Below are 108,951 nucleotides of genomic sequence, written 5' to 3'. Positions count from 1 at the left end.
GTTATCATCCGGAAACCATTTTACTATTTCGGGTCACTGTGACCTTGACCTAGTGACCTCAATCAACAAAGGGTCATCTGCGAGTCATGATCAATGTACCTATGAAGTTTCATGATCCTAGGCCCAAGCAATCTTGAGTTATCCAGAAACCACCTGGTGGACGGACCGACATGAGCAAAGCAATATACCCCCTCTTCTTCGAAGGGGGGCATAATAAGTAGATTTAATCAATAGAATGTCATACTATAACCCTTGGTGAAAGTGTGCGTGAATACAGGTCATCAGATCATGGTCTTGTTTTCGTTAATGCCTGGAAACAAATATGTTGTGTGGACATGGATGCAAACAGGAATGTTAAATGGATTTTTTGTACCTGGACATTAGATTGATGAATACTTATCAAAACGGTTGTGTACATTACCAGGATTCTGCACTATTCTTGAATCTACTGTATCCTTAGCTACCAAAGAGAAAACAAAGAGTTGTATATGTTTTTGTTTTATTTATGGTCCTGAACAATAAATGTAATATAGTAAATGCATATTGATGCAAGTTTGTTACATATTTGTTGCAGTAGTAATCACACAAAACGACAAGATATTATGATTAAATACAAAACATTTCATGATCAAAATAGTAATGCTTTTCCTTGATCTTAAAAATAAATGTTTTTATCTGGTTATTTATAGAATTCACTTTGTATAACATGTCAAAAAATTAACGGCAATATATAACCAAGCCACAAATTGGCCTTGCTTTAAAACTGGGAACGTGATTCAGCTTTAAACATTCATCCGAGGACAATCTCTCGAGGAAATGTATTAAATGTTGATTGGGAACTTGCACATGGAATTTTACTTTTGATGATAGATGCTTATGGATTTAAATTTCTACTTTCATATTCATCAGCCATTGACAGGAAACAAGTCATTAATTTGTTAAAACATATTTAATATTCAGAAAACTGTTGTCAGGCGTAATTGTTCTTTGATAATGCGATGGTTTTTAGTAATATGATTATCCAAATAGGGCTACAGAACATCTACTAAAATCTATTGTAGCTTCAGATGGAAATATAAATGTTCTGACTATGCCTCTGTTAAATAGCTGCTCGTACAACTGAGTACACTGCAGTGATCTCTAATAAATAAACTGTGGAACATTAAAACTCAAACAATAAAAATTGTATAGTTTATAAATCATAGTGGATACATTTTTATTTTGATACCATAATCGTATTATTGCATCATTTTCCCACTTCAACATCCAATTATAATAAATCTTACTTTCAGTCTCGTTCCGATACACATAAACACACAAGCTAGATGCCCTGACGCAACATGTTGAGCAAAGTGTGAATAATAGTTGTAATTATTTGAGCCTTGTTCTGAGAAAACTGGGCTTAATGCATGTGCAGTCTGCACAGGCTAATCATGGATGACACTTTCTCCCTAAACTTGATTTTAGGTAAGGAGGGACTTCCTTGAATATAACAAGATGTGTTTGTGAAACACAATGTCCCCCTATATGATGTTTGACCTTGTAGGATGACCTTGACCCTTCACCACTCAAAATGTGCAGCTCCATGAGATACACATGAATTTCAAATATAAAATTGCTAGCTTTAATATTGCAGAAGTGACATTACATGAGCAATTTTGACCCATATATTTGACCTTGAAGGATGACCTTGACCTTTCACCACTAAAAATGTGCAGCTCCATGAGATACACATGCATGCCAAATATCAAGTTGCTATCTTCAATATTGCAAAAGTATTAATAAAATTAGCGATTTGGGCCACATATATTTGACCTCTGACCTTGAAGGATGACGACCTTTCACCACTCAAAATATGCAGCTCCATGAGATACACATGCATGCCAAATATCAAGTTGCTATCTTCAATATTGCAAAAGTACTCATAAAATGAGCGATTTTGGCCACATATATTTGACATCTGACCTTGAAGGATGACCTTGACCTTTCACCAATCAACATGTGCAGCTCCATGAGATACCCATGCATGCCAAATATCAAGTTGCTATCTTGAATATTGAAATACTGCAAGTGTACATTAAATGAGCGATTTTGACCTGTATATTTGACCTTGAAGGATGACCTTGACCTTTCACCACTCAAAATGTGCAGCTCCATGAGATACATATGCATGCCAAATATCAAGTTCCTATCTTCAATATTGCAAATGTTAAAGTTGGCGCAAACCAACCAACAGACAGGGCAAAAACAATGTCCCTCACTACTATAGTGGGGGACATAAAAATACCATACCAGTGGAAAGTGTCGTCCCTGATTAGCCTGTGCGGACTGCACAGGCTTAACTGGAACCACACTTTACTAAAATGCATTAAGCCCAGTTTTCAAAGAACGAGTCATTTATCAAGCTGCACCATGTTCATCTGTGGACTTAATTATGACCTATGCACAAGAGGTTACCAGCTGTTTGATTGGCCATTTGACTTTTTACCTCTTAAGTGTGACCTTTGAGGTAGGTAGAAAGGTGTTCCATGCAACATATAACTTCCCCATGGTTGTCATTTATGGAAAGTTATTAAAAAAATTCTTAATGAATTACCAAATAGTCTGGCAAAGCAGTGTTGTTTTCTTAATGCTAAATTTAACCTCTATATACCGTGACCTCTGAGGTAGATAGACTGGTGTTTTTTTAACATGGCACTTGACTATTGTGACTGCTATAATATAGGGCTTTCTGAAAGTGGGCTCAACAAACGTGACATTTTCTTCACACAAAAAACTTAATTTTTAAACAATATAATCTAATGATAATTTTCTAAAATTTTATAATTGTTTTTTTTTTCTAAAAAGGTTGTTCAAACATTATTATAAGAACAAGAAAACATCCACACAACAAAATCATAACAATTTTTTCCATGTAACAAACCTGTGCATATTTATGGCATTGCTTGTGCTGAAAACAATTAAGACAACTTGTATTTGAATAGCAATTAAATAGCTTTATTACATCTGACCAGGCCACTGCTGCAATGAGCTTTAGTATTAATTGAACTCAAATTTTTAACTGCAAGTTTTAACGGCTCACAGATTACATCATTGGTGTGGGGGTTTGGGTTTCGTAACAACTGGGCTTAGAAAACTAAAAATATCATCTATGTGTCACCTTTCAAAATTAAGATCAACAAATCTGTGATGTATTATAAATACACCATGATATAATGCCGACTAAGTTCAACAATAATGAGACCTATTCCAAATCAGTGGCATTTTGTTGTAACTTGTCTAAAACAGTTGTTGAAAAGTTAATGTCTAAACTGGGGTGCACTAATAGATACATGACCAAAGTTTTTTTTACCAGTACAACATAATAAATGATGATTTTTTTGCAGTCACTGGATGTCAATTAACAGCAAACTAAAGTTCTTAACTTTGATCCAGTAATAAATATGCAATTTCCAAAGGCCAATGGTTTTGAATAAAAGTGATCTTTTGTTTTTAGTCAGTAGTCTTAGATATTTATACAGCGGATATTTATAAAGCAATTAAGTCTACACTGTGATGCAGAAAGTTCAACTAAACAACATTGAGGATAAACATAGTCTTGCGGTGTCAATTGGATAGGAATGTAACAGCAAATTTCAGGTGTCAAAATGTCATTCAGTAATAGACTCGTTAACAAACAATAGGCACAGTCAACAATTTCTAACTAAATACATAACATGTGTGCACAACAAAATACGCAAATGTTACCTACATTGTTTAAAATGATTGTTCCATAACGTGACACTGTTACAAATTTCTACAAATAATCAACATGATCAATGTATTGATGTTCATAATTGATTGAATTTGAAACATTTTTTATAGAAAAAGTTGTTTTTAATTCATGGCAACTCTTTTTCATGTTAATACTACAACATAATTTAGATTATAAGATTGAATCTGCTAAAAGAAGGAAGATCAAAACTAATAGAAAACAAATAGTGTTGAAATCCATTTACATCTTTACCCATAATTAGTAAGTGAAAACAATTGAAACATGTAACGGCTAACAATTTATGTTAGTCATCTGTATCCCTTTTTTAATTAAATGAAAACAACAAAACATTAACATTGAATTGATTTTGCACGCTTCAATAAGTACATAACACTTTGAAGATGATGCTAAATTTAATTTGCTACTTGAATTCAATTCCTTTTAGTGCTTATTTTGTTGCCTGGCAGTATCTGCTGGATGTCAACTTTAATTTATTAGTGATCAGAGAAATTGTCACTTTAGCTAGTCTTACATGACATATCATGACATCATTTCCCATTAAAACTGAAAATCATATATAATTTCCACTATTTCAAGTGAACTTTCCACCGCGTTTTCCATATGAACCAAAGGGGGCATATCTGTGATAATGAAACAATATTCAAGTACAAGTTTGCTGCATGTACACACTTACATACATGTATATGTATGAACTACTTACATTGCATATTTTGGAAGTAACAATATTTACAAAACACAAATGTTTAAAGGAATGTTGGATAAGTGATTAATCAAGGCTTTAGTGCCAAACTGTAGCAACTGCCTAACCAATGTATATGAGATAAAACAGTTTCATACTAGTACACATACATAATTTCAATAACAAACTGTGTCTGAAGTAAACGACACCAACCACACATGACCAAAATGTATTGTAAACCAAACGTCTTAATGAATAATTTCAAATCTATAGTTTAATGCTTCTATCAGTTGGATCTTACTTAAAATTTGAACCAAACTTTGGAATTATAGGCAAAACATATTTGAAAATATATTTAAAAGAAAACACATTAAAGTACTGTAATATGTTTGCAAACTTTGTCACTTATTATAGTTTGATTTTTTTCTCAAAAAGTATGAAACAGAATGCAACATACATTTTAAAATATGCAGTGGATTATTCAAAACAAGCAACGTTATACATAAGTTAATAATTTGATCACTAATATCATATATTTCAGTGCATGAAGAAACATTTTCAGTCCAGAAATCATGTATGGATCCATTTGTAAATGGGCTTCATATTTGGGAAAGAAAGCATTATCCGTAGTTATTAAAACAAACAAGAACAAAAAAAACAATACAAACAAATTAACTGTCTAAGTAGTTAATTATTGATTGCTTATATGTCACAAAACTTGCATACAAAAGTGCACAGACAAAGTTTTTGTACTGTATCTTTTAACGTTTTATGCAAAGCCATACCAAAGTTTCAACCACTGTACTAATTCACCTGTTAATTGCATAAAAAAATTGCATATCTCATTGTGCAAAAATATAATGCGGTGATTATAAAAAGTGTTTGTATATATATATTGTAACAAAAATGGTGTTTCTTTTTAAGTACAAAAAACAGACCATCTATTGTAACAAAAATGGTGTCTCTTTATAAGTACAAAAAACAGACCATCTATTGTAACAAAAATGATATCTTTTCAAGTAAAAAAATACACAAGTATTCAAGATTTATTTTGTAAACCAAAAGTAATCGTTCTTTAAACAGTTTGTTGATTTAAACAGGATTAACATATTTAAGAATTTTTTTAAATATTTTTTTATCAAAAAACATTTTGAAGTTATTTTCTGTCCAATAGAAGGGAACTTTGGTGTCTGAAGAACATTTCAACTAGTGGTAAATATATGACATATTGTATTCTTAACAATTGAGTATGAGATTGTGTTACATATTTTATAAATGTCAGATATGGTTTCATAAATATGATTATGGACAATGGAATAATTAAACACATAGTTATCATGTGTAATGTAATCAAAAACATATTATGCTCAGATATAACTTACATATGTGATTAATAATTATGATTGTCATAACAAACAGATTCATAAAGGAACATAAGTAACAAATGGATTTTGCAAGAACACTAATTTGTTAATAAATAGAGTAAAAATAAATGAGTAAAATATACAATAAAACATCTTTGGATTTCAATTTGGATTTGATTTTTGGGTATCAAAAAGTACCAGTAAGTAACAGAGTACAATGCATTTGTAAATATAAAGTTCATTTAATTATATTGTCATAAGAAATGATGTTCATAATTAATATAACACAATTTGGATGTTGACAATAAAACATTAAATTAAATTTTAACTCAACCAAAATAATAACACACCAAAAGGAAATTGTTCCACTTTCTTTCTTTATAGAATCCAGCTTAAATTGCCTGCGGATTATTTTCCATGACCTAAATGTAACTTAAATTCCTATAAACACAACAAATATGTAACAAAATCCTTGTGATGCCTTGTAGCTTGGTTAGAGTATATGTTCAATTTATTTGGCAATATTATAATTATGGCATAAATGGCAATAGGTTCAGTACTATATTTATAAAATGTATGAAGAAACAAGAGGGCCTTAATGCCCAAAGTCGCTCACCTGAGATAACAAGATATTATTGGGACAAACCAAGTTTCATGAAGATCGGAAAATAAATGTGGCCTCTGGAGTGTTAACAAGGTTTTACAATACCCATATAAGGAAAAATACCCCGCCCCTTGGAAGCCATTTTTTTCAAGCAAACATAATTATTTTCGAACTCATCCAAGATATCATTAAGACCAATCTTCTGACCAAAGTTCATCAAGATTGGACAATAAATGTGGCCTCTGGAGTGTTAACAAGGTTTTACTATAGCCATATAAGGAAAAATGCTCCGCCTCCTGGAGGCCATTTTTTTCAACCAACCGGCATTATTTTCGAACTCATCCAAGATATTATTGGGATAAATCTTCTGACAAAGTTTCATGAAGATTGGACAATAAATGTGGCCTCTAGAGTGTTAACAAGATTTTACTATAGCCATATAAGTAAAAATGCCCGCCCCATGGCAGCAATGTTCTTCAAGCAAAGGTTACCATTTTTTAGCTCATCCAAGATATCATTGGGACAAATCTTCTGAGCAAGTTTCATGAAGATTGGAAAATAAATGTGGCCTCTAAAATGTTAAAAAGGTTTTACTATAGCCATATAAGGAAAAATGCCCCGCCATGTTTTTCAACCAACCGGAATCATTTTCGAACTCGTCCCAAGATATTATTGGGATGAATCTTCTGACCAAGTTTCATGAAGATTGGACAATAAATGTGGCCTCTAGAGGGTTAACAAGATTTTACTATAGTCATATATAGCCATATAAGGAAAAATGCCCCGCCCCTTGGCAGCCATGTTTTTCAAGCAAAGATTACCATTTTTGAACTCATCCAAGTAATCATTGGGACAAATCTTCTGAGCAAGTTTCATGACGATCTGAAAATAAATGTAGCCTCTAGAGTGTTTACAAGGTTTTACTATAGCAATATAAGGAAAAATGCCCCGCCCCCTGGCGGCCATGTTTTTCAACCAACCGGCATCATTTTCGAACTTGTCCAAGATATTATTGGGATGAATCTTCTGACCAAGTCTCATGAAGATCAGACAATAAATGTGGCCTCTAGAGTGTTAACAAGATTTTACTATAGCCATATAGGGAAAAATGCCACGCCCCTTGGCAGCCATGTTTTTCAAGCAAACATTACCATTTTCGAACCCATACAAGATATCATTGAGACCAATCTTCTGACCAAATTTCATGAAGATTGGACAATAAATGTGGCCTCTAGAGAGTTAACAAGGCAAATGTTGAAGCCGCACAACGCACGACGGACAAAAATGAATCAGAATAGCTCACCATGAGCACGTTGTGCTCAGGTGAGCTAAAAATGTCAGTACCAGTAACACAAAGAGTAGGTTCACACAAGATCTGGATTATGAGAGAGAAATGCATAATGATACAAACATGTGCATGTACCTCTAAAGCCTTGTTTTTTTTTGGAATTCATTGCATAAAACAATAACAATTTAATTTTAATTTTAACTGCAAAGCTGACATATTCAGTTAGACACACATTAAAGTAAGACAATCACTTTGTAAGTTACGCATGTTACGTTGCTTGATCAGAACTCAATTAAACAGTGATTACATAAATGCAAAATTAAACTCAAAATATTCAATAGTAACAGGATTTCAATTCACAACTCTTATATACAAAATAAAGCAAAATAAAATATTATATGCTTTGTAAGATTACATTAGGTGAAGAGCAAAGGTACTTCAGTGTGTAAATATGGAAAGAATGCCAGGGGTGGCAAAATCTCACTCTAACTCACAAACAAACAACTTAACATACAATATACACTATAACTTGTAAGTTTGGCAAATCACCTGGTCATACAATACTTCATAACGAACTGAATTTTCTCAACTAAAATATTTGGAAAATAGTTTGAAAAGGCAAATCATTCTTTATAGATAAGATGTGGTTCACTACTTATACATTGTATATCATATTGTCTATTTTGATCAATATTGAAAGGAAGCTTATGTAAATATTTACAAATATTACAATAATTATCACGAATTTACTTTCAAAGACAACATTATGCTTTTTCTTAATGTTGTGGAATATTTTATCATAATTTACAAAATCTTACAACACAACGCAGACTTGGGAGCTAACCTTATTAAAATCGAAATTAAAATTAACAATACTATTTTAAACTTTTAAGCTGTTACCAACAACAGAAATTCGGCACTATTTCATTACAAAAGTTCAGTCATTTTCAGCCATTTCTCTAATGTTTTTTTTTTTTAAGTTATGTTATAATTGTATTGCAATTTATTTATCAAATCAAATTCAATTTTTTTCTACATAAAGCATTCTTATTACCCGGCTTGGAGTGAAGAGAAGAGAGAGAACACAGCATTTGTCAATTAGCCAATGATTCTGAACCTCTGCAAGAGTTAGTAATGATGTTTGTGAGATAAGTCTTTGAAATAATAGTCGATTTTAGGACAGTTTCAAGCTGTAAATGCGTAACCGTATAATCTTGTAACTATTGAATAATGTTTATAGATACTACTGTACCCAAATAATTCAAGCACCATAGAAACAGCACTTATGAATTAACAAACTAGGAGATTCAAGCGATTGAACAAGGATAATTGAATACATTTGTAAAATCATTTCAACACTGTGTTTAGTGACAATGGAATTGATCTTTCAATTTATAATTTCCCCAAGAATATTGTTTGATTATTCACATACAAGTTGATTGGTAAAAATTAGTTGCCAGTACACCTAAATGTACGGCTTTGACTAATCGGACATACGATTTAGCCACCCCTATATGCACTGGGTTAATAAAGCTGAAAGTTACTATATACTGATAAAAAAATAAAACATATAGATTGTGAGTATACAAGAATGTGTCTGTTTGTACAAATATAACAATTTTCAACTGTACAAAATTAACCGAGATGAAATAGCATCTTGGTCATTGTAAACTGTAAGTTAACAAGCGTAAGTGAACACTGGATTTCACAAAGGATCTCAAAAACAGTATCAGTAAAAACATGGATACAACAAAATGAAGATTGAATGAACAAGAATGCAAATATGCAAAGGATTTCTTTGGAAAGGACAAAAATGTATGAATAAATGCGCCTCATTCTGGGAAAACCGAGCTTAACACATGTGCAGTCTGCACAGGCCAATCATTGACAACATTTTCAGTTTTCATGGAATTTTTTTGTTTAAAGGAAATGTCTTCAAAACGAAGATCTAGTTTAGGCAGAAAGTGTCGTCCCTGACCTACACGGACCACACATGCCAATCTGGGATGACAATTGATGCACATGTTTTAAGCCCAGTTTTCCCCTAAGGAGGCTTTAATCTCTTTAAAATTCTACACGTCCTGAGAAGAATTCACAGTCAAAGATAAGTCCGTCGAATCCTCCTGCGATGACAAGCCCAAAGAGCTGCTTTCTTGAGATGGAAAGGGACTTTGTTCGCGTGAATCGTTCCCGTTTGCTATGCCAGGCATGGAAGGGGAAAGGGAAGTGAACTTCCGACCCCCGTCTATTTCGGAATCTGGCGGTATTTCATCCAATTTAAGTTTCTTAGTCATGAACTGATCGTAGCAGTCACTTTTGCGCTTCAATACGTCTGATTTTTGCTCATACTCTGTCACTTTTCTTTTTAAAACTGAAAATAAAATAGTGCAATATTAAAAAGCTATCAGTAATTGTCTCCTAAAGGCCATCACTCAGTATTTGCTGTGCAAAATGTTAATATCTTTTATCATTACTCTAATTTGGGGAACCTTTTAACACTGAGGTATGTATTTTGCATAGGCAGGTCACTGATCTTAGTGACCTCAGTGTAATACACAACTGTCACAACTTTAAACAAGCAAAAAAAAACTTGGATCAATTTATTTCCAAAATTAGGTATGTTTAGTATATTTATTTCTATATTTAGAATATTTCTTACAGAAATTCCTTTAAGCAAACAGCGCAGACCCTGATGAGACACTGCATCATGTGGCGTCTCATCTGGGTCTACGCTGTTTGCCTTGTTCTTTTTTCTAGACGCTAGGCATAAATGGGTTAATACAAGATGTTTGTATGCCAACCAAATTCTAAAATCAACAGGCATCTTACATTTTTTTATAGGTCAATGCTTTCTCAAGCTATTATACAAAATCGAAGTAGTGCACAGACTAACCAATTATCTGACCGAAGATTTGACTGAATAGCTACAGATATTAAAATCTAATCCAGATCAAATCGCTGATACACTGAAGTTGTTCGCTGTTGTCGTCCTTGATTAGCTTTTGCGCATTGAACAGGCTAATCAGTGTGCACAGGCTAATCTTATTTGACGTGCATAAAGCCCCGTTTTCTCTGAAAGCAGCCAATATGTACAGATTTCAATGATAAACACTAGACTGGCCAATGTCGTCTTACAAGCTGGTATATACACTCACTGCTAGAGGGTATAAACACTCACCTGCTAGAGCAGAATCATTTGTCGTCTGCTGCAGACAGGCAGCGGTAATCGTCCCTAGCAGAGTGAAATGCGGTTCTTGCCTTACTTAAGGCTTCTAAGCACATACGGATTTGCAAAATATGCTCGGTAAATTGAGCAGGCTGCTAACGCGACAAACTAAAAACTGATTTAACAACAAGAGGGCCATCAGGCCCTAAGGCGCTCACCTGAAAGCCAAAGGAACTAGACTATTCTGAAAAAAAAGCAAGCTAATTCATGAAGATTATTTTGGACCAAAAGTGACTTTTAACATGTTTTTTTTTATATCTGACCTTGTGACCTAGTTTTTGAGCTCATATGACCCAGCTTCAATCTCTGGCAAAATTTCATTGGGACAAATGTTCTGAACAAGTTTCATGAAGATTGGCCAATAAATGTTTCTTATATAGTGTCAACAAGTTTTCACTAAAGCCATATTAGGACAACTGCCCCCCCCCCCCCTGGCGGCCATGTTTTTCAACGAACCATAACCATTTTCAAACTTACTCGAGTTATTGTTAGAACAAATGTTCTGATCAAGTTTCATAAAGATTGGATAATAAATGTGACTTCTAGAGTGTTAAGAAGGTTTTGTAGTAAATAGCCATTTAAGGAAAAATGCCACGCCCCCTTGCGGCCATGTTTTTTAACTGATCTCAACCATTTTTGAACTTAGCCCAGATATTATAAGTTCAAATATTCTGACCAAGTTTCATGAGCATTGGACCACAAATGTGACTTCTAGAGTGTTAACAAGGTTTTACCATACAGTAAAGCCATATTAGGAAAACTGCCCCGCCCCATGGCGGCCATGTTTTTCATTCAACTGGAACCATTTTCGAACTCGTCCAAGATATTATTGGGACACATGTTTTGACCAAGTTTCATGAAGATTGGACTAAAAATGTGACTTCTAGAGTGTAAACAAGGTTTTACTAAAGCCATATAAGAAAAACTGCCACGCCCCCTGGCGGCCATGTTTTTCAACCAACCAGAACCATTTTCGAACTCGTCCAAGATATTATTGGCACACATGTTCTGACAAAGTTTCATGAAGATTGGACTAAAAATGTGACTTCTAGAGTGTTAACAAGGTTTTACTCTAGCCATATAAGGAAAACTGCCACTACCTGGCGGCCATGTTTTTCAACCAACCGGAACCATTTTCGAACTTGTCCAAGATATGATTGGGACACATGTTCTGACAAAGTTTCATGAAGATCGGGCTAAAAATGTGACTTCTAGAGTGTTAACAAGGTTTTACTCTAGCCATATAAGGAAAACTGCCACGCCCCATGGCAGCCATGTTTTTCAACCAACCGGAACCATTTTCGAACTCGTCCAAGATATTATTGAGACACATGTTCTAACCAAGTTTCATGAAGATTGGACAATAAATGTGACCTTTAGAGTGTTAACAAGGTAAATGTTGACGACGCACAACGGACAAAAGGCACTCACAATAGCTCACCATGAGCATGTTGTGCTCAGGTGAGCTAAAAAGTATACATACGCTCCATCTCGCGTTCCAGTTTATCTCGCTGCCTGTCGAACTCGTACTTGTGTGCACACAGCTTAACATCAAGCTTCTCTCGCATACCCAGCTCTGTGACGATGCGGGACGCCTTCTTAGCATCTGTGAGCATATTTGTAAACAAGTGAGCACAGTTGTGAACAAGTGAAGACAGTTGTTAACAAGTGAGCACAGTTGTGAACAACAGAAGACAGCTGAGAACAAGTGAGGACAGTTGTGAACAAGTGAAGACAGTTGAGAACAAGTGAGGACAGTTGAGACCATGTGAGCACAATTGAGAACAAGTGAGGACAGTTGAGAACAAGTGAGGACAGTTGAGAACAAGTGCGCAAAGTTGAGAACAAGTGAGGACAGCTGAGAACAAGTGAGGACAGTTGAGAACAAGTGAGGACAGCTGAGAACAAGTGAGGACAGTTGAGAACAATAAGAGGACAGTTGAGAACAAGTGAGCACAATTGAGAACAAGTGAGGACAGCTGAGAACAAGTGAGCAGAGTTGTTAACAAGTGAATAAAGTTTAGAACAATAAAGCATGAATGAGAACAAGAGCTGTCAGAGGACAGCGCGCTTGACTATTAGAGTGCTTGACAGTATAACGTAAGCAATCATGGAGAGGGGGTATAATGTGGGTGTGTGGTCATTTAATAGATGATATTTAAAAAAAAAAAGAAAAAAAAAAGGATTATTTTTTGGGGGGTGGGGTCGGGGGGGCGTGGGGGATGGTTATGGGTGGAGTCCATTGTGGTATGTTAGGTAAGTGTTGTTTTGTCAAAGTATGATTCAAATGTGATCATAAATAAAGAAGTTTTGGCAATTTTAGCAAAATTTATTGATTTGACCTTGAGTCAAGGTCATTCAACTGTCAAGGTCAAATTCAACTTGCCAGGTACAGTAACATCATGATAGACAGAAAGTATTTGAAGTTTGTAAGCAATAGCATTGATTCTTTACAAGTAAAGTGGATCTAAACACAAAATTGAACAAAATATTCAAAGGTACAAAGACAAAAAAGGGCCATAATTCCGTTAAAAAGCCAACCAGAGTTATGCAACTTGTCCTGTACAGTCCCCTTACAATAGTTAGCAATTTTTTCCAAGTCTTGAAAGCATTAGCTATGATACTTTAGGAGTAAAATGGACCAAAACACAAAACTTAACCAAATGTTCAATTATTATTAAGTATAAAAGGGGCCATAATTCTGTCAAAATGCTTGACACAGTTGTCTGCTCTTGTTTATAGGTTGGGGTCATGTTGGTAAAGAAGGATGCAAAATATGAAAGCAATATGTCAAGGGACATAGGAAATATTTGGGGAGGTACGCAAACTTAAACATTTGCACGCTAACGGGAACGCCGAAGCCGGGGTGTGTAGGATAGCTCCACTATATATATATTTCATATATAATAGTCGAGCTAAAAAGTGACCCTAGATGAGATCAAGTGAGCACAGTTGAGAACATGTGAGCACAAATGTGAACAAGTGAGCAAAGTTGTGAACAAGTGAGTACAGTTTTGAGCAAGTGAGCACAGTTGAGAACAAGTGAGGACAGTTGTGAACAAGTGAGAACAGTTGTGAACAAGTGAGCAAAGTTGTGAACAAGTGAGCACAGTTTTGAGCAAGTGAGCACAGTTGAGAACATGTCAGCACAGTTGTGAACAAGTTAGGACAGTTGTGAACAAGTGAGCACAGTTGTGAATAAGTGAGGACAGTTTTGAGCACAGTTGTTAACAAGTGAGGAAAGTTGTGAACATGTGAGGACAGCTGAGAACATGTGAGGACAGATGTAAATAAGTGACAACAGTTGTTAACTTGTTTGATATTTCTATAAACTCATAACGCATTGATACATCACTCATTATTCTTATTAAAACATATAATCAAATTCTTGGCTTTGGTTTTTCTAGTAGCTATGGTAAGTTCAATGTTAGTTTCTTTAACCTCCTTAAAACCTAAAATGGACCTTTTCACAGATTTTGGCATGTAATATCATACATGCCATATTTTTTTTAGGTCCAAAGCGGGACATTCCATAAAATATTGTCGGGACATTTGACCCAAAAGCGGGACACCTAAAACGATTTATCATTCCACCTTTACTGTAGTCAGTATAGTACTAACAAATACTCTTGATACTTTTATTCAAGACATAAAACATCTGATATGAAGCATGGAATCTAAAACATAACAATAACAGTTTTATAAAATAAGACAATAGCAAACAACGAGCATAATATTCATCTTTTTAGAGTACAAAATCTAGAACATTACGACAACAATACTCATTATATTAATTTCAATGGCAAACATTAACGCAGGGGAGGCTATCCAGTACACTGAAAGTACGGGTTACAGTAAACTATCTACCAAACAGTTACATCAGTTACACACGGAATGCGCGGCCGTACACATTTCAGAGTTAGGTTTTTGGTGGAAGCAAACCGTCTTTGTGTTCATTTTAACTCTCAACAACGCCTCAACCGTTTTTACACCAACAAAAACAAAAGGACAAAAGAAGTCTATGGATGCCTTACTCGAATTATTTTTCTCTAATGTTAATAATCATATTTTGTTTTCTTCTTATATACACAGATTAAACTGAATTGTGAATTGTCAGGCGCTGTATTGGGGTAGTGTCAAACTGTCATGAATAACAACACGTTGTTTTTATTACAATAACACAAGACAAGATGGGTACCACTTTTACTGTTTGTTGCGATGTTTTTTAAGCACGTATCCATGCGCAGTTTGTTACTTGTCAATTGTCGCGGCTTTATTCGAGTAGGGTCAAACTGTCATGCATAGCACCTCGTGGTTTTTAGCTTAATTGGAGTAGGGTCAAACTGTCATGCATAGCACCTTGTTGTTTTTATTATTATTACACCCAATTACACTAGACAGGATGGGTATCACTTATTGGACTGTTTGTTGCGATTTTGGTATATTGCACATTCGGATTATCCCGCTATTTATGAACTAAACATTGAATGTAAAAGACTCATTAATGACGTAGAGTTAATTTTACAAAACAATTGTTTTGTAAACCGTTTCAAACAAATACAAAAATAAACACATTTTCAACATTTATTTCATTTTAATACAACTATCGATAGCAATAAGCGACCACTATCTTGAAGACCACCATGGTGTGAATGCCTGATGAAATCAATAATTAGCCGATAAATCGCTGATAAGGTGCCATAAACAACACTGGTACACACGATAAGTAGAATCGGATTGTTAATTGGGGGCAATAAAGGGATTAGCGGGGGTAAGTGTTAGCGAAACAGAGCTTGAATAGCGAATTTTATTGGGAACCTATAGACCTTACATCGTTTTTTACGAATGTCGGGACAAATCGTCTCATATCGGGACGGCGGGACAAAGGGCCCAAAAGCGGGACTGTCCCGCCGAGATCGGGACGTATGGCATGTATGCATGTATTGAAGTTTGTCAGTAAATGCTTTATATTGATAAATGCCAATGTTGGATCTTAAAAGCTCCAGTAAAAAAAAGAATACACAATAAAAGAAAGAAAAAAAAGTAACTGTCAACTGGGCTCGAACCACTGACCCCTGGAGTTAAAGTCTAACGCTTAGACCACTTGGCAATCCGTGCTCATACAAGGAATGATGTATTTTATACTTTATATAAGCAATCCTTGTAGTTTCACAAAATACAACTATAACAACAGAACTCTGCAAATTATTCAATTGTTTTGCGTTGCAACGCTTGATAATTTTCAGGTTTAACAATTGTCAAAAGATGCATATAATGAATATTTTAGAGCATGGTAAATATTCAGTATTACTGTTTCCTCATATATAAATCATAATGACAATGAAAAATACAAATCTGACCAACTTTTTTTTATTTTGTTGACTTACCAAAACGTGTAAGGTCCCTAAACATATTGAATAATTGCACTTATTAAAACATAGTATCGGAATGTCAAATGCATCTAATATAATTGAAAGACTTGTTAAAGCATTTGACAGGTTTCAGAACAGTAAAAACATACACAAGTTCATAACAAAACTGACATTTTAAACTTTGAACAAACATAACAGAAAGTAGGTAACTCTAACACAAAATTCATCTTAAGAGGGGTATACAGGTACCTGCTGAAAATGCACGGACATCACCTATCAAATACATATTAATGCATCAAACCTCAGTTGGCCCATTGAGATCTTATTAAATCCTTATATTCTCTAGGGCGGACTATCAACTTTACAAATATCTCAACATATAATCTGATTTTCTGTTTTCGTAAGCTGTAACAACTACTACATAGAATTTGTAAAAATGAAATATGATTTTGATTCTTCCAAATAAAATTTGTGTGAAGAGATCTCTTCCTCATAAAACTTAACTGTTAAATTATGGATTGTAAGGGTATTGTACGGAGAACTAAGCACTTTTGTTATGAATTTTCACGGCATTAAAATCTTTGTATGACAATAAGATCTCCCCTTAAGTACTAGTTCTACCCAGAAAACTGACTCGACAGCAATTTGATAAGCCTAAGGCTTTCAATAAAAGTGAGCTAAACTAAATAGGTTTTAACAATTGTATTACGTCGTTAGCATGTTTCACTGGCACTGACCTTCCAAAGGGATGCAATTCCTGACCATGTTGCCCTTCAACACGTCCAGTTTTGCTTTGATTTCTCTGAAGAACTCGTCTATCAGTCCAAGCTGCACGATAGTACGCCAGAACATCACGTCATCAGATTTGCCTTCTGGAGCTAAAGTAAGAGCACGCTATCAGTGATGAAAATTAGCAGGATCTAATATAAATGTATTTCTTTAAATGTCTCTTCTAAGCAAGCCTGTGCAGACTTCACTGGCTAATTTGGGATGACACTCTATGCATATACATTTAGCCCAAGACGGAGGCTGAATTTGTGCTGGGCGATCTTGAACTTGACCTTGATTACCAAAGGAAACCCCTATGTCTTATATAAACGATGTTCTGTAAAAACAGGATTGGGTAAATGTGTTCAAAATGTTATCTTATATCCCTTTCAATGCAATACCTTACAATTATCATGCAGTGATTTTCTTACTTTTTCATGTGCATAATGCACATTCACCAAATGCTCAAGGGTGAGCAATTGTATTCAATCTCCATCCATTATTAATCGTAAGGTGACATTCTAACAGTTCCTTTGTAGTGTCAGACTAAATATTTCACAAAAAGTTTAAATTGTCTGTACTAATCACTTCAATCCATGTCTGCAGCAAACTATTATAGTTTTTGACTGCGGCTATAAAAAAATTGCCTATAAAACAGATGCAGATGCTTATGTATACAGTTCAAATAAAGATTTGTGTAAGAACATAGAAATTATTGCTTGGCAGAAACAGGGCAACACATTTTGTACCATACAAAACCAGTTAGAACTGCACTACATGAACTAGGTCAAACCAGTAAGAACTGCACTACATGAACTAGGTCATGTGTTAAATCCCCACTGTGGGGGCTTTTTTTAGTTCATCCCAAAGACACAACGCACTGATTCTACCCAGGAAAAGGACTCAAAGGTTTCACTTTTTCTTCAGCTTTCGAGGGAATCGAGCTTAAATATTTAAATATGTTAAACTAAACTAATACCCACCTTCCCCTTGCGAGTATCTGTCTGGGCTCACGCTCTGTATCTTGACCACATGCATGGGAAGGGGGGCTGGGAGCTGGGAACCGGAATGTGAGGGCTTTTTAGTACCCGGCTGCAGCTGCTGGAGATTCAACATGTGCAGCAGACGTAGCTGGTCAAGGCTGGGCTTCATGTCGCGCTCCTCGCCAAAACTGTCGAGATTCTTGGACGACTGATGTGATTGTTGGGATGAAGATTCCTGCAGGGTTAAATCAGAGTTTGTTTTTCCTTCTTTGTGAAGTACTGGAAAATGGCACTTTACCAATGAGGAAAAAACTACCAATTTCCAAATTGCTGTAAAAAAAATCCCAATTAAAGGTTTTGTTTGAATAAAGTGCAAAATTTTGTAAGTTTCCATATGCAGCTATATGGCTTGAATCTAAGTTAATAAAATATTGACAACTTGACAACATTTAGCTATCAACTTTAAAGTATTTGGGAGCAAAAAATCAAATACACCAATTTCCCAATATGAAGACTTCACGATGCGAATTTTCCTTATTTCAGGGTTTTCGTGCACAATTTTCCCAATTAGGCTGGTATAGGTACTTTGGCCAATTGGGCAAAAAAATTGCTGCAAAACTTTGAATTGATGATTGGCATACTGGTTATCATGGACATACCCACGTGAACATGAACATATGCCCACTATGTTTAAGTGCATATAACCCAGGAATGTGTGATGAGATTCTTAGACAACTGATGGGATTACTGTGTTGAAGATTCCTGCAGGTTTTAAGATACCTATGTGAATAGTAAAGTCATTAGACTTTAACATCAGTATATTTTCACCTTAAAAAAGATTGCAAGGCACTTGGCCCTAAAATGGGCAGTTTAACAAGAGCACCTCATAATGGGTGCCATCCTCGGCTGCGGGTGCAGTTTTGAATAAATGAAAGCTTGTCAACATTTTTTTCTTTAGAGGTCTCAGTGACCTTGACCTTTGACCTACCCGGTAGTGACTCAAAATGGGTGTCGCGTGTAGAACTCATCAACGTGCATCTACATATGATGTTTCGAAGTTGAAGGTGGAAGCACTTTGATTTTAGAGCCAATAAAGGGATAACTCAGGACCGTGTGGATCACAGGTATGCACCAATGCATTATGCTCCGATTTCCCAGGGCATTGCTTCATTACATTACTTACGTTTGATGAATGAGATGAATGTGACGTGTCTTCTGACTTGATTCTGTACAAGTGGTGACCATTGGATTGACGAATGGGCGTCGGTGAGTTTGGAATGGTATCAGAGAGGTTGAGTTTTGATTGGCTGATTCTGGACTTGCAGCGTCCCGTGCACAGTTCTGAGTGATTGTAAAAGTCGAGCACACCTGAGTCTATGTATCGTCTGAAAAATACACACAAAAACAGAAATAAACAAGGGACAAAATTGTCACAAAACCAGGTTTTCATTGTGAAAAAAAAATGATAAAGGGAGAAAACTCAAACTGAACTTTTGAAATGAACAAACAAAATAAACCCCCTTTGTAAGTTTGTTTTTAAAAAAAATCTATTTTTAGTCGTGCCAAATGATTATAAAATCTCACAATGAATGACATAGTTATGGCCAGGACAAGCTCATTTATGGCCATTTTTGACCTTTGAACTCAAAGTGTGACCTTGACCTTGGAGATATCGACCTAATTATTTCGAGCGACACACCGTCCAATGATGGTGAACAAATGTGCCAAATGATTTTAAAATCTGACAATGAACGACATAGTTATGGCCCGGACAAGCTTGTTCCGCCAGCCCGCCAGCCAGCCCGCCAGCCAGCCCACCCGCATTCGCCAATCTAATAACCAGTTTTTTCCTTCGGAAAACCTGGTTAACAAAAATACCCCCAAATTCTTTTTGTACACAAAATTGTTCGTACCCAAATATTTTTTCGTACCCACATTTTTTTTCATACCCATTTTTTTTTTTCGTACCAAATTTTTTTTGGTACCCAAATTTTTCATACCCAATTGTGGTGATGTATATAAACTTAAATTGATGCTTTTATATCCATCCTCTTCAAAAGCATCAGCACACCAGTACTGTCAGTACACTGATTCTTATTTGTCATTGATTATCCCGACGTTCCAAATTAGAGGGGGGGGGGGGCATTATGTGTTATCTCCACCGTCTGTCCGTCTTTCCTGGCCACTATCTCCTCCTACACTTTTAGCACTAGTACTTTGAAACTTAAACACATGGTAGTTATGAGCATATGTGCAACAGTGGACTATTTGGAATTATGGTCTGACCCCTGAGTCAAAAGCTATGGGGGTTGGGATGGGGCCGGGTCAGAGATTTTCACTCATTTTTTTAGGTTATTTTACATTAACTTCTTCATTTCTACACCGATTCACTTCTAATTGATACTGAACTTCTCTTATGACAATATGGTCAAATATGCAAGGCCCCATTACCTACCCTGGGGAGCCCCGCCCACAAAGACCACGCCCACCCAAAATTTTGTTTTAACATAACTTCTTCATTAATTCACCAAATGAATTCAAATTAATACTGAACATCTCTTATGACAACACAGTCTATCTCGACCATCCATGTCCACATTACCCATCCTGGGGCCCCACCAACATAGGCCATGCCCACCCAAAATTGCCTTTTCTATAACATATATGCGACGTGGGGATACGCATAGGCCTCTGCTGCGCCATTTCTAGTTAAATATCTATATCTATGATATCTTATAAAGAAAGCTTAAAGCCTCACCTGATTTTTTTCCCATGGATTCTAATTGCATTCTTCCAGTCTTTTAAGCTGCCTTTGTCTGCCATAACGTAAAACGTCTTTGGCGTAATGAAGTGGCCAGCGTACTCAATACACTCTCTGTTAATGCCGGGACAAATGAATCTTTCCCGGATAAGTTTTGCAGTGAGAACACCGCAAGATACGTCGATAGTTTCACTTATTGGGTCCAATGGGGGCAAGGGTGCATCTCTCTATACAAAGGAAAGATAAGATCCATCATCAGATAATACTGGGTTACACCAACAATCCTCGCCTCAGTGGTATCTCATAATTATGTCATCTTGCATACAATCAAAATCAGGCTTATGGGTGGAGGGGTAATATCCTAACCCATTCATAGAAGGAATTAACCAAAAGTCTCAACATGTACTACCAGTAACTACATTTAGATTCAGAAAAGGTTAGAAATAATTGAAATTGTCATGCAATCTTGACTTTGAAAATATTTATATTGATAGTTCAACCAATATACAAATAAATACTAAATATTAATTTGTTTAAATTAGTGAATAATTATCAAGAGCACTGTGAGAGCCTCTTATAAGTGCTTATAAATTATAATATATTTAAGAAATGAAACTGAACATTTGTTTACCTCTCCAAATACATTTACTCTTACTCCCCTTGTTTTCATTTTGTCAGGTTCGGACACTGGCGCTACAAAATATTTATGACCATAGTTTGTTAAGACACTAACAATATTTTTCTCTAAACAGATACACAAATTGATTCATTTCACTACCTATACAATTTATTATTGAACTGATTCTTGCAACACACATTAATTTGCAAGTTCATTTACATGTACAACTTTTCTGTGTACTTTATTTAAAGAAATTTTGAGTTGACAAGAGATGTATTTGTCAGAAACACAATGCCCCCTATTGCGCTGCTTTTAAATAAATTTCAATATAGCATTTGGCAGATTTAGAAATTATCTCCCTTTAAACGCTTATAACTTCCCTTGGATTGTATTTTTTTACTTTTGACCTTGAAGGAAGACCTTGAACTTGACCTTTCACAACTCAAAGTGTTCAGCTCCATGAGATACACATGCATGCCAAATATCAAGTTGCTATCTTCAATATTGCAAAAGTTACGGCCAATGTTACAGTTTAAAAAAAAAACTGACAGACGGACAGTTCAAATGCTATATGCACCCTACCAGGGGCATAAAAATTGCATAAATCTTATGTGGGGCTTACTTTGCAGGACCATGTTATTACTGGAAATCATTTAAGAAGAAACCTGAAAGTTTATTTCATCACATTAACAACTCTTAAAGTGCTTTACATTAAAGTGAAAATTCACTTAACTATTGGTCGACTAGTCTAATTCAGATTATATCACAGACTTTTTAATTGGTGGCCAGAAACATTTTGCACGCACTAAATAAACTCAAAAAGCAAGATTATAATTATATAATGACAAAATTAAGCGAATTGAAAATGCCTCTTTCACAAAATAGCCTCTCCCTGCCCTTTTCAAATCCTTGCTGGAGCACTACTAAAGAGTACCCGCGGTACATGTAAGTAGTACCCGAGCAGACAATGACCTATCAAGCCTTAATTAAAGCATTTACATTATGGACTTGAAGTGCTTAATGTGCAGAAAGATTACTCAGCAATAGCATGATTATTTCTTAGAGCTGAAAACACACAACTCTATCCTAGATACCGGAATCTTAGGGCCATAGTTTTAGCCGGTTAAGCTATCTTGGCTCTTCTGATGGTTGTTTTCTTGTAGGTTTTCTTAAGACTTATAAGACGTTGACTTAAGTAAGATTCATAACCAGCATATCTTGATGGCACAATTGTCCTTGTTCGCTGTAAATTTGTAAATAATATCACTACTATCTTCATGTTTTATGCACTTAATATAATGGAATGCATTGATTGTGGATAACTTCCAGCAGCCCGTCTGACTAATTTGTTAAATCTACAGGCATGAGCTCAAGCCTTCCACTGTCATGTTTTTCTTACTCATGACTCATCACATAATGTAAAAGCAGCTGATTTTATTGAACATATTTAGAGTCAATTAAATAATTTAAGGAATATATGTTCAGACATAGATAAAAACAATGCTGGTTTGTCCACATAAGATAAAATCTCAATTGACATTTTCATTGTGCAAAGATGGATGCGCTGGGACGAAACTCAAGATAATGTACGAGTTACTTCGTGCACGAAACTGATCGTAAACAAAACAGAACCGAAAATACTTCTTCGTGGAGTTTGAATGAAAATACAGACAATTACCATTCAATCATGTTTAACAAAAACAGGCCTTAAAAATTGGGTCAAATCATCTCGTTTTTGTTCATGCTCGCTGAGGCAATACATTTGTTTACGCCTGAAATATTCCGTCAAAATCACCGTCAAAACCGAAAGTAGAAACGTTCACATTAAGCGGTGAGTATTAATAAACTAAACGTTAATTACAAATGTGTTCAGCCGAGTGTGAATACTTACCGACTGACGTTAATTTGTCCCAAGCGTAATCAGAGGTCGCACGTTCCTCCATGTCCACAGGCGTCACGGAACGTAACTCTGACGTCATTCGCGCATGTCTCGTTGTGAGCGAGACGGGGCGTGATTCAATGGCGTCGTTCACCGGATGTAAATATTTACGTTAGGATAATTAACGTCGCTTTATTTTGTTACATTTGTAAGTCAGCTTTTCTCGGTTTACTGAATCGAAATGAGTATTTGTGCAGATTAAAACAAATACTTTGCACTTGTTCTAAAAACTTACGCTGTCTCTGAAACGTCAATAGCTTTGCGTCTGTGCTTTCGTACACAGCAGTCTCGAACCAAAATTTGACACTTGGGTCAAGTTGGGACAACACGTGAATGATTAACTGACAACTATGAAATGTTTATATATTAACATATATAATCCATTATAAAACATTTATAAGCTGTTGTGCATCAAATTGATCAATAATAACATATATTTTCCTCTGTTTATATTCTTTTAATATTTAAATGAGATATGTTTATGATTTGTATTTGTCTCTAAAAAGTCTAAATATTCGGATAATCTTTTTGAGAAATGTGTATGTCAGTTTTAAGAACTGTTCTGTCAGAAACTTAGAAGTACCATAAATGTAGATAACATCTATGTCTCTGAATCATGAATGTACTAGAACAAAACATATTGTTCCATAAGGATATGCAATGACTAGTATGTATGTCATGTATAGCAAACTGTCTTCTTCTTCATATAAAGTAAAGACACCTTCCTTTGTAAACTAGAACTGGTGCACTGTAATGCAAAAAGTGTATATATGCACATGTGGTTGGTTTTTGCTACATGCAAAATATTGTAATTCTTATACAAAAAAATCTGCATAGGGTTAATGACCTCAAACCATTCTGAAATTTATATAATTCATCTCTAATTCATCTCTGCATGTTAAGCCTGAGTATGTATAATATTGAGAACATTTTATGCTCATTTTTATATATATGTTTTTACAAAAAAAACACCAGCTTTGGTCCAAACAACGCAATTTTCCTAATCCATTTCCAAAATGATAAAAAAAAACATTTTAAGATCTCAACAGCAATGTGCTAAATTTTTTACATACATCTACATAATATGTACTAATACAAAACATGGTTTGTAAAAAAGATCTATTTAAGTACTGGTAAAAACACATCCAAGTAGAATCTAATGCTCCCTTTTGAAGCTGTCAAAGGTTAAGGCTGTTCCAGAGTTGGATGGTATGTGTTTTGATCTTTCAGTGTTAAGAAGTTTTTTGAAAGTATGAAGACTGACAATAAAGATGTTGCACCACTGAAGTCAACGACAGATTTCACTCATTCTGACACTGATACAGAAGAGCAGTTATACTCGATGAGCTTTTTTTCTCTGTGTTCGACCAATATAAACCAGGGCTTACTCTGCCATTCGCTAAATTAGCCAATGACTACAAATAAGGAAACTTGGCTACACAAAATGACATTTGGCTACAATTTTTTTTTACATTATCACCCATAAAATATCCAAAATCGTAAGAATTAAGACATAACAAGGTAAACTTGGCTACATAAAATTTTTAGCCAGAGGGAGCCCTGCTGAACATTCTACAACCATTTTGGTATGGGACCAAACCATCACTAAGGCAGGTGTACTCAAGATCCTAGCAGGGTTAGACCTGTACTAGCTTAGCTAGGCTACAGGCCCGGACCGAGAGCCAGCAGGACTGTTGAAAGAGAGTAAAAAAGGGCTAATTCTAGTCTTTTGCTATATTTTCCAAGCTTCCTTAGACCAAGGTATACCTGGAGAATAAAAGACAGCAAATGTAGTCCTTATATATGTATACAAGAAGGTTTACATGTGTAAAGGCTAAGCAAAGAATTACAGACCTTTCTCTTTAACTTCAATTCTTTGAAAAGCATTGGAACATGTAATCACCACTTACATATTATGAGATATCTTGATAGAAAATTCAAAGTAGATGCCAAGCATGATTTTCACACATTTTCACAATGTTTTAACCCTTTACTACTTAGACACATATTTTGACGCATTTGTAGTCCAATAGAAAGTTCAATTTCAATAAAGACCTTTCTTACTAGATTAAAGTTTTAAAGGCTTCATTTCCAACCCTTAGTTACTCGCAGGCTGTTCTGATTTTATGCTGTTTGCACATAGCCATTTCCACTTTTAGGCCTTAGCCGCGCACAGAAATGAATGAGGCAACTCTAACACCACAAGCACCACTAGATCTGGGTAGACTGGAGCTTCAAGCCAAAGAGGCTGGCACCAAGTATGTGGCCAACCTACTTCAGGTATGGACTTTGTCCATTAAAATTGTGAATGTTAGGGATATTTAACTTATTTGATCTTTTTGGACTTTTTATTTTCAGTTTTTTTAATGGGTGTTAAAATCAAGTGCCTGGTTATAAAGTTAATTAAATAGAATTTGCTAGCTAGTTTGCATTCATACAAATTGAAAATGTATAGCACTTAAACATTTGACAATGTAAGTCAATATGATATATTTTAACACTTTAACCAAGTAAAAAATCACTTTTTGTTCATTTCTATCAAAATAGCTGCATTTGTATTGTTTGCAATCAGCAAAAATCATACATTTGGATTATATATTATTGATTATAAATTTTATATTATGGATGTTATTGTTAAATTTTTATTATTAGCGACCAGACCAATTGGAAAGAGTAGACCAGTATCGCAGACGTGTTGCAAGAAAAAAGGTTTGTATTTATAGTCTTTATGAATTAAGTTTAAGATCAGTGGACTATTTGTCTTCTAAGGTAGTAAAAGAACAAGAAAACTTACTGGTATAAAATAAATTGATTGTTGTTCCTACTGGTTCCAGGCTTCGGTGTAGGACATGTTGAAAAGTGCAGTGTCACACCTTTCAATCGACTAACGCAACGTCTGGTTCATCCATCGGCTGAGGTACTGTATACATGTTGGTTAAAAGCAGAGTGTAATCTAAATCCTGTGTAATTAGAGTTTGACAGACAGAGTGGTGAATTTTGTTTGATTTTTGACCACTTTCTAACAGATTTCTTTAAAAGTAAGCAGCTAGGAAGGTAGGGATTACGTCCACAAAGTCCTTCTTACTTAGGCTCTAAAAGAACACATTCAAACCTGCTTAATTCAATAGGTAAACTATAAAGAATAGGGAAATACTTTCACTCCGCTTTTAACTGACATGTATACAGTACCTCAGCCGATGGATGAACCACAGACGTTGCGTTAATCGATTGAACGATGTGAGTGTAACCCATCTGGATGAGGCAGTAGCTGGCCTCAGTCAGTGTAAATAAACTCAGTTGGTTCCAGCTTTTGGTTAAGGCCTTGTTAAAGACATGGCAGCACAGTCCAGCTGACTGGTGTCAGGGGGTTTCCTGCTACATGAAAAAAAAGGCAGCTAAACGCATCATATCCCAAACCAAAATTGTAAAAAAGTTCCAAATTAAAAAAAAACAAAACTTTTTTTTAGAAAGAAATGTTTATGATTATTTTACCTCAATTTTCTTTCATTAACACCTAACACATTACATAACTATAATTTATATGATTTTTTTCCAGGAAAAAGAAATGGCCAGGAAAAGGCCTGATGTTTCAACATTTGTTTTAAAAAAAATCCCAATTGGGTCTATTTTGTCATTAAACAATTCCCAAATTTATCATTTTATTAATTTAAAAAATCTCGATATGAACAGACTCCTTTTTCCCAAAATGGCTAGAAAAACCGCTGGGTGTGGAAACCAGCCTCAATTTATTATAAATAAGTTAAGTTTTGTTTGTACTGGTTCCAGGCTTCTGTGGAAGCCATGTTGAAAACTGCTGTGCAATCCCAGCTGGATGGAGTGAGAACTGGACTCAATCAGTTGCAGAGTGCCCTTCTAGATGTTCACGAGATTAAACGAAGGTAAAAACCTGAGGACTGTATCCCAACAGAAGCATCATAAGTAGATTATTATTGTTTTGGCGTTGTCCGTCCGTCCGGAGCCATATCTTGGAAGTTCTTTGGCAGATTTCATTGAAACTTTGAATGAGTATATATATGGACAATAGGATGATGCACGCCGGATGGCATTGTACACCATCTGTTAATAACAGAGTTATGGCCCTTTGCATCTTGCAAAAATGCTTTTTTGTGTGTCCGGAGCAATATCTTGGAAGTGCTTTGTCGGATTTCATCGAAACTTGGTATGAGTGTCCAGAAGCATATTGGCGGGAGATATCAATTCAATGAATTGGCTTGTTTTCTTATTTATCTCTTAGTGTTTCTTTGTGAGTCAATGTTCATTTATTTTTGGGTTAAGTATTTATCACTTAAATAATGCTTGGAATAGTCTACATTGGCTTGTAAACGTGGTTGTTAAGTCAAATTTGTGACACAGTTCACCATTTTATTTAATAAAAATATTAGACTTGCTCTGGGAAAACAGGGTTTAATGCATGAGCGTAAATTGTCATCCCAGATTAGCCTGTGCAGTCGGCTAACCAAGGACCACACTTTCGCCTAGACTGGACTTTTGTTTAAAAAAGACTTCATTTATCCCACCTTTACATCGAATTCCGTTAATTAAAGCCCTGTTGATTAAATTTCTGTTATAAACCATGGAACGAAAAAAAAAGACCTCATAAATCCATCGAAATAATACAGTTAAACTGATTTTGTTTAAATAAAAAGGTTTACTCAATAAAAAGTGGGATAAATAGAATAATAGATTAGTGTTGATTATAGATCAGGTTAATCATGCTTGGCACGAACACGGAAAAGTACTCGCCAATTCTCGAGCTTTTTGTTTTCTAAGCCTCGCATGATAAACCTGATCTATAATCAACACTAATCTATTATTCTCTATGTAAATGAAAAATCCCATTCAACCAGAAAGTGTCTTCCGCAATTAGCCTGTGCAGACTGCACAGGCCTATGTGCAACAACATTTTACACACATGCATTAACCCTTTACCACTAAGATACGTATTTTCACACATCTGTGGTCCCTTAATAAATTTAATTTAAGACCTTTCTTACTAGATATAAGTTTTTAAGGCTTCATTTCCAACCCTTAATTACTGATGAACATCAAACAGCATAAAACCTAAACAAACTGCGAGTTGCTTGCAGGCTGTTCTAGTGGTATGCTGGTTGCAAACATCATTTGTGTCTTGTTCTGAGAAAACTGGGCTTATTTCATGTGCTTAAAGTGTCGTCCCAGATTAGCCTGTGCAGTCCGCACAGGCTAATCAGGGACGACACTTTCCACTTTAATGGTATTTTTAGTTTCAAGGAAGTCCCTCCTTACCGAAAATCAAGTTTAGGCGGAAAGTGTAGTCACTGATTAGCCTGTGCGAACTGCACAGGCTAATCTGGGACGACACTTTACGCACATGAATTAAGCCCAGTTTTCTCAGAACACAACACATTTTCACTTTGAAGCAAAGATTAAGACTAATATGCATTTTACGACTGCAATTCCAGCTTAGACCAGGTGGATGAGACCTACAGAAAGGTTAAACCTTTGCAGAAGAAAATTGCAACAGTTTTAGAGGAGAACAACAACTTCTGTCAGGTTGGCCTGTTTTGAATGTTAACAACACATACAATAGCTAGACATGTGTTAATAATCTTATAAATAAATGTTTCAACCAGGCCAGTCAAAAGGAATATGGTCCAGACTACATTTAATTACTCATTATTTCATATTTTATTTTACTCTCTTACTTTCTTATATACATATATTTATAGTATGTTTCAGACCCTCATTTTTTACCCACTTTTGGATTTCTCTATTTTTTCAGCCTCGTTCAGAAAAGAGATTTAATTTTGATCTTCTCTGGATGATCACAGAGTTTCTAACCTATATTCTAATAAGTCATTATATAATACATCTTTGTTATAAAGTGTCGCCATCAAAATGGAAATTTAGTTATATGAATCAGTTTTTTTATGTGTTTTATACCAGTTGGCGACAGCAATGGAGAATCTCAAGCATATATTCACAGTCCCTGAAAGTGTAAAGAAGACAGAGGATCTTATCAGTGAGGGGAAATTGCTGCATGCTCATAAACAGTGAGTTCAGCCATTCAAATTAATGAGGAGATATTGCTGCACGCTCATAAACAGTGAGTTCAGTCATTCAAATTAATGAGGAGTAATTGCTGCATGCTCATAAACAGTGAGTTTAGCCATTCAAATTAATGAGGAGAAATTGCTGCATGCTCATAAACAGTGAGTTCAGCCATTCAAATTAATGAGGAGGAATTGCTGCATGCTCATAAACAGTGAGTTCAGCCATTCAAATTAATGAGGAGATATTGCTGCACGCTCATAAACAGTGAGTTCAGTCATTCAAATTAATTAGAAGTAATTGCTGCATGCTCATAAACAGTGAGTTTAGCCATTCAAATTAATGAGGAGAAATTGCTGCATGCTCATAAACAGTGAGTTCAGCCATTCAAATTAATGAGGAGAAATTGCTGCATGCTCATAAACAGTGAGTTCAGCCATTCAAATTAATGAGGAGTAATTGCTGCATGCTCATAAACAATGAGTTTAGCCATTCAAATTAATGAGGAGTAATTGCTGCATGCTCATAAACAGTGAGTTCAGCCATTCAAATTAATGAGAGGACATTGCTGCATGCTCATAAACAGTGAGTTCAGTCATTAAAATTAATGAGGAGAAATGGCTGCATGCTCATAAACAGTGAGTTCAGTCATTCAAATTAATGAGGAGAAATGGCTGCATGCTCATAAACAGTGAGTTCAGTCATTCAAATTAATGAGGAGAAATTGCTGCATGCTCATAAACAGTGAGTTCAGTCATTCAATTTAATGAGGAGAAATTGCTGCATGCTCATAAACAGTGAGTTCAGTCATTCAAATTAATGAGGAGAAATTGCTGCATGCTCATAAAGAGTGAGTTCAGTAATTCAATTTAATGAGGGGGCATTGCTGCACGCTCATTAACAGTGAGTTCAGTCATTCAATTTAATGAGGGTGACATTGCTGCATGCTCATAAACAGTGAGTTCAGTCATTCAATTTAATGAGAGGATATTGCTGCACGCTCATAAACAGTGAGTTCAGTCATTCAATTTAATGAGAGGATATTGCTGCACGCTCATAAACAGTGAGTTCAGTCATTCAATTTAATGAGGGGGGACATTGCTGCACGCTCATAAACAGTGAGTTCAGACATTCAATTTAATGAGGGTGACATTGCTGCACGCTCATAAACAGTGAGTTCAGTCATTCAAATTAATGAGAGGACATTGCTGCACGCTCATAAACAGTGAGTTCAGTCATTCAATTTAATGAGGGAGACATTGCTGCACGCTCATAAACAGTGAGTTCAGTCATTCAATTTAATGAGGGGGGCATTGCTGCACGCTCATTAACAGTGAGTTCAGTCATTCAATTTAATGAGGGGGACATTGCTGCACGCTCATAAACAGTGAGTTCAGTCATTCATAAACAAGGAAATAAGTCATTCAAATGAGTGAGGGGACGTTGCTGCAGGCTTATAAACAGTGACATAAGCCATTCATTGGAAATGCGATGAAATTCCTGCACAATCATATACACTGAGTTTCATTATTTAACTAGAAATGGCGCGGCAGAGGCCGACGCGTATCCCCACGACGCATGTTTGACTCAGGGGCGCCCCAGGGTTGGTAATGGGGCCATGCACAGTTGAGATTGACCGTATTGTCATAAGAGATGTTCAGTATAAATTTGAAGTAATTCGGTGTAGAAATGAAGAAGTTAATGTAAAATAACCTAAAAAATGAGTGAACATCTATACCCTAATTTCTCCTCTTCATCCTGCTCTCCTAACATATCTAATAATGAAATAACTTCACTGTAGTCAATTATGTACATGTCATCCTAATTGGAATGACTTATGAGATGGCTGAACATGCTCTCTTATAGCCAATCTTCTTGCTTCTGTTTTGGAAAAGTTATGTTTTGAGGTTAAATGTTTGACTAAATAGTAGCGTCTCAGAAATTTTTTATCGCAATCTTGTACACAACAATGAATATGTTGAATTTCATGTCTGTCTTTGATGTGCCTGTTCAAAGTCCATCTTGCTTTAAATTGTTTCTCACACTTTTCCCATTTGAACATTTTGACAGATTTTCAGTAATGAGTATTAAATTGTAATTGATTGAACAAAGTGAAAGTTTTTGCCCTGTTCTTGAGGGTCTATTCCATGAGTTTCTCATGCTTTTTATGCTTGACTGCATTCTATCTCTTCTGTCATATACAGGTGTCCCTTTGCGCCAATATTTTATAATGCCTTGTATAAACATTAGATGGATGAGCTAAACCATTTAGAGGTTATTTACTTACCTCCCTTTAAAGCTTATTACTTCCCTTGGATTTGCTTTTTTTACCTTTGACCTTGAAGGGTGACCTTGACCTTAACCTTTAGCCACTCAAAATGTGCAGCTCCATGAGATACACATGCATGCCAAATATCAAGTTGCTATCTTCAATATTGCAAAAGTTATGGCCAATGCACCATACCGGGGGCATAAAAATAAGTGAAAATATCTGACCTGTCCCCACCCAAACCCCCATTACTTTTGACCCAGGGGTCAGATCAAAATTTCGAATAGTGCAGGGTCGCACATATGCTCATAGCTACCATGTGTGTTAATTTCAAGGTTCTAGTGCTTATAGTGTAGGAGGAGATAGTGGCCAGGATGGACAGACAGACAGACGGACGGTGGAGATAACCACAATTTCCCCACGCTTTTCAAAAAGCGTGGGGATAAAATCACTATAAACAAGATCATTTATGGCTCCCCAGGGTTGGTAATAGTTGAGATTGACCATATTGTCATAAGAGAAGTTCAGTATCAATTTGAAGTGAATCGGTGTAGAAAAGAAGAAATTATAGTAAAAGGCAATTTTGGGTGGGTGTGGTCTATGTGGGCGGGGCCCCAGGGTTGGTAATGGGGCCATGCATAGTTGAGATTGACCTTATTGTCATAAGAGAAGTTCAATATCAATTTGAAGTGAATCGGTGTAGAAATGAAGAAATTATAGTAAAGGCAATTTTGGGTAGGGTGTGGTCTATGTGGGCGGGGCCCCAGGGTTGGTTATGGGGCCATGCATAGTTGAGATTGACCCTAATGTCATAAGAGAAGTTCAGTATCAATTTGAAGTGAATCCGTGTAGAAATGAAAAAATTATAGTAAATGGAATTTTTTGGTGGGTGTGGCCTATGTGGGCGGGCGCCCCAGGGTTGGGATTGGGGCCATGCATAGTTGAGATTGACCCTAATGTCATAACAAAAGTTCAGTATCAATTTGAAGTGAATCCGTGTAGAAATGAAAAAATGATAGTAAATGGAAAATTTTGGTGGGTGTGGCCTATGTGGGCGGGGCGCCCCAGGGTTGGGAATGGGGCCATGCATGGTTGAGATTGACCGTATTGTCATAAGAGAGGTCCAGTATCAATTTGAAGTGAATCGGTGTAGAAATAAAGAAGTAAATGTAAAATAACCTAAAAAAATGAGTGATAATTTCTGACGCGGCCCCACCCCAACCGCTATAACTTTTGACCCAGGGGTCAGATCAAAATTTCAAATAGTGCAGGGTCGCACATATGCTCATAGCTACCATGTGTGTAAGTTTCAAGGTTCTAGTGCTTTTAGTGTAGGAGGAGATAGTGGCCAGGACGGACGGACAGACAGACAGACAGACGGACGGACGGACAGACGGACGGCGGAGATAACCACAATATCCCCACCTTTTTTTCAAAAAGCGTGGGGATAATTAAAATAGGGGCAGTAATTGTTTATTTAGTATATGTCAGATTAATGTTTGCCAATATTTAGGGTTAAAAATAAAAGTAATTTATCTGATGGATATTTATATATCCGATTCAAAAGTTTCCAGCCAAACCATCAACACTTGGTGTTATTTTTTAACTTTGGTCTGGGAAATCTGGGCTTAATAAATGTGTATAAAGTGTCATCTGAGATTAATTTGTGCAGTTTGCAATGGCTAATGAGGGACGACAGTTTCTGCCTTAATTGAGATGAAGAGAATTCCTTTAAACAAAATATTCCATAAAGCCAGAGAGTGTTGTCCCTGATTAGTTTGTTGTGGACTGCACATTCTAATCTGGGATTAACACTTTTTTTGCATGCATTAAGCCCCGATATCCCAGAATGAGGCTCATTTTCCTGACATGTTTTCATGGCATTTATGGTAATTATGCATTTCCTTTTGAACCCCCCACATTTTTTGACATGTATGGTATTTATGCATTTCCCCCTGAATCCCCCCAGATTGACGGAGTTGGAGACTGCCAGGGACGACCTACTTCTTGAACTTCACAAGCAGCCCAACAGAAGCCCAACCGATGATAATGTAGGTACCAATGACATTTTTTGTGTCAATTATCTTGTGACAAATGTAAGATATGACTTAATTTTGGCTAGCATCAAATAGACATAAACAAATTTAAATTGACTAGCAGAACGGGGATGCACCCATTTTTGCACAAACCTACTTGCTGCCTTGACAATGTGTCTAACCAAATTCCTAGGGAATAGCCTTTAACCCTTTCAGTGCTGGAACCGAATTTTGAAGACCTTTACAAACAGTTTGGATCCAGATGAGACGCCACAGAACGTGGCGTCTCATCAGGATCCACACAGTTTGCTATTCTGATAGTATTATTGAAAAAAAATCGAAGAAAATGCTAATTTTAGAAATTCAGCAGATGACATTTTAGCAGACGACAAATTTCCCAGCATGCAAAGGGTTAATGTATGAGGCTTATCAGAGACGATACTTTCTTCATAAACTGCATTTCATTAAGAAGAGACTTCCTTTAAACCAACAATTCCATATTAGCAGAAAGTGTGGTCCCTGATGAGCCTGTGCGGACTGTGCAGTTTAACCTGGGACGACACTTGTTGCACATGAATTAAGCCCAGTTTTTCCAAAACAAGGCTCATAGTGACTTGCTATTATTTGTCCCAGATGCTGCAGAAGTACTTCTCGGAAGTTGCCAAGCTGTCTGTCACCCTGGGCAAGCAGCTGTGGATCATATTCATGCGACTGCTGATGTCTGTAAGAAGGGAGCCTACTCTGGTAGTCACGGCACTGAGGATCATTGAGAGAGAGGAAAAGTAGGCGCTGCTCTATTTTGTCATGGAATCAATTCACATATTTATCATCTTCACAGATTGTGGAAATTACAATTTTCTAGCATTGTATCACAGTTTCAAAAAAATAAATGAACACTTTCAATCAGGGAGAAAAATAACCTTAATAACTTACGGGTATATGGAAAACACAGCTTTGTTTATGAATTATCATGATTTGAAATTGATACAATTCTTAAGTGTTACAAACGCCAACTATTGAATATTTTATAATGATCCTGTTGTTTTTGTAAAAGAAATTTAGAATACCTGCATCACTTATAGCAAGTATAAAATTACTCTACATAACAGTAAGGATTTTCGAGTGATTTCAACATTTTAGTTTTAATACAAAGGACTCTGGTTCCAGATTCACTGGGGAAAAGCTTGTCTTTATTACATTCTTTCCTTGTCATTATAATTATAATTGAACTCTACAGTACTGTGGTTAAAATTTTAAAATGTAAGGCTTTTACTGACACACTTATAAAAATGCCCCAATCTGTGAACCAGTCTGTTTAAAGAGGGATTTAACTTGGAAATGAGAGTTCTTAACTTCCACCTAATTACAAGTCTTGATTATAATTCAGAGTTTAAAATAAATCAGAAAAAAGGTACCAGTACTGTGAGTGTATAAGATATATAATAACTATGATTGATAGGAGTAATAACATTAAGTGAAATGTGTAATGTGCATGGTGCAAAAAAAACTGCAAATATTATAATCAAAACTTGCAAGATCAAAAGCCAGAAAGATCTTGCAACATGATTTTACATGCAGTATTGAGGGTATTCATTATTACTGTGAACAACTAGTTGTCCCCTACCGGTTTCACCAGAGGGGTTTTTGCTCTGTGAGTCTGTCTGTCACACTTTTCTGGATCCTGCGATAACTTAAAAAGTTCTTCATATTTTTTCATGAAACTTGAAACATGGATAGTTGGCAATATGGACATTATGCACGTTATTTCATTTTGTTCCAACCTCAAAAATTCTGGTTGCTATGGAAGCAAATATAAAAAATTCTGACAATGGTGGAGGGGTAGGAGGTGTAGGGGACATATATTGCTTTGCAATAGTCTAGTTTTATATGTTACTAACATAGGTTAGACTCGCTGTCCAGTAAACGTCAAGAGCAGACTGGTTTCATGCCCCCTGATCGGCCCAAACGATGGCGACAGAAGTGCATGTCAGTCATGGAGGAATGTATCTCGCAGAGGTAAGAAATATCGTATTTGTCTCCTACCGGTGAAACCGGAGGGGACTTATGGTTTGCGCTCTGTCCGTCAGTGCGTCACACTTTTCTTGATCCTGTGATAACTTTAAAAGTTCTTCATATAATTTCATGAAACTTGAAACATGGATATATGGCAATATGGCGATTATGCTTGTCATTTCATTTTGTTCCTACATCAAGAATTTTGGTTGCTATGGCAATAAATTTATAATAAAAAAAAATCTGACAATGGTGGAGTTTCACCGGTACGGGACCATATTGCTTGGCAATCTCTTGTTTGTTGAATTTTTTGAAGAGACATTGTATACTGTGCACATTTGCTTCATCCTTCAATGCTTTATTGTAGTAAAATTAGTATACACCAAACAAGGAAGTGGAAGAGGGTTGTAATGTATTTACGATGGATGACCATCAGACTCAAACTTTTTCGAGCAAGTACTTCTAAAGTTTACTACACTTTTGTACATTCAAACATGAATACATTGTTCCTTATTGTGTATGTGCTGCATGTGCAATATAAGTAGCTTATATAAAAAATTCCGTAAGTCATGTTCCTTTTTAGGATGAGAATTTCTATTACATGATTTGCGTGTGCATGAACAATTCCTTAAGCTATGCCCTTTTATCAGATGAGAATTTCTATAACATGATTATAGTAACTTACTACATGTTCAGACATGGTTTATGTTCCCCTACCGGTTTCACCGGAGGGGACTTCTGGTTTGTGCTCTGAGTGTCTGTCTATCAGTCTGTCACTTTTTCTGGATCCTGCAATAAATTTAAAAGTTCTTCATATTTTTTCATGAAACCTGAAACATGGATAGATGACAGTATGGACATTATGCACATCATTTCATTTTGTTCCTACGTCAAAAATTCTGGTTGCTATTACAACAAATAAATAAAAAATAAAAAATTCTGACAATGGTGGAGCCGCTAGGGGACATATTTTGCTTGGCAATAGTCCTGTTTATCATATATGAGATAAGCTGTATACAGTTTTTCCACCGCAGGATTGAGGGTAATCAAATGGAGGACCGTAGCAGCAATAAGATGTGGCTGGTACGGCATCTAGAGGTCACCAGACAACTCATGTTAGAGGACCTCAAAGTGGCCAAGGTAAGGCAGGCAATACATGTGTGTCGCATTCTGAGAAAACTGGGCATAATGCATGTGCGTAAAGTGTCGTCCCAGATTAGCCTGTGCAATCTGCACAGGCTAATCAGGGATCACACTTTCCGCTTAAATGGTATTTTTCGTTAAAAGGAAGTCCCTTCTTACCGAAAAACTTGTTAAGGCAGATAGTGTCGTACCTGATTAGCCTGTGCAGACTGCAGAGGCTAATCTGGGATGACACTTAGGAAACAAGCATTATAACCAGTTTTCTCAGAACGCGACTCATTTTATACAAACTGGGCTGGCTTGCTCATTTTTTTTAGAGAAATGGACTTCAAATTGGAGGATTGTTTGGTTCCAGGCATGGCAACATGACTTGTAAGGGGATCAGCCATTAAATTATTTATACAGCGGTTCTCCAGTAACTCTGATTGAGGGTCATTAGTAACTGGTGTATGTATATGCATCTAGTACAGATAACGAGCTTACCTAGGCAAATGTTAAGGTATACTGTAGGTTGATTTGCCGTTATGATATAATTGAAATATTGTTGAAAATAGCTAAGAATCCTAATGAATTAACTCAAATTAAGAAATACATATAGACAATTACAGCATCAGTAGCAAGATGTGGTAGATATCTTATCTAGACAGCACCAGACAGCTCATGTTGTAGAGCAAGTGTGTCTTGTTCCGTGAAAATTGGGCATAATACATATGCGTAAAGTGTCGTCCCAGATTGGCCTGTGCAGTCCGCACAGGCTAAGCAGGGACGACACTTTCCGCTTAAACTAGATTTTCAGTAAAAATGCACTTCCTTTAAATGAAAAAAAACACATTAAAGTGGAAAGTGTCGTCCCTGATTAGCCTGTGCGGACTGCACAGGCTAATCTGGGACGGCGCTTTACGCACATGCATTATGCCCAATTTTCACGGAACAAGACACAAATAAAGTTGAAGGTGTGAGGGGTTGAGAGTAAAACTTACACATCTGAATGACAAACCTGCCCTGGTCTCTTTGTGTCAAACAGTATGATGATCTATCTTAATGTCTACAACTGCAACATTGTCTGTATTCTAAACTTGGCTGTCATCAATCGTTTACAGGGCCATGTTAATAACAATACTCACTTAAATTAAACAGACTTATGTAACAAAAATGATTCAAAGGTGGAGATGGCATATCCTATTATTGAGAACACCTGCTTAAGAAAGCTCTTCTTTGCTTTTCAGACCTTGCTTCCTCCCGTGTTTCCACCGTACTACAACATTGTGAACAAGTTTGTCTGGATGTACCACGAGGCCCTATCCAAGCATGTAAGAATCATTCATATGTACTTGGACTATGCACATGATCTTAGGCCAAACAGAAATATTTAAAATAATTTTTATGTATGCCTTATTCAAAGACTTCTTTTGGCGTAGCAAATGGGCTGAATGGTTCCATGATAAAAAATATTTAAAATGATTCAGGTCATTAACTCAAAGATAAATTAAGGTATTGTAATTGAAATTGATATGCAGATGCAATATTAATAAATCTTACTATGGGTGGCACAAATAAATAGTATAAAGGTCACTTTTGCTAAGAGTAGAAAAATGACTTCAACTCAATAACTAGGCCAGAAATGACTAGAATTGCAACGTTTTATTTTTGTTGAGAATGTCAGTGTAACTTGTATGTCTCACTGTGATTTCAGATCAAGGACATGATGGAGCAGAAGTTGGAGGGCAACGAGTTTGTCACCTTGCTGCAGTGGCTCAACAGCTATGAGTGAGTGGGCAGTCAGCTATGCCAGTGTCACAGTGAATTGTGTGCTTTTGTAACCTCCGCATAAGGCGTAGGGATATAGAATTGGCATTTTCCATCTGTCATTCAATCCGTCCGTTATTCTGTCCATCTGTTACACAATTTTGAAACTGGGGGGATAAATATTCAAAGAATTTGATTGTCTTCCTCAAATGTGTGGCCTAAATTCGGCCCCTTCCCAAGTGACTGTCTAAAATAACCAGTTGAAGGTTTCTTTTTAGCTCACCTGTCACGAAGTGACATGGAGAGCTTATGTGACCGTGTGATGTCCGGCGTCCGTATGTGCGTGTGTGCGTGCGTGCATGTGTCCGTCAACAATTTGTTTGTGTAGACAGTAGAGGTCACAGTTTTCATCCAATCTGTATGAAATTTGGTCAGAATGTTTATCTTGATAACATCTGGGTTGGGATTGTATTTGGGTCATCTGGGATCAAAAACTAGGTCACTAGGTCAAAAACTAGGTCACATAATAGGTCAAATAAAAGAAAAACCTTGTGTAGACAATAAAGGGTCGCAGTTTTCATCCAATCTTTATGAAATTTAGTCAGAATGTTTATCTTGATAAAATCTTGGTTGGGATTGTATTTGGGTCATCTGGGATCAAAAACTAGGTCACTAGGTCAAAAACTAGGTCAAATAATAGAAAAACCTTGTGTAGACAGTAGAGGTCACAGATTTCATCCAATCTTTATGAAATTTGGTCAGAATGTTTATCTTGATGAAATCTGGGTTGGGATTGTATTTGGGTCATCAGGGGTCAAAAACTAGGTCACTAGGTCAAAAACTAGGGCAAATAGTAGAAAAGCGTGTAGACAGTAGAGGTCACAGTTTTCATCCAATCTTTATGAAATTTGGTCAGAATGTTTATCTTGATAAAATCTGGGTTGGCATTGTATTTGGGTCATCTGGGGGTCAAAAACTAGGTCAATAGGTCAAAAACTAGGTCAAATAATAGAAAAACCTTGTGTAGACAATAGAGGAGAGCAAAAGTTTTTATTGGAAAAAGCTAATTGGGCTCAGTTTAGGGACCTCTGCTCAGATCTCTCCCTTGCAGATGTTCACTCCCAGGATCCAAATCTGTTTTGTATTAACTTAACCAGCAGGATACTGTCCATAGCGGAATGTAGCATACCGGTCTCCTCCGGCAAGGTCAAAGCCAGAAATAGGGTCCCGTGGTGGAATGAGGCGTGCTCCAATGCGGTACTGGATCGTAAAAATGCTTTAAAAATTCTTAAAAAGAACCCCGCTGAGCATAATCTTCTTAATTATAGGTCCCTCGAAAATCAGGCAAAGCGGGTTATTTTGGACGCAAAAACTCAAAATTGGAAAGAATTCTGTGATTCAGCTATCATTAATAAGAAAAATACTAGGGATTTTTGGCAAAAAATTCACAGAATTAAAGGAAATTCATTCACCCCTGTACCGCTACTTAAATACAAAGGCGGAATTGCCACTACCCCAAGGGACAAGGCTCAATTTTTGGTACGACATTTCCAATCTGTCTCCAGTGACTCAAACCTTCCCGTTGAAACTCTGAATTATCAAAAGCGGTTTGAGACTGAGCACCGAAATATTTTAAATGAGCCTGGGGATAACAGCACGCCTCTCAATTTACCATTCACTATCACAGAATTATTAAGTGCCATTAACAGCAGGAGCAACACCGCCACGGGGCCTGACAAAATAGCATATTTAATGTTTAAAAATATGCCAGCCATAACTCTAAAAATCTGGCTTAACCTATTCAATCAGGTGTATAGGACAGGCAGGATACCACCCGAGTGGAAGCAGGCCACAGTGATTCCAATTCCTAAACCCGGTAAAGACAAAAATGATCCAAACTCATATCGTCCAATAAGTCTAACATCACATGCAGGTAAAAAAACTAGGTCACTAGGTCAAATAATAGAAAAACCGTCAACAATTTGTTTGTGTAGACAGTAGCGGTCACAGTTTTCATCCAATCTTTATGAAATTTGGTCAGAATGTTTATCTTGATGAAATCTGGGTTGGGATTGTATTTGGGTCATCTGAGGTCAAAAACTAGGTCACTAGGTCAAAAACTAGGTCACTAGGTCAAATAATAGAAAAACATTGTAAAGACAATAGAGGTTACAATTTTGATCCAATCTTTATGAAATTTGGTCAGAATGTTTATCTTGATAAATCTGGGTTGGGATTGTATTTGGGTCATCTGGGGTCAAAAACTAGGTCACAAGGTCAAATAATAGAAAAACCTTGTGTAGACAATAGAGGTAACAGTTTTCATCCAATCTTTTTAAAATTTGATCAGAATGTTTATCTTGATGAATTCTGGGTTGAGATTGTATTTGGGTCACCTGGGGTCAAAAGCTAGGTCACTAGGTCAAATAATAGAAAAACCTTGTGTAGACAATAGAGGTCACAGTTTTTATCTTATCTTTATGAAATTTGGTCAGAATGTTTATCTTGATGAAATCTGGGTTGGGATTGTATTTGGTTAGTCAGGTGAGCGATTCAGGGCCATCATGGCCCTCTTGTTTATAAATACACGTAGCGACATAAATACACGTAGCGACATTTAGTTCATTATCATATTCAGCTGTATGAGTTAAATCTTAGTAAATATAATATCGAAAACAATAATTGCTCAATATGTAGTATCTGTTAGCAAAAAATACCAATTTTCAGATTTTTGTCAAAATGGAGCTATTTTTAGCTCATCTATTTTTTGAAAAAAATTATGAGCTATTGTCATCACCTTGGCGTCGGCGTTGGCGTCCGGTTAAGTTTTGCGTTTAGGTCCACTTTTCTCAGAAAGTATCAATGCTATTGCATTCAAACTTGGTACACTTACTTACTATCATGAGGGGACTGGGCAGGCAAAATTAGATAACTCTGGCGTGCATTTTGACAGAATTATGTACCCTTTTTATACTTAGAAAATTGTAAATTTCGGTTAAGTTTTGTGTTTAGGTCCATTTTATTCCTTAAGTATCAAAGCTATTGCTTTCATACTTGCAACACTTACTAACTATCATAAGGGGACTGTGCAGGCAATGTTATGTAACTCTGACTGGCATTTTGACAGAATTATGTGCCCTTTTTATACTTAGAAAATTGAAAATTTGGTTAAGTTTTGTGTTTAGGTCCACTTTATTCCTACAGTATCAAAGCTATTGCTTTCATACTTGCAACACTTATTAACTATCATAAGGGGACTGTGCAGGCAAAGTTATGTAACTCTGACTGGCATTTGGACGGAATTATGGGCCCTTTATACTTAGAAAATTGAAAATTTGGTAAAGTTTTGTGTTTTGGTCCGCTTTACCCCTAAAGTATCATAGATATTGCTTTAATACTTGGAACACTCGCAAACTATCATAAGGGGACAGTAAAAGGACAAGTTGCATAACTCTGGTTGTCATTTTTACGGAATTATAGCCCTTTTTTGACTTAGTAACTTTGAATAAATGGTTAAATTTTGTGTTTCGATCCACTTTACTTCTAAAGTATCAAGGCTATTGCTTTCAAACTTCAAATACTTTCATGCTATCATGAGGTTACTGTACCTGGCAAGTTGAATTTTACCTTGACCTTTGAATGACCTTGACTCTCCAGGTCAAATTATTAAATTTTGCTAAAATTGCCATAACTTCTTTATTTATGATTAGATTTGATTGATACTTTGACAAAACTACTCTTACCTGACATACCACAATAGACTCCACCCAAACCATCCCCCATGCCCTCCCCTCCCCCCCTCCCCCCCCCCCCCCCCGAATCCCCCCCCCCAATTTTTTTTTTTTAAAGATCATCTCACAAATGACCACCACACCCTCACACTATAACCCCCCCCCCCCCACCCCACCCCACCCCCAATTTTTTTTTTTTTTTGAAACGGTTAAAAAACACAAATATTTATTTTTATTAAATTGAATCCAAAAACTTGGAATATGTAAACACAATACGGACTGGTGAATGTATATTTTACTTTTATAGATTGATTAAATTTAGTTTGTTATTTTATTGTATTTAGAACTTGAAAATATGGTGAACATCATAATGATAAAAATGAACTCTATAAAAGTTATTTTATATTGTTTGGTTAAAGAAGAACACAGTCCGGTAAAATCTGGTGAGGTCTGGTAAATTTTTAAAGTTATGGGACCTCATGTCATGTAAGATTTGTTTGTCTTTGTGCTACCCAGCAGACAGTTGACGTAAAACATGAGAATACACCATTGCAATTTATGGTATACAGTCTTACCTGTTTATAAAGACCACTCAAGGGATTTGGTCGTTGTGGTCTTTGTTCACAGGTGGTCTTTATTCCCAGGGTCGATTGAAACTTTGCAAAATATACTAGTAGTATTTTAACAGGTACCTTATCTATGTATGTGCTCTTTTGTTTAAATGTTTGAATACTTATGCATGTATAATAAATAAAGGATTGAGTTTTGTTTTTATTATTTCCATTCCCGTATGTTTTTATTATTTATTTCATTAATCATATACATATATAAATAATTATTGACATACATGTATATGTACATGTAATGCAGAATGTTCTGGATTTGAATTTTGCCTACACCAAGATCACTAGCCACTCGTCTACAACTGTGTCCTTTAACAAACTAATGACCGCAACGCGTTCTTCCAACATCAAGAACTTACGCTTGGAAGCCATGATGGTTAAATTGAACTGATTACTTGTCTATAATCTATGCACGTCTTATCAAGGAGAAATGTAAGAAGGGAATGGCTATCAAAATGTTTGTATTTCAGGCATCGTTATTGATATAAAACCGTTAATTTCCTTAATGAGTTGATGAAAGCCCCAAACTTGTCTTTGATATTTTCAGCAATTAGTACATTAATCGCGAGTCACTTTAATACAAAGGCAATATTTTTACATTTTTGACAAACTGTCAAATGCATAAAAGAAGCAGACGACTTCCAATTAGCAATGCGTGTTAAATAAACAAACAACTGCTATAGAGTGCAATAAACTGTCACTTGCCAATATTTCCATAGCGACCGACGAGTCCACTGGTAAGATGTGTATCACGTGACTACACAGCGTCATGGCGGCCATTTTGTTTTTTAAAAGTTGCAAAATCGTTGATTTTTATTATTGCAGTGGTCGTTGTAAGCTATCAAAATGGACTTTTGGGAATGTAAAAGGGCGGTCTTTGGTCTTTGTTCGCAGGTTGGCTTTATTCGCAGGTTCAATATACATTGTATAGCGAAATCGTTCGGGAGGAAATCGGTGTGGTCATTATTGATTGTTGGTCGCTATTAACAGGCGGTCGCTCGGGCAGGTTGGACTGTAATGTCATATATTCTATCTAAATTGTTAGGCACTATATATTATGGGCGTATTTTTGTGTTTCTAAATTTGGACTATTTTTAAGTGTCTGAAAACTTAGAGTAATTCTGAGAAGTATTGGATTATGGTGAGACTGATGTCAGAATTACTACCTACTCTACCTGTAAGAAGTATATCATAAGTACATTTGTTGTATTTTGTTGCTTTTCAGTTCTCCAGAACTCATGAAACACCCCTCACTCAACATCGACACCAAGGAACTGGGTCCCCTGCTCCATAATGATGATGTAGAAAAACTCCAGAAAGAGTATGTATCACGATTAAACTTCAGCAAAAAAAGTCTTGAAGGTGGACAACAAACACAGAGCTTTCAGACATTTTCATTGGTTATTTGGTAGAGCAATATATTTTGCTTTAATTGCACAATTATTTGTGTGTTTTTATGCCCCCGGATCGAACGATCGGGAGTATATTGTTTTTGGCCTGTCTGTCATTCTGTCTGTCTGTCTGTCATCAAAACTTTAACCTTAAACTTTAACCTTGGTTAAAGTTTTGCGATAACTTTTGCAATATTGAAGATAGCAACTTGATACTTGGCATGCATGTGTATCTCATGGAGCTGCACATTTTGAGTGGTGAAAGGTCAAGGTCATCCTTCAAGGTCAAAGGTTAAATACATGACTTCAAAGTGGCGCAGAAGGGGACATAGTGTTTCTGACAAACACATATCTTGTTTGTAATTTACAATAGAGTGTAAAATTTTCAAGTGATATCCATAAACTGTAAAATTTTCAAGTGATATCCATAAACTTTATAAGATGCTTCTCTCAGCAAAATTATTAACCCTTTTAAAGCTACTTTAGATATCTCACTATATACACCAAGTTCTGGTTAGAAATAAAAAATGGACCTGAGAGTGTTTCAATAAGCCTTAATATGTTTTTGATACAATCAAGCTAAAATAAATTGGTTAAATACTAAAGGTACTTGTGTTTGCAGGTATTTGACCAATATGAAGAAAAATATACAGGACTGGACTGGTAACACTTTGAAATCAGAGCAAAAGGTACTGTGTTGATATGTGTCTTGTTCTGAGAAAACTGGGCTTATTGCATGTGCGTAAAGTGTCATCCCAGATTAGCCTGTGCAGTCCGCACAGGCTAATCAGGGACGACACTTTCCGCCTTAACTGGATTTTCATGTAGAAAAGACTTCCTTTACATGAAAAATACCATAAAAGCAGAAAGTGTCGTCCCTGATTAGCCTTTGCGGACTGCACAGGCTAATCTAGGACGACACTTTACGCACATGCATTAAGCCCAGTTTTCTCAGAACACAGCTCATATGATCTCTGAACTCTCAGCATCCTATTTATAAAAATGCTCTTTGTATTTCTTAGAGTTTTGTTATATATGACCCTTAACTTAATGTGTTGTTTTGAAATAAAGTAAAATGCTATGTTCATCAGCTGGTCTAAAAGTATGTTGAAATGACAATATTTAAAACATTTTTCTGTTGCAAAATGACTCAATCTTTTTAATTTTTTTCTTGATTTCTTTTAATATCCCCTCATAATTAAAAACTTATGTAGAATATGTAGTCTTTCAAAAATCGTTAACGATCATAGTTTAACATGTACAGTACAAAAATCTAATGGTTGAGTATATATGGTACAATATATATAAAGATGTGACAAACATGCATGTAACCAAAGGGAAGCCGTTAATGTATGGGTCATGTTAAAGATATATGTAACCAAAGGGAAGCCGTTAATGTATGGGTCATGTTATAGATATATGTAACCAAAGTGAAGCCGTTAATGTATGGGTCATGTTATAGATATATGTAACCAAAGTGAAGCCGTTAATGTATGGGTCATGTTATAGATATATGTAACCAAAGGGAAGCCGTTAATGTATGGGTCATGTAATAGATATATGTAACCAAAGGGAAGCCGTTAATGTATGGGTCATGTTATAGATATATGTAACCAAAGGGAAGCCGTTAATGTATGGGTCATGTTATAAATATATGTAACCAAAGGGAAGCCGTTAATGTACATATGGAGGTCATGTAATAGATATATGTAACCAAAGGGAAGCCGTTAATGTATGGGTCATGTTATAGATATAAGTAACCAAAGGGAAGCCGTTAATGTATGGGTCATGTTATAGATAAATGTAACCAAAGGGAAGCCGTTAATGTATGGGTCATGTTATAGATATATGTAACCAAAGGGAAGCCGTTAATGTATGGGTCATGTTATAGATATATGTAACCAAAGGGAAGCCGTTAATGTATGGGTCATGTTATAGATATATGTAACCAAAGGGAAGCCGTTAATGTATGGGTCATGTTATAGATATATGTAACCAAAGGGAAGTCGTTAATGTATGGGTCATGTTATAGATATATGAAACCAAAGGGAAGCCGTTAATGTATGGGTCATGTTATAGATAAATGTAACCAAAGGGAAGCCGTTAATGTATGGGTAATGTAATAGATATATGTAACCAAAGGGAAGCCGTTTATGTATGGGTCATGTTATAGATATATGAAACCAAAGGGAAGCCGTTAATGTATGGGTCATGTAATAGATATATGTAACCAAAGGGAAGCCGTTAATGTATGGGTCATGTTATAGATATATGTAACCAAAGGGAAGCCGTTAATGTATGGGTCATGTTATAGATATATGTAACCAAAGGGAAGCCGTTAATGTATGGGTCATGTTATAGATATATGTAACCAAAGGGAAGCCGTTAATGTATGGGTCATGTTATAGATATATGTAACCAAAGGGAAGCCGTTAATGTATGGGTCATGTAATAGATATATGTAACAAAAGGGAAGCCGTTAATGTATGGGTCATGTTATAGATATATGTAACCAAAGGGAAGCCGTTAATGTATGTGTCATGTTATAAATATATGTAACCAAAGGGAAGCCGTTAATGTACATATGGAGGTCATGTAATAGATATATGTAACCAAAGGGAAGCCGTTAATGTATGGGTCATGTTATAGATATATGTAACCAAAGGGAAGCCGTTAATGTATGGGTCATGTTATAGATATATGTAACCAAAGGGAAGCCGTTTATGTATGGGTCATGTTATAGATATATGTAGCCAAAGGGAAGCCGTTAATGTATGGGTCATGTTATAGATATATGTAACCAAAGGGAAGCCGTTAATGTATGGGTCATGTTATAGATATATGTAACCAAAGGGAAGCTGTTAATGTATGGGTCATGTTATAGATATATGTAACCAAAGGGAAGTCGTTAATGTATGGGTCATGTTATAGATATAGGTAACCAAAGGGAAGCTGTTAATGTATGGGTCATGTTATAGATATATGTAACCAAAGGGAAGTCGTTAATGTATGGGTCATGTTATAGATATATGTAACCAAAGGGAAGCCGTTAATGTATGGGTCATGTTATAGATAAATGTAACCAAAGGGAAGCCGTTAATGTATGGGTCATGTTATAGATATATGTAACCAAAGGGAAGCCGTTAATGTATGGGTCATGTTATAGATATATGAAACCAAAGGGAAGCCGTTAATGTATGGGTCATGTTATAGATATATGTAACCAAAGAGAAGCCGTTAATGTATGGGTCATGTTATAGATATATGTAACCAAAGGGAAGCCGTTAATGTATGGGTCATGTTATAGATATATGTAACCAAAGGGAAACCGTTTATGTATGGGTCATGTTATAGATATATGTAACCAAAGGGAAGCCGTTAATGTATGGGTCATGTTATAGATATATGTAACCAAAGGGAAGCCGTTAATGTATGGGTCATGTTATACATATATGCCACACTCTCGGAAAAAGCGTCTAAATGCATGTGCGTAAAGTGTCATCCCAGGTTAGCCTGTGCAGTCAACACAGGCTTATCAGGGATGACACTTTCCCCCTAGAAGGGATTTTCTTTTAGTAGACACTTCCTTTGAAAGAAAATTTCCAAAAAAGCGGAAAGTGGCATCCCTGATGTCTGCACAGGCTAATCTGGGATTGCACTTAAAGCACATTCATTCAGTCCAGAATGAAACTTATATGCAGTTGAAACTGACCTAACGGCCACCTGAATTTACCGGTCACCTGCAGACAACGGTCAGTCTGGAATCTCCCCGACGAAAAACACTCTATATTACACTTGAATTTAACGGCCACCTGGCCATAACGGCCAACGGCCACTATATTCCACTCCGAAATTCATGTTTGACCTGAAATCAACGGTCACGCGTCAGTCGTCTTGAGTCGCCAAAATGAAAAACACAGCACATCATTTGTCCGTCTATTTTGCGGTTAAAGCGTCTGAAAGTGGTTATTGTCTTTGATATTATAAAAGCGGCCCGCTGCAAGTAAACAAATAATAAGGTGTTGAGACGGTTTGTTTTCCGGGGTGATTGTGGGGGTATCTTCAAAAGCAAATATGTCAGAGTTTGTGACACGTTTAAAGTAATTATCGCTAATTAAATGACTGCTAATTAGTACATGGTACTTTCAACGGTACAATTATATCGCACTATCGGTTTATGACAGCGAATCCGCTTTTTAGACTTGTACGGACGTGACGTCAACGGCACGTGACAAGCTTTATTTACTGAATGAACGAGATGCATGAGTAAACAATTATACCAGCGTTGATAAAGTCATTGCTTTAGTTTAACAAGATGAAATTAAATCAATCTATATTATTCTGTATTATTCAATATACACGCGTAAGATATTTCTGTTATTATGCTTAGTTAACGGAAATGAGCCTTTGTTTTACACTGTATGCAAACGACTGGGTGGGGTAATGACGTAGCAATACTACCAAGTGGCAAACCATCTTAAAATTGTGATCCGAATTTAACGGTCACCTTTGGACAACGGTCACTTTAGTCATTTCCCTTGACTGACCACTGTTCTCAGGTTTGACTGTAGTTATTTCTACCTACAGGACTGGTGTCGTAATGAGGGACCAGACCAAGACGGCGAAGGATTCTACAACACATCTCTACCTATGATCATTTTCCAGATGATCGAACAAAATGTACGCGGATAAAATTTGTGTTGCATTTTGTTTGTAGATTTTTGTTTAGACAAATTTTATTTCTCACATGTCAATCGATTATAGTACAACACTTGTCTTGGTACATGTATAATGTCATTTTTGGGTTGGTACCACAAAATGTTATTTTCATTATTAAATTCGTGTAACACCCCTCCCCTTTCCCCACAAATCAAACTTAACCCTTGTCCTCTCAATAGAACTGTGTGGAGGAGATGGGGGTGTGGGGACATGTAATAATGAACTGATATATTCTACCAGATGCTTTCAAATATATTGCTTTTTGTTTGGCAGAAGAACAATATTTTTATTGAAAGACTTTACTCTGATTATTAGCTTGGGTATAACTTGCATTTCTTTATCAATATGGAACTTGCTCTATGTTCAGATTCAAGTGGCCGGCATGCTTGGTGAAAGCATCATGTTACGCAGTCTGGAGCAGTTTGTTGAAGTTCTCAGCAACTTTGCTGAACAACTGAAAGGTATTTTATGTTTTACTGTGGTTTATAAGGAAAAATTTGTGATTTAAAATTGTCATCTGTTTAAAACAGTGAAAAAAAGACAATTAAAATTATTATTAGTTGTCCTTATTCTCTGTCACAGCTTTTTCATTATTCCAGGATCATAAAAAAATGTTCATGTGGTTTTGACTATTGTGAAAATTATAATCTGTTGTCAAATGCATAAAATAAAATAATCTTCCAACACTTAAATAAATATTTTTTTATATATAATATGAAATTATAAGAGTTTTGAGTATGTACTTAACTAGCTTTACTTGACTATGAACTGAATATTCCGTGCTATTCTACTCAGCCAAACGTAATTGTTTACGAAACACATACAATTCTGTATACAATAGTAAATATGGTTACAGTGAATAATGTTAATTCAAATTTGGTATACAAATTATGATGCTATAAAACAATTTAATTTTGGTTCTGACATTTTTAGAAAAAATTGTTATGGTGTTTGACTTGCAACCAGAGTGTTCTCAAGATCTTTTCAAGGTCACTAATACTGGCTTTTTCCAGGAATTCAAATCTAGAATTAATGGATAAGCCTAAGGCTTTTGATTCTGTTATGATTAAATACAATTTTATAATAGGTATACAACAAATGTTGGTATATTTGCATTACTAAGTGAGTCGCCTTCTGAGAAAACTGGTCATAATGCATATGCGTAAAGTGTCGTCCCAGATTAGCATGTGCAATCCAGGCTAATCAGGACGACACTTTCCGCTTTTATGACAATTTTCGCTTAAATGAAGTCTCTTAGCAATAATCCAATTTAGGCAGAAAGTGTTGTCCCTGATTAGCCTGTGGGGACTGCACAGGCTAATCTGGGACGACACTTTACGTACATGCATTAAACCCAGTTTTCTCAGAACATGACACAATTTTTCTGATACTCAGCCGTTTGCCCCTTTTCAGGAGTTGTTGGTATCTACAGAGACAGACATTTACAAGACAGGAGGGAACCAAAGTTCTACCTGCACTATTTGGTAGGCAACAGAAAATTTCTAGAACCATTTTCAAACAATAGGAAGCATAGTCATTAATTGATTTGTTCAGTTTTGTATTTCTATGCAACATGTCAACACTTTTTATGCCCCCCGAAGGTGGGCATATAGTGATCGCACTGTCCGTCTGTATGTCCGTCTTTCTGTCGGTCACACTTTTGCGTTTAGGTGTTGAAAATGCTCATAACTTCTATGTTGCTTCAGATGTTACCTTCATATTTATTTCCCCTACGGGTTTCACCCGAGGGGACTTATGGTTTGCGCTCTGGGCATCTGTGAGTCTGTCCGTCTGTCTGTCACATTTTTCTGGATCCTGCGATAATTTTAAAAGTTCTTCATATTTTTTCATGAAACTTGAAACATGAATAGATGGCAATATGGACATTATGCACGTCATTTCATTTTGTTCCTACGTCAAAAATTCTGGTTGCTATGGCAACAAATAGACTAGAAATACTGCTGAAAAAGGTGGTTTTCTGGATCCTGCGATAACTTTAAAAGTTCCTCATATTTTTTCATGAAACTTGAAATATGGATAGATGGCAATATGAACATAATGCACATCATTTCACTTTGTTCCTACGTCAAAAATTCTGGTTGCTATGGCAACAAATATATATAAAAAAATCTGACAATGGTGGAATTTCTGACAATGGTGGAGCCGGTATGGGACATATATTGCTTGGCAATAGTCTTGTTATGCATGTGTATATGGACAAGGCCTTTCCAAACGCACACAAATTTTGACCCCTTGACCTTGAACTTAGGGTCCGCATTTAGGTTTAGAAATCTGCGTTTAGGTTTCGAAAAAGCGTTTTTCGGGGGCATATGTCTTCCGATGGAAACAGCTCTTATTCCAATGTCTAAATAAAGCATCATATTTTTTGTCTTAAACTGCATTTAAGTCACATCTTAAATTGTGTATTTTTATTTATGACATTTCGTTTTAATCCTTGGGTTCACACAGCGTAAAATCTTCTTACTTTCGGCAACTACATGACACAGCTTTTTGTCTTGCATTGTGCCACGATATATAAGTTACATCTAAGATTTACTAATTGTCTTTTTTGTTTTTAATCCCCAAGATCGCCACAGCGAACAATCTGCTCACCTTTGGAGACTACATGACCCAGCTGAGGAAGCGTTACCTGAAGACCGAGTACGACAGAGACGAGGAGGATGATGCCAACATCCGCATGGACAGGTTCCAGGTACTCAACGAAACCCTTTTCCCCCATATTTCTTGGTCTTTGGGTCTATAAAATTCAGTGAATTACTCTATCAATGAGCCTCGCTGTGGAAAAACAGGGCTTAATGCATGTGCGTAAATTGTCATCCCAGATGCAGGGACAAAACTTTCCGCTTTTAATTTATTTTGAGTTTAAAGGAAGTCTCATCTTAGTGGAAAGTTTATATCGAGGCTCAAATGTAGATGCTAACACCCAATGGTTTCAGGTGCTCAAGGGAACGTTCTACCGTACCGCGTACGACATCATTGGCTACATTCTGGAGGAGGTTATGATTGATCTCCGCACACACGAGCATTGCATCAACGAGCTGATGACAAAAGCATGGTAAGAGGTGGGCAAGGCTGTGGTTTTTGGGATACAAAGTTTGTTGCTTGGTACATCATGTTTCAGGGGTTGTCAGTGACGAAAGCATGGTCAGGGTGGGGAAAGGTTGTGGTTTACGTCTATGCAAATTTTGTTGCTTGGTTTTTTATCTCTCTGGTTTTTCAGTGCTTAGAAATATTTAAGTCAGTATAACTATAATAATGAATGCAAACATTTTTTTTTCCATAATTATGGTGAAAATTTCTTTACAATAAACATTCAAGTATCTTTACTGTCCTGTTTATTTATGTGTTTTCACATGGTTGCTAGGCAACACTGAATCAGTCAACTTTTCTTGCATGGTTGCTAGGCAACCTTAAATCAATCACCTTTTTGTAACATGCTGGCTTGGCAACACAAATATATAACTGTTTTCATCACAAGGTGGTCGTCCACACAAACTATGTTTTTGTCATGTGGTTGCTAGACAACACAAACTCTGATGTTTTTTTCTCACATGAGGCTAATTAACACTTAACCTGATTTGTTTTTCTCACATAACTGATAAGCAATAAAAAAGTCGGTTTTATTTATGTCACTAGGCATCACAATATCTGTTGTTATCCCCCGCCATAGTGAAGGGATATTGTTTTGGCGTTGTCTGTCCCTCTTTCCGTCAGTCCGGAGCCATATCTTGGAAGTGCTTTGGCGGATTTCATTGAAACTTGGTTTGAGTATATATATGGTTAAAAGGATGATGCATGCCAAATGACATTGTACACCATCTGTTAATAAAGGAATTATGGCCCTTTGTATCTTGAAAAAATGTTATTTTTGTGTGTCCGAGGCCATATCTTTGCATGCATGTGTATCTTATGAAACTTGGTATGAGTATATGTATATATATAGAGAGAGAGAGAGATGGATAAGATATGGCCCTTTGTATCTTGCCAAAAAATGCTTTTTTTGTGTACGGAGCCATATCTTGGAAGTGCTTTGGCTGATTTCATTGAAACTTGGTATGAGTATATATATATATGGATAGGAGGAGGATGCATGCCAAATGGCATTGTACACCATCTGTTAATAATGGAGTTATGGCCCTTTGTATCTTAAAAAAAAGGTTTTTTGAGTGTCAAATATAACACTTTTGTGTCCAGAAGCATATTGGTGGGGGATATCAATGCAACGAATTTGCTTGTTTTTAGCGAGGCTGTTTTAGGAGAAAACCCGAGCTATTGTCATAGCCAGCTCGTCGTCCAATGTCCGACTTCCGCCGTAGGCGTCATGCTAAAACCTTAACATTGGCCATAACTTTTTAAATATGGAAGATAGCTTCTTGATATTTGGCATGCATGTGTATCTCATGGAGCTGCACATTTTGAGTGGTAAAATTTCAAGGTGAACATCATCCTTCAAGGTCGAGGGTCGAAAAAACAAAGTCAAGGGAAGTAATAAGCTTTAAATGGACATAGTTATCTGACCTGCCCACGTATATATTTTTGTTAAATAAATCAAAGCGGCGCAGTAGGCGGCATTGTGTTTCTGACAAACACATTGTGGTAAAAGGTCAAGGTCATCCTTTACTGTCTATGGTAAAAAATACAGATTTAAGGAAAGTAATAAGCTTTAAAAAGGGAGAAAATTATTCAATATTTAACATAGCCACTTTATATATTTGGCATGCATGTGTATCTCATGGAGCTGCACATTTTGAGTGGTGAATCTACAGTCACAGTATAGTGGCTTTTAATTATTTGCTACTAAAAATAGAGATTTGTTACAGACAATTATTTTCAAGGGAAGTAATTTATATAATTATAAATCTCATATTATATATTTTCTTACCAAGAATTGAAGTTCTTTTCACAGATACTGTACAAATTTATTATTTTGACTATTTATAACCCAAATGATTGATTTTTCAAAGTTTTTTTTAAATGATATGATTATATTAATTTCTTTGATGTTCATTACATACCTGTGGACTTATGTACATAGATACATGATCAACTCTGGTTATGATCTCTTTTAAACCACAGGCCTTGGTTGTCAGTGATGTCTGACATGGTCATAATTGACTGTGAGACCCCCCGCCACCCCCCCACCCCCACCCCCGATTGGATTGGACAAAATTCAAGGGAAGTAATAACCTTTAAAGGGAGATGATTTCTATACCTGCCAAATGATAAATATAAATTTTATTTCAATGGGGCGCAGTAGGCGGTATTGTGTTTCTGATAAACACATCTCTTGTTGGGTCACTAGGTCAAAGGTCAAGGTCACTGTGACATCTAAAAAAAATTAAAAATTCTGACAAGCTTTCGCAGCCGAGCGTGGCAACCGTTATGCGGTGCTCTTGTTCTCACTTTGTCGCTCAGCAACACTAAAATTCTCCCTTAGGCAGCAGAGCGGTCAGTCCGTGGAGGTGGTGGTCGCCACATGGCAGGACTACGGAACAGACTTTGTCCACCTGAAGCCCAAGCTGGAGCAGAAACTGTATGAGACTGCCAAACGTGTCATACTGAAGGAATACCTGAAGGCCATTCTCTCAAGGTATTCTGGCAAAGATGTTAGTCACAATGTGTCAGTAAAAAGCGCTGTCAAAAATTATTTATGTATTTTATTGTAAACCTATTTATTTTAGCTTGATTGCATCTAAAGCCTGTGGCTTATTGAAACACTCTCCTGGGTGGAACCAGTTCTTGGTGTCTTTTGAGGAGATCTAAAGAACGCTCCCACAGTGAGTATGGAACCTGTGACTTTCTGGAGCTAGGTTAACACCATTTCCCCTATGCCATGGCAACCTTGCGACTTAGTGCATTAACATTTAAACATGACTGTAAGAAACTTTGCTTTATTTCATTATGCAACATTTGCTATGAAAGAATTACTTTACTGACTGAATATGAACCTTATATGGAACAAAAAATATCGTCACCATGGGAATTTGCTGAGCAATTAAGAAACAAGTGATTAGTGTGAAGTAGGATACTTTTGCATATTATAATAGGGTATGTTATATTCAATCTGTCTGGTGGACTTTTCGGCAGATGGGCAGTCGTCTTGTTGACAATTTTTGGTGTCTGGTATTCATACCAGACATTTAATGGTGCTCTTGTGATGAAACTTAAATGCATAGATCCATAATATTGGGTAAAAAGAAGAGTCTTTCTTGTTTGCATAACATGGTTTACAACAATTACTAAAAAGGTGTAATGTCAGACATTTTATAATATAGAAAGAGAAAATGAATCAACTAGCATTTAAAAGAGTTGTGTCTTACATTATATTGTCTTATATCACTACAGGAAACTGGCCTTTAAGGTTTATGATGAGCGGAAGAACGCTGCAGAGAAGATGATCCATGAGGCAACACAGTTGGAGCGTATCTTCCACAAGTACAAGTCTGATGATGTAAGTACGGCTACCTTATGCTTGCTGCCTATCCAATCGTGATTCAAAACTTTTCCACCGTATTTCCTCTGTAATAAGTCACACCAGAGTATAATATGCTTTCCCTTGAATTTCATTCAAATATAAGAAGCATTTGAATATAAGACCCACATAAATTATCATTAGTTCAAAACTTGTAGCAGTATAATCTCAAATACGGACATTGATATTCAAATTGCTTTTGGTGGAAATCTTTTGTTAATTTCAAGGAATTTAGTCTGTCAGACCTTTGACAAAGCCAGGGAAACGGTGCAAGATCCCTGAGTTCTTTTCCATAATACCGGTCTCATTTGTTGGCTATTATCAATTCTTGTTCAGAAATTTCTTGTTTTTGGTTTGCCAGTTAAATGACTTTGGGCCAGTTATAATTGAGTGATTAAAAACTTTGTTGTCATTAAAAGATTCAGGGCTTTCGCTGAGTCCTGGAATTCATGGAACTTGTTGAAGTGTGGATTGTTTGGTTTATTTATCTATTTACTTCGACACCATATCAAATCACCATGTGTCTTCTATTATTGGAAAAATAATTCTAAATACCGATAAGTTATATAACATTTATTATCAACCCCTGCCAAAAGTGGTTGGAAATAATTTTGGCGTTTTCCGTCAATCCGTCTGTCACAAACTTTTTAGGGCTATATCTCAGAAACTATTAATGAGGAGAAGTGTCATGCACTGGACATAGCCCTACCATTTCTCCAATAAGAGTTATTGCCCTTGGCTGTTTTTTTGTGATAACAGTCTGTCACAAACTTTTCAGGGCTATATCTCTAAAACTATATAAGATTTCAACATGAAACTTTATTGGTAAAGATACCAATGAAGAGAAGTGACATGCACTAAAAGCATAACACTACACTTTCTCAAGTTAGAGTGATCGCCCGTTGTTGTTTTTGTATGATGACTGTTTGTCACAACTTTTCAGGGCTTTATCTCAGAGAATATATAAGATTACAGCATGAAACTTAATGGGAGTGTAGATATCAACGAGGAGAAATGCCATGCACAAAAACCATTACCCTACCCTCTCTCAAATAACAGTGGATTTTTACAACATGACAAGTCACAGGGACTTTGTTATACCAGTTTATAAAATTGTACAATAATGCTGTTTTTATTTTCAGACCTGTACTGGAAGAAAATATGTAAATTATATTAATGTTAATCACAATTTTGTTTTGTTTTAATCTTTTCTTGCATTGTTTTACACACATTTATATTGTTAGTTGTTCAACTTGTAGTGTCTGTTACCGTTGTTGAATTGTTGATAAAATTATCTTTAAATTTATCCCAAAATTATTTTTCTATTTATCTCATAATTATAAATCATATGTTTTTATCATTTGACGAAGGCGGAGGGATATAGTTTTGGCATTGTCTGACTGTCCATCTATTTTTAACATGAAACTTCATGTGTGTACATGTACAATAGATATATATGAGTTGAAGTGTCGTACACAAGAACCATGACCATACACCTTCTTAAATGAGAGTTGTTGCATTTAGTTGTTTTAGTATGATGTAACTTTTCAGGGCTATATCTCAGATACTTAACAAGATTTTTACATGAAATTTCATGGATGTATAGATTTTAATGAGGAGACTGTGCCATGAGAAAGAACCCTAACCTGACAATTCATAAAGAAGAGTTTATGTCCGGTGATGTTTTTGATGTAACTTTTCAGGGCTTTATCTCATATACATAATAAGATTTAGTGGGAGCAGTGGTCTAATGGTAGAACGCTGGCTTAGGAATCGAGAGGTCCCGGGTTCGAATCCCGCCTTGACCACTGGAATTTCCTTGAGCAAGAAATTTATCCCACATCTGGTCCTCTCCACCCAGGTGTATAAATGGGTACCTGTGAGGGAAATAAGCAATGTGCCGTGGCTGCATACTGCGCCAAGATGTTAGCGGACGACTTATGACCCAATGATCAGGGACAAAATGTAAAGCGCCTTTGAACGCACATCTCGAGTATGAAAAAGGCGCTATATAAATGTGGTATATAAATAAATTTTTAAAAAATTCAACATGAAAATTAAATGGTGTATAGATATCAATGAGGAGAATTGCAAACAGTATTCCTTTACTTCGTTATTTTACAGGTATGGGCCTGTTGATCTATCTGCACCCATCAATAAATAAAATTTATTTGGCAGGGGATATCAATTCAAATTGATATGCCCCCCCATCGAATGTTAGTGGGCATATTGTTTTTGGCCTGTCTTTCTGTCATTGTGTGTGTCTGTCACTTAACTTGGTCATAACTTTTGCAATATTGAAAATAGAAACTTCATATTTGGCATGCATGTGTATCTTATGGAGCTGCACATTTTCGAGTGGTGAAAGGTCAAGGTCATCCTTCTAGGTCAAAGGTCAAATATATGGCTTCAAAGCGGCACCATAGGGGGCACTGTGTTTCTGACAAACACATCTCTTGTTCTTGTTTGCTTTCTCTTTCAAGTCATTTGGAGGCAATATAAGAGGGCATAATTATAACACAAATACTAAGGCGTGCATATTGGGTTTGTTCCATATTGCTTGCACTGATACATGCATGATTTTTTTCCAGGATGCTACATTCTCGGTACTTCCCATGATGGCAGAGAGCCTGAAATTGAAGGACACCTCCATGCTGTCACTGGAAATTGCTGTATGTACACATGAATTTTTTTTATTTAAATGCTTTTATTCGATTTTTATAACGAAATATCAAAGATTTAAAAATGATAATTCACTGTTTGAAACAATGAAAAATAACAGTGAAAATAATCAATAATTGTCACTGTTTTACTGCGAATTGGCGTCATTTAATGTCATGACGTCATCTTTTTGGCACAATTGTCCAGTTTAACTTTTTTATATGTAAATCACCAATGGAAAAAGCATTGAATAAAAGTGAAATTTGTTGTTTTCTGTAGATAAGCAATTTTCATTTACCTATAATAGTAGAACATAAATGTTTAAACTTTTAGCTGTGCCACTCTTGAAAATATCATTTCTCTGATCACTTGTCATTTAAAATTGATAATATATGAAAACCCTACAAATATCCTCTATACACTAACACATTTCTGTACAGTTTTTCGTAAAATATTTCATCGTCCAACCCACCCCTATCAAACACACAAATATGTACAAGTCACTTAAAATAACAACCATGTAAAATGTATTGAACAAACATATTCTTTCGCAAGGTGAGACCATTTTCTATTATCGCCAAATATTTCAGTTTTTTTAGGTACATTCTATGATTACAATCGAAGATGACAGTATTTGAGAGATATCCAAAAAACATGGTACTTTAATAGCTCAGGCTTTTTTTCTGCTTGTTTCAGTTAGGTCTAAGCTATTATCATTGAGAATGATAGCCTCCTTGGCTTAAATCAGTACTTTTCCCTTGATAATATTTACCATGGTTTCAAACTTTAATTTTCTTTAAGTTTGAAATCTTTCTTGAATTATGTTATTTGTTGGGGGTGTAAATCATTTCATAAGGTTAAATTTTGGTCTCATTCTTATCGGTAGTCCAAATCTTCATTCTCCATTTAATTTATGGATATGTTCTGGAGCAAATGATCTAATTTGTGGTTGAATAAATATTTTTTCCTTAGACTAAATATTTCCTTTGGTAAAATTCTTTAGTGTATTTTTCATTCTCTGTTCAATGCAGGGCATCATGAAGAAGTTTACAGATATCCATCTCAAGCAGAGGAGATTTTTTTTTCTTAAGAGTTTATATTTCCTTGGGTTCAATTCTTCACTTTAGTATAATTTTCCACTCTTCACTCTGCATTCAATGGAGGATCTCATGAAGACGTTTCCTGATACCTGTCTAAAGCAGATGATCTTATTTTTGAGTTGTTAATATTTTTCCTTAGGTTAAATTTTTCACTTAAATGTGTTACTCTAAATTCAATGCAGGGCATCATGAAGAAGTTTCCTGATATCCGTCTAGAGCAGATGATCAACCTATTGCTGTGTCGTGGTGACATGAGCCGGTCCGAGGCTCGACAGATGATCATCGACACTGTGGGAGAAGAGAAGGCACTGAAATCCGCTAATATTGGAATATTTGCAGACATTGCAGCTGAGACCAAATAGCCTTGAATTTCTTGTTAGTTTGTGTATATATAGGCTTTGTGGTCTTTACAATTTGTAATGTCTTAAATCCAAATTATGATTGTTTTCAACGAGTTATGCAATCATCACATTTAAAATTGATGAATTTTTGTATTTATTTACCATAAGAAATTTGTGTACACATAAAAGTGACAATACATCTTTTTGAGGAATTCAAAATTCCCAGAGGTCCTTATGATAACATATTATGTAACTTATTTGCTTGTGTGTTCATGTTGAATGGTTATAATATAGTGTTATATCACAGTGATATGTATAGATTGCTGAGTGTAATATCACAGTGATATGTATAGATTGCTGAGTGTAATATCACAGTGATATGTATAGATTGCTGAGTGTAATATCACAGTGATATGTATAGATTGCTGAGTGTAATATCACAGTGATATGTATAGATTGCTGAGTGTAATATCACAGTGATATGTTTAGATTGCTGAGTGTAATATCATAGTAATATGTATAGATTGCTGAGTGTTAAGTATTAATACATGCTATCAATCTTTTTAAAATCATCACAACTTTGCGATACCAGGTATTTGAAGTATGTATACATTACCTATTTTGATTGTATTTTAATGGGATTGCTAATTTATGTGCAATAAATATTGACTTATTTGTGGCATTCTTATTATGTTTTATAAACAAAACCTGAGAATTTCTTGGCATTGATTGCAAAATCCTATCTTTGCTGTGCATCTTACTCGGTGTGTAACAAATCAGCTACATGTATACTTATTACACATGGTTTATTTTTTATAAATCAACAAATTATTTGTATAAATAACAAGTGAACAAATAAATTAATTCTGTATAAATCTATCAACAGTTGCTATTTAATGCATTCTTACATCAAATATAATAATGTCAATAAAAATTACACAATTCTTAAAGTAATTATTTTAAAAAGTAAAAATAAAATAATCTTAACAATATAAGAAAAAGAGTTAATACAAATCTTCCATCGAAATGTTAGATTTTCTGTTTTCAAACTTTTCATATGATGTACCCAATTTACTATAAATATAATTTACTTAATATTTCTTTTTTTTCTTTTTAGTTATTACCTTATACATAAAGCATATGACACAAAACTGCTAATAAATATGCCTATCTAAAAGACAATTAACTCTAGGATTTATATACAAAAAATAACTGATTAAATACAGTAACATATATAACAAAACAATCATTAAAATGGATTCCATAATAAAAAGACTTAAAGAGCATTATAGCTATTCAATCTTCATAAGTCTATACATGTACATTATTAGAAGTGATTGTGAAAATACTTATCTGATTTTGACTGAAACTAACTATACAGTTTAACCCTTTCCCTATTAGAAGCAAGGTGAGAATGGCTATGTGCAAACAGAATAAAACCAGAACAGCCTGCAAGTAACTCACAGTCTGTTCAGGTTTTATGCTGTTTGCTGCTCATCAGTATCTAAGGGTTGGAAATGAAGCATTTAAAACTTGAATCTAGTAAGAAAGGTCTTAAATTTAACTTTCTAAGGGACTACAAATGTGTAAAAATAAGTATATAAGTGGTAAAGGGTGAAGACATATAGTTATGATCACATATTCACCATATATGCTGAGTGTAGGACTGTCGTTTACCTATGGCTCGCACTCTTTGTCTCTCATGTGATGAAGTATAACAATGATTTATACATGCATACTATTTACTTTAGTAATTTTTTGTATGTATCAATATTTATAGTTCCTGTCTTTTTTTTCTAAATGTGGCCCCAACAATTCAAAAATTAATTCTATCTTACACATTGCACTAATGTACGAAGTTGGAAAAAGGAGTCAACTTTGCTTTCTTGTCAAGGGAGACAATTACAGTCTTGCAGCAGGTGCAGATGACTCCCCTTGAATCAGTGGCTTCAAAACAGTGTGGTAGGATGGTAAAACCTGCAAACAAATTAAGAATAATGATCATGATTAATGGTACACTGTTATCTGGTGAAAATTCAAGTCAGTGTGATTCACCATGGGCTTGGCACAAAAAAGCAACAAAAATGAAATCAGGATACATTATTTTATTTGGCCATTTTTTTCAGGAATTCAAATTAGTGTTCAAATGCCAACTCTTTTAATCTTGCATATCAAAAACAAATGGCTTAAACAAATTTCAAAGCATCAGTGAGGTGTAGCAAAGAATGTAATCATACAGTGTTGCAGTCAGACTTGAAAAACACTACCATTATGAAGTAACAACCCCTTTAAAGGCTGCAGTAAGATATAAAATACAACAGACTGGAAACCTCACTCTGGGAGCATTTTAAGATTAAACATAACAAGCACTGATTTCCAAGACAATGAATCGAGAGCATATTTATAGTTGATAGTCCCTTTCCCTCTTAGATACGTATTTTTACGCATCTGCAGTCCTTTAGAAAGTTAAATTCTATTAAAGACCTTTCTTACTTAATTCAGGTTATAAAGGCATCATTTATTACCCTTAGATACTGATGAGCAGCAAACCGCATAAAACCTGAAAGACTGCGAGTTTCTATCAGGATGTCCTGGTTTTATGCTGGTTGAAAAAAGCCATTTTCACTTTGCTTCTTATGGGGGAAAGGGTTAAATACTTAAGAGGATAATACACGGCTGAGCCGGGCCAGGCAGTGATAATCGGCTTACAGGGAGCATAATGGCCGGAGGGCCGTTTGCAACCTGGGGCCGATTATCACTGCCCGGCCTGGCTCAGCAGTGTATTAACGTCTATAATATTTATCTTACTTTTATACTTAATTATAGATTGACACAGGTTTTGAGTCATAAAATCATACTAGTTCTTCACTAAAATATATGAAGAGCCAGCTTTCCGTACTTATATTTTCATTGAATTGATTACGCAATTTATGATGTATCTCATGTGACGTAATTGAAATGACGAAACTAGCTAGACGCTTTGGATTTAAGGACAACAACAAATCGGACTTAGAGTGTTTTTATTTAACTGTTAAATATTTTTTAAGATTATTATAATATTATGAATGTGAATAACAGTGTTGGGATATAAAACTGGAATGAAACTGGTGAGATTTTCGATTTCGTTAAAATGTTGAATGTAGATCTACTCGAATAACGCGATGTTTTGTTTAACAATTGATGGATTAGAAATCTAAATTTAAGAAAAGTGTCAGTGAATTGTTCTTTAACTATTCGAAGGAAATTGATGTTGAATTAAAAGGGTAATTTCTTTGATGAATAAGTCGTTACTTTGTCAGTTGATCAAAGAATGTCTATCCACAAAGAATTGCCTGCTAACATCCAGTGCTTTTAAATGGAAAAGATGGATGGCGATGAAGAAATGTGTCCCGAATTTTAACTCGTCATGGAAGCAAATTAAATTTTACGAAAATAAACATTAATATTACACAACTTCGGTGAGTAAAACAATAACCAGTAGATGTTTTACTTCTTTATGGCTAAGACTGATGTAGACGCCATTTTTTTCCAGTTGAACGTCACGCGCACACATTCTGAGGGCCAAATATAAATAATCAACCCTAGGGCCGAATATTTATAATGACCCCGCGATGGTGATAATGGCATGAACAACTGTACAAATTTGTTACTATTTATAGTAAGGTATGTATTATACACATATATGCTGCAGAGGACAAACGATTTAGGGCAACAATTCATCCAGTTCTGAAGACTGGTCAAAGTCAATATTCCTTTCTATAAGATCATCTGCAAATTAAAATCATTCAACTGTGAAAGTTTGAGCAATATCCAACCCAATAGTTAAAGAGGGCTTAAACACACAAAACTGTGTGACTATGTATTCTGCATTGGAAAAACAAAGTGCAATAATTATGCCAAAACTTGTTGCAGATCAAAACACTTCTTTAAGTTCATCAAGTAACAAGAGCACCGCATAACAGGTGCCACGCTTGGCTGCGGGTGCAGTTTTGAATAAATGAAAGCTTGACAGATTTTATTTTTTTTGAAGGTCACAGTGACCTTGACCTTTGACCTAGTGACCCAAAAATGGGTGTGCCATGTAGAACTCATCAAGGTGCAGCTACATATGAAGTTTCAAAGTTGTAGGTTTAAGCACTTTGATTTTAAAGCTAATGTTCAAAACCTTGACAAAATGTTAAGGTTTTAGCACGACGCGGACTACACGATGACGGACACGACGACAGACACGATGACGGACACTACAAGACGAGCTGACTATGACAATACCTCGGGTTTTCTCAGGAAACAGCCGAGCTAAGAAAAACCATTCAACTCTGAAAGTTTTAGCAATATCCACCCAATAGTTAAACAGGAGATGAAAACACAAAATTGTGTGACTATGCATTCTAAAGTGGAAAAACAGACCAAAGGGCCATAATTCTGCCAAAACTACCAAAAAATAAAATATTTGTACAACGATCATCTACACATTAACTGTGAAAGCTTAAGCGAAATTCACCCAATAGGTAAAGAGAAGTTTAAGCCAAAAAATTGTTTGACTGTATATTCAATTGTGAAAAAACACACATAAGTGCCCTCATTCTGCCAAACCAGATCAGACAAAATTAATTTCCTTATTATCATCTACACATTTAGGTCATCCAACTGTGAAAGTTTGTCCAAGATCACCACAGTGTTTATACAAGTGCACCGCATAGCAGGTGCCAATGCTTGGCTGTGGGTGCAGTTTTGAATAAATGAAAGCTTGTCAGAAGAATATTAGAGGTCACAGTGACCTGACCTTTCACCTTGTGACCCAGAAATGGGTGTGGCATGTGGAACTCATCCAGGTGCAGCTACATATAATGTTTCAATGTTGTAGGTGGAAGCACTTTGATTTTAGAGCCAATGTTAAGGTTTTAGCACGATGCGGATGGCGGACAACGAACTGGCTATGACAATACCTCAGGTTTTCTCCAAAAAGGGCCGAGCTAATAAGACTTACAAACACAAGCTTCACAACGTAAAAACCAGACAAGCGGCCATTATTCTGCCAAAACGTATCCGAGGTATACATCTCTATGGGATTATTTCCATATAAGGGTCATGCACCTGTGAAAGTTTAAGCAAGATCCACCAGTAGTTAAAGAGGCTTTGAAACGCAAACAACTATGGGACTCTATATTAAAAATTATATACAATGTAGTGGAAAAACAGACAAATGAGGAATAATTCTGCAAACTCATCAAACAATTTGTGTTTTTTTTTTAAGATCATCTACACATTAAGGTCATTCAACTGTGAAAGTTTGTGCAAGATCCACACAGTGGTCACAAAAAGGGGCTCAAAACACAAGCTTTGAGACGTTCAAATGGACAAGTGCTCTGCTGAATATACCTGATATGGTATATTTCGTTAAAAGAAAGTCTTTTCATAGCAAAAATCCAATTAGGCGGAAAGTGTCGCTGCATATTAACCTGTTTGCACTGCACAGGCTCATCTGGGACAATTTTTTCCCAATGCATTAAGCACAGACCCCAGAACGAGGAACAACAGTAAGCATGCTTACATCAGCCTTATTGAGGGGGGAGTTCTTTGCGTACTCAAACAGGGCTTCGTAGACATTGCCATCATAGCGGCCTAAACAGCTCTGTAGCACCTGAATACAGGATAGAAAATATACCCCAGTAACAATCTAAACAAATTTTTATAAACTATGTAATAGTATATTGCATAAATTTTGATATTTTTAAACCAGTTCAGCTTCTTTTGTGTATTATTCAATACAATATTAGAGGACGCGGTTACGTAGTGAATATGGTATCAGTCTAGCAACCAAGAGGTCATTTGCTCAATCCCTACTGTGGGAACGTTCTTTAGATCTACCCTAAAGTACTAGTCCTACCCAGGAAATGGACTCGAAAGTGTTTCAATAGGGTTAAGGAGTTTGATGCAATTGAGTTAAAATAAATAGGTATAAATTATATTAAATTGATTTTAATATTCTTATTTAAGTTCTTTTTTTTCCTGTTTCAAAGTTTTTTATTTAGTCTTACTTTATGATACAATCAATTAACAAAGACATGTTCATGCATATACTTATTTTACCATATGTCTTATGTTTTAACTATGTAATAATTATCAATACACAAACTTAATTACTACATAATTGCATCTTCCTTTTTAGCATATTTTACTTTACTGAAATACTTATTTATTTATATTAAATTAAGCAATATTAGACCAAATTAAAGAAATTTCATCAAGATGCAAACTCACTCCTGAAGGACCTAAATTGAATTTTTGTCGTCATTGTCATGGCTATCAAATTATCTTTGTTGATTTATTTAAATCATCTCATCTAGAAAAACAGCATCACAAAATTGAAATGTTTCAGTTTCAAAATAGTTTTATAGTCCAATTAAAAGATCCAATTTTGTTTCCTATTTGCTTACCTCGTCTGGGTAATCAAAAGCGTCCACCAGAGCAACGGCATTGGGTCTGATCTCTGCAAACAAAGCCATCTGCCTTTCTGCCAACATCTGTGCCTGCTTGCCACTCAAGAAACCATCCTGAAAGATATTTATTTATGATGAGCCTCACTCAGGGAAACTGGGGCTTAACACATGTGCATGAAGTGTCATCCAAAATTAGCCTGTGAAGTCTGCACAGGCTTATCAGGGATGACAATTTTCTGCCTAAACTGGATTTTCACTCAGAACAGACTAAGAACTTCCTTCAACAAAAAATACCATAAAAGGGGAAAGTGTCGTCCCCTATTAGCCTGTGTGGACCACACAGGCTAATCTGGGACACTTTACACACATGCGTTCAACCCTGTTTTCACAGAGCTCCACTGATATAATAATATTTTTTTATCTTAACTTCTAAGCTAGTGACCCAGTTATTGTCAAGTTATTATATAATCCATCTGTGCCAGACAAAGTTATACTCAAGACAATACGAGTCCAGATGAGCTTTGGCATCAAGAGTACGACATTTTGTTTACACACATTTTTAAATTGTGGCCGTTCTATGGGGAACACCCGAGCCAGCAGGCATGCTGTAGGAAACGTTTGTCCTGAGCACAACTTTGTCAAGCAGGGAAGGATTTTCAAATAGCTTGCAATTAGTGATGAGACAGAGTCTCAGGCGAAACAACCAGGGTTCAAAAGCAAGGTCACAATTGAAGGTCAAAGGTCAAATATAGGAAACTTGTACTAGACACTTTGTCTCGAGCATAGCTTTGTGCTATATGGATTAATTTTCATATAACTTGCCATAAGTGATCAGCAGGATGAGACGCAGTGTCTCTTGCAACAATTATGTCCCTAGGTCAGAAAGTTGCATAATGACCACATTTGACCATATATGTCTTAAGATTGAACTAACATTGGACACACAAACAGACACAGAAGGGAAAATCCAACAATGCAGTCTACACCAGCAGTGGGCTCAATTAAACCTTTCAGTGCTGGAACCGAATTATGAAGGCCTTTGCAAACAGTTTGGATCCAGATGAGACGCCACAGAATGTGGCGTTCATCAGGATCCAAACTGTTTGCTATTCTGATAGTATTCTTTGAAAAAAATCAAAGAAAATGCTAATTTTAGAAATTCAGCAGACGACATTTTTGCAGACGACAAATTTCCCAGCATGCAAAGGGTTAACCCTTAAGGAGCAAAGTGAAAATGGCGAGTAACTCGCAGTCTGTACAGGTTTTATGCTGTTTGCTGCTGATCAGTAACTAAGGTTTTAAAATGAAGCCTTTAAAACTTGAATTTAGTAAGAAAGGTATTTAATCAAATGTAACTTTCTAAGGGACAACAAATGCGTCAAAATACGTATCTTACTGGTTAAGGGTTAAAATGCTTTAAGATCACCAATACCAGCCGGCATGTCTTGGAAAAATGGTAGAGGGCTAGATAACAAATCGAATCAATTTGTGGCAGTTTTCATTTTTGTATCGGAACATTTTGTACTCATAGAATCTTAATGACGCTCTGCTGCCAGAATTGTGAACATTTTGAAAAATTCAAGATGGTCACCAAAAAGAAAAATACTGCTACGATGACAAAACCAAAATGGATATAAATACCATCAAGAAATATCCTGTCTTTTGCAGTATGCCGTCCACAGCGAAAACCTGGCATAGGGTGGTCATCACCTTGGCAAGGTTCGGGTCAGTGACCTTGGCCTGGATGGTCATTGCAAACGTCCTCACCACATAGGCTGCACTGTGCATCTGAGGGTCAAAAGGTCAAAGGCTATTTTTTTCTCTGATTTTTTATTATTATTATTTATTTATTTTCTTAATTGTTTTGTTTTGATAATTTTTTTAAACCTTTTGGTCATATGGTCCAAGGTTGTTTTATTGTCATCTTTTTTTTCTTTCTTTATTTTTCAAAATTCTTTATCTTTTACAAGCCCATTTTTCTATGAACATGGGCAATAAAATCATTGTTATACTGGCCATTTATCTACACAGAGTTTGTCCATAAATCTCTCTGACCTCCTCATGGTTGAACTTTTTTATCATCAATTACTTCTAAAATATAAACTTGACACTGGAATATTGAACAAAAAGATTAAGGTTTGTAATTTACTAACATCTTAAACTCACCTTTTTTAGTTCTTTGGCTACCTTCAATTATGTTACTATATCAAAAAGATAATGTAATAAAAATAATACAGCTATGTTTAGTCCTTTTATAACATTAAGGACTAGTTACAAGATTTTCTTAGTTTTGAACATCCGTCATTGAATATGTTTACTAACAAATCTATAACATTTTGAATAATATTTACTTCCCTGGCATTCAAACCAGGGGTCGTATTCCAGAAGCATATTAAGTTTAATTTTATTATTATCCTTAAATTGGGAAATTTTCTTAAGTGTTTCATTTCAAATTGCAATAGATGGCATCAAGATAGACATTTAAATAACATCATTATGCCAATGTTATTTTAGGAATACCAAATTTCCTTATTTAGTAAAGAAATACAAAATATTGTAATTTTGAACTTAAGTGAAATTATTTAAGAAATGACTTAAGATGTTTCTGGAATACCACCCCTGGGTTCCCTGGAAGCAAAAGCTTATACACCATGCAGGCAAATTACCGAAACATAAACACTATAGCAGTACTCTAATTATTATCTAAATTATTGAATACAAACGTTACAAACACATCACTATTTTACTGATTCCAAATGGTAATCATCCATTAATTAACCAATATATCGTTGCTGTCGTTCTCAAACCTCGTAGCTAAAAAATGGCAACTTTTCAGGAGAGAGAAAAAACGTCACATTCTTTTATAACGATGTTTTAGCAATTGAAATTCTGTAAAAATACCAAACAAATGAAGCTGCAAAATACGGCATAAGCCGTAGACGCGTGAGTCATACTGATAAGTCATACTGCTATTCAGAATTGGTAGCTTCACTACAGTTTTGTCATTTTAATGAGTTACGACAATTCGTCGTGATAGGAAACCTCGTAGCTGAAAATATAAAATAAAAACGTTGTTGTCAAATTTGTCCAAACGAAATGACGTACCTATAGGTGAAATGATGTCTCTACGACTTTTTGCCGTCACGCGGCTTTTTCAAGGGCTCTGATTAGCGTACAGCTACGAGATATAGCACAAAACACGCGCCAAACTTCATATATTCGGAAAAGACGAAAAAAACAATTATTTTGGAGCTACGAGGTTTGAGAACGACAGCGGCGATATGAAACATTTTTCATCATCAAGAGAGCAACTTCGCTTTCATTCTGTTTTGCTTACTTGACTTGATGACTTTTTTTTTTTAAATTTGTAATTTTTCAAAACTCAACTCTTTAATGGCAGAAACAGTACTCAATGATGTCAATTTCTTACTGATTCTTTACAGTGTGATACAGGGACCCTGAGGGTAGTATATTAACATTAACTTACTGACCCTGTATCCCACCATACAAGATCAGTAAAAACTTGTATAACTCAAGTCTGCTATACAGGAATCTTCATAGTTTCCAAGGAATCACTTCCCGTACCTTGGATGCCTGCACCATCTGAACGCTGCACATGTTACGGGCGACCTCCTCTGGTTTCCCGCTTTTCATCAATGACTGCATCTTCATGGCCACACCTTGGATCAATCTAGAAATTAGGAATGAGAAACGCTTTGTGAACACGGACCTTAATACAACGAATAACGTTTTTAAAAATTTGTTTAGTTAGTCTCTTGTAATTAATAATTCAGTCTAGGTAGAAAGTATCTTCCATGAATAGCCTGTATAGAAGACTGCACAGGCTAATCTGGGTTAACAGTTTTGCACATGAATTGAGCCTGGTTTTCCCAGATCCAGTTTTGCACATGAATTGAGCCTGGTTTTCCCAGATCCAGTTTTGCACATGAATTGAGCCTGGTTTTCCCAGATCCAGGCTAAAATATAAATTAAAGATAAAAAATCAAAATTTCTGTTGAGAAAAACTGCGCTTTGTGATTGCTTACACAACTGTAACAAAGTATTGAGAATGTCGGGAAGACCATGAACAATCTAAAATCTCAGCAATACAAATATGCACATAATCCCTGCTCAGGGCTGAGTCGGACTCAAAACTGAAAACAGTTTTTATGAACATCAAATTGAGCATGATGTTCAACTCATCTTAACCTTATAAGAAGCAAAGTTAAAATGGCTTTTGCAAACAGCATAAAACCAGAACAGCCTGCGAATCACTCAAAGTCTGTTCAGGTTTTGTGTTGTTTGCTGCTCATCAGTAACTAAGGATTGGAAATGAAGCCTATAAAACTAGAATTTAGTAAGAAAGGTCTTAAATTAAATTTTACTTTCTAAGGGATAACAAATGCGTAAAAATACATATCTAATTGGTAAAAGGTTATATACATATCTAAGAGGTAAAGGGTTATATACATATGTAAGTGGTAAAGGGTTATATACGTATCTAAGTGGTAAAGGGTTATATACGTATCTAAGTGGTAAAGGGTTATATACATATCTAAGTGGTAAAGGGTTATATACGTATCTAAGTGGTAAAGGGTAATATACGTATCTAAGTGGTAAAGGGTTATATATGTATATCTACGTGGTAAAGGGTTAAATACCTATCTAAGTGGTAAAGGGTAAAAATTGGAGAAAAATTAGAGAAAAAATCAAAGTTGAGTCAGAGTATTGATCTAAGTATGTGTGTGATACAAGTGCATGTCTACCTGGATGCCGCATGTTCATACAACTCAATCAAGTCCTCTAGTTTGAGAGCCTCATTGACCCCGCTGTGTGGGCGGGGCTTGTTGCTAAGGTAACTTATGAACCCAGAAAGCTGCTGACCACTTGCCACCTGGGCATACATCTTAATAAGGTACCTGGAATAGGAAAACATGTGAAATTATTGATCATCAAAGTCCTGAAAATTCAAGTCTAATAAAAATGCCACATTTTTATTTACGATTATTTGTTTGTTTTAAAACGAAAGAATTTATGACACTTTGTAAAGACAACATGAGCTTGTCACAGTAGTGCCAAATCCCCGCCGAAATGTGTTTGCTTGTATGACAACATTTGTTTTAGAGAGTAGAATAATATTTGTAAAAACAAATAAAGGGAGATAATTCATTATGCTCCAGACAAAAATTTACTTTGAAATTAAATAAAGGGATATAATTCAAACACTAAGGTAGATAGAGTTATAGTTCTCAGTCACTGCACTTCTCCTACTTGCCATCTGTTTATATTTCAAGTTTCAAGTAAATCCCTTCAGTAGATTCAGAGTTATGCTCCGGACAAAAATTTACTTTAAAATTATATAAAAGGGGAGATAATTAAAAAACTAAGGTAGATAGAGTTATGGTTCTTGGACACTGCACTTCTCCTAGTTGCCATCTGTTTAAATTTCAAGTTTCAAGTAAATCCCTTTAGTAGATTTAGAGTTATGCTCCGGCCAAAATTAACTTTAAAATTATTTAAAAGGGGAGATAATTCAAAAACTAAGGTAGATAGAATTGTGGTTCAAGTCACTGCACTTGACCAATTACTATATCCCCTCCGAATTTTTTTTCGGCAGGGATAATAATCTACAGAACATGATACTGATATTGTGATTACACATAGGAATTAAGTCTTCACATGAAAAATAAATTAAATAAATTTTACATTTTTCTGCTTGCTGTCCTTCAAACATAATTGGCACAATAACATTTCTGAGCAAAATGTTTAGTATTAGGATCTTTTTTAATGTATGTATGCCATTATTTTGTTTTGGCTCTACAGTCCTTCCCTGTCAGGGGCTTCATTGTGTGAGTACCTACATCTGCGGCTAATCACCACTTACTGCAGTTGTCAAATTTATCGGAACCACATGAGAATCCATTTGTTCATAAATCCAAATAGCATTATTTTAGATAAATGAGTCTCAATCTGAAAAACTGTGCTTAATGCAGTAAATGCAGGTATTGAAGTATTCAGGGACATCACTTTCTGCTTTTAGGGATTTCCCGTAATAGCCTGTGCACAGGTTAATCTGGTATGGCACTTTACGCACATACATTAAACCCAGTTTTCCCATAAAAAAGCTCCTTTATTTTAAACAATGCTATACAGATTAATGTTCATTGCTACTGTAAATTTTGACTACTAAATTTAGTGTTGATATACCCCAATACCTTGCACACTGTAGGTACATGACTGTGTTCTCTCCCTCATATGTCATTGCTGGCGTGATATTTGTAAAGATCTTGGGTAGCCCGCTGGCAAGAGAGTAACCATGACCTCCGCATGAGACCCTCAGACGGTCTACCCCGCTACTGGCCAAGTCCGAAGAAAGGGCTTTAAGACCGGCTGCCAGAGCATGGAGCTAAAAGTAATTTAAACCTATTTTTCAGCTTGATTGCATAGAAAGAAAAACGCTTATTGAAATGCTCTCGCGTTAAACCTATTTCATCCCAGTCACTAGGGGGACATCATATTCACTATGCCATGGAAACCTAAAAATAAAAACAAATTTTGGGCCTTTAGTACAAACTGAAGGAAAAGGTTAATGTGGAACTTAATCTGAACAGATCAAACAAACGTTCAAAAAGTGTAAAAGTGTGGAGCTTAATTTAAACATGGAGGTAAAAAAAGCATGCTGAACTGATGAACTGAGAGTAGAAAGTAAAACTAAGAACAAAAGGCAATATGAACAGCTAAACATAATTTGGAACTCAAGAAAACATAGACCAAACGTTTGTAACAGGTTCGATTTTTTCTTAATTTGATGTGTCCCTTTATTAAACATTATTCTACATTATTCAAGAGCTATAAAAACCACACACAATTAATAATTGGAAACTAAGGTACAACGGTGTTCCTGAACTGAAAATTCCTGACACTGTGGTGCGATTGTGATTAAAGGCCTTTGAGGAAAAGCCTGAAACATAACAACACCTTACCGACTGCATTTCCTCCATGTTTCCACGCTCAATCTCGGCAGTGACCCTGAAGTACTCAACTGCCATGTGATACCCCATGAATATGTATGCATAGGAGGCAGCCAGCAGTGGAAATAACTTCTCCTGCTGCGTCTGGTAGTCAATCACCTGGGGTTCTTCGCCCCTGAAAAATGTCAGGGAACAGTAATTGAAAGTGAAGCACATCCAATCTTAAAACCAAATAACTGCTGAATGTAAAGTAACGCCTCTTAAAGCGACCTGTTAAAACTGTGGAATAGCCAAATTTTAGAGAACAGTAATTGAAAGTGAAGCTCATCCAATCTTTTACCAAGAGACTGCTGAATGCAAATAAACACCTCTTTACAGGTATTCCTTCACAGTACCAAAATGAAAATTCAAAATAAAATTGATTAAAAAAAGAATGAATGCATCATATCTAAACAAGCCAAAACCTATTTAAGGGACTTGTTTGCAGTAAGGCAAAATTACAACATGAGGAAAGAAACAAAATCCAAGTTAAGAAGCAAATGATTATAGTTCAGAATAAAATACTTTGAGCACAGAAGAATGGCCAACCCAAATTACCCGGGTCTTATTTCTGTCTGTCTTCTAACAGCGCTGTATCTAATGGCGATGACCGATGCCTGGGCGAGCGAGCGCCCCATGTCACCCACGATCATGGCTCGAATGAACACCATGGATCCGTATGCAATTTTCGCGTTCTTTGGCGGAACATACGTACCATCTCTCTCGACCTTAAGGGAAACAAGTGATTGCAAGTTTTTAACAGGCTCCCAAATCTATCCATTCCCAAATATCCAGTATGATAAACACAACATCATTTCTAAAATTGAAACAATAGCTTATCTGTGAACTTTAATACCGATAGGATCTGACAGGAGTTGTCATACATAGCATTATGTATTTAACTCCTCCAAGATAATGTTTGGTAAACTCTTTATAGATTTGCTTATTTACACAATTCAGGTCAAAGTAGTGTAGTGGATATGGTGTCCGCCTAGCGATCAGGAGGTCAAGGGTTTGATCCCCACTGTGGAAGTGTTCTTTAAATTTCCCCCAAAGACACTAAGTACTGGTTCTAATCCCAGGAAACTGATGCGAGAGCGTTTCACAAAAGCCCTTAGATTTTCTATGCAATCACGCAAAAATAAATTAATTTAAACTGAAAAAACACAATTTTTAAATTCTTTAAATAAATATGATATTAAATGGCAACTCTTTTCATATCCTTTATGTATTAACATTCTTGCTAAATAATTAATACAAACCCTAGAGTATCTCATAAGCATGGCATCCCTGGGTACGCGAACATTGTTGAACATCAGGAAACCATTGTCCATGCCTTCATAGCCCAACTTGTTTCCAATGTCCCCCACCGTTATTCCTATATAGGATAAAAACAAGGGTCACAAGTGGGTGGGGTTGTAGAAAAATGTTTTTTCACCATGGTGTCAACATGGCTGACACGGAAATGGTTGTTCAAACTTTTTAAAGTAAATATAGGAGAAATATACAATTTTAAGCAGGGGATTTCAGCAAAGATAGGATCTTGCCCTTTAAAAAGCATAAGACATTCATACAATGAATATTTGAAGTACAATCTTTTTAAGACATGGTCTTTTTAAGCACTCTTTAAATTTCAAGACAAAATAAAGCTTCAGTGTACATTAAAGCATGGTCTTATTTTAAGGCATTAGATCAAGGCATGATCTAATTCTTGGACAGACTCATCTTTTTGGCATGGTTTACTTTTAAGGCTCATTATCATTTAAAAGACATTTCTCGTCATAAACACAATATTAAGTCACTTTCTATTTTAAGCCATTGTCTCTACAAACCATTTTCAAATATTAATGCTCATTATAAATTTTAAGACATGGTCTCATAATTAACTGTGTTATAATATAAAAGCACATTCTAATTTGTAAGACATGGTCTCATTTGAAACCATGGTAAAATATTAATGCACAATCTAATTTTTAAGACATGGTCTTATTTTTAACCATGGTACAATATTAAGGCACATTCTAACTTTTAAGACATGGTCACTTTTTAACCATGGTAAAACATTAACGCACATTCTAATTTGTAAGACATGGTCTCATTTTTAACCATTGTAAAATATTAAGGCACATTCTAATTTGTAAGACATGGCCTCATTTTAAACCATGGAAAAATGTTAAGGCACATTCTAATTTGTAAGACACGCTCTCAATTTAAACCATATTATAACATAAAGATAAAGCATTATTTTTAAGACATGGTCTCATATTTAACTGTGTTATAATATAAAAGCACATTCTTATTTTTAAGACATGGTCTTATTTTTAACCATGGTAAAATATTAAGACACATTCTTATTTTAAAGATATGGCCACTTTTTTTAACCTGGGTATAAACATTAAACACATTCCAATGTTTATGACATGGTCTCATTTTAAACAATGGAATAAAATGAAGTCACAGTACCAGGGAGAGGTCTGTGATCCTCAAGGCTCCTGATCTGGACCACGAAGGCATGAATACCATGGTTCTTCCCCTGGGAGTGCAGCTGAGCCATCAGTATCACATGGTTGGAGGTCTTACCCACTGGAATATATAGATGTCATTATTATCATCATAAATTTTCTTTTCATGACCATCATTATCATCATCATGAAAGGTATCATGGTTATCAATAGTAACCTGATTTGCCTTGCCGTCATAAACCTCATCATAACGTCAGCCTATTACCCATCTTTAATCACACTAAACTTTATTTAAAACTCCAGTTTAGTTGAATGTTGCACACACCATAACTGATGTTTTGCTCACAAATATATTTGTAAAGGATGAAAAATAAGAACTCTGATCTATAATGCAATCCACTACAATTACATGATCGAAATGCACTACATTGAATTAATTATATGCAATAAATTATAATAGTATGCCATGAACTTTTATAACACGCAATGCATGATAATATACATCCAATTCACTATAATGACATACAATTCACTACAATTAAAGGCATTGCACTATAATGTCATGCTTTGCACTATTATGACATTTTTGCACTATAACTACATGTGTACACGCAAAGCACTATAATTACATAGAATGTACTAAGATTTTATGCAAATCACTACAATTTAATGCAATGCACTATAATTTCAAGCAATGCACTATAATTACATTCAATGCACTATAATTGCATGCAATCCATTATAATTACATGCAATTCACTAAGACTATATGCAATGCAATTTAATTTAACACATAAAATGCGCAATAACTAAATGCAATGCACTACAATGACATGAAATGCACTATAATAACAAAGCCCTAAAGCTCTATTTTACTCACATGAGCCCGGCCAATATTTCATGGAAGTCAATGTTGGACTATTGATAATAAATTCCTCTGTTTTTGGGTCATAGGTTGCTGTGGTTTCCAGTCCTCTGATAAATGTGCCTTGAATTAAAAAAAGGTTAAATATGCGTTACTGGCAGTTTATTAGTGCAAAAATTAGTTTTGAAGCTTATCATAAATCAAAATGTGATTTAAGTAGCGCACCCGTAATGATTTCCCGCAATTTATTTTACGATCATTGCCGATCTTCAATGATAGGTTATTTCCGAGAAATGAATTTCATTTTTTTCAAACTTCGAATTTTTATATATGTTTACGTAATTCCTTTATAATACATTATTTTCACAATAAATATGGACTTTGATCCAAATATCATCTGAAAAAATACAATTTCGTGATTTCTTCAAAGATCGTAGAGCCTTTTTAACTGTTTACTTATTTATATCTAATTTAAGGCTTTCCTAATGTGAAAGTGTCGTGGCCGAGTGGTTAAGGCAATAGACCAGAAATCTTTTGGGATCTTCCAGCGCAGATTCGAATCCTGCCGACGTCGCATACTTTTTGCGGCGCATTTTATTTGTTTTCTAACGTAATTTGATTTAATATAGCATATAAGCTATGTTTATTGTTAAATATGTTGCATATTTTTATGCACGTTCTTCAATTTTTAAAATTAAAACGTTTTGGCTAAATTTGGTGATTTACTGCTAAAAATACGAATCATGCATGTTGCATTTCTATTTAAAAAAGCAAATGGTAAATCTCTCTATTTCTTGGTATTTTTGCTGTATATAGTGTATCTATAAAAACTTAGTTCAAAATAATACTTAAATGATACTATTTTGAATTTTATGACACTTTGTTTTTAACCAACCCTTATTTCTACTTGGCTGAAACGAATTACATTTTATGGCGCTCTTCCATAGATAACACGTTATAAAAAATAAATGTCAGTAAAAGGACACTTATTTCATCTTGTTAAAATTTTAAAGAACTTTACTGCATCTGTAAACACCAACTGCATGCCCATATTTGGAAATCTGGATGAACTATGGAACTTTCATATACCCCAGGAGTGCAAATAAACTGGACACAAGCCGAGCGTGGGGGTGGTTTTGAAAAATTCAGTATATTTTTTTTTAAAGCATGAAAAGCCTACCTAAAAATTTGCATGTAGTTCAGTGAAACGATGCTGATTAAGAAAATAATACATTAGATTATATTTGGATAGGTTGCCATTAGGGGTGCGCTACCTTAATTGCAAATGAAGCTCACAAGTGGCATAGCAAAAAAGTGTTTATACTGGACACAATGATACATTAACCAGGAAAAAGCCTGTGTCCTGTACAGCAATATAGATTATGAAAAATGACTGTTTTGCTCATATAAATACAATTGCTTAATTAAGCAATCAATTGTGAATTAAAATAAAGTACTAAAACCTAAAAGTTTAATAAGTAACCATAAAGCTACCTGAACATTTAAACTTCTTTGTAAAGAATGTTAAAAGCTTTGTAAATTGAAAAGACCATACACCCTTCACCAGTTAGATAGGCACTTTAAGTCTATGAAGTGTTTGCAGTCCCTTATAAAATAAAGTTAAATACCTTTCTTACTGGATTTAAGTTTAAAGGCTTCATTTCCAACTCTATGGTACTGATAAGAAGCAAACAGCATAAAACTTGAACAGACTGTGAGTTACTGCAGGCTGTTCTGCAGGTTACATATATTCATTTTCACTTTTAACTCTTTCAGTGCTGGAACCGAATTTTAAAGGCTTTTGCAAACAGTTTGGATCAAGATCAGACGCCACAAAACGTGGCGTCTGATCTTGATCCAAACTGTTTGCTATTCTGATAGTATTCTTTGAAAAAAATCAAAGAAAAGCATATTTCAGAATTCAGCAGACAACATTTTAGCAGACAGCAAATTTCCCAGCATGCAAAGGGTTAACTTCTGAGCGGGAAATGGTTAACATACCGTGGCCCAGCTCTGTCTGTGCGTACGTGCCGATGTATTTCATTGCCCGGGCAGGCGGCAGGAACTTCTCAATCTGTTCTTTGGTTCCCTGCTTCTCTATGGTGGGTATGAACATCACCTGGTGCAGACCGAGGGGGTTGTTCTCCTGGCATGCAGCCGCCCTGGAATAGAATAGCCCGGGTTATATATACATTATAGTTGAATCTATTGCACACTTGAATATATCGCACAGTGTTGTTTCTTTCACCATTTTTGGAATGGTTCCAGGTCAATGGGGATTGTGAAAAATCCAGTAATTTTGACTGATATTGGGAAATCAGTGATGTCCATTGTTTTTTTTGCTAACAAAGACTTTAAATTGTGAATAATAGAGTGTTCAATCATATATTAACTTAAATTAGATTAAACTTATAGCGCTGGAGTTTAACTAAATGTTGTGATTAATTTATTTCATTTTCTTGGTGAAACCTTAAATTGGGAATTTTTAGAGACTGTGTAAAATATATAGTTGTTTACATTTGGAATGGTTGACTATAACAGCCCTGATTGTGAACCAAAAAACTCTGATGCACAATAAGCTCATTGGTTCCCTTGTTTCTTTAAATGGTAAGAGCATATCCTGATTTTCTCAAACCAAAGCAGTCATGAAAATATGTTTATGTGTCCCTTTCAGTATTGATATATACAAGTTACAATAACAAAAATAAACAAAAATCCTATATTAATTTTACTTCTATATATTCACTTAATGACTCACCACAAAATCACACTGTTACACAGTTCGATTTTCCTATGAAATAATTTTTGTATATAATATACCTGCTAAGCTCATAACAAAATATTGATCATTTAAAAAGATTGTATTGTATCAATTGTAAAATTAATAATATTGTAAAATCATTACTATCCCTTTCCCCTGTAAGAAGAAAAGTGAAAATGGCTATATGCAAATAGCATAAAACCAGAACAGCCTGCAAGTAACTCGCAGTCTGTTCAGGTTTTATGCTGTTTGCCGCTTATCAGTAACTAAGGGTTGGAATTGAAGCCTTTAAAACTTGAATCTAATAAGAAAGGTCTTTAATTAAATGTAACTTCTTTTAAAGGGTCTACAATTGCGTGAAAATACGTATCTAAGTGGCAAAGGGTTTAATACGTATCTAAGTGGTAAAGGGTTTAATACCAATCTAAGTGGTAAAGGGTTTAATCAATTATGAGTGGTAAAGGGTTTAATACTTATCTAAGTGGTAAAGGGTTTAATACGTATCTAAGAGGTAAAGGGTTTAATATGTATCTAAGTGGTAAAGGTTTCAATACATATCAAGTGGAAAGGGTTAAATACGTATCTAAGAGGTAAAGGGTAAATAATATTTTTAATTATTATTATTCATGGAAAATTAATTTTCTTTTTTTTGTGGGTGACCAATCCAGAATTTAACACAAAAACATTGGAAAATGATTGACACCCATTTCTTTTTTTTCAAAAATTGATGAAAATAACAACAACATTTAAATCATGAAATTTCATGCAACAAACATAAATGATGTAGCAGTAATTTCAAACCAAAACTTTAACTCACTCGCGTAGTATGAACATATCAATAGGGGCAGTGATGTTCATTTTCTCCATCAGCTGGTTTAGATACACGGCCTTTTTGAGCGCGATGTCGTAGTGCGTCTCGCGATCTCGATTCCACCATGGCGTCAGCGACTTCAAGTACGGATCCTGTATGGCTATGTTCTCTGAAATTTGTTTTCCGCTCAATTCATGAACTCATTATCTTGTTACACCTGGCTCAATTCATGAACTCATTATCTTGTTACACCTGGCTCAATTCATGAACTCATTATCTTGTTACACCTGGCTCAATTCATGAACTCATTATCTTGTTACACCTGAGCATCTTTCTGGGAAAAACTGGGCTTAATGCATGTGCAAAAAATGTCATTCCAGATTAGCCTGTTCAGTCTGCACAGGCTGATCAGGGACAACTCTTTCTGCTTTCATGGACTTTTTGTGTTTAAAGAAAGTCTTGCTTTAACAAAAACCCAGTCTAGGAGGAAAGTGTTGTCCCTGATATGCCTATACCGACTGCACAGGCTAATTTGAGACCATACTGTACACACATGCATTGAGCCCAGTTACAAAACGTGTGAATAGGACCCAACATGGCAGTGTTCTCTGAAAATTACCACCAACTGTTATCATACTCCCTAAAAATGTAATCAAGTCTTCGTTATATGAAAGCATTTGTTCTCATGGCTATGTTAATTTTTCAGTAATATTTGCACAACATTTTTTCTCTAGCAGTGTTTAAATTACTATGCTAAATTAAATGTATCATAATGGCTATGTTATCTAAAACAATGTTCTTTATTTTTTACCATGACTATCTGTACTCCACCTAGGATTTGAAAAGGACAATTGCTCTTTTTTTAACAAGGCACTTCAGCACAAGTGTACATATAAACCTTTTCAAATAACATGTCCTGTAAAAAGTATATACATACATGTTTTTGATTGTACATGAATTTTCATTTTTAACATTGTTTAAATAATTAATATTACTAGTTTCACTGTGAAAACTGAGGTACTGAATTCAAACTTCAAATAAAAAAAATCTTTATAATAACGTGATTGTAGTCAAAAAAATGGCATGACAATTGTCTAATGGGGCAGGGTGGAATCTGGGCGTGGCAAGGTGCTGTGCCCTTCCATTAAGGACTAGCTGGTGCACTGAATATGTAGCCAAAAATGTGTCATTATGGCTACCTAATGCGATATAATTTATTACGGCTATGTTTCTTATGATTTAAATGATTAATTATTTTTTAAATATATTATAATGGAATTATGTCCTCGAAAATGGTTGATTCATGTACATGGCCCTGAGGTTTCCTTGTTGAATATAAAAAAATCATCGCTAATTGGTCACATTATCTGTGTAAGTGTGTTAAAAACTAGGACACCAATATGACATAACACAGAAAGATTTACATTCTAGATAATAACCTTGTGCAAAAACAAGTTGAAGCAAAATTGTATCAGCATTTATCTCCACACAGCCCATCTTAAGTTATGTTATCATTTTAAACGGCCCACTATGTTAGCAATAAAGACTTAAACATGATGCATCCCAAGTTGCATTTATACCAATTTTGCCACTGAAAAGCCCCAAATCATATAAACAAAGTGACACTTTCATTGCAATTCTTTAATGTTTTATAAATGTACTCCTTGAATACATGTATCATATCATTAATCGTCGTTGTCACAATAGTGACAACACGTTTCTTCACAAGGCCTGGTAATCCATTTAATATCTTCAATATTAGAATAAATATATATTATACGTAAAATTCTTTCTGGGAATTTGTCTAGAAAATGTGTTTTAGGGTAAATTTTATAAATAAAATCACCCATGTAACAAAATGGCAGTAAAGCTTTCAACCGTTGGTAATGTTTAATCAAAATGCACATTGTTTTCTATGTTATACCTTAACTAATGATGTTAAATAAATAATATGGATTGTATAAAATAATACTTTACAGTAACATTTGTTAAAAATATTTAAATATGGTAAGTTAAAGAAATGTAATTGATTGCCTAAATTTCCGATTTAAATAATCATTAAACTCTAAAACTTGAAACTATTCTCTGGATGTAACAGTACAATGTTTTGCAGTTACTGTTTATATGAATATAAGAGTTAGCTTCAACGCGACGTTCTAGTTCATGAACTTCTGAATTATTCCAGCATCTCTGGTTGTAATGTAAAACTTACGCAAGTAACGACGTCTCTTTACTCCCTCTTTTCCGTTGTACAATATCTCTGTCAGCAATTCCTTGTCGAATGTTGCCGATTTCCTTTCTTTTACCAGATCTTTATTGACACTTGCCATGTTTAGAAATAAGTTATTGTCAACCCAAGCTTGCTTGCTTGACTGATTCACCTATTGCGTAATATTTTAATCGATTAAAACCGCATAAACTTTGAACTAATTTGTTATTATGAGCTGTGTTTTGACATACTAAAATTAACGACAATTATAATATATATTTCTATATCTTTATTTCACAATTTGTAAATCAAATACTCTGAGTATATTTATCTCATTTAAATCAATATTTGCAAGCGAAATTTTTTAATGTCAAACTAATTTATGACCCCAGAAATATTATTCAGAGCATTCAGTCCATATGCGCTGGATGGCAATGTTTTATTTATTTATTTATTTATTTACATGTATTTATTTTTTTATTTTAAGTTTACCCGTTGTTTATTATAGTGCATACACACACTATATCAATAAAAATCTTCAGACAAAACGTCTTCTTAAAAAAAAGATAGTTCCACTATGTACATAGATATTGACAGATCTATGTACATAGTCATTCTATACATAGATGGTGAGGTTTATGGACGTTTCGTGCCACTACCAGTTCGTGCCACTGATATTTGTGTTGAAAAGGGATAGACGTTTCGTCCCACTGATAATACATGTATATAGGCGGATAGGTGTGAATAATGCCGTATAGGTGTGAATGATATTGGGGTGTATATAAATGTAGAAAATTACAACAATTTTGACAATTATAATTATAAACAACAAATAAAATGATTTATCGTTAGTATACTAATATTTGTAAATAGTGTAATAAATGCGATAAACATAAAGCATAAAGTGTTTAATTTTTTATGAATCATGTGTATGTGCTCGTAATAATAAATACAATTTTGCATAGTTCATTATGTTTAATAAATATAAAACATGAAATGCTGTTATTTTCTATGCTTCAATTGTATGTATTATATACATAAATAATAATATATAACATGAATGAACAATAATACAATTTAAAATAAAGTTGGTCTTTTTCTTTTAAGAAAAGCTTATGCTTTACTATCGACTCACAAACTTTCAATTAGCTGTATGTGTCTTTACGTAATTAGCAAACAATTAATTACCGAATCGGGCCTTTAATTTACCGACACGGGCCTTTAATGGCCAATTAGTAACCTATAAGTAAACAACTCACCGCTTTAATTATGATACAAACTGTGTAATTCACTGAAAGAGTAAATAAAGTAAGTTGAACACACAGTATATAATACCGCCAGAAGGTACGAACGAACAACGACGTTGATTTTTTTTTTTTACATATATAGAATAATAAAGCAATATATTATTTTCGATTGATAGTTATAATTGAAATATTATCTTATAAAATATAATATATCTGCCATTTTTGTAAATGTATGTATGCATTCACTTCTGATGTTTTAATATATTTATTTAATGTATTGTTAATGTATTATATGAAGCATTTAAATTGACTCTTAAACAATCTTGAAATAAAACTGTTGTTTTCCCATTGAACAGATGTTACAATCAAAGGTGCGAAAGTTTGATTTCACACCTATACGGTATTATTCACACCTATCTGCCTATATATTATCAGTGGGACGAAACGTCCAATGCCCTCCTACACTAATATCAGTGGCACGAACTGGTAGTGGCACGAAACGTCCAGCACCCGATGGTGACGTCACTACGTTATTGTCACCTCTATCCTTAGACGCATCACGCACCTCCATTTGGAGGCATTTATGACTACGACACAAAAAAGTCCGCGGATGAATGACGAATTTGTTTTAGAAGTAAACACGATTGTTTTGAATTAGAATTAAATTGATATTTTGTTCAGTATTATGGTCTTACGTTAGTATCAATTAATATTTTCAACAATTTTGCTCTTTATTCATTTTTTTTAAAACTGTACTTTCACTTTCGGTTTTTGAACAACATGGATCCGTTATTGACTAAAGTTTGTAATGAAATAGGGTTTTCAAAACCGCTTAAAGAGTGTCAGAAGGAGTGTCTGATGCATGTTTTGAATAGACACGATATCATGTCTATATTGCCGACTGGGTATGGGAAAAGTCTGATCTTTCAAGTGGCTCCATTTGCATTGAAAGAAAAGTTCAAGTTGACTTGTTCGGTTTGTTTAATTTTGACACCCTTAAACAGTATCATGATGGACCAGATCAATGCATTGAGCAAACAGGGAATAAGTGCGTGTTGGCTAGACTATAACTGTCAAAGTGGTCAGACCGCAGCAAGTGTCGAAGACAGTTCTGACGAGGAAGATACTGCTAAGGGCGAAAGTGTTGTCAATGTACCTTTAGAAGATATAATTAAAGGAAAGTACTCATTGGTGTATTCCCATCCAGAAGCATTTCTGAGCACAACAAATGGAACAGCAATATTGAGTGCATTTGAGAGAGATAGAACTGTTTCATGCATTGCTGTTGATGAAGCCCACATGATCCTTGAATGGTAATTTTCCCAATTGTATGCTTATTTTAATGAGGTCATGGTGGTGTAGTTGATGAGGTGTCTGCCTAGCTATCAGGAGTTTTTGGGTTCGCTCCCTACTCGGGGACCGTTCTCATTATCTCCCCCATAAACACATAGTACTGGTTATTCCCAGGAAACGGACTCAATAATGCCTATAATGCTCTTAAGGGCGCTTGGCAACATACATAGATAGATTATATTCCATAATCTATCTTTTTTCATAAAATGAGTTTTTATGATCATGCAGGTTTTGTGTTTGAACCTCGCAAATTTTCTTATACCCAATTTCCATCATATAATCATCATCATAATCCGCAGCAGCAGCATTACCATATACATCATCATCATCATCATCATTAGCAACTGCAAAATTGTGTTGTATGACCAGAATTTAATGCAAATACAAAAAACACAACCATTACAATGGATAAAACATTTTAATAATTCCAAGAAATTCAATCACTGTTAACTCATGCATACTTAAGTTACATACATTTTTATTCAATATTTTAAGACATTTATATTAAATCAAAAATGATATACATCATGTATGTTCAAGATGCTGTATTGGAATCTGAAATATTTGAATCTTTTACTTGAGAAAAACAACTCGAGATCTCTAAAATGGAATGCAATGACGGTCTTCATATTTAACCCTTTGCATGCTGGGAAATTTGTCGTCTGCTTAATTGTCGTCTGCTGAATTTCTAAAATTAGCATTTTCTTTGAATTTTTTCAAAGAATATTATCAGAATAGCAAACAATTTTGGATCCTGATGAGACGCCACGTTCTGTGGCGTCTCATCTGGATCCAAACTGTTTGCAAAGGCCTTCAAAATTTGGTTCCCGCACTGAAAGGGTTAAGCTAATTTTATTCACACAAAGAAGATATAATATTAATGCCATATCTCCCGGATTTACAGTATTTCATATTTTTAAAACTGTAAACATAGAAAGACTTCATGGAATGACAGACCTAAAGAACTGTATTTGCAAATAAAGATATCAGCATTTTCTTTGCTCAAGGCTGTCTGTAGAATACTTTATTATGTCCACAAATGTTGTTTTTATAATGCGCTATAATACATATGGACAACAAACTATAACAAAAATTGTAAAAAGATTATGCATGCATGTAGATAGTTGTAAAAGTGAACATTTATGAAATGTATGTACCTTGCAGAATGTTTGCCAAAAATGATAATACAACAATATTATACTACAAGAAACATAAGCATTCATGAAATGAATCAATCATTAAAGTGGTGTCATAACATTTATCTTGATATGACATATAAATCATTTGAAGTGATTAAATTACGAGCATTTAAGTATCATGAAACACCCAAGCACAAGGACTTCACAGAATGTTAACATTAATAATAATGTTGCTATGGAGACTGTGATTTAGAGGAGATAAGCAGCATCATTTGACAAACATCATACATGTACTATTACTAGCCAATCATTTATTTGTTAAAGTAATTCGTCTGAAAATCCCTTCCTCCTACAAAATATTGGAGGAAAAATCTTACATTACACCCTAATTCTATTAACAAGAGCACCGCATAAGGGTGCCACGCTCGGCTGCGAAAGCTTGCCGGATTATATTTTTTAAAGGTCACATGACCTTGACCTTTGATCTAGTGACCCAAAAATGGATGTGTCGTGTAGAATTAATCAAGGTGCATCTACATATACAATTTCAAAGTTGTAGGTGGAAGGACTTTGATTTTAGAGCCAATGTTAAAAACCTTTACAAGGACGGCGGACACGGCGAGCTGGCTATGACAATACATTGGGTTTTCTCCAAAAACAGCCATGCTAATAGTCACCATATTAATCAACATGATCAAGTTTGTTCATAGCTTTAATACTGTGTCTAATTACAAATTCCTGAAGCTTTTCCTTTTCCACTTCTCCAATGATGTTTGCTGATAGTTTATTAAAGGATTCCATCTGTCTACTCCTGTTTCCTTTGAAGGGTCTTAGTTCTCTAAGTTTGGTGCTTAGGACAAACAGGTCTTCATTCAATGATTTTGATTTCCTTTTCTTTCTTTTAGCCCCGCTGCTTTCAAAACCAGCCACAAGCTCACTGACAACTGGTGCAGCCTTTGTAACTCTCATCATTGCTTTGTCTGTTTTTCCAGCACCAAGTCCTCTAATCACATGCTTAACTAGCTTTATGTTGTTTTCTTGTTGCATATCGGCTGGTTTATTTTTTCCTGGTTTGCCTTTACGATTAACAAGCAGGCCAAGTTTAACTCGCACGCTATCATATTCCGACAAAAGACATTCTGTTTTAGTGATGAAATCTACACACTGTATTGCATATTTGGATTTGCAGGAGGATAATCAAATGAAGAGTGGAATGAATCGCTTCATTAAGATACTGATCATGTTTATATCTCCTGCCTTTATCACTTCACAGAACACCATGAAGTCAATAGCAACCCGAACAATGCTAGTGCTCTACTCTTGGACATCATCTTCCACTTCTTCTTGAACATTTTCTTTCTGTGCAGGGACATTGATCTGGATGATGTCACCTGAAAAAGACATTACTATTGCTGTTAAAATGGAAATGACTTGAGTTTTGTTCTGATCTGTATCAAGGAAATGTAAATTTAGGAGACTGCAACAATCATTGGAAAGAAAAACAATATGTAAAAACATATAGAACAAGGCTATTGTCAAGCAATATGGTCCCCTACCAGCTCCACCATTGTCAAAAATTCAACCATTTTCATAAAAAAAAATGTGGTAAAAAATAGCAACCACAATTTATGACGTTGAAACGAAATGTTATAACGAGCATAATGTCCATATTGACATCTATCCATGTTGCAAGTTTCATGAAAAAATATTAAAAACATTTTAAGTTATCGCAGGATCCAGAAAACCACCATTTACAGCAGTATTTCTTGTCTATTTGTTGCCATAGAGTGCATGACGTGCATAATGCCCATATTGCTTTCTATCCATGTTTGAATTTCATGAAAAAATATGAAGAACTTTTAAAATTAACGCAGGATCCATAAAAGTGTGACGGACAGACTGACAGACAGACTGACAGAGCGCAAAACATAAGTCCCCTCCGGTGAAACCTGTAGGGGACAACAAATCCACCCTGTTAAAAGAAATTAATTTCTATATATGTTTATTTTAGGGGAGGACAAGTTAAAAAAGGTCATCTAGTGTCCCAAAAGTAATTTGAAGGCTGTAAACGAAGTGCATTCATTTAAGTAAAGTTTTCTGTTAGAAGTCACAGTGGACTTTACTTTTGACCTAGTGACCCCCAAAAAGTGTGTAGCAAGTAGAATCCATCAATGTGCAACTACACATGAAGTTTCAAAGTTTGCGGTGGAAGCGGTTTCATTTCAGAGCCAATGTTAACTTTTTTGCGGGAAGCAAACGACAGAGGATCTTTCTCCGAAAACAGCTAAGCTCAAAATAGAACAACAAAGTCTTAGTTATACAAATCCTTACCGTTTAGCTTGAGCTGGATGGTTTTTCCCGCATTCTCTGCAGAAATGGCGACATGATACAAAGTACCCTTGTGCTTTATCGTGACATTCATGTCTGGTGCCGGTGGTGCTGAGGATGTACCCACTATCTTATCAACAACTGGGCTGACTTTTTTTTCAAACCATCTTCTTTTGTTAGATGCTGTCATTTCTTGAAGGTCAGTCGGTAACATTTCCTGTATGTCATCAGGTTTTTCTAACCGAAGTGATTCACATGTCAGTTCCTTTAACAAAGCTCTGAAACACAGACCTATCATAATGTAGGTACCTATTAACATAATTGTTGGGTTTTACAGCCCAATGTTCAGTATTTCAGATCATGGAGCGCCACAAATTTTATTTTGGCTAACCTCATAGGAATATAAATTGCATTTTGACATAATAGTTTATCACAGGCAAGTGAAGCAAAAATGTAAATATTAATTTTTAATTAACAAAATAAAACACTTCTAATAAATATGTTAATGATAAATGGCAATAACATGAAGACAGAGAAACTACCTCGTAACAGTAATGAGGAAATCCTTGTGGGCTTCATATCCATTAGCTTTTACATCACCATTTACATTTGTTCTGTGGAGAACAGCTCTGTAGTTGGCTAGGGAGCCAGCCTCTCTGGCAGTTTCTGTCTTGTAGAATGTCTTGAAGATTTTCTGAAATATGTTAAATATTCATTATTGTTCATTTTAGGGGAAATGACTTCAGGAAAGATTTTGGCAGGATTGGCTCTGATCTTCTGGCAAGGTTTACAGACATTCCCATAATGGTCTTCACTGCTACAGCTTCCCCTGATGCCCAGACAAAAATCTGCAAAAGTCTTCAACTAAAGAGTCCAAAAATAGTTTGTATGAACCCTGATAGAACAAATATTAAGTACATAAAGATTGAACGACCTCCATCCTCAAACACTGATGACCATTTAGACAAGATCCTTGAACCTATGGTGAGCCAGCTGCTAGAAGAAAAAGATAAATATCCATTAACTATTATTTACACAGACACAAATGTAATCAGTTATGCATATGCCTTTTCTGAAAAAAAGATGGAGAAAGATCAGTACTTAGGAGAGAATATCCCAGAAAGTAGACTTTTTGCTCAATACCACATGAACTACACCGAAAAAATGAAGAAATTCATCGTGAGTGAATTAGGAAAAGAAAACTGCAAGATAAGACTTATTTTTGCTACAGTAGCATTAGGTATGGGACTCAATGCACCCCATATAAGAGTTGTCATACACTACAAACCACCAACCTCCATAGAAAGTTACTTCCAGGAAACTGGAAGGGCTGGAAGAGATGGCCTCCCAAGTAAAGCAATTCTGTACTATAACAATACTGACATTCGAAAAAACAGACCAGGAATTCAACAAAATATCATAGATTACTGTAAAAATGACTCAAGATGTTTACGAGAAGTTATGTTGAAAACCTTTGGTTGCCCAAAAAGTGAAAACATAAAGGACTGTTGTTGTGCATGTGATGAGATGAAGAAAGAATAAACAACTACCTCCAGTAAATCCTGCTGGACATGAAACAATTCCTCTATGACTGGTGTGAACTGTTCCAGACGATCATTTCGAGTGTGAGTACCAGCCCTGAGATGACGTGCTGAGTCAAATGTAAAACGTGTTAGTTGGTCACCACCCAATGGAATGGTTGTGTTATTCTCAAATTCTTCCCCTGAAACCAGATTTAAAAGGTTTTATGTCCTGAATAGTCATTAACATTGATAAACTTTTCAGTTGAAAACATATTTTAAAGGATTTTCATTTTTAGAAGTTTTCAATTTTGGATGGTAATGAATGTAGATCTTAAATGCAATTCTGTTGTCATATTCCATGAAAGTACATGTATGCTGCCATTCATTCAATATTTGCATGTACATGTATAAAACACTCCTGTTAAAACATACAATACAATTTAAAATTGCTTGTTTGGAGTGGTGTTGCAAGTATTTCAGCTTTAATTAATATGGAGGTTGATATTTCAAATGTGTTGTTGTACGCGTACTTGTAGCAATTTCATGGTATTTTTTTATAAGAGCACAGTAGATGGTGTTTTGAATAGTAACAAGACATCATTATCTACAAGCAATGAACTGATAAAATACAAAATATAGGGCTTTTCCGCGTTGTACACATCAATTAACAGACGCATATTAACCCTTTCAGTACGGGAACCGGTATTTGAAGGCCTTTGCAAACAGTTTGGATCCAGATGAGACGCCACAGAACATGGCGTCTCATCTGGATCCAAACTGTTTGCTATTCTGATACTATTCTTTGAAAAAAAAATGAAGAAAATGCTTATTTTACAAATTCAGCAGACAACATTTTAGCAGACGACAAATTTCCCAGCATGCAAAGGGTTAACATACTCTTGAAAATCACACATACAAGTTGACATTACACTTTTGACATCTAAACCTCTTGAATGACAGGCACATGCATAGGGGATAAGCATTAACAATAACGCTAAGGAAATATGGGTGATTCAGGTAACACTTGACCTACCCTAATGTTTCCTGCGTACTTAAGCATTTTTTTATAGAATTTAAAAAAGAAAACCATGACATAACTAGGCATACTATAATATTTTAGAATGAAATAGAAATTCAAGTAAAAACCTATCAGATAGTTGAAAACAAGAGCACTGCTTAAAGGGTGACATGCTCGGCTGCGCAAGCTTGTCAGATTTTTTTTTAAAGAGGTCACAGTGACCTTGACCTTTGACCTAGTGACCCAAAATGGGTGTGGCGTGTAGAACTCATCAAGGTGCATCTACATATGAATTTTCAAAGTTGTAGGTGGAAGCACTTTGATTTTAGAGCCTATGTTAAAGTTTAATTAAGAGGTCAAAGTGACTTACACCTAGTGAGCCAAAAAATGGGTGTGGCGTGTAGAACTCATCAAGGTGCATCAAAATATGAAGTTTCAAAGTTGTAGGGGGAAGCACTTTGATTTTTAAAGCTTATGTTAAGGTTTTAGCACGACGCCTATGGCGGACGGCAGACTGCGGAAGATGAGCTGGCTATGACAATACCTCGGGTTTTCTCCTAAAACAGCCGAGCTAAAAAATCACTTTAATGACTTCCAATAGTCCAATTGAGCAACATTTGACAACGAAGTGACTATGAAAACATGTCTCAATGTCAACAGCAAAATAATTTCAAAAATAAAGAAATAAATAAGTCCCTTCTAACCCTAGGCTATTTTTTGGGAACATATTACCTGAACCACACATATATTTTTATTTTGCATAAAAGCTATCAATTGCTTGATAGTTAAGGTAATAATAAAAAAATATGTATGTTTGTAGTACTTAATGTGACCAACTATAAAAACGCAGTGACATAATATTAAGGTCGGATTATCATCAGCATACATATATTGAACTATGCTTATGATAGAAAATTCATGTAAGAAATCACTGTAAACAAAATCCTACCGACCAACTCAAGTCAAGTAACTGCAAATATACAATTTAAACGAAGTAAACATTTGAGCCACACCAAGCAGAAAATTCAAATTAGTACTTAAGTAATTTGAAAGATTTTCATGATTCAGTAATTTACAATTTATTATTATTCACTGATATATATTCAGTCTGTCGTATTTACAAAAATGTACACATTTCCATAGCTTTAGACATTATGTTACCTTTATTTTTTGAAATCATAAAACAGTCAACACACTACTATACACATTCAGAACAAAGAAAGACTGTTACTTTGATTTTAGGGGTGTGGTGGGAGGTTGGAGCTAAATCGAATTTTTTACCATGTAAATAAGACCAAAAGGGCCAGCTTCATGTTGACAAATGGTTTCTTCAATGAAGCCATTTTATGATGAGACCCATTTCTGCTTGGCTTGGCTCATTTTTTTCAATTGGTAAATAAGCAACAATAGTAAACAATAACTCCTGAAAGAAAAACTTTTTTGAAACTAAAAATTGCAACGCAATACCTCTTCCAGCAGATGTATAAAAAGACTTCAAAGTCTCCAACATTGTGTCCATAATTTGGACACAATATGGCAAGGATTTAGGGTCTTTCATAATCACCTGAATAGTCCAGACAAAAATACATTTAATGATGTATTTTTTTACTGTTTTGTGAAAATGTCCAAGATTTCATTGCCACAATTAATCTACCGGTAGGTAGAAACAAGAGCTGTGTTTGAGAAAAACAATGCCCCCTACTGCACTTTGAAGCCGCACGGCAGCTATTTTGTAAAATAAAGACCATTGACCTTGAAGGATGACCTTGACCGTTCACCACTCCAAATGTGCAGCTCCATGAGATACACGTGAATGCCAAATATCAAGTTGCTATCTTCAATATTGCAAAAGTTATGACCAACCTTCAAGTTTTGGGACAGACACACACAAACAATGACAGACATACAGGCCAAAAACAATATACCCCCGATCATTCGATCCGGGGGAATAAAAGTGTGGACTTTAATGAAATAATAATCATGTATTTCGATTGCGACCATTTTGGATCCAGATCAGCCTGCACTTGAAAGGTCAAGATCCAAACAGTTGAACAATCAGTCAGTACTTTTAAGATGTTCAGGGAACAGTTTGGATCCTGACTAGACTCTGCTTGAAAAGGATCTTGATCCAAACTGGTCGCAATCATTTTAAGGCCGCTTTTCGTGTGACGAGTCTCAATTATATTATAATATTTCTTACTTTTATATAATTTAAGCTCCATACTCAAAATTAGCAATGATATAAACAAGATATCAATACTTACAAACATTGGATACACTTCTGTAGGTCTGTCGACTACTTTTCTGTACTGATGGTTCAGCACTGTAGGAACAACTGAAGAGAACGCTGAAAGTGCTGGTACATCTTCAACCAGAATCCTCTTCACCATCCAGGAGTAGCAATTTCTGTTAAATTAAAACAAAATAACGGTGCTTGTGCTCTATTTCTGACTGCAAGCAAACACATATGTGACAGTATTTATAGAATTTAATAATTTAAATCAACATATTTCAAAATTTATTTTTATAACCAACAAAAATTGCTATTAATACAAGGTGATTTTTAAGTGATAACTAGCAATAGCTGTTTATTTACCAATTGGATATTTCTTTGTGAGCCAAAGTAAAAGTATTCATTATGATTTCAAGAGGAAAATAAACCTCCTAATTATATACATGAAATATATTTACTTAAGAATGTTACACAAACCTTAATGAGGTTTTTTCTTCCTTTGACAAGAAGAATGTTGTTGCGTCTGGGCCTTTAGCAGGAACTACCTTAGGTTGGGTACCGAGGCCTTCGAGGTCTCTAGGGTCAAATCTGTCTATGATAACCGACCAGTGAGTGTAATGGTAATCTCGATTACTACTTCCATACCTAATCTGTAAACAAATTATTTAATGAAATCTTTTCACCTTTTTGGGGGTTCATTATCTTAAAGCAATTGGTTGTACCCAGTTTATTTACATGTACACAGGCAGTTTCTTACCATATTTTGTATTCTTACATTATACATGCTAGTTAATAAACATACACATTTTTATTTTTGCTCTCCAAAGTTCCTAGTTCATTTGTGGGACAAAAGAAACTTGACAACAATAAATGGATTGAAAAGGGCTGGTGCAGAAGCACCAACCGGCATTTATTAATTGTCTAATGCCAAAGCATTATTGAAACATTAAAAAAAGGAAACATAGTACCATAAAGTTGGACTAAATCAATGTCCTGACATATCATATTATGCAAGAACTAAATATTGTATGACATTCAATATCAACATGTATATTATGCAAGAACTAAACAATATATGACAAACATTGAACATTAAAAATAACAATGTGAAACAGGAAAATCACAATGAAATTGACTTAAAACTTATCGACCAAGGAGGAGGGGGAGGGATGGTTGTTAAAATTACAATTTAAAAACAAAACAATGGTCTGCGCAGTGCCAGTTCTGTTGAAGAATGATGTAACATCCGTTATAAGAGTAGGTTACACTGCAGTAACTAAAATTGTTAGCAAAGGTTGCACACCAGTAGTGTAAAACACGGGGTAGCACGCTTCAAATATAAATCAATTTATAACTCCTGTGTCTTAAATTATTTTTTTTCAGACAGTAAGTTGAATTTATGAAACTCTAAAATTTCTGTTGAAACCCAGTATAAAACAGATACCTTTGAAACATAATGAAGGTTTGAGCAGGTATGGACACTGGGCATAATGGACATTATAAACCTTTCTTTTTTCATAAGTGATAATAAAATATTCAAAATGAATTACTTGCTTTACAAACCTGATTGGCTTTAATTCTCCCATCAATATTATCCACTGTTATCTTCAGCGTCTTTCCTTGGTTCAAAACAGTAGTGACTTCTCTTCCATTTATCTTGCCAAGGTCATCTAACATAACCAACTTGGTCTTTTCGGGGATGCTTAAGCCAAAAGTGTGCAGAAGTCCAAGCAGCTAAAAATGCAATAAATTGTGTAAATAATTGTGTAGATAAAATTAACATTAATTTCAGAGATTGCTTTAACCAAACAAATTTATTCTGAACATATGGCTCAAATGAATCATTTTTATAGTTAAAAATAATACAAGAAAACAATAAGAATGAACCAATTTTTTGCTTTTTACTCTATAGAAATTGAGGTGTGCCATAGGAAAAGGGACCTTAGAGCAAGTGTTTGGATCCAGATCAGCCTGCGCTTCATACAGACTGTTCGTCTAAAATATTTGTTTCACTGTCTAACCAATCAACTGTTTGGATCAAACTATGCTTTCAAGAGCAGGCTGATCTGAATCCAAACTTATCAATAGTTGCTCTATGATCTCTTTCCTGCGATGCTGCTAAAATTGAGGTTTTTAGCAGTGTTCAAATTGCTTGTGTGGCAGCCCAAAAAGTTGCCCTGAACTTGGATCACAGAGTATACTCAATATCTTGAAAATAAGAGTTCCGCTTAAGCCGGTGCTAGGCGCACATAACCTGGTGTTGTTCTCCATTTATACCAATCATGAACATACCCAATCAGTCTGCTATTATTTGCTAACTGATTTATATTTTACAATCATATTGATAAAATAATAAATATAGCTTCTTTTTTGGTCACTTGCATTGAAAACAAAAACAATTAAAATACATGCATGTTTACACAAATTAAAAAGCCTTACCCCATTTCCTGCATTGTATCTTATGCAAGAGGCAGCCATGCATTTCTGGAATCCAATAAGCTGATTGTTTCTCGCGTACATAGCCATGGCATACATGCCAGCAATAATGCGGCTGTCTTCAGGCATGGCCAGATGGACAGGACAGGCCATAGTCATCAGGAAGTCTAAAGCTCTGGGACACCTCTGATGCATTTCAAACAAAATTTGGTGACAGAATGTCTGAGGCTTAATGTCCCCCACTTTTAACCTCAGCACACTGGGCTCTGTCTTTCTGCATAGCTGGTCCATTTCAAAAGATAATTTCATCAGAATGATTTGCCAGAGTCTTTCAAGTATCACAGGAATTTCCACAATAGCTGCAAGCATTTCTTCTGCACTTGTCTTTCCATTGATCATATTCTCAGTAGTTTCTTGTAGGATTTCTTTTGCCTCCTGAGTGATTGGCAATGGACTTAAGAGTTTCTTCTTGTGTAAGAAATATACTGACACATTTTCCTCGGAATTAGGTTTATCCTTAAGTTCCTTCACTGAGTATGTATGCTCAGCATGGGAGGTGGTGGTTGGTGCTGCACTGTATAAATGATCAGGTGGAATAGGCAAGTCTAATTTAAGTGTACTTGTTTTCCTATAACATTCTTTATCTGACTCTGGATGATTTGCACTAAAAAGTTGCTTTACACTTTTTCTTGGCTTTATTGGGGTAAGTCTGTTCTGTACGAATCTTTTGACAGTCGGCGAAATAGAGTGTAATATCATGCGCTTTTGCCTTTCATGCACTGATTTACAATCATTCAAATTTGTCTTCAGAACCGATTTCATTGAAGAAACTTTATCTAATGTTTTCAGGCACGATTCACACATAACAAATTTAGACGTGTTTACCTCCTCCAAATCACACCCCAAAACTTCAAAATGTGACTTGAAACTTATATTCCTCATAGCTACATTGTTTATATTCCTTAATCGTCCTTTTGTTTGGCTGTTGCACGTGAAACAATGCCTCACAACTTTAACCGGGGTAGATGCTGAAGCCATTGCAACGTGTTTAGTGAATATTTAGTTAATATTGAAATTATTACAATAATGGACTGGCTTAACAAGTGTCTCCTTTTGAAGCACAAAATGCATACAATACTATATTATAACTAAGCCGGTTAAATGGTGTCTGTTTTGGATAAAAATCAAATACCATAGTTCACTTCCGTGTTCATTATATTTACGGGTGCCATGCTGGAAATAGTCCGTTTCCCACAATGCTTAGCGCGTATTCACACAGGTCAGTAAGACCCAATCTGAACGCATCGGACAGTGGGCTACACCACACCGTCTCTCTGATGTACGAAGGCGGCCGTCATATTGGATTTGGAACTACTTTTGGAAACAAGATGGCGGCCCCACGGTTTCAAACCTGACGTAAAGAAGAAACAGTAAAACGTGTTGTTTGTAGCTCGTCTATTTCAAGATTACATTCTTTAAATAATATTAAATGTAAATCTGTGAATTCCCACAATATAATTACACTTGTTTAAATGGAAAGTTTCCAGTATTGACATTGAGTACTTCATCAAGTTCATGTAAGCAATATAAATTGCCGCAATAACGCCAATAGAGTCTTTTGATGATTTCTGCTTTGGCAGACTATTGGCTCAGATTTATTCTGAACGCGAATAATTTCAGCTATCCTATAAATATGAGGTCGATACATGTATACATCGGTAGATTACGTCTAATTATTTGGACTATGGCATTAAGTTAATTTTAAATTTTCACGTTTTGGTAAATTGAGAAAATTTAAAAACAATGTTTCAGATTCGCATATTTTGGTTTTAGTTATGATATTTGCAAGGAAACAGTAATACTGAACATTTACTATGCTCTAAAATAGCCATTATATGCATCTTTTGACGATTTAAAAGCCTGAAAATTATAAAGCGTTGCAACGCAAAGCGATTGAATAATTTGGAGAAACCTGTTGTTGTCCTTATATTTTGTGAAGCTATGAAGATTGCTTATTTATAGTATAAAATACACCCTTCATTCAATAAGCACGGATGTTTGAGTAGTCTAAATGGTAGACCTTAAATCCAGGACTCTAGGGGTCAGTGGTTCTAGCCCTGATGAGGGCTACTTTTTTTTCCTTATTTTAATTCTATTCTTGATTTTTAATTGGCACCTTTAAATTGACTGTTTTCGTTATAATTTGTGACACCACAAGGATTGCTTACATAAAGTATAAAATACATCACTCATTGTATACACATGGAAGGCCAAGTGGTCTAAGCGGTAGACTTTTATTCCAGGGGTCAATGGTTGAAGCCAAGTTGAGGGTTACTTTTTTATTTTATTTAATTTTAATCTTGTTTTTTATTGGAGCTTTTTAGATCGAATGTTTACATTTATCAATATTGCAATTAATGACACAAATAATTTGGGAGAGTTCTTTTTTTATTGTTTGATTGTGTGATATTTCAAGGAATGCTTATATAAAGTATAAAATAAACCACTGACTATGGAAGCACTGATGGCCCATTGGTTTAAGCGCTTGACTTTTACTCCAAGGATCAGTGGATTGAGCCCAGTTAAGGAAGACTTCCTTTCTTTTTTTCAGCGTAGCTGTTTAACCTTACTTTTGACCTTAGTTTACCTTAAATCATGACCAGTAAAATTCACATAAAAATTCCCGTCAGTAGGTCCCAAATGATTACATCCGAATTGTACATTAGCTAATAATACAAAAATCACTGTGAACAATGGATGCATATCATTTGAGCAGAAATATGAATATATTGTAAAGAATATGTACATGTTAATTACAATAAATTAAAAACATGATTAAAAACATTCTCTAAACATTACACCAAAACGTTTTTCCATAGTTTAAGAAGCATTAAAGCATTAATCACAGGTCTCTAAAATTAAAAAAAGCTATTGTTTACATGCCGTAACGCTCACACTAAACACTACAAAAACACACAAAGTGTAGCAAAGGTACACAAAGTCAAACACATGCTGCAAAGTCCAATAAACCCACTGTAACTCATGGATTGCCTTTGTTATAACTTGCCTGGAATTATATCTACTGTAGACCAAATAAAAACAATTATTTATGTTAAAATCTTTGTTCCTCCTAAATATATTCCCCTAATAGTCTTAAATTTATTGAATAAAGGATACACTGGTTAACTTATTTGTGTTTTGATCTGACTTTACTTGTCTTTGTAGCCTTTGCTAGACTGTGTGTGTCTTTGCAGTGTTTAGTGAGACCCACTCTTATCTAAATTTGTAAACAGCATAGTTATACATGTCAATTTATCAAGTCAAAAAATGTAATAATTTATACAAGTGTTAGTCTATTGCAAGATTTAGTTCACTGATATATTAATTAAATGTGTTATTACTATTAATCACTTCAAGTGGCATAATAAGCAATCAGTTGTGTATTGCGCATCAGACACAAGAAAGAATCGACGCTTGCTGAAGAACTTTTTATTTCAAGAATACCAAGATGGTGAGCATAATTAATTGTAGATTTCACCAAGCGCTTATTATATCTAGTTCTGCGGGTTTTCAATGTACATAGCATCAATAGCTTTTGCTGCCATTTTGTTTATCGGATGCATTTTAGTTCAAACACCCATATGCCAAACGATTGACTGCCCACAATGTTTACCTAATTTTTGATTATGGACATTTTATGAGCAAATTATCGCCTTATATAATTGTGTTGTTACCAGTGCAGCAAGCGCCCCTTGTTTTCAACAATGATATGTTAAGTCATTGAAACTTTTAAAGTGTTTTCTGTTGAGTTCAGTAACAATGTTTGGATAGATTGAACTTTACCGGTACGCAGTTGTTTACCACTTTCGACAAAGCAAGGGTTTGGGGGCGGTAGCCCCCGATACTAAGGAAATATATATGATAAAACGATTATAAGGTGTTGTGTTAGTTGGTATGTGTTAGGTGTTAAGGGTTAGGATTAGGGTACACTGTTTGATGTTAAGTGTTGCGTACCGGTAAAGTTCAATCGTCCCCAATGTTTATATGTGAATATCTGTAACATTATATATATATTGTTAAGTGTGTTTTTTATTAAGCTAAACTTTTTTAGCACATTATACTTTCTTGAAGAAATCTTGATGAAATAATCCCAGAACTTTCCAAGCATATGTTCTGTATACATCTTTTTTTCTTTATCTGTTTCTTTTACACTGAAAATACTAGTTGGAAACTGTGTAGAGCTACGATTGTCCCAATTTTGTTACTATTTTTGTACATGATCTGATGAACATGACCATTCCAAAACTCTATTTTACTGTCTGTTCATGTCAATCTTCTATCTAGTCAATTAATATTTCTGTGTTTTTTGTTTAAACTATTTGGGATTATTTTGATGCATGTTACATCAATTAAAAAGTGTTATTTCTTACTGTACAAGTAATCAAACGTTTTATCTTGTAAAATGTTGCAACTCGGCCCTGTTTGTATATAAAGTTCATTGAACATTATGTAGATCTTAATAGTTAGTGCAGCCCAAAATGTCATATTTAGTTATTCTCATTATTTGCTACTTAATTGCTAGCATAAGAAACATACCATTGTAGTTATTTGAATATTTGTTTCGATTTAGTTGTTGCAGTTTCTTACCGCCTCACTGTCACAAGTACCAACACATGTACTCACAGATGTAAATAAGCAAACACATTTTCAACAAGTTGTTGGGTTATGTGTCCAGATTTTTATGGGGATCAATAATCTATTGAAAAAAACAACATTTAATTGTTTCTATAACAAAAAAGTGGTTTTAAATAATCTTTTTTTGATTTCAGGTTCAGTGCTTGTGGAAAAACATGAGTTCCTGATCCAGAGTAGCTTTAAAGGCGAGCCCTTATGATACATGTCATTATCAATGTGACAGTTGCCTTAAAAAATTGATGCAGAATAAATTGTTTTTAAAAAGCTTAAAACGTTTATTTACACATTTTGTGTCAAGACTTAATTAAACAATTAATATAGTTGACAGAAATAATTGTAACCAATATTATTGCTGTTAATTGGAACATCCTTATAGTGTAAGCAAACACACCTTTCTATATGGAGAGGAAATCCAGGTTCAAATCCTGGTGGGGATCCCATATTAGCAGCAACTTAGATTATGTTCATATTGATTATACAAACAATACTTTTTGTTGTCAAAGTGTGTTGTATTTAATATGCAAATAAAATTTTCATTGTTTTTTTATAATTTTCTCTATCTCACACAAACTTACTTCATGTTATGTATCATTCGTATTAGGGCACCATTATTAGGTTCACAAGATATCAGATGTCAAAAACAAAAGCCCATAATTACGTCCTGGCAATTAATCATAATTATAAAACTTTTACTTTAAAAAGAAAAGGGTTCTTCTTTGTTTCTTCTACAGAATCAAATAAAAACGTTATTTTTCGTACGATATTACAAAATCAGGATATACGCCGAATATCTTTTTAGCTCCACTGGCCAAAGACCAGCAGGGCTTATGTCATGGTCCTGTGTTTGCTGTGTGAGCGTGCATCCGTGTGCACGTTAACTTTTCCTTTAAACATCTTTTATCTTTAACATGAAGTACAAAAAACAAGTACCAAATTTTAATTGTGTTTTTCCATAGTCTTAAACTAAAAATCCAGATTGAGAAAGAAATAGTCCTCAGTAATGACACATTACAAATCTTTGAACAAAAATGGAATCTGATAAAATTCTCATAATGATTGTCCACTTATATACATTTTGCTCTAATGTTAGTTTATCTTTCTAAAATATTTGCATATATTTTTTTTCAATCTTATAAGATCATTGTGAAAATACAACAAAAAACAAATGCATTATGCTTTCTTCCCACTTTATACAACTCATCATTTTTCATAACTGTTCTTTTCTTTTGTCTTTAAAAAAAAACAACACCTATCACAAACAACCAAAGAAAAAACATATTAACCCAGTTTTTTGTTTGTTTGTTTTTTTTAATCTTAAGGAAACCAAAAAAAGTATATATATTAGCATATCTTGTAAAACATGTCTGAACTTTATTGCTTTGTACAATCACTTTGTTGTATGATCATATACATGTATACATTGGATGAACTATATTGAATAAAAAAAAATGTAAAAAAATGTAAAAAAACAAAACAAAAAAAAACTTTTACTTTGAAAAGAAAAGGTTTCTTCTTTGTTTCTACTACAGAATCAAATAAAATTGTTATTTTTCGTACTATATTACAAAATCAGGATATACGCCGAATATCTTTTAGGCTCCACTGGTCAAAGACAAACGGGGCTTATGTCATAGTCCTGTGTTCGTCGCGCGTGCGTCCGTCCGCGCGTTAACTTTTCCTATAAACATCTTCTCCTAAACTACAGGTCCAATTCTGATGAAATTTCTCAGGAATGTTCCTGGGGTGAACCTCTTTCAAATTTGTTCAAATTATGCCCCTGGGGTCAAATTTGACCCTGCCCTAGGGGTCACAAAATTGAAAATTTGCTTATATAAGGCCTATTTTGTGAAAACTTTCAAAATCTTATTGTCCATAACCATTGAGCCTAGGGCTATCAAAATTTGTATGTAGAGACATCTAATAGTCCTCTACCAAATTTGTTCAAATTATGCCCCTGGGGTCAAATTTGACTCTGCCCCGGGGGTCACAAAATTGAACATATGCTTATATAAGGCCTATTTTGTGAAAACTTCAAAAAATCTTGTCCATAACCATTGGGCTTAGGGCTACCAAATTTGGTATGTAGTGACATCTAAAATAAACCTCTACCGAATTTGTTCAAATAATGCCTCTGGGGTCAACTTGGACCCTGCCCCGAGGGGTCACAAAATTGAATTAACGCTTATAAAGCATCTATTTTGTGATATCTTTAAAAATCTTCTTGTCGAAAACCATTCGACTATGGCTACCAAATTTGGTATGCAGTAGCATCTTATAGTCCTCTACCGAGTTTGTTCAAATAATGCCCTTTGGGTCAAATTTGACCCTTACCACCGGGTCACAAAAATGAACATTATATATGCTTATATCTTGCTTATTTTGTGAAAACTTTTAAAATATTCTTGTCCTTGACTCTAGGACCTAGGGCTACCACATTTTGTATGTAGTGAGATATAGTAGTCCTCTACAAAGTCTGCTCAAATTATGCCCCTGGGGTTACATGTGACCCAGCCCAGGGGGGGTCACAAAAGTGTACCTGTGCTTAAATAGGGCCTATATTTAAGTATTTGCACATGCCGAGAATACTTGTTTCAGCCTTTTTTTCAGCAGTGGAGCGATACAGGGCCATCATGGCCCTCTTGTTTAATAATTAAGACTATAAATGGTTTTAAGTTTGTGTTTGACGTCCTTGCTTCTGAAAAGCAGAACGGTTTAGGCATAAATGACTACCCTTTTTTGTTAGAATCAACATTGATGCATTATTACTTAAGCAAAGTTGAACTCTTTAAAAACTCGATGACTGGGGGACTGAATTTTTTATGTTTGTTGCTTACAATTTACTGAATATATAAATGTTTATGGCGAACAAATGCCATCTCTCTTTACAGGGAGATGGTGTTTTTTCATAAATATCCAGGTTATTTTGTATAAATAAGACCACATAACATATTTATATAGTATAAAATGAATTCTGAGCTATACATCTATGATGATGCCATTATGTGTTTCGCTGTAAAAAAAATACAGAGAAAATAGACTACAGCTGCATGTCACAAGAGTTGTAAAAGGGCATTTTGACAGTATTGCCCCGGACTTTTGCCCATTTTGAAGGATAATCTTATAAAAAACTGATTTTGGTTTAGGGTGCATAGGGGATGGAGGAGCTTTTATTGGTGCCTTTTAAAAAAGTTGTTTCATATTGTGAAAAATTGAGTTTTAAAATGTATACACGATGCCTTAAATAAGTCAAATTCCAACAATGTTTTTGGTTTTTCAATTAAAAACAAGAGATGTGTTTGTCAGAAACACAATACCCCTTATTGCGCCGCTTTATAGCCATATATTTGACCTTTAAGGATGACCTTGACCTTTCACCACTCAAAATGTGCAGTTATTTGAGATGAACATGCATGCCAAATATCAAGTTGCTATCTTCAATATTGCAAAAGTTAGGGCAATGTTAAAATTTTCAGACGGACAGACTGACGGACAGTTCAAAAACTATATGCCACCCTACCGGGGGCATAAAAAACTGTATTCTTAATTTGTTTATAGGTTGTAATGGTGTCTCCACAGTATTGGAATAACCAATTTACACTTAAGGCTAAAACAGGGCTGATTCATTATATTCACCACGAGGTTCATTAAAATGCTTACTGGGTCAAACATGCGGCATTGGGATACGCGTCGGCCTCTGCCACGCCACTTCTATTTACAATTGCTGCCTGCACAGCTGACCATATTTAGTGTTTTGGTTGCCCAGCTAAAGAGTATCTGCCTGGCCAGAATAACAGCATCTGGAATTAAGTTGCCATGGCTAAAATATAAAAAATATCTGCCAGAAGTACTGTTTGGTTGCCATCATCAAATGCACAGAAAGAATTGTTTTTCAAATTCAATCAAGCTCTCCACTTATTCCATCCTGCGAAACCCTTAAGGTGTCTCAATACTGGTAATAGTAAACCCCACTGAGAGCCATATGGCTTTTGTCTGTATACAGTTTGTGACTGCCTGGCTTGTCACTATAATGTTGTTGTTTTTTTGGGGGGGGGATCTAAGTGGATTTTACTATTTCTTATATTACACTGAAGAGTTTTCCCCGTACCACTGTACAGTGTTGTACGATTGTTTATGGTATAGAACCTAAACATATGGATTAAATCTCAAAGTTTGTCGCCCTGCAGAACATCCGCAATGTTGTACCGATAATTAATGCAATTTAAGAAATACTGGTTCTTTAAGTTTGAATAATTGTGTTGTTTACACTTCAAGAAACAACTAATTGGCTTTCTAAACATTTAATTAACATTTGAATATTTTGTATGTAATGACAACTAATGTTTAACAATAACAGAAACAAATATTCTATTATATTACTCCTCAGAGATATTGGTCCTTCTATATATCTACATTATCAGTTAATTTAGTGCAAATTTAATGGTGTGTAACCCGAACTATATTTTCGGTGTAATATCTTCCGCCTAGAGGCGTTAGACATATCCTTCCACCAAATACACCCGAGAGACGATCGCCGTTATGGCGGAATTGTCCGAGGAGTCCCGATTGCAGTAAGACCGTGTCCATTCTATACATAAATGGTGACGTCACTACGTTATTGTCACCTCTATACTTAGACGCATCACGCACCTCCATTTGGAGGCATTTATGACTACGACACAAAGAAGTCCGCGGATGAATGAAGAATTTGCTTTATAAGTAAACTTTCATGTTATGATTTAAAGGTTACGTATAATTTTGTTCAGTCTTACGGTCTTATGTTAGTATCAATTAAAATTTTCGTAAGTTTTCAACAATTTCGCTCTTTATTCATTTTTTTTAAACTGTACTTTCACTTTCGGTTGTATAACAACATGTATCCTTTATTGACGAAAGTTTGCAATGAAATAGCGTTTTCAAAACCGCTTAAAAAGTTTCAGAAGGTGTATCTGATGCATGTTATGAATAGACACAATGTCATAGCTATATTGCCGACTAGTATAGGAACAATTTGGTATTTCAAGTGGCTCCATTTGCATTGCAAGAGTAGGGGGTTCAGGTTATTTTTTTATGTACTGAATCTGTTGTGTTTTTCTCGTTATTTGGATAGAGAATATCATTACCTTCAAAACAAGACCAATATCATCTTTATAGCACAAATACTTTTTAAGATATGGAATTTTTAAGATCTCGTTTTTAGGGATTTTTGTGCGCAGTTCCTATGCAATTATATAATGGGAAGTACTATGGTAGATGGCACCAAAATACTACAAAACAATGCAAATTTGTTCTTTAAATGTTATTTCAGCTAAGCTTAATCAGTAAATGCATAATAAAGTATACATTTTTAGAAAGGTAATTTGATCAGTGATATTTTTTAACAAGTTATGACAATTTTTTACGAAAATCCAGTCATATAACAGAAAAAAACCGTTGCCATGGAAACGGGTAATAAAAGCATACAATATGAAAATTGCTAAAATTAAAGATTTTTTGTCAATTAAAAGACAAAAGACTTTTACATATGGTGGTTTGCAAAGTTAAGACCATTACTAATAATATTTAGCAACATTTTACAGAATCTGTCTCCATAGCAACCAAAATCAAAAGCATAAAAGGAAGAATTGAAAGCATAAAACTACGCAATTTGTAAATAATTAAGGTTCAATAAAACTCTTATCCCAATACTCATAATCAGCACAAAACACTATCAATTTGATAACCATACATCACTGCACATGACATGTACATGCATCTATTTGCAAAGAATAGTGAAAAAGGGTTGCCATAGAAACAAGTCAAAACACCCAAAAAATTTAAAAAGTGCAAAAAAAGGTATTTGTGAAAAGTGTTTGATTGGTTTCATAAGTATGTACTTCCAAATGACTTCTCTTACTGAGAATGGTATATTGTGAAACTTAAGGTTATGCAGAAAGCTGTTTCCATAGCAACCAACAATTTAAAATTAATGAGGTACAATAACAACAGTGTACTAAAAATAGTGTACGCGCAAAAAGTCCCTTCAAATTTAAAAGTAATTTTCCCGCAACAAAATTGTTCAAAAGCTGTGATAACATCTTTGTTGGTCAAGGCCTGTTTCCCGGTATCAAGGTTATGCGATTCTGAAATGGCAAAAATAGACGCATCAATAGCTAAAAAGTTAAATATTAAACTGGTGTGTGCGGTCTTGTCATATTGGCACGCCTTGTGTCATAATAGCAGGACGGCTTTAAAGTTATAAATATAGCACGCTAGACACGGGCTAGTATTAATCAGAAACAACTGGGCCTTTTAAACGCATGACGGCATGTTATGTAAATATTTTATGGTAAAGTATGTAAATAAAGTCATGTAATGTGAATCACTGCTACTTAAACGTTAAATAGTAAGTAAAACCTAAAAGCCTAGCATGCTAGGCTTAGGAATTTAGTTTGTTAATTTTCTTCAATTTCAGAATTAAATTATAAGTTGTAAGTTATGCTTCTACATGTCCCTACCAGCAGTACATGTATACAAATTATAAATGTGAAGAAAAAAAATATAAAAAATAGCCCTGTTTATATCCACATCATGGCTCATCACGATGGCTTCATGGTTTTTTACTACTCGACTCTTCAAAACAGAACATGGTCACAACTGCCCACAGTCACAATCCAAAACATGTGGAACTGAAACAAAAAGAATTAACCACAAAGAACCATGCTCTTTCAATTTTCTTTCACTTGCAATTATAAATAACAGCAAACTTGTCAATTTCAAAAAGATACACCAAAGGAGCACATATACCCTTTAATACATTAAAAAGAAATTATGGTTGGATATAAGTTGAGAAAATCATCAAAATGATATTATTAATTATATCTATAGAAGGATATATTTATTTCCGTATTACATTACCACGAATATGACCTTTTATTTATATCACGAATACTTGGGGGTTGAAAACTAATATAAAATGCATGCGTTTATGCATGCGCACGAGGATCAAAACAGTTATGACATACGTAGCGATTAACTTTTGTAAAATCAAGCATATTTAACGGCGTAATTTAACTCCTGGGACATCATTTATGATATAAATTTAGGTCATGATCTATACTTTTTATTGTGAATGTGAGCATCACAAGTCTGCTGTTATTTATATTTGAACACAAAGATAAACAAAACAAACAAAGTCAAAGATAAACAAGAACAATTAAATGTGGAATTTAATGTACCTAATAAAATACCAGCCATTTTAAGACACCTAATCTTTGACTCAAACAATACAGTCTATTGAGTATTGACATTAGACGATAAGTCATAACTTCATGACATAAGTCCCTGAAAAGGTCTTATTTATCTGAAAAATAATTAATTCAAATCGTCAAAAAATTTATCAAAAACTGCAATATATTTATTTGTCTTCACTTTTATACACAACTGGAAACAATTCACAGACAATATATTTATAAATCTAATATTCCAATAACATACGTTACAACGAGTGCGAATTTACAGCGGTGCGAAATTTCGTACCTCAGGCTCAGAGAGACAGCGGCCGTAAAGGTCACTAAACATGCATGTAAATAAAGCCAATTCCGGAAGGATTTACTCATTACAAAATCAAAATACTGGTTTAAATCACGAGAGGAATAATTAAAATTGATAAATCAACCATTTCAATAAGAATATATAAGCTATTTACCGTAAAATTTTCCGATGACTTTATTCTGTTTACATTTTCACCAACTTCTAAAGGTCATACGCCATGCGAAAATATATCACCATGTAGCTTGGAGTGTTATCTTTTATTTCATTGGCTTTACAAAGCGATACGTCATCAAACAGCTCCCGGATAGCCAATCAAAAAACGACTACCTCTTAAAGAACAGACTAAACCGCGGCCGTAATACACTAAACATGCAGAACGTCGTCGAATCGGCGCATTTCTAGATAAAGTTTAAAAAGGTTTCTAAAACTCGTTATAGTTTAAAAATGTCATTTATAGTTAAAACAAATATTAATTTCATAAAAGATAACCTTTATTTCTATGAAACAATCTTTGAAACGGTAAAAGAAACGGTTTATTTCACACCAGTAATTCTGGCCATTTCCACTCCAATTACACGATAACGTCACGTGACCTGAACCCCCTAAAAGTTCAAATTGACTTGTTCAGTTTGTTAAATTTTGACACCCTAATTATGTATTTTTTTATAAGTGCCTGATAGATTTTTTTCTTTAAATAATTGAGATCAATGAAAATTTTAGTAAAAGCACAGCATTGATGTTCTATGATGGTCATTTTTTAGTGGAATAGTATGTTACAATAAAACAATTATAACTATTGTATTAATGAATTTAGATTAGGTGTCATCTTTAAATGGGGTAGTAATTCATTATATGAGATTAGCACATTATATAGTTGAAAAATAAATAACACTTTAATGACTTACCATAGTAAAATAAAGTAGCATAGAATATGTTGCAGGTCATAAAATGTAAAACTGAAATTGAAGAAGCTTTACAAATATTTTACACTGACAACACTGTTGGTTTTCCAAAAAAAATCCTTCCTATCTACCTGCCCTAGTTTTTTGGGGCAAATTTGAATATTATTAATATCATTGAGTTAAATTATTAAAATATCAATATGTTTTGATTACATTAGCTTATTTTATTATTAATAATAAATACTTTGCAAGGAAAGTCCAATTTTGTTTTAATTAGTCTTAATTAGGTACTAG

The 108,951-nt window shown here is 35.1% G+C and overlaps 5 protein-coding genes and 1 long non-coding RNA gene across 28 annotated transcripts; 2 read left to right on the top strand and 4 right to left on the bottom strand.

Annotated features, from left to right (window-relative positions):
- Nucleotides 1-1,179: 1,179 nt before the first annotated feature.
- Nucleotides 1,180-23,477, bottom strand: LOC127848340 (glucocorticoid modulatory element-binding protein 1-like). Of its 4 annotated transcripts, none has more exons than XM_052380755.1 (9): nucleotides 23,331-23,477; nucleotides 21,452-21,513; nucleotides 20,818-21,047; nucleotides 19,243-19,444; nucleotides 18,060-18,294; nucleotides 17,046-17,186; nucleotides 16,558-16,581; nucleotides 12,420-12,542; nucleotides 1,180-10,081 (listed from the first exon to the last, which is right to left on the bottom strand). In XM_052380755.1, the coding sequence occupies exons 1-9, from the start codon at nucleotides 23,416-23,418 to the stop codon at nucleotides 9,783-9,785; spliced, it is 1,404 nt and encodes a 467-aa protein (XP_052236715.1). In that variant the 5' UTR covers nucleotides 23,419-23,477; the 3' UTR covers nucleotides 1,180-9,782. The 4 variants fall into 4 exon arrangements, with proteins under 4 accessions (XP_052236715.1, XP_052236717.1, XP_052236718.1 ...); XM_052380757.1 differs by lacking the exon at nucleotides 23,331-23,477 and adding an exon at nucleotides 23,118-23,250; XM_052380758.1 differs by lacking the exon at nucleotides 23,331-23,477 and adding an exon at nucleotides 22,534-23,055.
- On the top strand, nucleotides 23,110-60,370 carry LOC127848338 (exocyst complex component 3-like). 20 transcript variants are annotated; one of them, XM_052380734.1, is made up of 25 exons: nucleotides 23,467-23,526; nucleotides 24,927-24,988; nucleotides 25,538-25,658; nucleotides 26,031-26,087; nucleotides 27,165-27,277; nucleotides 28,841-28,931; nucleotides 29,325-29,431; nucleotides 33,668-33,749; nucleotides 34,368-34,516; nucleotides 35,637-35,750; nucleotides 36,782-36,887; nucleotides 38,117-38,200; nucleotides 38,584-38,657; nucleotides 44,216-44,311; nucleotides 45,004-45,070; nucleotides 48,969-49,061; nucleotides 49,468-49,561; nucleotides 50,514-50,584; nucleotides 51,688-51,813; nucleotides 52,058-52,176; nucleotides 54,559-54,711; nucleotides 55,467-55,572; nucleotides 56,736-56,756; nucleotides 58,185-58,265; nucleotides 59,537-60,370. In XM_052380734.1, exons 3-25 carry the CDS (start codon nucleotides 25,557-25,559, stop codon nucleotides 59,714-59,716), a joined length of 2,286 nt encoding a protein of 761 aa, XP_052236694.1. In that variant the 5' UTR covers nucleotides 23,467-23,526; nucleotides 24,927-24,988; nucleotides 25,538-25,556; the 3' UTR covers nucleotides 59,717-60,370. The 20 variants fall into 20 exon arrangements, with proteins under 20 accessions (XP_052236695.1, XP_052236692.1, XP_052236696.1 ...); XM_052380735.1 differs by lacking the exons at nucleotides 23,467-23,526; nucleotides 24,927-24,988 and adding an exon at nucleotides 23,110-23,270; XM_052380732.1 differs by lacking the exon at nucleotides 24,927-24,988 and having other exon boundaries at nucleotides 23,407-23,526.
- Nucleotides 60,371-60,484: 114 nt separating this feature from the next.
- Nucleotides 60,485-82,781, bottom strand: LOC127848339 (peroxisomal acyl-coenzyme A oxidase 1-like). Its single transcript, XM_052380754.1, has 16 exons — nucleotides 82,746-82,781; nucleotides 82,257-82,425; nucleotides 80,051-80,213; nucleotides 78,474-78,634; nucleotides 76,488-76,595; nucleotides 75,609-75,728; nucleotides 74,408-74,523; nucleotides 73,704-73,873; nucleotides 73,119-73,281; nucleotides 72,351-72,541; nucleotides 70,902-71,054; nucleotides 69,721-69,826; nucleotides 67,777-67,923; nucleotides 66,133-66,249; nucleotides 65,247-65,336; nucleotides 60,485-61,672 (listed from the first exon to the last, which is right to left on the bottom strand). The coding sequence occupies exons 1-16, from the start codon at nucleotides 82,764-82,766 to the stop codon at nucleotides 61,598-61,600; spliced, it is 2,070 nt and encodes a 689-aa protein (XP_052236714.1). The 5' UTR covers nucleotides 82,767-82,781; the 3' UTR covers nucleotides 60,485-61,597.
- Nucleotides 82,782-84,282: 1,501 nt separating this feature from the next.
- LOC127848364 (ATP-dependent DNA helicase RecQ-like) lies at nucleotides 84,283-90,294 on the top strand. Its single transcript, XM_052380786.1, has 2 exons — nucleotides 84,283-84,813; nucleotides 89,052-90,294. Exons 1-2 carry the CDS (start codon nucleotides 84,359-84,361, stop codon nucleotides 89,860-89,862), a joined length of 1,266 nt encoding a protein of 421 aa, XP_052236746.1. The 5' UTR covers nucleotides 84,283-84,358; the 3' UTR covers nucleotides 89,863-90,294.
- LOC127848363 (uncharacterized) lies at nucleotides 85,258-96,794 on the bottom strand. Its single transcript, XM_052380785.1, has 7 exons — nucleotides 95,534-96,794; nucleotides 94,658-94,828; nucleotides 93,572-93,744; nucleotides 93,126-93,267; nucleotides 88,863-89,014; nucleotides 88,324-88,598; nucleotides 85,258-87,383 (listed from the first exon to the last, which is right to left on the bottom strand). Exons 1-7 carry the CDS (start codon nucleotides 96,566-96,568, stop codon nucleotides 87,307-87,309), a joined length of 2,025 nt encoding a protein of 674 aa, XP_052236745.1. The 5' UTR covers nucleotides 96,569-96,794; the 3' UTR covers nucleotides 85,258-87,306.
- Nucleotides 96,795-105,508: 8,714 nt separating this feature from the next.
- Nucleotides 105,509-108,354, bottom strand: LOC127848805 (uncharacterized). Its single transcript, XR_008034780.1, has 2 exons — nucleotides 107,910-108,354; nucleotides 105,509-106,890 (listed from the first exon to the last, which is right to left on the bottom strand). It is a non-coding gene; the product is annotated as an uncharacterized LOC127848805 (long non-coding RNA).
- Nucleotides 108,355-108,951: the final 597 nt, after the last annotated feature.

Source organism: Dreissena polymorpha, chromosome 10, assembly GCF_020536995.1.
Source record: "Dreissena polymorpha isolate Duluth1 chromosome 10, UMN_Dpol_1.0, whole genome shotgun sequence".
Taxonomy (NCBI): domain Eukaryota; kingdom Metazoa; phylum Mollusca; class Bivalvia; order Myida; family Dreissenidae; genus Dreissena; species Dreissena polymorpha.
The sequence above is the reverse complement of the archived record's forward strand: the minus strand, read 5'-3'. Positions and strand labels throughout refer to the sequence as shown.

What these genes read in the sequence shown, in the direction of transcription:
- LOC127848340 (XM_052380755.1), bottom strand. Translation starts at nt 23,418, where the DNA reads ATGACGTCAGAGTTACGTTCCGTGACGCCTGTGGACATGGAGGAACGT. An exon ending in GAATTGCATCCCTTTGGAAG is followed by an intron (nt 16,582 to 17,045) that starts GTCAGTGCCAGT and finishes TGTATTTGATAG; the next exon opens with GTGATGTCCGTGCATTTTCA. An exon ending in TGTCCGTGCATTTTCAGCAG is followed by an intron (nt 12,543 to 16,557) that starts GTACCTGTATAC and finishes ATATGCTCACAG; the next exon opens with ATGCTAAGAAGGCGTCCCGC.
- LOC127848338 (XM_052380735.1), top strand. Translation starts at nt 25,557, where the DNA reads ATGAATGAGGCAACTCTAACACCACAAGCACCACTAGATCTGGGTAGA. An exon ending in GAGGAATGTATCTCGCAGAG is followed by an intron (nt 35,751 to 36,781) that starts GTAAGAAATATC and finishes TTTCCACCGCAG; the next exon opens with GATTGAGGGTAATCAAATGG. An exon ending in CTTTGCTGAACAACTGAAAG is followed by an intron (nt 49,562 to 50,513) that starts GTATTTTATGTT and finishes GCCCCTTTTCAG; the next exon opens with GAGTTGTTGGTATCTACAGA.
- LOC127848339 (XM_052380754.1), bottom strand. Translation starts at nt 82,766, where the DNA reads ATGCACTATAATAAACAACGG. An exon ending in GAAATATTGGCCGGGCTCAT is followed by an intron (nt 75,729 to 76,487) that starts GTGAGTAAAATA and finishes TATATATTCCAG; the next exon opens with TGGGTAAGACCTCCAACCAT. An exon ending in CCCCCCTCAATAAGGCTGAT is followed by an intron (nt 61,673 to 65,246) that starts GTAAGCATGCTT and finishes ATTTGTTTGCAG; the next exon opens with GTTTTACCATCCTACCACAC.
- LOC127848364 (XM_052380786.1), top strand. Translation starts at nt 84,359, where the DNA reads ATGCATGTTTTGAATAGACACGATATCATGTCTATATTGCCGACTGGG. An exon ending in GCCCACATGATCCTTGAATG is followed by an intron (nt 84,814 to 89,051) that starts GTAATTTTCCCA and finishes TGTTCATTTTAG; the next exon opens with GGGAAATGACTTCAGGAAAG.
- LOC127848363 (XM_052380785.1), bottom strand. Translation starts at nt 96,568, where the DNA reads ATGGCTTCAGCATCTACCCCGGTTAAAGTTGTGAGGCATTGTTTCACG. An exon ending in CAGAAGTGTATCCAATGTTT is followed by an intron (nt 89,015 to 93,125) that starts GTAAGTATTGAT and finishes AACATATTTCAG; the next exon opens with AAAATCTTCAAGACATTCTA. An exon ending in CATCCAGCTCAAGCTAAACG is followed by an intron (nt 87,384 to 88,323) that starts GTAAGGATTTGT and finishes TGTCTTTTTCAG; the next exon opens with GTGACATCATCCAGATCAAT.